The 144,179-nt window shown below is 41.0% G+C and overlaps 2 protein-coding genes across 6 annotated transcripts; both read right to left on the minus strand.

The window, feature by feature from the left end:
* Positions 1–49,605: 49,605 nt before the first annotated feature.
* On the minus strand, positions 49,606–55,477 carry LOC137294281 (uncharacterized). The gene has a single exon (XM_067825289.1). It carries the CDS (start codon positions 54,933–54,935, stop codon positions 53,091–53,093), a length of 1,845 nt encoding a protein of 614 aa, XP_067681390.1. The 5' UTR covers positions 54,936–55,477; the 3' UTR covers positions 49,606–53,090.
* An 8,410-nt stretch (positions 55,478–63,887) lies between these two features.
* On the minus strand, positions 63,888–106,360 carry LOC137294436 (uncharacterized). Of its 5 annotated transcripts, XM_067825466.1 has the most exons (5): positions 92,008–92,099; positions 81,105–81,170; positions 70,555–70,655; positions 69,797–69,859; positions 63,888–66,839 (listed from the first exon to the last, which is right to left on the minus strand). In XM_067825466.1, the coding sequence occupies exon 5, from the start codon at positions 66,796–66,798 to the stop codon at positions 65,320–65,322; it is 1,479 nt and encodes a 492-aa protein (XP_067681567.1). In that variant the 5' UTR covers positions 66,799–66,839; positions 69,797–69,859; positions 70,555–70,655; positions 81,105–81,170; positions 92,008–92,099; the 3' UTR covers positions 63,888–65,319. The 5 variants fall into 5 exon arrangements, with proteins under 5 accessions (XP_067681567.1, XP_067681573.1, XP_067681581.1 ...); XM_067825472.1 differs by lacking the exons at positions 69,797–69,859; positions 70,555–70,655; positions 92,008–92,099 and adding exons at positions 102,066–102,120; positions 106,055–106,297; XM_067825480.1 differs by lacking the exon at positions 70,555–70,655.
* Positions 106,361–144,179: the final 37,819 nt, after the last annotated feature.

Raw genomic sequence — 144,179 nt, forward strand, 5'->3', positions numbered from 1 at the left:
TATTCCTGAGAGCGGCGTAAAGCTAAACCCAGTCAGTCAGTCCTGGAATTTCTGCATGTGTTCTTGGCCAATATCTCCTGCAGGGACTTGGCATCCTTACCTCTCAGAGAAGTTGCAGTGTGATTCTCAAACACGTGCTCCTGACCGGAGATTAGTCTTATTCTTTCAATGGTTTTGCTCCTTTTCATACAAACGTAGCTGATTTCTCTCCTTACACGGGACGGTGGGGAAACCAAGCGGTTGCTGCGTTTGATCGTCACGCCGAAGATCCGAGTCCCATTCTCCATATGGGTACAATGTGTGAAGCCCATATCTGGAGTTCCCCGCCGTGATATTGCTGGAATATTGCTTCAAGCTTTGCTAACCCGAACTCGCTCTTTCGAACTCTTTTGGTATACATTTAATGTTATTGTTGTTTCTGTGATCAGATCTTTATTCCCGTACTTACAAGGCTACAGGCCCATAGTACATTACAATACAAGGTAATAGTAGACAATATATACAACCATATACAAACATACACGCGTATGTAAATATAAATACACACATACGCGCGCGCACATGTTTTCAACATATAAATATAACATGCCAGTGAAATCGGTTGTATATAGATACATATACACACGCACGTATATAGCTATAACTAGATCTGTAAACAGACATTCATACAATCGGGTATAATGAAAAATATACGTTAAATACTTAAAGGTTACACAGTTAAAATACAGAGTATCTCATGCATTTATGTTGTTTCTATAGATGAAGGCATGGTAAATGTACATCGATAAATCTTGTATTTTCTTCTTTTTGTATTGGAAAGCAGTGAGCGGACTTTAATTAAGTTTGGGTATGTAGTTAAATTTGGGCATGTACTTACTGTTCTTGAGAGATACAACATTAAATACGCTACGATGATTCCCGAAATCATATTCAGCTTCTTTGTGGGGCGTGTAGAAGTTGTAGCAGTAGGGAGGGACAACAATATACATGGATGGATGAACGTTCCTGAAATTTTGATCAAAGATTTTCGTAAACTCAACATATACAATGTAATGTCAGGTACTTTTATTTAAAGTACGCAGTTGAAAGTAAGTTAAATGTTTCAGCTATTTGTAAAAACAGACTTTGCAACTAGCAACACAAAATATTGTATTTTGATATCTGTCTCTTAAACTGTATGTTTATAAACGAAATTCTTTTGAACAGAATTTCTGGGTGTCCAAAATGCCAACCTGTTCAACACCATGTTTTAATTAAACCGAAGTGTCAAAACCTTAAAAACCTGTATTGTCTCCCATTCAGAAAACGGAAGCCCGTGTTTTACTGAGTGTTTAGGTGTTTAGGTTTCGTGATAAATCAGATGACAGAACCGGCAGAACCCCCTGTCTACTGTGCAAACCGCTCTAATCTGATTAGGGCATTTGAAATCACTTTGGTCAACTATCTGACACGCAAATGTCAACAACGAATACTTGTACACACTGACATACCTTTGGTTGGGTCGCAGAGTTGTAGGTATATGTGCTCATGACGGTGGGAGGCATGCAGGTACTATACAGGCAGAAACATGTGGACAAAATTATACACGTAATGTACAGGTGGGTGGGGGATATTACTCGTGCATTGTACAGGTAGGAGACATACAGGTACTATACAGGCAGAAACGTGGACAAAATTATACATGTAATGTACAGGTGGGTGGGGGATATTGCACGTGCACTGTACAGGTACGAGGCATTACACCTGAACTGTACAGGTAGGGGACAGTGCACCTGAACTGTACAGGTAGGAAACTTAACACGTACTGTAGGAGACTGCACCTAAAGTGTACACGTTTAAAAACTCACACCTGAACTGTTATGGGAGACACAACACGTTACTGTACAGGTTGGAGACATTATACCTGATCTGTACTGGAGGGAAACATGGCACGTACGCTGTATAGGTAGGAGACATTTTAGGGGATGAAAACGTAAGGTTTGGGATTGAACCGAACGTTAAAATATATTCCGTCTGTCTGGATTTTGATCAGGTTTTTAGCATCGCAAGTGTCACCTCTTTTGTATTTTATGCAACAAGTGTAGCGGCACATTTTTCTAACATATTCTTCAGCGATTTCGTTAAAATTTGAAATACATGTTCATCATACGATACATGAACGACCACGATTGGGAAAGTCGAGATTTTTCTGTTTTAAAATTACTGCCAGACAGTGAATTGAAACCCTGTGGTTTAAAATATGGGGTGTTTATAATTTTGGTAAACAGTTCTTATACTGTTGTTGTTTAAGACGGCGGTCGCCAAAACAACGGTTTCACGATGAAAATCTACTGTGTTGCCTCTTTTGTGTGAACAGTTAGTAGAAAAAGATACCTTACGGTACAACTGAGTAACCACGTACTGGGATTACAAATATTTCTGACAATAAACGTAAATATGACAGACTGCACAGGTGGCCTCTTATCAACATCGTTGTATTTATTTATGTTTATTTAAGTATACGTAGGTTTAAGGATCCGCTCACTGTTAGTATCATACGCATGTCGTATGACGAAAGCGGTAACTACTTATTATCTTCATATTTCTTATGAGTGCGTGAGTGAGTTTGGTCTCACGCCGCATGTGCAATATGCCAACAACATCACGGCGGCCATAACAAGAAATGGGCTTCACACATTGTACCCATGTGGGGAATCGAACTAAGATCTGCGGCGTTCTTTTCTGAAGTTATTGTCTGATATCATATTTGACAAAGAAACAGTAGCAAAAACTTTGCTTTGATTATGATTATCAAACACTATACAACTTGTCAAGCATGTCTGAATTTTGTCTGATAGATTGCCAGACACCATGAAACCCTCTTCGGTAGTAATGTCGACTACCACCGAGTCCCTCTTTGGGAGGGAGATGCACTTAATGACACGTGTCGACTCTTCTTCCTAGGTTACGGTTTATGAAATACGCGCCCACAAGACACTGTGCTACGGGTGGCTTCTGTTTCGTGAGGGGTAGGGCATTTTAAGACACCACAACAAGCCAAGCAGCGCATAAATATTCTGTATCCAGTCTCCAAAGGAATGAAAATGGCTGTCGAGTGTGTGTTTCTTAATGTGAGGAGGGCATACTCAATATACTGTATACAAAAATAGGGATTACCAATAGACTAACAACTAGTCTCTGAAATGAACATATTTTACTGAAAAAACGTTCATAGTGAAAAAAAATAATATAAAGAAATGGAGCCCTGAGACTTTCTTCATTTTCACAAGCTAAGGAAATTTAACTTGCCACATTTTCTATACTTGCGTGGGCTTTCTTGGATATATTTACTTCAGGGTCTGTACCACAGACTAGGATTACTGTAAGCACTAGTGACAGTTAAGCAATTTCTTTGCAGAGCTCGAGATTGCGTCACTTCGGGTGATCGAATCCCTGTTCACCGGCATTATGTGACTGGGTTTGTTATCACCGTGGTTTAACCGATGGATGTGTTTACGTCGTTGACCTACATCACTTCGGGGTTTTCCTCACTCGTGGAGATCCGGTTAGAATTGGTCTTGACCTACTTTACCTACGGAAAAATAAAACAGCCCCAAACTAAATTTCTGGAGTAGTTATTGTACTACGTTGCGCAATAGATGGACGGAACCCAGTCATCGGGGAACGCGACCGTTGGCAGTGTTTTGACTTATTGGTCTTCAAAAAACCATGTTTGTCTCCAGTGAAGATCCGGGTTACAATTGGTTGTCAGCAACCCATGCTTGTCATAAGAGGCGACCAACGCTGTCATCGTATCACAATCGCGTCGATCGATCCTCGTGGCGTTGATCACTGGATTGTCTGGTCCAGGCTCGAATATTTGCTGACCGACGTTATATGGTGGGTATATTGCTTAGTGCTGGGTAATACTATTTGAGTGGGATATACCACACTCCGTGATACAAAAGTGAGTATGGTTTTACACCGCTTTTAACAATATTCCAGTAATGTCACACCAAAATTGGGCTTCATACATTGTACCCGTGTGAAGAATAGGCTACCCCACCGGCCCTGCGCCATAGAAGCCGAACTGAGACAACTCTAGTCATGCATAAAAAAACGTCTCATATTTTTCAGCAGCAAAATGGTCAGGAGTTAAGTCTGACTGATACAACATTGACATTAATAATGATATTAGGGCAAGACGTTTTACGCCGCATTTGAACAGTACTCTATGTAATTGTAGATTTTAAATAACTGGAGTGATTAATTATTCCATTTTACCATAAGGATATAATTAGGTAAATTCAGCATACGAAATCTTGCTCAGAAAATTATTTTTATAAAAAGTAAGAAGTTGACAGCCATAATGTTTTGTCTTATGCATGCATACCAACTTCTATATACCTATCAAGAACCAAATTAGACAACAGTACAAAAATCGTGTTCAGCTGATTTACATGTAAACAATGACCACCCTTTTCATAAATACGTTGTGTTCTGATGTCAGCCCTGTTTCACGCCCGTAAAACCAAGTTCAGGTTGTTGAAGAGGAATGTTGTGGAACTATGGCAGGCAGAGTTGTCTCCCATATGATACGTGTTTTACCTCAACCCGTATCCCCAGTCCCCAATCCTGGCGAGTTAGAATGGTTTGCATGTGCAAATATAGAATTTCACAATGAAAAAATGACAATGCACTACGTGCACGCAGTAGCAATAAAAATAAAAAGGGGATGCAATAAAGAAAACGCAGCGGGCAACACAGAGTTCACATCAAAGAATTTTAGAATTTTAATGTTTTAAGCCTGCCATGTCACGAACTGCACAGCTTGCACAGGGAAGTATGAAACATCAAACAAATAAAAAGCACATTTGATAGGCGTAGCATATACAATTAGCTGAACATTATACTCCCCTCAAGCATGCGCAGTGATCTACATCCAGGTATCTTGTTCACGTTCAGATGGGCATGACTGTTGCAATTGACAGCAGGAAAGTTTGAAAGTTGCCAAATGTATTTTCATGATAAAGTTTTATTTACATCAAGTTATAAGTTTTCATCTCCATAAGATATATATATATATAGATATATGCTAAATACGAGAGTGGTCTGGAGTTGTAGGGGAACCCAGGCTATGCCATGCTTCAGTAATGCGTGGATAACCCTCTTTCTCAAACACCTTACAAACTTCAAACCAGTGCAACCAGTCCTTGTTTCTACTTCGACTCGGAGGTCCAGCGTCGGTTGTTATTGCATCGGTTCGACAGTGTTTTAAATATTGGCAGGCCCTTAGGGCCTTCAGTTCATTATCTGCCATTTTGTTTTCAAACAAAATCTCTCCCGTGTTTCTCTTTTATTTTATTAATGTTCGAAAACCATCCATGATTCATCCTGTTACAATAACTTACAACTCCACTTCACAGCAAAACCAGTCTTTACTCCACGGGCCATAGTTTGTAGAAACAGTGTGAAACTCTGTTGTTATTGGTTTGACTTTAACAAGCTGGGCCTGCAGATTTCATTCAGGGCCTGTAGATTTCATTCAGGACCTGCAGATTTCATTCAGGGCCTGCAGATCTTAAAGTCTGCAGAAGGCCCTGATGGCCAACTGATATATTAAAGTATTGCAAACACTGTCCTTAGTACTGATTTCCAAGCATAGAAGATTAGCCTTGTGGTCGAAGCGTTCTCTCGTCACGTCAAAACCTGGGTTCGAGTCACCACATGGTACAATTTGTACAGTCCTTTTCTGATGTCCCAACCGTGATATTGCACGAAATATTGCTCACAACGGCGTAAACCTAAAGTCACTCTCTCAGCCATAGGAACTACGCGTACCTTCTGACACAACCGAGATACGAACTCGGCACAGACGCTATTCCTGCTCGACCACAGATGACTATCCTATGACAATATTGCGTCAGTAGTCCCGACAGAGTTACGTCCCGTAGTTTGAAATAGTTTGCAATGGCGCCGCGTCGTCACATTGCACGCACTCAGTGTATGGTGTCACCGCTCGGGTAACTTCTATCAGTAGGCTGCTTGTTACAAGACGTTCTGCATCCGTGAGCACGACTTCATGACTGCATAGTCACCACACATCCATATATTCCTTACAGAACAATACATTGGGGCGTTCTGTATGGTAAAAGTGTAGCTTAGTGCAGTGTTCTTTGTATAGAGTGACGTTCTTAAATATTAGCCCAGTTTGTAACACTGTTTTCCTTTGTAATGCCACGTTGCAGAATTTCGATATGATTGCATAATGATTGTTGGTGAATTCGGAGCTGAGATTAAAAGTAGGTTTTGATGTCATGTAGCTATAAGATCCACCCGTTAGTGAACCCAAGACGATTTGGGTTAGTACGGGACTCCAACCACCCATGCTTCTCCTCCGTCAAGATCAATTGTGAAGATCGATGCTCATAATGTTGATCACTGGATTGTCAAGTCCAGACTCGCTGAATGCGGTGTTAAACAAAAAACAAACACAGAGCTGTTTGTCAAAATGAAACAAAATGGCGCTTAATGACACCCATACTCGGGACGGGGCGGTGGGGTGGGGTGGTCTAGAGGTTAAGGTGTTCGCACGTCAAACCAAAGACCCGCGTTCGGTCACAACACCACTTTTACACATCAAAGGGTGTATATATTTTCTCAGTTTTTAGTCAATGTCACGAAGCATATCGATTCAACTGCTTTGTAAATTCTACTTAAACATATCGAGTTAGCCCTGTGGTGATACAGTTCCGTCGTCAGTTCTCAACATATGTACAATGTGTAAAGTTCATTTCTGATGTTCCTTGAGCGGCATTGCTGAAAACGGATAAAGACAGTGTTAAACCCCACACTCCATCACATGATGTTTGAGACACGATGTAAAAACAAGCTGACACTACTGATATATTTTACGGCCGCTTGGAAAGATTGGACCATGAATCTGTTTGACATACACTGATGCTGAATTATACTGACGTGAGAAAGTAAGTAAATTCTAGAGAACAGGGCTTGACCTATATCAGTCAGTGAGTGAGTGAGTTTGGTTTTACGCCGCTTTTAGCAATATTCCAACGATATCACGGCGAGGGACACCAGAAAATGGGCCTCACACATGTGCGGAATCGAACCCGGATCCTCGGCGTGACGAGCGAACGCTTTAACCACAAGGCTACCCCACCGCCCCTGACCTCTATCAACTGTCTTGCCCAAACAGCAAGTACGACGAGGTACGATACGAGGAAACCTAATAGCCGCTCCAAGAAAGCTTCAAAAATGGCATTCATGGGCTCCTTTTCGTCCAAGGCCCACTTGCACAAAGTGATCTTAGCGCTACAATTATTGTAACTCCCATTCTCCAATATACTTAAGATAGTCGTATCGCTAATATCGCTTTGTGCAAGTGGGCCCAGATAAACATTGTTGTTGTTTTTTTCTAATTAGTTGAATTATTTATTATTACTCTGCACTGTATCTGATCGACCGTGGACTAGATAAACTAGTGGTTGATAGTGTAAGCATCCAATTGCCAACAATCAGCCAATAATGTGCTACACGCTTGATTCATCTAACCAGGATTCCTTTCATTGATTACACGATGCCATTTAGAAAGTGGTCAAATGCAACATATGTCATGTGTCATATTTAGGATTTCACTTTCTCAGTAAAGTACAAATTCTACGGTTGCTCATTGTCACGAAGTGAGCTTTACATTACACAATGTGGATATATTTGATATACTGGTGATGCAAGTATCGCACTCCTGATACCGAGAGGCTAGCCCCATTCCGGGACGAATATGCGCAACGCAAGCATAAAACGGTATTGTGTCGGTCATACAGATCGGAGTCAGGAAGAATATACTAACAGGTAAAAGAGGTTACACAGTAACAGACAATAAAACAAAAACGCCTTCAAAAGCTTTCAAACGTCATAAGAATGTAAACAGACCCCGAAAACAAGCTTCAGACCGAAACACAACAGTGATACAAGTGTATATACACGTAGTGTTTGCTTTATTATTAGCAGCACCAACATCGTGCTATAGCTTTGTTGTGTTCGTACACGTGAAGATACGGGTTAGAATTGGTTTATCCACACTGTGTAGGCAGCATTCAGCGGATTAGGATAAGTGGTGTTGTTTTAAGGAAAGGGATCTCGTCCCATGGCTTACCTTTACCTCATGGCCAAAGGACAGATTCCAGGCTGACAGACTGTCAGACTGATATCAACTCATCAACTGTCTACGTTCAATACATGTCACTGAATAAAACCCTTTTTGTATATTGCTACATGTTCCGCAGAAAATGCTCATTCACTATCATTCCTTACCATGGCTAATGTTCAAATAAATCTTGAGTTCATTCTGAATACTCAAGGCGGTCGTAACCTAGTCTATCAAGGCTGTAAAGTTCAGAATACAGTGTGCATTGGAGATTTTGGAAGACAGGCTGTCCCGTAACCACCAACACTGCATTTTGGCAACGACGCTACAGATCCTACACGGTGAAGACGTATGGACACATAGACGATGTCCAAATTCTGCAGCAGAAAATTCTACTCGCAAATATTTGTGAAAACTCCAATGGAATTTGCCGAAAACATGCCACATGTAGTTGGACTTTAATTGTAATTCAGTGCTATTATGAAAGGTTGTCGATGCAGTGCTGTTCCCAATCCAGTGTTTATTCCGTCCATTGTTGACCTTTAAAATCTGTGTTCACGGCAGGCTTTGTACGAGTGCGTGCAGAAATAGAATTAATGCGTAGTTCAAAATCTTTTGCGGGTGAGATTTTCATTACAATCCCGTATCATTTCAAACTTTATTCAATTTGTATTTTTTTAAATATGTTGCTGTTTTAAGGTTTTTAAAATTAAGTAGATGAGAATCTATGAGTCCAAAGCACACACGATAACTATATTTTGCGTTTTTTATCATTTTCTACATTTTGCGTGTTTTTATTGTCCCCATGTTTGTCGTAAGAGGCGACTAACGAAATCGGATGGTCTGGCTCGCTGACTTGGTTGACATAACATGGGTCCCATCCTATCAGTGCTCTTGGTGTTGATCACTGGATTGTCTGGTTCAGGCTCGATTATTTAATGACCGCCTCCATGTTGATTATTGTTAGTGCGGCGTGAAAGAACGGACAAACAAACGTAACAGACAGACAAAAGTGTGTCCGCCATGAGACACTGACTTGATGCAGGTCAAAGACATTGATAGGTGATCGCACACAGTGGTCACTGGAATAACGTATGAGGAGTATGAACGCATGCATGACAGGCATGTTTAGAGGTAAAACAAGTTTAGGAATGCATTCTAATCGGAATACACATTTAGGTCCAAACACTTGAATGTGATATCGTCTCAGAGATTTAACATGACATCCCCCAAACATAGCTTTAAATACATCCCGAAACACGTGTTGACTGACCATGACATGGCAGAATCATGGAACGTTTTAGGTTAGGATTTAATCATATGTTTACAGTATCCATGTGGTGAGAAGATATGTTGACCCACATAGTAGGTATGGAGGTAGGTTCACTTAGATACTTTTTAAAAACATATGTTGAAGGAGACATAATTTCGCATTCACACCTGTGCAAATCTACAGGTAAGACGATATAGAGCCGCGAACAGACATAAAAAAATGTGCAAGTCACTTTGTCCGTGATTCTGTACTGAACACTTTTTGTGACTATTTGTTGTCTTCCTGACGTCAGCTTGAAGTCTTGGGTTTCCTGTGTGACACTCCGATATGACAGTTTGCTGGAACAGGTAGCTCTGATACTATTTATACGTATTCCAAACTTACCCAGACAAGCGCGGGTGGGGGTAAGGGTGGTTGGGGAGTGATACGCCAAGGAGCGAATACGATAGCGTATACGTAAACAAGCACACAGGTGTACGCACGCAAGCGCTTCCATGTAACACGCTTGTGGGTGTATTTTTTCTTAGTTTTCAATTTAATCTATTATGTACAAATTGTTCTGTAAGTTAGACCTTCCCAGTGTTTCTGTATTTCTCTTCTTTGAAGGAGGATATCTGAATATTTAATGTCATTTTCCAACCTATGAACATTCTGCAGAGGCTTTAGTCAGGATCAACACCGGATTTGGAACCAGGAAACCATTTCAGTGATTGATAGTGTGAGCAAATATGCGCCAAAGAAGATCCAGGCTAGAACTTCCAGGTTACGCAAACCCGCTCTTGTAGAAAGAGGCGACTAACGGGATCGGATATTCAGGCTCGCTGACATGTGCTATCGTGTCCCAAGTGAGTCGATCGATGCTCAAGTTCTCAATCACGGGACCGTCCACATTGTTCACAACCGTATTGTAAAACTTCGATATGTTTAAGCTAAAAACAACAAAACGTTTCTCCAATTCCCTTTGGTGTCGGCAAACAAAAGGTTAAATGGCAAGGTCATGTATATCCCTGTCGTGCAACACGCACTGAAAATTGTGATTACAGCGCGTCATTCACAGTCAAGGTTACCTCCTGACTGCACTGAGACGGTGTCGTCACGCTCTCCCTGGTTTTAAAAGACTGTGCTATGTGTTCATACGTGAATCCAGGGGAGGTGCAGGGGTAAGCACCCCTTTCTGGCCTGAAATTTTGTTAAATGACCACTGAGTGAAAAAGAAGTCTGCACCCCTCTTTTCTCAGTAGTGTGCACCACAATCGCCCCATTCTCAGAGAGCTGTATCCTCCCGTGGTGTCTTCACCCTTTTCAGTTTGATATCAGTTCATCATGTAAATATGAGTTTGAAAAACTACCTGTTCATCCATTTCAAAGAAATCTTTTCACAAGATTCAGTCAACGTAACAATTGTTATAGGCATGTGACTCACATCTTCCGGGTTGGTAGAGCATGTGTTTCATCGTGGGAATTGAAAATGCATGCACCATTTTTGTGGATCATGCTTGCCTCTTTAAGTGATGAAACGCAAACATTTATCTTCGCAGTATTTACTCACCAAAATGTCAATGACATTATGCCATACACATCGGGGTATCAGCTACACAGCAATACGATACAGTCATTCCGTTTACCCTCCAAATACAAAACCCACCGTACACAACATCCTGCTCTCACAATGAGGAGATGCTCCGTACACAAGGATGTTTAAATTTTCCCACGCATTAGTTTTTTAATTTACTCGACCAAACTGCCAATTTTAACTATAATACATTTTCGAAAAAACATGCATCATACAGACCGCAGTAATGGTGGTATTGTCATGCCGATGTGGTGTGCTGTTGTCTCCTACTGAGTTAAATTGTTCACCCGTACCATCGGAGGTCTGGATTTGAATTCGGAGTTGGTTACACTGTGTAAATTCAATTTCTAAAGTAGCCAGGCCGGATATTGCTGAAATATTTCTAACAGCGCCGTAAAACACGATCACTGTTGCTGTGCCATGTTGACGGAAGGCTACTGCTGTGGATGACCTTATTTCTTTTTCGACACTACCAGAATGTTAGCGTGTTACCGCCGAAGTTGTTGCAATGGGGTAGCCGGGCGATATTACCACGGTATGATGTAGTTTGTCCAACTCAATGTATCTGTTTCCACGTGTACATATGTCGGATCACTAGTTGCTATGTCGTCACAGGCGTATTTTGTTGACGTCCCTTGCCACGCCAGGGACCTGTGGATATCCCGTTTCGATCCGATTATGGTTTCAGGTTCCTCAACACCATGCCTGTCCCTGTGGGCTTCGACCCGTGAAGGTCCCGGGGCAGAATAGGCCTTCAGCAACCCATGCTTGCCATAAAAGGCGACTATGCTTGTCGTAAGAGGCGACTAACGGGATCGGGTGGTCAGGCTCGCTGATTTGGTTGACACATGTCATTGGTTCCCACTTGCGCAGATCGATGCTCATGTTACTGATCACTGGAATGTCTGGTCCAGACTCGATTATTTACAGACCGCCACCATATAGCTGGAATATTGCTGAGTGCGGCGTAAAACTAAACTCGCTCAGTCCTTGTGGGCTTCACGAGTGAGTGAGTCTAGTTTTACACAGTTTTAGGATTATTCCTTCAATATCACTGCGGAGAACACCAGAAATGCAGTATCGAACCAGGGTCTTTGGTGTGATGGTCAAATACATAAACCACTGTGTTATCCCAGGTCACTCAGTCGCTGTACACGTGGCAGTGCTTCATTATTGTGTCACTGGTGTGTTTTCTGAAGTATACTTTCACACGGCGAGTGAAAAACGAACCTTGCCTGCTCGTACTCTTGGTTCTGATGCCCCAAAGTAGAGTTACCTCCCTTTAGTACTAAGATTCATAGATACTCAGAAAGAGAGAGGGGTGGGGGGAGGGAGAGGCAGAAACAGAGAGACAGAAATACCCACACACATACAGCCACACACGTTCAGAGACAGATACATTACGCATACTCAAGGCAAAACGTTACATCTGAAGCTCTGGAGTTAGAAGGTCAACCTTTAATATATTGTCTAACCCGGATCATCACGGATAACTCGGATCATCATGGATAACCCGGGTCATCACGGGTACACACGTACACACACGTACACACACGTACACACACACGTACAAATGCTTATATAGCGCCACTATCAGTTAACCGCTCAAATGCGCTTTGGCTCTAGATGGTCCTGATATCACATGGGTATGTAAGAATACAGGTGATGACAAACATATCAACAACATGACTTGGCAAGATCCAGTTTGCCCCATTGTGAAGGTGAAAACTCCGTCTGTTTTCGTCGCAGGTGAATCTTAGACAAACGTGGTGTTTGTGTAGACTCTGGGCGGGATATACTCTCAGGTATTCCTGCTACAAATAGTCTGATAATGACTTTTCACATTTTCCCTATTTTCTTAGCGTTATGTACACGTCTTAAGGAAACCGCCGTCTAGGCGTTAAAAGGCCATCGTGACTCTGGTGTTTCCGCTTGACAGCATACGTGTTACCGGTGAGGTTGTCATGAGACCTGACTCTCATGGATGTTCTGCGCATTAAGAACAATGACTGATTTTTTTTCTTACGGACTCAACAACATATATGGGATGAGACGTTCACCCTCATTACGTTATCATCACATTTTCTGCTCTGTCAGCCTATATTCTTCGCTTTCTCAAACTCATCAGCCTATAATTCTGATTCTTAGCCCAACCAGCCTATATTGCCCCTTTCTTATCCCCATCAGTTTATATCCCTCCCTTTCGTAGCCCTGTAAGCTTATATTCTTGACTTTCGCATATCAGTCAGTCTGTATTCTTCCCTTTCTTAACCCTATGAGCATATACAGTATCCTTCATATATTTTCTCAGACCCACCAGCTTATATTCTCCACTTCCTTCGCCCTATCAGGCTAATTTTTCCAGTCTCAGCTCTGTCAGCCGATATTCTCTATCTTCTCAGACCCACCAGTGTAATTCCTCTCATTCTATTCCCTGTCAGCCTATACTCCTCTCTTTCTCAGCCTATATCCATCCCTTTTCAGCGCTATCGGCCTATACTCCTCTCTTTCTCAGCCTACATCCATCCCTTTTCAGCGCTATCGACCTATACTCCTCTCTTTCTCATCCTACATCCATCCCTTTTCAGCGCTATCGGTCTATACTCCTCTCTTTCTCAGACTATATCCATCCCTTTTCAGCGCTATCGGCCTGCACTCCTCTTTTTCTTAGCCCCAACAACTTATATTTCTTACCTGCTCTGCTATTGCAGCCTATATTCCCCACTCTCTCTGCCGTACCAGCGTAATTATTCCTCCTTCCCCCCATCAGCCTATATTCCCTCCTTTTCTCTATCGTCATTGCACATTTCCTCTGCTCTGTCAACCTATATTCAAGCCGTAGTAGCCTACGCACACCATTTATCAGCAATATTCACCCGATACTCAACCCCATTCTAATCTTATTCTTTTGTCCCTCAAGGTTTCTCAATACTCCAGGGTTCATTTGTGACATTCTGGTCTTTGTACAGAATTGTTTTCCGAGAACTGAGTGTCAGTGTACAATTTGAGGGAATTGGACGTTTCTTCTGTTCGTTGGGTTTCCATTACATACGGAATCTCCATAACAGACAGTGAACGCTGGTGGTGTCAGGATTACCCGAGTTGTCTGTAAAAACAAGTGACTGAAAGAATGATCAACGCTCCACTCCATCAAGTACGGCGAGACACAGTCAGCTGTATGAGTCATTCAAGAGAAATCACTGATTCCCCTACGTTTTCGGAGTAGTACAGGCGGTGAGGTAGCCTTGTGGTTAAAGCGTTGGTTGGTACGCCGAAGATCCGGGTTCGGGTTCGGCTCCCTACATGGGTACACCATGTGAAGCCCATTTCTGGTGTCCCCAGCCGTGACATTGCTTTGATATCGCTGAAAACACACACACAGTCTCTCTAAGTAGTAGAGACTGAATTGTTGTTCAATTCGATATTTAATTATATTATTTTAGGCATGGCGTGTGAATAGCCTTCATCAAGCACGAGCTTCAAAGTTGGCGCTCCTCCTGTCTAGAACGACGATACATATTTGCGACATTGAGTTAATGGAGTACGTTTTTCCTCGGCATATCCTGAGGCTAGCAGAGTTTCACATGTCATGGATGTCAGCTCTCGTTGTCAGTGGATGTTTAAGAAGATTCCCTGGCTAAACTGCCAGACTAAAAGTAAGTATAAAAACAAGTATAAGTATAAAGTATAAAGACTTAGCCAAATGGTTACAAAACTTTAAAACGCCAAAAAACGTCACAAACCTAAAACACAGTCACCAAAATACTACAAGCATAAGGTCCATGGTAGGACTGGAATGGGTCCACATTTTCTACCCAGGTACCCCACGTCCTATTACCCTACCCTACCTGGATACCCGTTTTTACTTTACATTAAGCTTGTAAGCAATGGCAATATATTTTTCCACTCGGAGTTTTCAATATTTTAAACCATGCATTGTATTCAAAAGAAGTGAGTGTAATTATGCCTAAACCTTCAAAGACAATACAACTTTTTAATCATGAAAGGAAAACATATTACATTGTTTAATCTATTGGCCACATGATCATGATCATAACGGGTCTGGGTATTTAGACGGGTACCGGGTCAAACCTATTACCCACCCTACCAATTGTTCTGAATCCAACTGTAAGCCTTAATACAACGACGAGGTTCAGTTGATAAAACATATACATTGAGTATATGAATTGTACAAAATATAAACTGTTAGCTATAAAACATTTACATGATCATGTAATCACTGACAGTATACAATGTAACATATGTTCCTCAGGGAGTTGAGACTGACATTTAATGATCGTGGGTAAAACTAAACGCCTTTGAACAGCTGAGTTAGATATTGGAGCTATACAAATATTAAAGAATAATATTTAAACATATAAAACGGATAAAAATGACCTTTAAATCAGTATTTAAGTATGCTGACACAGACCAGTTTTTGACTTCACCTAAGATAAGATAAGATATATATATATATTAATATATATTATATAAGGTATATATATAGTATGTCATATACCATGCCCTGTCAACAAGGCATTGGCAGTCTCCAAACAGCATTAACTTTTTGATTTGCATATACTAAGGTGTACTTTTTTTTTTTTTTTTAAAAAAAACACACGCTTCCACAAGATTTACTGAGAAACGTATAGTTTACGTCATTGAGTATCACAATGAATATTTATAATGTTGTGATGTTCTTGAGTGTCTAAGTATAACTACCTGCATCCAATGACGTTATTCAATGTTTGGCCAGCTGACGTTCAGATGTGGAAACACTCCCGCAAAGCAAACAACCAATCTTCTCATCGACGATACTACCCGGTAGGAATTAGGTAAGAACTTGCTTGGGATGCTTTGAAGATTATTGGCTCCTGCGAGGAGTAGGGGTGTTTTGCTTGCTGACTGTTTGCACCAGAGAGTCGAGTGTTGACTATGTGTCCGCGTCTAAACAGAAATCGGGGACAATTAGTGAAAATATCTTCCTTAACCCGACAACCCTGAAATCAGAATTTTTTTCTCGGTCTCCGGAACCATAGCGAAATTAGGTCACTGAGACCCCAGGAAATGATAAAGTCACGTGGTGGTGGTTAAATGTCACGTGATATCAAGGCAAATGTCACATGTCTGTACAAATATCATGTCTTGAAATTGAGGATTGAGAATGGGTGGACCAACATCCAACGTGGCTGCCAAAAACATAGCCCACGGCCTTGACCTACTTAAATAGATACCTTGCACTATGACATTAAATTCTGTATTTACATTCGAAGGGCGTGCTGAATAAATATTTTCATGGGAGAGAAGATCTGATTTGCGTAGAAGAATTCAGTGTTTGCATATGTTCGTGACAAATGTCAGTGGCTGATGCTGATATAAGACTGGTTGAACCACCTAGACATATCTGGCAGTATTTATTTCCGGAATGTGGTGTAGATCTCAAACATGTTTGCTGGCTGTCTCTTATTGTTCGTGAATATTTGCTTTGTTCTGTTGTATTGAGGTACAGGCTTAATCGAGAGTATGTAACAAAGTTAGTGAGTGAGTTGGCTTCAACGGCTCTTTTGACAATGTATGTGTTATATTAAACGCTGATATATACTGGACAAAATAAGTTAGGGATATTGGTATTTTTATGACTGACGTTTATCAGTGTGTCAGTGAGTAAATAGATCATTATTCAAATTTTCCGAATTTGCTATTTTTGTCCACTATGGTATATGTGTCATATTCCGGTTGTTAGTGCCGATTACAGTGTGGCTACACATGAGATTTGCTCAGTGTTGTTAAATGTGATATGTCTCCTCGCGGGGTTGTTAAATGTATGATCCCCCCCACAATGTAATTAAATGTATGACCTCTGCACAGTGTTCTTAAATTAATGATCTCTGCACCCTGTTGCTAAATGTTGACCCCTGAACATTGTTGTCTTTTAATGTTTGATCTCTGCATCGTGTCGCTATTAGTGTATGGACTCCGTACACTGATGCCAAATGTATGCTCTAGTCTGCACTCTTTTGTTAAATTGTGATTTCTGGGCACTGCTGTTAAATGTTTCGCAGTGATATGACAGGAATGATCTCTGCATAGCGTTGTTACATGTACGATTTCTACACATTGTATTAAACGCAGGTTTCCTAATCACTGCTGTCGTTAAATGTTTAAAAGATGCTCTCTGTCTGTCTCTCTCTCTCTCTCTCTCTCTCCCTCTCTCTCTCCCTCTCTCTTGTACAAACAACCACACACATATACTTTCAAGATCAAGTAAGTTGCTATATGTATATATGTATGAATGCAATGTCTAATACCCATTAAAGTCATGCTGCATCTCTATCTATCTCTCTCTCTCTCTCTGAGAGTCTCTGATGGGAATCAAACCCAGACTTGTCATTACGATCCAACACTGTAACCATTTGCCAACCCTACCTCCCCCTTACTGTTCGCAACGTCTCAGTCTAGACTGTTTTACGTAATGCTCCTAAAATAGAAGCAAATTACGTCGCCAGCCCGATGCTGTAGAGGTGACTGCATTTACCCTCGCTGTTATTCACAGACAGAACACATGACAACCATCCTCACTTGTTTGTATTCAGTTACCTCTTTCCTGAGTACTACAGTGTAACAAGACTTGAGGTTTGAATGAACAACACACTGTTGCCATGCAAATGCAGTCACTACCTCCATGGCTGACTTCCATACTCTAATCCCATTTCCAACCCTCAACCAACAGTGTGCTGTCCTTACAAGGTGCCCCCCGTGGGGATCCATGCAGGTATACTTTACCTGTGACAGGTGCACCATTGTTTCAATTGTTTTTAATCTTGTCGGTCCACAGCAAGAGGTCCGTACTCATGAATGTCGTGGACAAGATGTTTTCTGCTAGAAAGATTGCTTATATTTAAACTGTTGGACTTACCTGGCCAAAGGCTAGACCCTTGCTCGAATCCAAACATGTGATTGTCAGAAGACCGTTCCTGTTAACAAGTGTCGGGGTAGTCTAGTGGTTCAAGCCCTCGCTCGTCGTGTAGACGACCAGGGCCCAGTTTCACAAAGATCTCGTAACCTTTCTCGTAGCATTCGTACCTCCTATACTGTAACACAGGAAGTAGAGATGCTGCGAGAGAGGTTGCGAGACCTTAGGCTTATGAGTGTTTTGTGAAAGTGGGCACTGGGTTCGATTCCCAACATGGACACATGTACAATGCGTGAGGCCCATTTCTTGTGTCATTCCGTGATATTGCTGGAATGCTACTGAAAGCGGATTATAATAACACTTACTCACTCACTCACTCACTCACTCACTCACTCACTCACTCATTCACTCACTGTAAGGCACACTGTCGATGGGGGGACTACGCTGGTATGGTAGAACTTGATGATCATTTCCACGAGCACCGGGTGTCATTGGTTGATGTCCATTGATACCCGTCAATATATTGTTCACCGTTATTTTTCCACGTACCAGCAGTGGCATCTGTTTCAGAGGATACCCAAGTCAAAATATTTTCTGAAGATGACTGTTTAGACACACTACAAAACAAAATAAGCGAAATATCCAGTTGACAGCCATATGCTGTAGATTTATAAGATAAACTACCGGGCAAAAGAAACTTGTCACTTTTAAATTAACGTTTTCGCAAGTACAGATACCTCCATAAATTGGTCGAGTACCATGGCATAAGTCCGTGATTAAGTGAATTTCGTGCTGGCATGAAAAACACCCAAAACGGCATAAATGGACTTTGAAAATACCCGTGCACAATTGTTACATAAATACAGATGTGGAACAGTGCAACTATGCAGTATCAAAGAGAACATTACAGAAATGCAGAAACCTTCACAAACCGAACATGATAGAGCCACTGGTATGGCAGGAGTGGGGGCCTCATTACGTCACATTGGTAGAGTCTTCAAATGCAGATGTTACCAACAGCGGCCACAAGGCGGCCACAAGACGTCCAAGAACGGGTATACCAAACGTTACCACGCCTGCTGAGCATTCGAGACGTTCTGTTTTTGAGGCACATGTGACGATTGTGAGCCAGATATATGGTCAATAATGAATCCAAGTTCATTATGACGTCACATAACAACGGGCTTGATAATGGCCCATCGTCAAGCATTTTGCGGGCGTTATCAAGTTACAGTGGACCGCTCTTTTCTGATAACGAGCGGTCGTTTTCATGATAATTCTATCCATTTTAGCTACAAAACGTGACAACCGTAGTGCATGCATAATATACATGCACAACGTAGAGGTTCAGTTATATCAGGTGCAAACATATATTCTTATAAATAAATACGTCAATTATAATAGCGATACAGATTAAGTTCGCCACACAATAAAACGGTAAGTGAACTGCTGTTAATTTTTTTATCTATTTGGTTAATCTTATTATTTCTCACAAGAATTTGCAAAAAGTATAACATTGTAGTTAATCAGTTTATTTTATTTTTTTAATATGTGAACAAAACACTCAAATTGTTAAAATAGTTTATTCAGTCAAACAGGGAAAGGTGCATGCGTTTACTTTGAAAATAATTGGAAGTGCAGTGAGTGGTCGTAGTCCTCCTTTGATCGCTGACGTGTTGTAAACAGATTTATGGTTTAAACATGAAGAGGTTGCATAAATATCATGACATGTTTCATAAATAGAATTCTTATTCTGGCAGATATTAATATTTGAGTGTTTACTCGCAGGAGTAGCTGTCATTCAAGCAGATTCTTGAATTAAGATGCATGAATATGCGCTGATATGGGCGTTGTGATTAAACATTTCAAAATTAGATGTTTACGAAAATAGATTCTTTAAATATTATTAAGTCTCTTTCACTGTTGATGAGGCCTAGGGACATCAGGGCTAGAATTGGTCATCAGCCGCCCATGCTTGTCGAAAGAGGCGATTGAGTGGTCACGTTCACTGACTTAACACATGTCATCATACCCTAATAACTCACTAACATCAAAGTGCATGTGTAGAGATCATGAGTGTGCAAATGTGTCACCGCTTTTTCAGTTGTAGCAGTGTAATGCAGATCTTTTTACCTCTTAGGTGACACGCACGAGACCTGTTATGAGACTTACACACAGAGAACCATAACAGTGGTGACCCTGGATTCGAAACCACGGTCGAAAGGTTTCCTGCACACCAAAGGGACGCAAATCTGCATGGCAAAAGGTGGCGCCAATACGATTCCCTGTAATGTTTTAAGGCTGCTAGATGTTGTTTACCTAAGGAGGAACATTAAGATATCATGTAAAAAACTGAACTATAGAATAGTCAGTGCGAACGAATACCAATTCGTGATCAAATAATCAAATTCCGTTTGATGTAAAAGGAAAAATAGCTTTGAAAATTATAGGTATACATCCCTGAAAGTTAAAAAGTAAATTACACGTCTTGACCGAGGTAAAAAAGATTTTACCAAGGAATATTTCCTCAACCCATTGGTCAGGATTGAACAGGTGCATTGACGAAATGGTTTGCCCCACTCGTTATTAAAGCTGACCTTGAACACCCGGATGTAGATGTGGGTTGGGCTAGACGTGGGCGTCAGAGGAAAACTGTTTGACTTTGACTTATCGAAAACACGAACACCACCGAGCGTGTCTCCATGGCGACACGAGTACACACGTACAATACACACATACAACGTGCTGCTCTCGGTGCAAATATACCACAATGGACGTGAGGCAAGTTTTGAAGGTGACGAAATAAGTTAAGACGTTGATATGACGAAAGTTAGAACTATCTGACTCCTGAGATTGAACACTGGCGTTTGACTCAGATTAACAATGGCTGCGACCCTTAGTAATGGATGTTTGTGAGATCTCTGCACTCAGCTTCAGTCACGTCCAGGATTATGTATTGGGCACTGAAGTAGCTTCAGCGACTGGGATGGGCCTGGCATAGTTTTACAGTCATGTTTTACACTTCGTTTCAAGGCTGAGCTTGAAGTAAAAGTAACCCGAGGCTCCGACATGTATGTTTCACATGCAGATATTCTCAGGGGAAAGAAATAAGGCAAAACGTGAAAGCATACATTATGTGTTCTGTTCCTCTTTTCCATGTTTCTTCTCAAGCTTTGTATCACACTGTGACTGGGAATCTGAGAACAAATAGAAGAACACAGCGATTAAGTGGTGTTACTTATTTGTTTCCTTCAGTATATATAGAGAGTGACCCGTGGATCCGGAAAATGTATGACAAGAGAGGTTCCTTCAACTTTCAATAATCAATTTTCACCTTTCGAACAATAGATACGGTATTCAAGCAGTGCAGTGTATTTGGCCGTTTCACAACTTCTGCATTACAGTTAAGGGCTGTTTTCTTTGAAGGTTTCAGACATTGCAAAAGGCCATTCATTAAGAATATCCAACACTAGTAAACAAGTTACTACCCTGTGCGTGTGTTTATGACGGATAAAGGAATCTTACAACCAACTGTACTTTTGGCAATAGTTTCGTATGGCAATGGAAAGGATTTAGAAAGGATTTATATGTGACATTGTCGTTATCTCACCCGAAACATATTTTAAGTATGCCTGATAGGGTAGGCGAATGGTTAAAGCCTCTGCTAGTCACGTTAAGTATCCAGGTTCGGTTAGCAGTGATATTGCTGGAATGTTGACAAAAACAGCGTAAAGTCATACTCATTCACTCTACCGGTGATGCAGATGGACGCAAAAGTGTTAGACTTTGTCTTATATTCTGAGAGAAAGAAATAAAGGATGACAATAAAATTCAAGCGCTCCTTTAATATTCCCTTTTCATTACCTGATTGACTAACGCTGTGGTGATGAAAGCTTGAAAATAATAAAGGGACGCTTAACTATTCCTGTCATCCTCTATTTGTTTCTCTGAGTATATTTTCATGTCAATATCCCATCAGAATCTTTCTGTACAAGGACCCCACACTTTTTCCTTCTTTCACAATTATTTAGGCAGTAGGTGTATCTGAACTATGACCACCCAAGATTTATCATCTGCCCATGTCTTAGTTGACATGGATGCCCACGACAGTAAAGCACCTTTCTTCAGAACCTCATAAACTATATGCATAAATGTCACGCGGGAAGTCATTGTCAACGTCAGCATGCCGTCAGACGGTGGCTGCAGATGCCGGCCGTGCATAATGCATCAGTTCTGAATCCGATAACGACGTGATAAGGTGTCACTTGTTGAAGGTTCTGAGTACCTCATGATCATTATACAATTCACTGAGTCACGCCTGTCAGTTTCTGGCAGTAAATTTTAATGCGTTTAATATTTGAACTGATGGTTGTCACAAAAGATTTTTGAAACATGTTCCGGAATATTTATGATGACTATATAGCAATGACGCATAGTGTTCAGACTACTAAACGTGATATATACTCGTGGAAACAAATAAGGGAACATATGAAAGTACAAGCGTTCCTTTATTCTTTTCCAGCCTGAGGTTTCTTCACAAAGTATATACTGGGCTGTGAGTGAAATTCTGGAAATATATAAATGAACACATGTACTTTCATGTGTTCCCCTATTTGTTTCTGTGAGTATATTTTCCATCACACGTAATTCAACAGTTTGGGTGTATTTAATATTTACGTCAAGCATAATTTAATGGCAATACGGAGTCCTCCAGACATCCATTCCATAACTATTGGTATGGCGGCATGCAGGGGGGAATTGAAATATAGAAAAAGTTCAAAATAAACCCTCATGTCATCGACCCTCTGTGTACAGGGTTTTTTCTCGAATTGGTCACAGGCAGTTTGAGGTTTGAATGGCAAATCCTTGCGTTTTATTCCAAGAACCCTTATTAAGCATTGACTGAGATGATTGTCTGATTCGTAAGTGCTGAGTAGTAGCAGTAGCAGCAGCAGCAGCAGCAGCAGTAGTAGTAGTAGTAGTAGTAGTAGTTGTAGTGGTGGGGGTGGTGGGGGTGGTTGTTGCAGCAGTAGTAGCAGTGGCCGCAGTAGTTGTTGTTATCGCGTTGTTATTTATCCCGTTATAACGGGTTCGAATCCCTAATCGCCACGTTTCACAAGTATATTTTGCTAAGGAATTTCCCTACCATAACCTAGCATACATGACATAACTGAAATATTGTTTTGATTCTGATGTCAGTTCAAACATCACTCACTTTAGTGGGCTGAACGAATATAAATATACATAGCTCACAGCAAATATCCGGCGATATCATGTGAGCTGAAATGGAGATGTACGATTCCATTCTAATTACCAGAATACACCAACCAGTATCGCACACATTCAGTCATGAAGCAATGGATGCAGAACGCTACGGTTGCTTCTCTCATTGCATCTGGGGGCTGTCTTGAGACCGTTGATTGTGTCGGTAATTGAATGTAACCCTCCAAACGTGTCGTCAAATAAACCAGTGTCCCAGTTGAGTCCTATCAACCCATGTTATTACTTTCCATCCCTAAACATTAGTAGCGGAATGAGTTTTATGTTCGTGTTTTACCGTGTACCTGCGTGGAATAGCTAATGAGCCCCCCTGCCAGGAAGCAGGTGCTTCTACACTGTGCTCCTAGCATACAAACTACAGCACAGTTTGCCCCCGGATTAACACAGGGGAGGCTGTGTGCTCTGCATGATTCGGGGGAAGAGAGTAAATACTGACATCTTTACCCCACTGATTGGGAAGCGTCAAGGGGAGTTCCTACCCTCGTTGTTTTTCATATTATACAACATGAAATCCCTGCTTTGTAGGATACAATCGATTTCCACGTTTAATGGCGTAGAAGGAACTGAGAAACATCTTGTACAAGTCATAAACGTGTCACGTGATGCGTCCAGCGTGTCAATGTAGATGTAACATACAGAATCCTGGCAGTGAAAAATCGAGGTGTTCAAAATGCAGTTGTCATTTTCTTGCTGTGCACTCTTAAGGCAGTTCTAAACCATGAGCTCTTTCGTACAAATGCACACGTTGTTTTTATGAAATGCAAGACATCAGTATCCAGATGTCCAAAATGGAAATTGTTCACGTTTGCAGAAACACCCATAGAGTTGGAAAAGGAATTAGGACGACAGATCATGGCCCGTTGTGAATCGACAGGATTAATCATATATTTGGACAAATGCACTCAATTACATTGATCATATGAAGGTGAACAGGTTTTGCACAGTCATTGAAATGTTTGCATTAGATATTAGACTTGTCAGTCGAATACCTGTTCGTATTTGGAAAAGGTATTTCATGCTTCAGCTAACTTAATACCATCAGACCCAGTGACATGTATAACATATCCTTGTAGTTGTAATGTGCAGAATCGCAGCTGCTTCAAACCAGTGAAAAGACATCAGCCTATCCGTCATCCAATCATACCATCCCTGGGACAGCTGCTCAGATAGTTAAACAGATGCATGAACGGAGCTGTGTTTGTGTTTTACAGTAATCATTAATGAACAATTTCATGTAAAATGTCTTTCGTTTGTCTGGGGGTGGTTGTGTAGTGTTGTCCAGTGGTGGTGGAGCAGGATTGGAAAACTTCAGTAAGCCAAAGCAAAGTTCTAGTCTCCACCATGGTTCGAGTGTGAAGCTCCTTTCTGGTGCCCCTTCTCTTGATTATTGCACAACTATTGCTGCAAAAGACGTAAATTCACTTTCTATTGTTAAATGTCACGTGAGTATGTTCTGTCTGACGTAAGCAGGATGCTGAATGGGTTCATCGTCTGTGGGATAGGTTGGCGGGTACAGTGTTAGCTCTCCAGACCAATTTCCACGTTCTATGCCACATTTTGGTTGAATACACGAAACTCATTTCCGGCGTCCCTTCCCTTACCATGATGTTGTTGCAATGCTACTACTGCTGCATAAAACACAAAATATCCCCCACCCCCAAGCGTAACCCACCCAACCCCAAAGCCACACACAAAGCCACAATACGTCACTGCCATAACACGATGTCAAGAATATGTCCAACATAACATGTACTTCTCCCTCGATGTCAATATTTGGCCAGGAGTCTTGCCACATCACATTAATGTTGACGCATATTGCACGTTACCTCTGATATCAGTCTTGCTTCATTACATTCTTCGTAAGATTGAGGTTAATCACCTTAAGGTGTGATAACACATTATGTGAATCTTTTATTACATCTTTCTAGGTTGGCTTCTTGGCGATTTGGAAGTTTGATGAACACCTGGTCAAAATTGGGCTCTTTCAGGTAGATATACATGTATGTTCAGTACATTCGAACCCGTTCCCTAATCACGTGATCATGTAGATGTGTCAGTACACTCGCCTCGTCACGCCACACACAAATAACACTTCGCCCCTGAATATAACGCCGACATGGTAAATGTTTCAGGAAGTGGACAGACGTCAATATGATGTAGATACATGTGGAGGAAAAAACGAGGTCACCAGGTCATGTCAGATAGAGCTGCCAGGTTACTGTTTAACATACGAAAAGTTGCCATGTTGAACGTGCCACGATATACGGGTAAATACAATTATACAAACTGGACATTCTAATTTTGTAAGCACAATAACAAGAAGCCGAATTTGCTGTAAAAACATTGTCCTTGTCTACCCCCACCCCATATCCAGTAAACAACATTGTCCTTAAGCTCCACACAGTACTGTAACTACACTCACCCCATATCCAGTAAACAACATTGTCCTTAAGCTCCACACAGTACTGTAACTACACCCACCCCATATCCAGTAAACAACCCTGTCCCAAGGCTCCACACGCCACACCCAGTTAGCGGCACAGACACCACCCTAAATTCAAGTTTAAGTGATGTTGCAATAACACGTCGCCTACAAGTGCGTAGTTTCGTGAACAGAAGATGTATAAAACACATGTTGTCGTGCACGTGTGAATGTGTCACCTTCACTAATGACAGGCTTGGCCTTGTAAAGTATCCGATGGACGGTAACCTCCATCCCTCCGTTGCAGCTAAATGAGCAAAGGCTGGCCGACGTGACCAACAGTCACAGCGAAGAAGCATTCCGTTTGCTGAGAAACAACAACAACATGTCAAACTGATCTTTTCCTTGTCTAACTCTTTGAAGAATGTATCTAAGGTGTGCTTACCCTTTCTGATCCTGATATGAGCGTTTGAACCCAATACCTACAGCATTTGTTTCTTTGAACTTTAATGATCTTAATCATATACGTACCTCCATGTTTTTAACTTGTCTTTGCATCCGTTTCACACCATATATTGTGCCTTGTGATACCAGGTTAACATAAACGTAAGACAACCGTAACGCTGAGATACTTTTGGGACCATTGAAACCAAAACACGCTGTGCCATACAGCCACCTGCAATCTAGCTTCACAGACCAAACAAATATCGTTCTATGAACCCTTACACAGAAGGCGAGTGCGTGAGTGAGTGTAGTTTCAAGCCGCACTCAGCAATATTCCAGCCATATGGCGGTGGTGTGTAAATAATCGAGTCTGGACCAGACAGACCAGTGATCAACAGCATAAGCATCGAAGTCAGCGAGCCTGACCACCCAATCCCGTTAGTTGCCTCTTACGACAAGAATAGTCGACGTATATGGCAAATATGGGTTGCTGAAGGCCTATTCTACCCTGGGACCTTCACGGGTCTGCAGAGAATTATTGTGAATTGGAAGAATCTTGGTAAAACGTGTCATAGCGCATATACACATGACGGAACATGGGCTATAAACAACATGTTGAAATGTCCCAGTAAATCAAGATGAGGTTCAGCTCCCTTGATTGAGAGTAAGCCCCGTCCATTCTGCTCAATGATGAATGTTGGTAATGTGTTTATGTAGGACTATGTAATCCAGTGGTTGTAAATGCCAGTTTGACAGTCAGATCATGTGTGATATCTCTGTCACATCGCCATGAAAACGACACGTTCCGGCTTTGTGCGATCTGAGGTATGGCATTAAACGTAATAAAGGTTAGAGCTTTTTAAGGCTGAGGTATGAATGGTATGTTCATATTTCCGCTGGGCGGTGATTGAATGAGTGAGTGGAGTGGTGTGGAGCGGAGAGGAGTAAGTGAGTGAAGTAGTGGAATGAGTGGAGTGAGCGAATTAGAGGAGTGTAGGGGGGTGAGTGAGTGAATTTGTGAAGTGGAGGAGAGTGAGTGAGTGAGTGAATTAGTGGAGTGGAGTTAGTGAATTATTGATGTAGAGTGAGCGGAGCGGGGCGATGAGATGCAGTGAGATGGAGTGAGGTTGGTGGAGTGGAGTGGAGTGAGGTTAGGTGGGGTGGAGAGGAGTGAGCTCGAGGTTAGGTGGGATGGAGAGGAGTGAGGTTAGGTGGGGTGGGTTGGAGGGGGTGAGTGAGTGAGTGGGTCGGTCGGTCGGTGGTGAGTGAGTGGATGATGAAAGAGGAAGTTTAAGAAGAAGAGGAACTAAGAAGAAAAGATAGGGAAGACGAAGTGAGAAGGTATTTCTCAATCAAAGCTTTTTCACTATAGTAACAGTAGATAAACTACATGCAAACTGCGATATCTGCCCACTCTCACTTGGTAGACTATACTATCAGGGCCTGGGCAGTCCACGGGTTCATAAATCACATCCAGGTGTGACTGAACTCCTCCCCACCCTAAAGGGCAGGGTCGGATTATACGGTAGCTACCACTGATGAAAGGACTAGATGTCCTAGATTTGAGTATGGTGTCAGCTCTTATTTCTCCAGTAGGCTTTCTTTAAATGGAGACCGAATACAAGGGAGTAGGTATTGTAGCATATATACGTGTAGTGACAAAAACACTGAACGTAAACCAACAAACACCATTACAAACACAACAACCATGTAGTTTTGGATCAGTATCAAGTGAAGTAAACTACGTTTATGTCGAACTCAAAAGGATCACTATTTTCAGTTCTTTCTAACCGCCGTTCGTCATACGCATGTACAGAAAGTACCTGTTACGAAAATGAACAGTTCGCCAGAAACATGTTCGTTATAAAAGTAGTTTACCGCGGGTAGGATGCCAAGACCAAAAGTAAGTAATGTTTACCCGAAAATAGGACAAAATTCGGTACAATTGAACATCATCAATAGGAACTGCATCATCTCAAAACTCGTGAAGAACTGGATAAGAAGAGGTCTTCAGCAACACATGCCTATCGTTGGAGAAAACTAACGGAATCCGGTGTCAGGCTGACGCAGATCGCGGCACATAGATGCAGTATTGCTGAGTGCGGCGAAAAACAAGAAATCAAACAACCATCCAATTAAAATTCCAAACACTGGCACAGATACAAATGACGTCAACAAACCTCACAATAGTCAATCAGATGGTGTTTCCAGACAAACATGTAGTTTGCTACAGAAACTGTGGAGGAATGTTAAGCAAATGCCTACAAAACGTCCCTTGAAGGGCTGATGAAATCCCCCTGACCTCCGTGATGACCTCTCAGCCCCTCATTGACCTCGTGTACTTACAACCATGAAGTATGTTCGGTCAAACGGGTATAACCCAAGTTTTCGTGATCGCCCTAAAAGTTCAGTTCATCCCTCAAATAATGGAGCATTGTCCTGTGTCAATGAGGCTTGTCTGTCCAGCAGTGTTTTTCTCAATCCCTTCACGATATTTGGGGCTGACATTGATCATTGTACTAACATCGGCCTTCGTGGAAGTTTTATACAGTTTTAGTTAATTGTGTTCTCTGCTTGCTGACCGGAAAGTTTGTTAAAAAAATAAATTATCACTAATATTAAGACTTGGAAGAAGCTACCATAATATATACTCAAAAGAAATTTGAATAATTACAATATTACATAGTGAACGAATGAAGTTATGCAACGTTGCATTAAATCGACTCGCGCGTCGACTAAAGGCCGAACATAATTTCAAGCGAGCCCATAGATTTATGTCCCTTAGAGTGCTCTCTACGAATATCCCGTAACTAAGTTGTGATTGAAATCAGTTCGACTAACACCGAAGCACCGCGTGACAGTATACATAACATAGGCCATATATTGGATTAGTGAATGACATTGTGCTTTAATATACAGTTAGATCATTCATTGTCTCGCTCGGCTGATCACTAATATCACTAAAATCTGGTTATGCCAGTGTAAGGCAAATCTCAAATTCTTCATATATTATGTTTTTGTTTTTACGCACTCAGTTAATGGGGTTATTGAACCACAGTTTTATATTATTTTGTTGTAAGTTTGTCTTTTGCGATGAGTGTTTGGAATAAACTAAAAGGTCAAAACAACCGCATTATTACACTCTAGATAATTGTGACAGGAATGCGTTTCCATACATTTTAAACCTTTACTCAGACTAAAACAGCCCGGATATATAGAATGGTATGACATGCACTACTTCGTTTCGAGATACAAAGACAGCCAAAAAAGCTGAAATTATCATAGCGAGTCGTCATGCGTGTATCCTACCAGCAACTGAAACCCTACCTTATATTGCACACTTCATCCTATCAGGCGTTGTCCCACTGCGCAATAGCAGCTTTCATGGGGTTAGCTTTGTATAGGGAGGACACTGATATGCACTTGAGCACTGTCAAGCTTGGGTGTATTAATAACAGATAATATTGAGTCGCAGTCCTGTGAGTAAACTTGGATGATGTTGACATAGTCCAATATTTCATACATTTCTGATCTTGCTCCTTTCATTTGGGTCGTGTTTTATTAAGCCGACTATTTTCATCTACAGAGAAGGGTTAATCTTTATCTGTCTGTTGATTGGTTTCGGGGTTATCAAAGCATGTGACTGGATGGGGTATTTTTTGTCGACAATCAGTATTGTGTATTGCACATTGTTGCAATCTTTTTTGTTTACAGCCTACCGCGATTTCACCCCAAGTTAATGACCATTATATGTGCTTCGAATTAAACCATCCGTTGCCATTGTTGGCATCATCATCATCGTTTTATAAATAATTCATCATCATTCCTTCATTATGCTTTTAAATGTTTTTGTTCATGTTAATTCAATCTCTGAATAATGTTTAACAAAAACTACATATTTCCGTATGTGATCCGTTTTAAACGTTTTCACCTATCCCCTGTTTTTCGTCAGATGACATATACGGTAAGATGACACCCACACGATCATGGGTTCAGACGCGTGTAAGCAATACCATACCTACAAGCAAGATCGCCGTCTTATGTGACCACACACAACTCCCTCCAGACTTCGTGTTAGCAACAATGATAGGACGCATTCACTGAAAAGGACGTATTAATAGATCTTTCAATGACCCTGCTCGTGACTTCAGTAACGTCAAGGACAGTGTCTTTCTTACGCCAAGAGCTACAATTACAGGTGTGGGCCTGGTAATGTTTTCCGGGGGTGATTTATATCAGCATGCCGCCAGAACACATCTATATCCCGTTGCTTGTCAGTAAATATATAATTTACAGTAACATATTTTCAAATGAAAGAGTAGTTACATTTTAACGTATAATATACCCAGTGCATATATTCATTAGTATAACATATGCAGCTTTGTACAAGAAAGACAATATGGCCTTGACATGATAAACAACCAGTAAACGTTTTCATCCATGAAACCCGATCTCCTTACTACAGAATGGCACGAATACGAGACGAGGCATAGAATAGAAGCAATTCCCATATCACCTAGATGACCCCAGTTCGGGTAACCCACCCTATCTACACCCCCTACCACCCAGCCTTTCCCGTAATACCCCATCCCACCCATTTACACCCCCTCTCATCCTTACCCAGCGTTCCGCCCCAGTTTTATCTCGGTCAGAGATCTAAACATGACAATAGGGTATTTCTATTGTGGCGTCCAACTGAGATGCTTCTGTATCACTACCAGCCCGAAATGCTCTTTCCAGTTGCCATTCAAGTGCACCTACTTTGCAGACAAAGCTTGCGGACAAAGAAAAAAGACGCTTTAGCCTGCAGACTATATACTGATGGATGATCATAGTTTTCTGACACTACGCGCGTAAATCCCATAGCTTATAATTTTTTCAGGTCCTGAGCTAGCATGTGTGTTAGGCTCACTGTCTTTGGTTTCCGTCATGCACTAGTTTGTCCGAGATATGTCAACCCGGCTCCTCGTTGTTGTGTGACTGGGATCATGTTAACGTAAGGCTCTGAAATATAATGTATGGGTATTGACAGATCACAGTGTGCAGGTGAGGAAAGACTAGAACATCTGTGTGTTGTACTCTTTATAATCAGACAAGGTGTATATTTCCTACAAGTGTTGTTTAATTAGTTTGAACACTAGGTAAGTAAGTATGGTTTCATGTCTCTTTTGGCAGTATTCCATCAATATCACGTTGAACGTTGATGGATCCCAGAACTGGGCTTCATACATTGTACCCATGTGGGGAATCGAACCAGCTTCTTCGGCGTGACGAGAGAGCGTTTTCACTATTAGGCTATTCCACCGCCCCTAGTATGAGTGAGTGAGTGAGTGAGTTGAGTTTTACGCCTCATTCAACAATATTCTGCAAGGCGGCTGTCTGTAAATAATCGAGTCTGGACCAGACAATCCAGTGATCAACAACATTAGCATCGATCTGCACAGTTGGGAACCGATGACCTGTGTCAACCAAGCGAGCGAGTGACCACCCGATCTTACGACAAGCATAGTCGCCTTTTATGACAAGAATGGGTGCTAAGGACCTATACTACTCCGGAATCTTCAGGGGTCGCCCCTCGATTGAAGGGACCTCCTTTCAAGACACATATGTTTATTGATGTATCACTTATCATAATATATATCCCCAATAAAACGAGCTCTGTTAAACAGGAAACAAAGCGTGGTTTTTCAGATGTTCAATGGGTGAATGTGGTTTTACGCCGCTACTGGCAATACCGCGGTAATATCGCACACAAGAAATTTGCGGGGAATCCAGCTTCGGCGTGAAGGCCTAAGGTTTTACCCACTAGACTATTCCAGCTCTCCTGGTGTGCAAAAAGAGTCAATTGACGTAAGCCACAACTGGTTTCAGTTATCCCCTCTGACTTATGGGGTTGGTTGGTTGGTTGGTTGCTCTCGGCAATATTCCAGATATATGGCGGCGGTCTGTAAATATTCTTGTCTGGGCCAGACAATCCAGTGATTAACAGCATGAGCATCGATCTACGATGTGATAAGATGACATGTGTCAACCACAGCCAGCCTAACCACCCGACCCGGTTAATCGCATCTTGCAAGCAGGGGCTGTTGAAGATTAGTTCTAACCCGGATCTAACAGATGGAACTGAAAGGCCAATGATTGTTTGAAATCATATAAATGAATTACTTAAAAACAGGTATGACACAGGGTGTTTGCGAGAAGCTGACCATCATCACTCTCAAAGGTGAAACGTGAATGTTGCATTGTGGGAGACAACAAGGTTCTGGGGCAATCATCCTTAACATTTCTAATCTTGTCTACTTCATTCCGAACGGTACTGTACCGCTAACAACTTCGTATTAGTTATTGTTCAAGCTGGCTTCGTACACGGGGCCATCTCTTACATAGAATTACATTAACCCTACCCTGTACAATGGTCCGATTAGCGTTACACATTACATAAACTTAACACGCGGGGTATTACGACGGCCTTTTCGCTGTTTATGTCGGACGTAACCACTCCCTCCACACAAAATGCCAGGGCCCCGCGGAGAGACCAGTTTATGGTCACTATTAGAGTGAGAGGTTCCAGCTTTTAATGACCAATTGTCCGTGCTGGTCAGATAAGTCTCATGCCCTAGGGCCATCTCAGTTGCCGATCTACATGAACTGACCATGACTGTCTCATGTGATATGTTCAATGTGAATGGTATGTAGCTATACTGAACATAAAAAGAAACGCAAAACTGGGCTTTTGTCATGTTTTTAAAAAGACGACACTAACGATCTGATCGCTTACGTTTTTGAGATTGTTTTTTTTTTCGACACTTTCCTCTACTGCTCAGTGTATATAGACGTCATGATGATGCACGGAATCTCAGAAAAAAACAGGGGTCACGAAAGTTTATTTTTTAAACATTACTTATCATGCCAAGTTGGCTTCACCATTATCACGATCCAACATTTTTAGATATTAACATTAATATGCTGTTCTTAACTTTATGTTCTGTCTGTGCTCGATCTTGGCATATGGATCGTTAAAACACGTGTCAAGTGTCTACAAGAGCAATATTTCTGTCAACCACTTAGTGATAGATCATCGTTTGAACCTGAAAAAACTAGTGTACATATTTCAGAATTTGTACAGCTGTTACAGATCAATAAATGCATGTCTTCCTAGATATATACATTATAAAAACAGATACAAAAAGAAGACATGGTGATCTGAGCGATGTAACTGATCATGGTGCATAATTGGGAGCCAAATGAAGACTATCTAGCATTAAAGAATCCGGCACTCTCGACACATTCAAAACCAACCTATATACCTTTCTGTTAAAAAAATTCTATCCTTAGTAACTATGTCATGAGAAATTTTAACATGTGACTGTTGTAGCACTTTGAGCATGCACCTTCGTTCGTGGATGGAACCCAGCGCAATACAAATAGACACAGAAATAGACATCTACAGGCATGCCTATCTTATGATATCAAGTGTATCAACAGAAGGCTGCCTACATCTACAGGCATACCTATCTTATGATATCAGGTGTATCAACAGAAGACTGTCTACATCTACAGACATACCTACGATGTGATATCACATGTATCACTAGAAGGCTATCTACATCTACATGCATACCTAAGATGTGATATCACCTGCATCAACAGAAGGCTATCTACACTTACTAGATATATACATACCTACGTAATGCTCGAAGGTGTATCTACCTAAGGCTATCTACACCAACAGTACATACATACATCTAAGCTATGCTATCAGGAGTATCTACAAAATGTTCTCTACGTGTGCAAGCTCTATACATCCCTACGTAATATTATCAGGTGCATCATCAGAAAGCTGTCTGTACGTACAAGATGTATACATATCTACCTTATGCTATCAGGTTATCTCTGCATCACCAGCAGGGGCGTTGTATCACCAGCTGGTCCAGTCAACAACAACCATGTGATAGGTGGACATCATGCTTCCGTTTGATTGTGTGGGGCGGGTGGTCTGGGTGTGGTCGTCTAGGTCAGTAATATTAATCATTTCGGGTGTACAAAGGTGTACATGTTTAAAATAAATAATTATTTAATAAAGGGTGTGACACACTGATTTTGCAGTTGTGAGAGAGTGGGCGAGTTCAGTTTTACGCCCCATTATTTCAGCCTGGTTACAGGCCGTCGTCACACAGTTGGAATATTGATGCAAGAGGTGTTAAACACACGTGCACGTGCACGTGCACGTGCACGTGCACGTGCACGCACACACACGCGCACATGGTATCTGTAATGCAATTAATTCCTGTGACTTTTCAGTGAGCATGTTTCACAGTGAGTACAGGTTAACTGGTTCCCACGGGTGATCACAAGACGACGTGAATCATGTAATAGACGATGTATCTGTGTACAATACAAGCAGGGTTCCCAGTTCATGCATAGAGCTGAAGTAATGAGCTGTATGCGTAGAAATACCTAGACCCATGTATCTGGTTTGATCATTCCTTTATACCTACCTGTTCATCAGTGCATGAAGTTTCAACAAAATACAAAACATTGATATAATAAATAGCTAGTATATAAACCTATTGATTATATTATTTGGCGCGGCATTTCTTTAGCGAACATAGTAAATTGTCTGGACTCATGATATATAAGTTCACAATAATACAATAATTTAGGCTGATACACGGCTGTAATACAGATGTATATTTACTTAAAAAGAAAACAGACAGGATTTTTTTATGGTTGTCAGCCTGATTCAAGACCTTTCACATCTGCAATGTTTTGTTTAAATTTTAGAACTCCAGGATTTTTTATATGAGTTCGATTTCCCGTCATATAATACGTGTATATATTTCCCCGCGTCGATTAATTGGCAACTCGATTATGACAACAAAAGCGACAAAATCACTTCTGTAGTCACAGGAAACTCTTGTCAGTAGCAAAACCAATTGTACCATTTCGTTTGAACTATGTATTTTCAACCACTATCCAATAGGGATGTTACCAGGCTGTCGCAAAAAGGTGACCATACCACGTCCATCGATGCCACCGCCAATCACAAATACAAGCAAAGACATGTCAATTCTTCACAAACAATCACCTAAATATTACCGTGATACAATGATAAGTAGACAAGACCCTGAAAGATTGTTAACAGCTGTTTCAACTACTAATCCCTCACTCATGCAATGCGGGACACATTCACATAACATATGTATCGGAATGGATATTTTGTGTTCGTTTATTAAGAGTTGTATCTTCATAAAGATCGTCGAATTCTGACATCAACAGGAAAACAATCTGATGAAGGTTACATCACTGACAGGTAGATACTGACACAGAGTTAAAACAGTGAACGGATTTTCGATAAGAGAACCGTGCTTGTAGATAACAGGCGTATCATCATACATTATTGTATGCAGACAACGTAATAGTGCCCGATGGTCAGTTTCTGCTGGCCGCAATGCCCTCATACTGACCGTTGAAGGGTTCCCGTCAGGCGAGGTTGACATACGATGACCGAAACGATAAAACCACACACCTGTCGGCAAACCTCTTTGATGTTTACAGGTAACCAGCGTTAGCAGTCCGAGCTCAACTCACCTGTGAAAATGATAAATGACACGATTTTAGTGGGGCAGTCCTTTTGACAGAGTTAACTAATATGTTTGTTGAAACGTGTAAAACGTCACTGCTTCTGATGTTTTACGGTGCTGTGAGAAGTAAGCCATTCGTGAAACGCTTTAAACAGCAATCAATGGAGTATCGATCAGTGCTCGTTGGCTGAATTCTCGCCAATCTGGTCTAACAGGACATGTAATCGGCAGTTGTGTCTCCATTCTCTGCTTTCGGTTGTATTGTATTTTATTAACATTTTCATGATGATGGTGACGAGGAGGAACTATGGTGATGATGCTGATGATGATGATGATGATGCTGATGATGATGATGATGATGATGATTTGGTGGTGATGGTGACGACGATGACGACGACGACGATGATGTCCTTCCTTCGCTACCTGCTCAGATGTGACATCCCACCAGGCTTTATGTGCGTCGTCGGTTGTTCTCCTGTTGCATGCTAACCAACCTGTCATCCAGCTGTGTCCATCATCTCGACTTTCGCATCAACAACCCTCAACAGTGGTGACTGGTACTATACCCGTCACTAATGTAATAGCCATTAACTGGGGCTGAAATCGCGGTAAGCTGTGGATAAATAGAATGCAACAAAATCCAATGTCTTATATTTCATTTAAGTCATCACAGATCAGTCAAGGTAATGTTACAGATTGAGAAGTCTGTTAGGATGGGACTCTGCACTCTCCTATTTTCCTTCAGGTCCAGGTTTAACGTTTCTAAATGGCAGTCCGACTTCGTTTCCGTATTGTCAATCACCATTCCTCTAGTGTTTAGTCTTCGTGCCCTGGTCTACGACTTTCGTAACATTTCAACGGAAGAGTGAGTTTTGTTTTACGCCACACTCAGCAATATTTCAGCTATATGGCGGTGGCCTGTAAATAAATTAGTCTGGACCAGACTATCTAGTTATCAATAGCATGAACATCGATCTGTGCAATTGGGAACCGATGATATGTGTCAACCAGGTCAGCGAGCCTGACCACCCGATCCCGTTAGTCGCCTGTTACGACAAGCATGTACATAATCTCATTTTATGGCAAGCATGGGTTGCTGAAGGCCTATTCTACCCCGTACCTTCACGGGCCTTCAACAGAAGAGTTTAACGCGTGTAAACTGGAACGTTCGGATCGTTACACAGACTTCACAAAAACACGGGTTAGGTAAATGGCGATACATTACGTACAAAATGTTTTACAATACTTTGTCAGTCGATCCATATGTTAATTTAATACCTTGCTGAGCCTTTTCTGTCGTGAGAGAATTTGACTACCTCTAGCGTTGTTCTATTCGAAGTGATCACAAACTGAGGCTCTGTAGAATTTATCTGTCGGCGACATAATTGTGGCTTGGAAATGTTAACAAAGTCATTTCTCTCTTTATTGGAACTTTGTCCTCTAAAATGTCACTTAAAGGTATTTGTTTCATTCCAAACTAAATTTAAATTCAACGTAAACCCAGAAAAACACAATGATAGATTTGTAAAAGTATTACTGAATGTTACGTGACGCTATTTATGTTTAACGTTCAAAGGAGAAACCTATTGTTTGTAGTACAATGGAACTCTGATTAATGCATGCGTGTCACAATGCTTGTACTCGAACTGATTATAGTGTAAGAGTATAGACACTCCGTAAGAGACTTGTCCTTGGTGCAGACCACGTTTTCCTTCATGGCATAGGTTGAACAGTTCAGTGATGCCATGAACCACAACCTTTGTCTCACAGAGATTGCGCATACGGTGGCAGCAGAGACGGAGGCAACGACAGAGATGTCAACATCATGAATATTTATCACCGTTCAGGTCGTAGCAGTGCTGGTTTTGTTGCACCGTCATTACTGACGCTAGGTGTAGCTCTCAGAATGGGAGGTTTGGTATCTTCAGGTTACGCTGAATGTTAGAGACAATGAAATGAGAACTGCAGATTATGTATCGCAGTGAGCTAATGATGTTACATTCTGTGACATCACGAACATTCACTGGAGAAAAGTATTCTGCGTATTCTACTCTTTAGAGGTTACGACCCTAGAAATGCACTTCTATTGACTGGAAGTTACAGCCCTTCAAACACACTTGTGTTGTTTAGAGGTTACACATCTACACATTAAGTTTTGTTGATGTGAGGTTACAGCTCTACAAATACCATTTGTGTTGATTAGAGATTACATGACTGTACAAATCTACATGAAAACCTCTGGTAATGAGAGGCTAGAGTCCAACAAATACATTACAGTTGATCACAGATTACAGCCCTACAAACACTTCTGTTGATTCTAGTTGATCTACATAATTATTTACTTTTGTTTTCGAGGCTATAAGTCTATAAACTCCAGCTGATTGGATGATACAGCCTTATATATAACAACGATTAGAATTTTTTAAATGTGTTTGAGCGGATGTTGTTAAAATATTAACACATCTGATATAACCCTTGATGGTAATATGGCCTGTGTGTCCTCATGATGGAATCAGAATAGAACACTGGACTCTGATCTAAGCAGGGATAGCGTAGGACAATGGAAGGAGTCTCCGTTTTCAGAAGATTTTATTTTCGTTATATTTCATAACACTTTCTTTGTAAAAGTGCCAACATCTATACCGAACCTGCAGTGCAAGGTTGGATTTCATGGACAGATATCTATCTTCTACGTTACTAGTGTAAAACACAACCGGCATTTTACAGCACATGAAATATATCTTGTTTCTTGATTCGGTTTTGAATTGGCCTTTTGCGAAACACTTTCTCCTAAGTATTATGAAGTGTTGAATTTATTAGAAATGTGTTATTATATGTGTCAAACTATGACATATTTAGACGGCATTTGGGTTGGCCAAAGAGATACCAATAGATAACACTGATGTTGTTCGTGATGAAGGACGAGAGTGGCCGCCATCTTGCCAGCCGGAACACACACTATTGTTGACCTTTAAGTCGTTCACGCCGTGCTGTTATAGGACTTAAAGCCCCAAGTGTAACAGATCATGTCTCCTTGCCTTTGTTGTCGAGTAATAATAGCTTCCTTTTAAGTTAAATACTACGAAAGGTGGCTTCTAGGTGCGCCAGTTGTTATGCCTTGAAATGATGAAATAGTTGTTTTCGTCAGTAATTGCTTTTTTCGGTTTGTCCCTGGGTTGTGAGGCAATACTACAACTAAGCTTTCTTAAAGCCAACACGTACTTTGCATTGCACAGAATGCTATGTAGGCGTTAGAGGAAGCGCGGTACCAACACAGAACTTGACTAACGCTTAAATAAATATTATTGTACAGTTAAAGTGCATTGTAGAACTAGGAGGGCGCTGACGCGGCGGAGGAGGTTGAAGGGAAGGATCTATATCTGATGTGTGAGGAAAGACTTGACATCTGGGTGATACCGTAACGGCATCACATTTCGCACGCGGGTTGTGTTAGAACACACGCACTTTCATTTATCTTTCTAATGCCTTTTGCGTCAAAAAACACGCATGCGCAATAAATCACTTTACCAAGCCTTTTAAGTCTGTATGTAGGGATGATGTGCGCATGCCTGAGCAAAATCTCACCTTTCGTGTGAGGTCTCGCCAGGTCCCACCTAAGCCGACCTTGTGTGGTATTGGCCAGACGATAGTTGCTGTAGGTTTTACAGAGACTCTCCGTCCATCTCAACTGTGTTTTATCCTGATTTTGCAACGGGTGTTTCATCCTCCCCAAACCCCCTACGTTAAGAATCCTCCGTTTGCACCAGTTACTTGTAATTATTTCTCAAAGCTTTTCAAGTTTAACACTGGCGTTCTATAAATAGAGTCCGTTTTAAAAATGACGTGTATTTGTTGACGATAGATCTGTAGTTCAAAACGGCGCTTACGTTTGCGTCATAGTAAGGTCAGAAGATGTTATGTTAAACAGACTGCAGGTGGATTGTGTCGCCCTGTTTGTTTATCTGCAGTTTACGCGGGACTGTTTGCTGTATGAGTTATGTTAGACTCACAATTGAGCGGAGAAAGAGGTTTGACTAGCACAAATATATTTTTGGCTTATGCACTTTAGAATTACCACCATTTTCACTCATATAGGAAATGTTTTACTAATTAACAACATATCTGGGGTTTTGTTTGTTTGCGAAAAATATATCAGTATCACGTATTATTAAATATTGTTCTTCATAGGCTTTCCAAGTGTGAACAAAGTGGGCGCAATGCTAACACAATGGGCACACTTCAAGGGGACCAGGATATATTGGAACTTACTAGTGGCCTTTTTTCGTTTGACTGGTAATATTCCAAACTGTAACAAGCGCCCACGTCCACAGTGTGTGAGTTAAGGTAAACGTTGCCCTGACACTCAACGTAAATCTGGCCATGGCACTTAATGTAAAGTTTGCGCTGACACTCAACGTAAATCTGGCCATGCCACTTAATGTAAAGTTTGCGCTGACACTTAACGCTTACCTCGCTGTGTCGTTTAACGTAAAGATTGCGCTGACATTTAACGTAAAGCTTGCACTGACACTGAACGTCAACCTCGCTATGCCACTTAACGTAAAGCTTGCGGTGCCTCTTAACGAAAACCTAGCTCTGACTCTTAACGTAAAGGCTGACACCTAACATTACGCTCGCGCTGAAACGCGCGTAACATTAAACGTAACAGTAACATAAAATTTGCGCTGACACAGTGTAAAGCTAGCTCTGACACTTAACTTAAAGCTTGCACTGACACTTAACATAAGCTTGTGCTGACCCTTAACCTAAAGCTTGCACTGACACTTAACATAAACCCCGCTAAGCCACTTAACTTACAGCTTGCAATGTCACTTAATGTAAAACTTGCTCTGACACTCATTGTAAACGTCTCTCCGTCACTTATCGAAAAGTTTGTTCTGACATTTCTTTATGGGATTCTTTATGGGATTGTATGTCGATATTACCCGGACTGAGAAGAATGCATCGCAATTACCTATCTAGTTTCTAGTGGACGCGGTTTACGAAACATGTTCTGTGTTGACTGATCATACACCGTTGCCGAGGCGGTACGGGTTAATTAGGAGGAATATGCCAGTAGCGTTCCACATTCCTCTGCCCTGGGTGTGATGTTCCATCTCCACATTCCCTGACCCCTCTGTCTCCCCCTTCATGCAACGGCTATAGAGTCTCCGTTCAATGTACTTTAAGAAAAAAAATCCTATGTCCGCGTTTGTGCTTGCTCTTTCTTTGGAGTATGTTTTCTCGTTGTTTCTGTGTATGGGTGAGCGCGTGTGTCCGTGCTTGTGAGCGTGTATGGCTTTGAGCTATTTTTGCTGGAGTTTTGCCATCTGAATAAGATCCACGCAATACGAAAAAGGTTTGCATCAGAATGAACACAGATCGTAGCAGGAACCAGCCAACACGGGAATCGAGAAGTCAGGTTCTATATTGGTTACTGCTGTTGAACATCACGTGCTTTATCCTCTTGTTTTCAGTTCTAGTTTAAATGATCCTATCAAGATTGTGGGCTCTAAGAAAGCTCTATGCTCTATTTTATACTAAAGTATACAAATACTTTAGTAGTAAGGTATATAAATAATTTAGTCTGCCATAACATCGCTGTGTTCTTAAAATGTTTATCATGATGTCACCCATTGGGTTGTAGGTTCAGACTCGACTGTTTCCATCCCTGATATATAAAGTCAGGCGTGAAAAGGAAGGACATGAACAGGGTTGGAGGTTTTGTGAATATGTATATTCTGGACCAGATGATAATTAGTTTTCAAAATGTCACATTGTTTCTCCACACGTACCTATATGCGACACAATATAATTTGTCCAAAAGGTATTGATATGTGACATCATCTGAGAAAATATAGATCTGATTTTGCCCACAGTTTACGTCAAGGTCACGTGGAGGTCAAGCGTCAAGTACATTTATGGTATCCATTGATCTGTTCTGTTTTTGTGTGTGTTTTGTTAGGTTTTTTTTGTTTTTGTAGTAACTGTTGTTTTGTTTTTTTGTATGAAGATGTTTTGAATATTTCTGTCACAGACACATGAGCATATCTGTTGCACGTCACTGTAGGCGGGATAATACCTTGTCCATCAGACGGACTGCCCTTCCCGGAGAACAGATGAGACAAGGTCAACATAAACGTCAGATCAGACAGTTCAACCTTCTTATTTACATGACAGACATCCGTAACGACTGAGCAAATATTTAAATTGTGAATACAAATTTCTAATCAGAATCACAATTGTTCACAAGAAGTGTTATATCAAGTGGAATAAATCAACACAGAATTTCAATTTCTAACCAATGCTGAATGTCACATTGTCTAGTTTAAATTGTGTGCAGGTGGACACATGAATGAATTATTCTATGAATTGTTTATCCAAAAGGATAATTATTATTATAATTTATACTGTATACATACTAACAGCACTGGTTTATCCCGTGTTCCTTTCCTCACCACAGAAGACGGAACAAGTCGTTACTGCAAATTTTAAACTGGTTATTCTGTCAGTTCACTTCATATCCTAAACGCCTTTATTATAAGGACCCACAACGTTCTACAAATACGTAACTGCCCTTCACAAGGCACGCATCGTATTTAATTTAGACCTTCATTCTCGTGACTATTATCTACTCAGTTGAGTAGTATCCTTCATATCTCCCAGTGTGTGCACACTAAAATCGAGATGGCCTTGTCTTGGGGGCATTGAGAACAAAACGTTCAAAGTTGAAGGAAGAAAACAATTAAAGCCTTTACATCAACATAAATCTGGACACCAGGTGCTCGCGAAACAAGTGAGTGACCCCTTTACTTGTAAGTTTGATATCAGCCTAGTTTGCTGCAAGCGATGTACCGAGCTGAATGTTGAGGTGCGCAATGGTTATATATCTGCAATGCAATTGTCCATGACAAATGTTGTGCAATATTACCTTTGGTACAATGTTACAACATTCATTGTGTTAGTATTTACAGACTCTTGACAACATTTCAATGTCTTGATTGGATCAGTGAGAAGCCAGGTTATGTAAACACATGCTTACGTTTACGCACCCACCCACACGCACGCACGCACACGCACCATACTCGTAGACAAGCTCGTTTCATAAATAGCGTACATGGACACATACACGCATACATGCACGCATACATAAGTACGTATGCACGCACGCATGCACCCCCACACACACACACGCGCACGCACGCAAGCACATACATACATGCATGCATCCATCCATCCATCCATCCATCCATCCATACATCCATACATCCATACATACATACATACATACATACATACATACATACATACATACATACATGCATGCATACATACATACATACATACATACATACATACATACATGTACTAGCATTAGGCAGTCAGTATACACTCACTTCAAGACGAGAATGATACATGAAAGGTGTAACACCAACATACGCCAATACAGCAAACGGATACAGTCATACCCCAAGGTCTACGGTGCCCCTGTACATAACTATAGAAACAAGGATATACATGCCGCAGTGGAATGTGATCTATGTCTCCATTAAACATGTCCCATCCCTGGGTTAGATGCCCCGCACTACACAAAAGACCCGTCTCCCGTGTCTGCTGTCTTACTAAATCGCCAACCCGAGTCGCAAATAGCAGTGAGCCAATGCGTTTCCACTACAAGATTACACAATTCCACGGAGCGATTTTAAAGATTACAATCTTTGTATGCTGCATAAAAATATAGGCAAATGGAATAGATACTCCAGTGGTCATCATGAGCATCAGACTAAGCAATTGGGATATGATGGCATGTGTCAACCAAGTCAATCGAGTCTGACCGCCCCGTTAGTCGCCTTTAGCGATAAGCATGGGTTATGCTGAAAAGACAAATTCAAACCGGACCTAACGAGTAGTAGTAGTAGTAGTAGTAGTAGTAGTAGAAGAAGAAGAAGAAGAAGAAGAAGAAGAAGAAGAAGGAGAAGAAGGAGAAGAAGAAGGCCACCCAAGTTGGACAATATTTCTCAATCCATTTACGTCAATACAATATGTTTTAAAACTAAACTAGGGGAGGCAACTATTTCACATTGCTTGGATCTATATGTCTCCAGGTCCTGGGGGCCGGTCCTAGATCGTTGGCCCGTGCAATCTGACCCCAGACAAATAGCGCATACATGAGGTTGATGGACATTTAATTGTATTGCCAGCTTTAGATTTATATAGGAAGGTTTGGTTAACATCCACGACTTTTGTGTAAAGGCCATTAAAGATATCTGAGGCCAGTGGGTTGTTTAAACGGCACAGAATCAGCCAACCATGACGCCTGAGAACCCTGTTTTCCACATTCCTTCATTATTGTTTGTCTCGTATTACCACAGTGTCTGCATGCATGAGGTGAAACCGCCTGCATCATCAATATGCGAGTGTCTGGTTATGTTCTGTCGTTATCTAAAACCGACCAAGCGGAAGAAAATAAACTGAGTTTGACATGCGTGACAAGGCGACTGGCTGCACCACCTACTGTGCTAATGCATCTGTCTTCGTCTGCGTATTATAATATTCATGTAGTTAATATCAGCTACAGCACAAACCATGGGCGGCTGAATGCAACGGTACCGGTTGGTTGTATCCCGATTTATGCATTCCGCAGAATCTGCAGAAATTCTGTCACTTTCCTGTACGTGAGCATTTCAGTGACGTGTTGAGCTGCCTGCTAATATTAACATTTTCTAATGTCTGTTTGAGCAGCTGGTGCTGCCGATTGAGTACGACATTGTGTTTCGCGAACACCCGGTTTCATCACTGATTTTGCAGGGATTAATCATTTTTACCGCTCTCTCGATTCCGTTTTGGGAGATACTTGTACTCGAAGCGTATTATTCTCTGTAGACATTGACGCTGTATGGCATATATTTAGTACATATAGTCTGTTCCACTCCTGATAATTGTCCAACTCCAATTGTATCAATTGTATTGCAGGAATTGCCGTCAAATACGGATGGTTTGAACCCTAACACCTGTTTTTATAACATTATTTATGTAAGGTTCTATCACGATTGTAAGGATGTAAAATTTGTCAGGCAAGAATTCAGTATGATCAGTCCATCCGTGTCGTAATTGTGGTGTAATTATACGAAAAGAAATAGGGCACGATAACATACAAAGCCTACTTCAGATGTTACCCAACCTGTAATTTAAATGGACATTAACACCTAAAATGTTTCAAGGAAGGCATGAAACGACGCGAATGTCACAGATGTAGATTTGAAAATGCCATTTAACCCAGATCTATTTGAGTCTGTAAGGCAATACAGTAACAATTACCTATCAATCGCCAGCAACTGATGAATCTAAAGGCAGGCAGGCACTTGTATTATTGTACAAATGAGACACTGTTAGTGCGTAACTATGGTGATCAACTATGAATCAAATGACAGGAAAATAATAGGTTTCAGACCGCGCGTAAACTCAATTTGGCAATATGTAAACTTCGGTTCCTTTTAAAAAAATTGATCTTGGAACCACGATGAAATTTACTTCACTGCAGCACTTAGATCGGTTTGCTGAATGAGCCCATGATCTAAATTTTGAGAAGTATTTGGTGAGATGTTGAGATGATAGTGTCGAAGATGGTGCTGAACAACGTTTAATGAACACCTGGTGTCATCACTAAACTTCGTTCATGAAATACATACTGAACAGCAAAAGAAACGCAACTTTGTTTTTTTTTCACGTTTTTAAATAGAAGGCAAAAAACGTGATGATATTTCCTTTTTTCGACACTTGCGTCTCTTTCGCTGTTCACAATATGATGTATCACTGTTTTGTCTCTTTCGCCTGATTCTGTTTAGACTGATAACACAGGCTGGTTATGTTTGCATATAGTCAGAGGGTTTGAGGTCGTGTGTACGTCCTAATCGTATGACTCGATTTTCTAATCGCACCTTGGAAATTCTGTAACGTAACTGGTTCGAATTCCGATTCGCCCTGTCCATGTTCCCAGGATGATTATATATAGCTTGAGTGTGTCAGATGAAGCGGGACAGTTGTTGTTCAGATGTGACTTACTATGGTAAACATGGCAGTGATGGTGCTGATAGAACAGATCTTCACCCTACTATTTCTAAACAGGGCAATCCATCGCAAGAAACTGAACCCCCATTCGATCAGGTCGTTTTCCTTCCTTGACACACCAAGAATCCTAGTCTGTGCAGCTCTGAACTCGAACCAACAACACGGATCCTTGCACTGGTAAGACAGACAACTCTTCACAAAAAATGGATGCAAATTTGACCTCTGCTCTTTCCATAGTTTACAAGCCACTGGCAATATAGTTCATCTGGATCTGGAACTGGAAGCAGCATCCACTATGTAACGTCACACGATCGTCCCAGTGTTGCTAGGCTTAGTCGTCAAATAGTATAAGTCTGTGTGGTGATAACAAGGTGGCTTATGAATACACGGTTTGGTTTGGGTTTTTTTCTCAAGGCACATTTATGACTTGAATCATATTAATACATTTATCTTTCTACACCATACAACACCATGAATGGGATCTGGTGAAGAAGAAGTTTGGTACTTGAAAACAATCGCCAAAAATACTCAACGACGTAGTTATGTTTACACCGTTGATAAAGTAAACACTAAGAACGCTGAAGGCGACATTCAAACACCGTGACACTCACTCCCACTGGCCATAATAACAAGATTCACCTCCATTCACTGCAAACCTGCGAGAGGAAACACATGAATATATTTTGTGAATGTGAATAGCCTGGTTCGAGCAGCATATTTCTAACTGCACAAACACTAGATACGCAATACGGGTCCCATAACGTCAATTGAATGGTCCATTGTGATTAAGCTGAGATATTACACTATGATCGGGCACATGCTCGTGTTGACGTTATTGTCAATGCAGGTGCGCGTTGTAGTCGGGCAATGTTAACAATGTACTCATACTGTTGCAGCTTATTTATTTTCCCCTTTACGTACAGATAACGATGCGAAAAGTCCTCTTTCCAATCTCGTCACGAAAATTATGGACCCATGAAATGAGATTAATTACATAACCGACGTAATTCAATATTTGGGAACAAACAAATAATAGTAGATTTGTGAGTGACAGATAATATCTGTACCGCACTGTCTGCGCTAGGGTTGACTTTTGACGCACCTTTTGTTTGACACTGTCTTTTAAACACTGGGTATTGTTTCACCAAGTGTCAAGTTCGAATTGAGTGTATTCTTGCTCGACAATATTTTGAAATAACTACATACAAGCTGGCATCTGAACGTATTTTCATATTACACTTCTGGTGTGAATTTTACAGTACTGATACAAGCATATACACAACATCCATCTGAAGTAATTGCATGAATTTCACAACCAACGACCGCAACTTACTGAAGGTGTGTTCAAATATTTACAACTGTACAAGTACAGTATATAACTCGTTTTGTGTCTTCTGTAAGGCGTATTTGTAGAAAGAACATGACATAGGGAAATTCAGAACTTGAAGCCACCCATGCATCTTTCAAGTGAAACCCTTTTCAAGGCACATCAGGGTGTTCTGTGGTGTTTAGGAACATAAAGTAACTGTGTAGTTTAGATTGCCACAAAGTAGGCCACACCTAAAGGTGTGACGCTGTGGTGAACATAACCCATTGTCAAGGGAACGCCCACCGCGCCCCGTCATACAAGCTCAAAACACTGTGTGACATAAATGAACTGCCATTTTCACATCGTTTTAATAAAAGACATTCTTTAAGATACCGATAGCGATGGACACGCCTTAGACAATTTATGTGCGAGAAAAGCCCCAAGGGTTGCTATTGTGAAGTCATTTATTGTCATAATGACAGTGACTGAAATAGGGTTCAGGTACTTGCGAAATAGCAAAATGAGGTACTTGCGCAAGCTCGTTGAAGATATGGGACTCTATGAATGATCTCTTTTTTATGTTACCATCGAGGAGGTTCGGCGCTTCCATCTCTGGGTCAGGTGAATCAAAACATCACTTCCCAAACAAACGACCGAAAGCCTAAACTAAATAAAGAAGTTGTTCATCGATAAAATGTGTCCTTATCCCAAACAAAGGAGCAATTAACTGTCGTTGACCCCCGGGATCACGAGCAAATTAGTTCATTTAGTCCATGCTTACAAAATTCTGACCATTCTCTCGACCATCTACTGAAAACAACTGCATGTATACTGAACGACAAAAGAAACAGAAACGCAATCTCTTCAAAGTAAACGTTCATGTATATGTCTCCCATATAAAAACTTGACAGAAACAGAGATGCGTTTCTTTTGCTGTTCAGTATATGTATGGCTGGCGTTTTTTCAGTACATTGACGACAGGCACGTATGGATGACGTCGACGTATTCGAAAATAGTAGTTGTTCCATCAACAAAACGATTCATTTACATTTTACATGATTAATGTTTTTGCGTCATGGGTGTTGTTTTCTGCCAAACATGCTGTCGGCTTGTTAAAGTTGTTAAATGTTCTTTTAATTCTTTCTCTTTGTATGTATGTACCTGTTACGAGCCAAACAGTCTGTCGGCTTGTTAAAGTTGTTAAATGTTCTTTTAATTCTTTCTCTTTGTATGTATGTACCTGTTACGAGCATGGAATGTTTATCCTTGTATATCCCGCCAAACATGGAGGCATCAGACACAGATGTGATGACAATATTCTGATTCAGAATCATCTTCGACAAAAAGACACACAAGTAGCCTCATCAGTGGTCTCTAATAGCCTCTTATGTAATCAGACTTGCAACTGGTTATATTGAAATCTGGATTTAGTATGTGTTAACACTGCGTTTAATAATACTCCAGCAACAGTGTGTCCATATGTGGATTGAAACTGCAGTGTTTGGTGCGGTAACTGAACGCATTAACCACTAACCCGCTGCCTCCTTAAGCACACGATACGAGTATCATCCACAGATGATTAGGTCTGGAGTCAAGTGATTTATACACTCCTCTGAGTTAAGAGGCTTGCCTTTGAGGCACGTTCTTAGTCTATAACTAGCCCCAGTGTGGTAATCCTCGTGGCATTAACCACCCTAGTCCCGATCACACTACGTCATGACTCCATCTACAACACTTCATATGGGACACAACGTTGAGAACACGAACCTTCCCCACTTGCTCAAGAATGTAAACATTCTTAAATATTCCATTAAAAATATTAACAAGAAACTGATTATCGTTTTACATTAATAATATTCAACAAAATAATTCAGTTTACTCTCTATGCATAACCAGTTTCCCTTTATGCATTTCATAGAACCGGGGCGGTGTGAGCCAAAGCGTCCAATGAGATAAATTACAATCACACATTGGCATCTTCAGGTTAATCAAATGCTCTGGGTAAATTCTGGGGAAAATTCTGTGAACCCGACTTAACTGACTTAACGTGTTCATCAAACCCTTGTTAATCAGGACTCCTGCCCATATAGGCTACCACATACACTTTGTTGTTCCAATAACAAAATGATGTTAATGATCATAATAACTTACCATTCCACAAAATGCATAATTAGAAACACATCACATATGACAGATATATCTGCATGAGAATCGCTATCTTTACTTCTTGTTAATATCGATCCAAGTTAACACGAGGTGGTTATCAAAGTCTCGTTTCCAACTAGCAACACACCATCAAAACGCAATACTAATGCATCGGTTCAAAAAGATTATATTATCATTGTATTGTCTATATTATTTTGATGATGTCATTATGTTACTCAACGGATGAGAATATGCTTTGTATTAGTAACAAAACGCCATGCCAAAACTAAATGCCTCAGTTCTGAGGGTTATCAACACAATAGCGTGTGTTGAGAAAGAACACATTAATAACACATTTGAGCTATACATTTGTACATACATGGATACATTCAACACTGCGTTTTCATAGTGCTCATCTCACCATAAGCAATAAATGAAAAGAAAAGTAATATTTGATGTAACAATATACATTTATTAATAAAATATACATACTTCTGGATAGAACTCTTTGATTACATAAGGGCTGAAAGAAATGACGTCATCGTGACGTCATAATGCAAAACAGGCGGGAAGACCACTGGTTATTTGGGTGTTATACCATCAAATAATTGCAATGTATTACATCATGGTAATCGTGTTAACACTGTTCAGTAAAATACTATTTATGAGGATATTTGAGAATATTACTTTATCAACAAATTGCCAAAAACTGATGTACGAATTCAACAGCATGCTGGGAAACATCCTATACAACAAGAATCATAGCAATTTCCTGAAACATAATAATATTCACTTCAGTATATTCCATACAAATCTTTGTTAAAAATATGAACAATGTCTTCCTATCTGCCGTACATCATATACTGGTCAGAATTTTTATTTCCGATATATTCTTTCAGATTAATACAGTTAATTTTACAACAATATGTTTAAGTTTTCACTTTAACTTTCTTAGCAGTTATAAATACAAAAGTAATCTCATAACATATATGAACATCAAGGACGCTAATTGACCTGCTTGGTGAGACCCGTCAAGTGTTTACTGTTTCTACGGCTACTATTACAGTATTGTAAACAAACGTAATGCTAAATATAGACCATTTGTTGTGGTTTGAGCTCGTGTGTTGACATAATGTATCTATATGTATATAGATACTAGACAGTAGACAGTGTTTACGTAGTAGTTCATGTAATCACCTGTTAAAGCATTTATTTCCAGGCAAATGGGGCTAGTACCTGGTCTGTCAGTTTGCTTCCAGGTAAATTAGGTATATTTGTATACCTGTCCGGAGTAGCAAATCTACCTGTATACCTGTCGACTGTAGCAGATCTACATGTATACCTGTCAGGTGCAGCAGATGTACTTGTATACCTGTTGGGTCAAGCAGAACTATGTCTGTAGACTGATAAGTTCAGCAGATTAACCTCTGTACCGTATGGCAAATCTACCTGTGTACCTGGTCAGTTTAGATATCAACCTTAGCATCTGGCCAAGTATTCAGCAGATAGACCTTTTCAGTGTTCACAAATCTGTAGAAACATATCCGAATAGTAATAAAAACATTCTTTGTAATATTCCATGAAATCAATATCAAATGTGACAGTATGAAATACGCTATCGCATAAAAATATAACCTAATCGAACAAAAGAAAAAAATATTTTCCTCAAGAGATAATTTGAAGGTTCGAAAGTAAATATTTTTTAGGCTTTGTTTTGTTTTAAAAGGGACAAATATTTGTTCGGATCAAACTAGTTTTAATGGCAACTGAAAGCATCAGAAGGTCTATGAACCTAATGAAAGAACAGGTATGCATAGCATTTTCGCGTCAACACCTCGCTGGCCTCAATACAAGGATATGCAATCATCGATCTCCAGAGTTAATATCAACTTCCGATCTTTCACTCACACATAAAATGTCGATTTGGTCCTATTGCAGAGACCTTCGAGTATAACGGGGTATCATAATGAATGCTAGCAGGTAATAATATCAGTTCGATATTGCATTATGAATTTATCGACGCATTCCGCAATGTGTTGCACATTATATAAGTTTAAGTTCAGATGTTAGTGTGAACCTTTGGGCAATTAACAATAGTGTCTCAAAATTTTAAAAATTAAACAAGAAAACTCGAGTGTTCGGGGGTAATGGACAGCAGAATGATTTGGACTTAAGTCAGCAATGATGGCTTCAGTCAGTTAACTGTATTTGATTGCAGTCAAATTTTCAATTTTCGCGTGAACTCATTTTATTACCAAGCAGCACACTTCTCAGTATCGAATTCCCTATTTGTGCGATATCTTATATGTCAAAATGTGTCTTTTTAACTTATGAATCTGATACCTTTATTTGAATTTCAGGAATGACATACATAATTAATAGTTTATGTTTCTGAAAGTCGATAAAATATTAACGAGTTATGGTAATGCAATGGAAAAGTGATATCCTGTTCATTTTGTTTTGGTTAACGTGGAATAAATTATTCAGAAGCCCAATATATACCTTATAATATATCGTGACTTTACAAGGCCATAAATAGTGTGTTAGTGGTTGTGATCAGTAACAATCATTGTCACAGACAGCTCCAGTATTCGCCTCGGGGTGTTGAAGTATTACGCAATAACACGAACACAAACCCAGTTTACACAAATGCACTATTGTAGACAGCAACCAGTCAATTAGCAACCGTGATTAGTGTGTGCACACTTATTTCTGAAACGCGTTCCATGCACAAAGATTAAACCGGACCGGGAGTGACACTATAAATCAGTTTAAATATGTAATTAGTCTGGTAAATCTTAAACTGATTTGAATATGTTATGTACAGCGGGTAACAGCAATAGCTTCAAAGGGGTAGTTAAATAGACGTTCCTTTCATCGCGTGACAAATATTGTACGAATATACATATATTGTGTCAATGGTTAGTTTTGAAAAACGCAAGAACATTTCAAATTTTCTCACATTCAATGTTTGATGAATTAGGACAAATTCCGAGCAATGTTTGACTTTGTCGTCAAGTTCGAAATGTACACGTGTTTGATTAGTATTTGCAAAACCTGCCCCAGGTGCAAGCTCAGCAGCTTTCTGTAAACCAAGACCCAGTTGCTGTAGTTAGGTGCTGACTTCAATGTTTACAGAATTTTCAAACATAATCCTTTTGTTTCCATGTTCTAACAGTGCCCATTAATGAACTATACGAACGAGATTTACAAGTCTATGTACATAATATCAAACTGCGCAGGTTAGCTGGGAAATGCGTGCGAGATTAACGTCATTAATTAATGTCAAATTAATCAGTGGAGCCTGTTTGTGGAATCTTACAAAACTTGCTCAATCACATTCCCTGTCATCTCTATCTTGTAAGTTTCTAAGTTAATCGTTGCTATGACTACGACGGATTATGCTTCACTTCACAATATTGCCGATACATCAGACCTGCTTCAACGATTGACCGCAATACATGACCTAGCATTAAATGTATGTACAAGATCATATGGTTTGCGTATGAGTACAACTGATACTTTGTACATGAATGAGTATGACATTTTCTATAACATTTGCACATATATATCTCACGTTTATTATAATGCTCGTGGTAGTTATTCTATTGTTTATATTTGTTGAACTTTCACCTGATGCGTCACCTCTTCATTGACCTTCACCCTTTACCTTTGACCTCTCCGAAAGTAAGCCTAAATGTCAGCTTGCTGTTTCATTAACATGTTTCTCACCAACTCAGGTAAAGGTCACTTTGCGCTGGAGGTCAAGTCGATCCTCACAAACACACACAGTGTACCATCCTGCAACCTTCCCAGAATTCCTACACGCCATGTGTGTGTCGCCATCTTGCGAAATCCACGAACAGGTCACTTCAGTCTACTGAAGACTGTTCAGGTGGACACATATATTCCAACTGAAGTATCTTGAGATCACCCTTAGTACATATGAAATTCGTCCTCACCCCGAGCTCTAGATGCCATATGTTCGTTGAGTGCATAAGCAGACATGCCAGCCTCATGTGAATGGGGGTTTCTGCTCTGTGCCTCCAGATTCTTGGAGAAAGCCCTTTCACTCATATTCATGTTTTCCTTTTTCCTGAAGTCTCGTGGCAGGCGTGGGTAGCTTCTGTCAAACATATTGGGGTTCTCGGACATATATCCACTATAACTGTCTGTAGAGTCACTCGGCATGCCATATACTCTCTTCTTGTTCTTCTTCTCCTTCTTGTTCTTCTTACCTTTCTTCCCCTTCTTCCCCTTGCCGTCCGGAGGGGGCACTGATCTGGCTCTGCCCTCCACGTACATGGGCAAGTATGGGTATCGCTGTGGTCCGTACATGTAGTAACCAGGCTGAGGGGGAGGGGCAAACCCGTTAGATGGGAATGCACCCAGGGGTGCGCGGTGACGAAGGTCGTAGTCCTCCCTGCGGCTAATCCTGGGGCCCCTGGGTCTAGACTCGTAATCTGTGGGTGGAGTTCTGGGTCTGGAACTGAGCTCGCTTGAAAGGTCTCCATTATCGCCATTCATGTGTCTCTTCGGGAAGGTCTCATCATGGATGTTCCTTGGTGATGAAGACCGTGATGATCCTGAACCAGATCCAGACGAATGTGACCCCCGTCGTTGGGGTCGTCGTTTGATGACGTACGGTGCGTCAATGAAAACCGGCGGTGGTGGCACGAACACATGTGGATCCCGGCGGGGGTACCCAGCTATTACCCTCGGGCGCATCAGAGTAGGAGGTGGGGAGAAAAACCTTCCTCTTCGAACCACTTGTGGGGGTGCGGCAATCACTGTAGGGGGTGGTGGTGGGACTGCCCTTACAGATACGACAGGTGCGGGTCGTGGGTGGGGCAGGGTCATGGAAGCCTCGGGAGGCATGGCAGCCATGGTGACGGGCTGACTGTAAACTGACCTACGATCTCCTGCAGGTCTGGGTGCAAAGGGAGCTTGAGAAGACACGTTAAGATAATCTGCTTCCGCACTTGACACAGGATCTATGGTATACTTTTTTACCTTTGACGTCCTGGTGCTGTAGAAGTACCCGTTTTCTGGTGGATTATCCATAAACTCGGGCGCAACTCCGTTGGTTGAGGAGGGTCGTCTCTCCCCTGATATCAGCCTGACGGGGTAGTCCTGCATCGCTGGTGAGCGGAGAAGAGTATTAGTTTCCGGAATTATTTTCCCCGAGGTAACAACGTTATCCACTTCGTACGAGCGCGTCACTGGGCTAGAAACGTTCTCAACTGAATAAGAAGGTGTTGAGGGAAGTACAGTACCGTTTATTCTTGCTTTGCTCATTTTATCGGCCGTGGATGTTGTCTGCACCAATTCCAAAGCGTCCCTTGAACTTTCACAAACAAACCCATGGCACTCCAGAACCTTTTTGCCTTTAGTACGACGAGTGATCGCTGTGAAAATTGCCGGCCTCCTAGAATTGACACCACCAGCAGCGGGTGAGCTTAGAGAAACAAACTTGGCCACCTTTTCCCCTGTGGCAGTGTTGACGGTGTTGATACATCGAACAGCAGCACATAGTGTCAGTGAAGTGATCGGGAACCAAATAATCGTCCCCGAATCGTCATCATTCAGCAACAACTGTAATCCCGTCGGCAGGACGGTGAGGGTGGATTTCATTCCATCAATAGTAGCCCCCTCTTCAACCGGGTAATGCTCTTTCAGTGGTTGCTGTATAGCATCCAAGCCTTCCGATGTCTCCAAAGGTACGGAGCTCCCAATGTATAGCACATTCTTTTTACACATCAAAGTATCTTCAACAGGCATTTTGACTGTTTATGATCCAACAGTCACGAAACTAAATAACACAACACAGTGACGTTTAAACTGCAACAGTTCTGCCTCCAGTCCGTCCGATATCCGTGTTTTCCGCTCTGTGTCACAGCAGAGAAACTAGCGCGGCGCTGTCACTTTAGTAGCGCGTGTACCGTTCACTTCCCAATGAAGCGGGGAGCGGGACTGTTGAAGGAAATCCCTCTGAACTCTCTTAGCATTTGTGTAAGGGGAGTATCTAGTTACGGGAGCTGGCGTGATGTCCCGCTGGAGCACATTCTACACTTCCTGACTCATTCGGACAATACGCCCTCCTTTGGCGAAAGGAATACGTCCTGTTTCCACGGCGGTCCGGAGCACACTAGTCGCCCCTTGCCTTCCACCTCAAACTGATACCATCAATCGACTACAGCGTTCAGTTGGTCAACTGTGTCGCGGTGGGCTGAAGAGAAATTCCGGCACGGGAGCTTAACAGCGCGGACCCCTCGCCCGTATGCTAATCTTGTGTTCAGAATGCATGACTTATTACGGGGCCTGCCAATGAGAACCGGTTTGGCTGGTGTCTATTTTCGGCAGCGGACACCATATCTCTGAAACGTCGTTTTCCCGGCAAATACCATACACATGTGTGAAATAGAATCTCGGTAAAAGTTGCTTGTTAAATGACAGGAGAAATATACCTAGACGGGTACCCGATATCGAATTTCACAATCCTGGTCAAATCTTTCCTTCGTCCAGAAAAGACACACATACATACCAAATGCGCTCACGCATGACAGCTTACTAAGAATACCTCCCTATTACGCTAGATTCGTGGACTTTGAATAAAGGAATAGACTTTATGTTGCACATGACCCAGTTTATATAAGTAAAAGCTGTAAGAGGGATATCGATCATATTGAAGATTAATGGATACAGTCACGTGATTCCAATGAAGCGAATACAGTCGCACTGAGCGTTTATAAGTACGCCTTGCAGTGTACAGCATTGGGTGTCGGGATCGATAGGCCATTATTGAGAAAGAAAACAATAGTTCTATTCAACGCGTGCACGCATGTAACGGGCACTGTCATAGCTGATCGGCGAAACACGATCCCATTAACAACAGGCGGCACAATAGAGCTTAAATGTAGGTTTGTGTAATTAGCGTCCGTTTGTAGCTGTGTAAATATTTGGACAAGCGTTGTCCATTCATTATATGTAGGTAACTTGCCCAAGGGTCGTAAAATCTCTGTTTAGGCCTCTCGTGGGACATGTTGTCACTACTGTATATTTGATGATCACGTTTCTTGAACGTTGAGTTCGACGTCGTTTTGGACATACGTCAGTGGCGGTGTAACTGGTGGGAAAGGATACAGAGCGTGAACATAACGCTTGCTTGGTATCAACACTGTTGGCATCGATTCATAAACAAAGGCTCATCATATTGTCACAATTGTAAGAAAATACCTTTGGCTTTAGTATAGATAGATATATATTCTTTATTTCCTCCACAGAATGAAGATTACATTTATATGATAAACAGAAATACATAAGTGATTCTAACTATCTGTAGTTATGTAAGACAGTTGTCCTGAATAGTGAAAGAACAACGGCTGTTTATGAACTTTGGCGGAGTATTCTCTCCCAGCTGCGAACTGAGGAACTAACGAGCACCATCAGTTCTGACGAGATGTTAAAATCAAGTACGTCTTTACAGTGGTCAGGTAGGAATGACAGGAATACATCATCCTCTTCAGACTTGGACATCTTTACAGAAGTAACGCTGTACGATGTCTAGCATTTCATATTTTTAGGGGACAATTTGCCCCAAACTCTAAATCCATACAGACAAAAAGGTAGAATCACAGGATTCCAAATACGTACGGCCGCTAGAGGATTTAAACCACCTAAACCACCTATTTAAACCACCTAAACCACCTATTTAAACCACCTAAACCACCTATTTAAACCACCTAAACCACCTATTTAAACCACCGAAGTAGAGGCCAGAGTTATAGTCCACATTTATTCCGTAGCTTTTCACAAACAAGTTTTGTTCTCTCCGTTGAGCACTTAGCAGTGCTTATATGGAGAATTTGCTTACATTTACGATGTATTTTTCTAAAGATACCTTTAGCGTCTTTGTATCTGGCATAGTACTAATTATTTCTGTCATGTACTTGAGAAACTTGTTTGAAGACGAGGAACGCAGATATTATAAAACCGGTGAACAGAGAAACTCATGAACACTGGTATGGTGAAACCCATTCGTACTGGAAAGACGAAACCCATTCACACTGGTATGGTGAAGCCCACGAACACTGGCATGGTAAAACCCATCTACACTGGTATGGTGAAACCCATTCGTACTGATAAGATGAAACCTATTCACACTGGTATGGTGAAATCCACGAACACTGGCATGGTGAAACCCATTCGTACTGGTAAGATGAAACCTATTCACACTGGTATGGTGAAATCCACGAACACTGGCATGTGAAACCCATTCTCTGATATTATAAGCCTTAACCTACAAGCTAACAAAGGTATTATGGATGAAATATGGATCTTGTCTAGTATGCGAACATATGACCATTCGAACCTTCAACATCACATTGAAATACACTGTTTTACACCACTTGGTCACTCGTTGTTTCTTAGAGAGTAACTGTCCAACGTCTATAGGTCTTTACGTCACATTATTGGAAACAAACAAGGTATGTAGGCGTGATAGGCCAACGCACTACCCACGAAGCTACTCTACACCCCTGTATTTACCGTCTTATCTTTTCCTGCTCCGCTGATATCTTTTATACTCAAACATAGATGCGGCGACGCAGCACACAAATTATAGGAATTGTCTCATGCTGTATAATAGTAGTGAATGAGTTTTTTACGCCCCATTCAACCATATTCCAGCATTATCACGGCGGGGGCGCCAAAAGGGCTTCTTACATTGTACCCATAGGCAGAATCGAACCCGAGTCTCCCGCTTGACGAACGGACGCTTTAGGCTACTTCACCGCATCTGTATAACAATAAGTAACTGATCGACATGTAGATAGATAGATATTTGAAGCTCTCTCAGCGATAAGATAGTCGTAAGTGCCCTTAAGTTGTAAGAGCTTACAACTGTCTTAGCGCTAAGAGAGCTTCCAAAATCTAGGCCCTGTGTATGAAAATGTATTTTTCAGATCATTTCATTCGATATACAGGCATGGTTTCAGTGCCCGGATATCGTGAAGTCTCTCTGTGGCGCCTATCCCCTCGAGTTTCTTACGTTTGTTTGTTTGTATGTTCGTTTGTTGTTGTTTTTTCCCACTTTCAGTAATATTCAAGCTGCATAACGGATGTCTGTAAATAATCGATTTTGGACCAAGCGACCCAGTCATGGACGCTACGAACACCAGTCAAATCAATATGGATATGTCATGCATCCACCCAGTCAGCGATACTGGCTAGCTATTCCCGAAACGTTCGTAGCCTTAAGAAGTCTTAACTATGATCGTAACCAATGTCTAAAGAATGGGCTTACGAAGTTCGTAGGACTACGAACGTTTCGAGAATAGCTAGCCTGGCCCGGAAGTGGCTGAACACCAGGTCCCTAACGGAGACATGATTCAGTGTTGGATCTTTGTATGAGGGTATATGAAATAAACATCACAATGGGGGATCATGCTGCACAAAGCCGTTATATCGATCTTAGTTTTTATTAATGGTTTAGTGTGATTGATTGGAATTTAAGCAGGTTTTATAGACGCATGGTACGATATCAACTTTCCAAAATAATTTTAGTAGCATTTTTGTAAGTCTGGAAAAAAACTGTGAACCAGTTTTATAACAGACATAGGGGACACCTCTAACCTTGCCTCAGAGCTCTAAAGGATGTATGATACACTTATTTATGTTGAATTGTATCATATAGGTTTGTTAGCATTTCCAGTGGATGATTTGACTCTGTTTTGTCATGTTTTGGTCTGGCCAGTGGAGCAGGATACGGAAGCCTGTTAGCCTCACCATTTGATAGAAGTTCCTTCACATACTTGTGACACAGGTGGATTAGTGCAATGGATGTTGGTTTTAATGTTTTTATATGACTGTCTATCCAAGAGTGGTGTATTTGAAATGGGTATCACAGATGTGTTTCCTATCTTATATTTTTTTGTATTTCTACAACTATTTTCAACCCAGTAACCATTTTGATGACTTTTCTTTTCCCTAATCAAGTCCAGTTATAAGGTGAATCTGTGTGTCGGACGATCCATCACATTATTGTGATATTTATCCGCAACTGGCTCCATTCCAAGCGACGTTTTTTCACAATATTTTCATTTCGCGTTTTTAGATAGCCCATTCAAGCCATGGAGGTCGCAGGTGTGTGAGTGTTGATATGAGGTTTTCATCTAAATAGCCCCCACCTCCATCCCACATCTCCCCACCCTTGATACTGATTCACTGCCAGTATCTTCAAGCCCTATCATCCCCTACCAACCCCGAGGATTCCTTGCCATATCAAAGTGTTGCTCTAAAGCGGCGACCTAACATGCCTAAAGCTTATATAGCCTTCGACAGTCAGATGGTAGGGACGTCATATTGACTGACTTCTTCTCGCTCTGCACGTCGCATGCAACACAAATATACACAAGGCTTACTCGTCGGGTTTACCACACGACCCATGAATGGCAGCAGGCAGGTCAACTACGATTTTCTGGGCGAAACAGGGAGAGGTTAGCGAAGGAAACATTTTTTTACAAAACAACAGTTTGGTGTAAAACTCCTTGTTTTTCGCCAATGTGTCACTTCGGTTGTCCTCATGTGGTGCAATGTACGAAGTGCAGTTTGTATAAAGGGCCAGATCCGTCTTATACGCAGTATATTCTGGTGTATTATATGCGTATAAGACATAGATGTATGCAGGTGAAGTATAGATACAGGTACATGATATATTCAGAACTGTTAAAGACACACGCACACTCCATACGTAGTTTATATAAGCTACAGGTGCAGCGTATATGCTGGTACTGGCTAGGTATAAGTACATCACTGATGCCGGTGGTGGCTAGATGTATGTGCTTACATGATGCGGGTACTGGTTAGATGTAGGTACAGTGAATATGTAGGCACTGGCTAGATGCAGGTACATGCTCGAGGCGGGCACCGGTTAGATGTAAGTACACTGTTGATGCAGGTGCTGAGTAGATGTAGGTTCATGCCTGATGCAGGTACTGATTAGATATAGGTACATGCTTGTTGCAGGTACTGATTAGATATAGGTTCATGCATGATGCAGGTACTGATTAGATATAGGTACATGCTTGTTGCAAGTACTGGCTATATGTAGGGGTATGCTTGATGAAGCTACTGGCTAGATTTAGGTACATCGCTGGTGCAGGTACTGATTAGATATAGGTACATGCTTGTTGCAAGTACTGGCTATATGTAGGGGTATGCTTGATGAAGCTACTGGCTAGATTTAGGTACATGCTTGTTGCAAGTACTGGCTATATGTAGGGGTATGCTTGATGAAGCTACTGGCTAGATTTAGGTACATGCTTGTTGCAAGTACTGGCTATATGTAGGGGTATGCTTGATGAAGCTACTGGCTAGATTTAGGTACATCGCTGGTGCAGGTACTGATTAGATATAGGTACATGCTTGTTGCAAGTACTGGCTATATGTAGGGGTATGCTTGATGAAGCTACTGGCTAGATTTAGGTACATCGCTGGTGCAGGTACTGGCTAGATATAGGTTATTCCCTGATGCAGGTACTGCACAGATATAAGTACATCTCTGGTGCAAGCACATCTGGCTAGGTGTAAATACATTGCTGATGCAGGTACTGGCTAGATGTAGGCACATATTCGATGCGCGCACAGGCTAGATGTAGGTACACGTTTAATACCAGATAGAGTACCAGATGAGGTACAAGATAGATGTAGGTACTGGCTAGATATAAGTACATCGCTGATGCAGGTAGTGGATAGATGTAAGTACATTGTTGATGTAGGTACTGGATAGATGTAGGTACATGCTTGATGCAGGTATTGCATACATATAAGTACCTCGTTAAGGCAAATACACACACACACGCGCGCACACACACACACGCACACACGCACACACACACACACACACACACACACACACACGTAGACACACAGAGAGAGGGTAACCTGACGCAGGTACACAGGTATTCAAAGACAAGCAGACAGACACTGACTCTCAGATACACGCATGCATGCATATCACTCTAAGAAATCCATTTCTCACCGAACCGAACCGAACCGAACCGAAGCGAACCGAACCGCACCGAACCGCACCGAACCGCACTTCACCTCACCTGAATTGCTGTGGATACCTATTCGGGTATATATATTTGTGGTCAGAAATGTAGCAAAGTGATAATTTAGTCAGAAGTATCTGACAAACTGCTTCTTTAGCGTGAGCAAAATTACTTCTATCATTACTAAGGGTTGTGATTTTTTTGTCTGACAAGCCAGCTTCTCGTAAAGGGCTATTGCTGACTCCAAGGTACACCTAGCTCTTTGATTCAACAAGTCTTCCAAGACATAGCTGACATTCAGTCAATGTACAGAACTGGAAATACTGGCGAAATGGCCGCAGACCTGAACCCCATAACTCCTGTCGCCGTATTATGTTACCAATGTCAAAGGTTAACATTAAGAAAACGTCCAGATGAAAAGTTAACGTTCTTCATATTCGTACCCTGATAACAATATCAAAAGAGACATTAAAAATGTCCCTCCCGAATCACGGGTGAGTATCTGCTTTCTCGGTGAGAAGGGGTATCAGTGAGTAAACCGGTTGACGTCACTCATTACCGTTTCGTTATGTAGTAATACGCCAGTAAAGGGAAATGGACAAAATATGCGAAATATTTCGGATTACACCTCAGTAAAATACAGATTCTGCTACTGTGAAGGTTTAGGCCCATCCTAGATTCGAACCCACACTCTCAGAATCATGCACCAAATTGCCACCCCACGTAGTCACCAATAATAACACACCTCCAACCATGCTTCCACAGATTGAAGTCTGACAAATGGTTGTCTGGATCATTGTAGGTGGCACTGTGTTCGGCAATGTTCGGCAATGGGAACTATGTCACTTTAGACAAGGAGATACAAGATACAAGGAGACTTGTAGATATGGACATTTTGAAGTCTCACTCTCAGATGTGGATTCGAACCCCGAATGGGAAGTCCTTTAATCTTTACAAAAGTGCTTAGACAGTGTAATCATAAATATAACATGAGTTATATCTACGACATTCTATATTGTGTATCCATAAGCTTGGCATCGATAATAAAATGGATAAAAAATGTTTCAGTTTACCATTGTCGTATATTAGTGATAAAAGCGATCTCTCGTCACGACGAAGATCCGAGTTCAAATTCCTACAATGGGTACACCGAGTGAAGACCATTTTTGTGTCCCCCGCCATGATACTGCTGAAATGTTGCTAAAAGTGGCGTAAAACTATACTTACACACTCACAGAAACGCATTAACTCACTTGTCCTCTCTGTAGACACGTTCTGAAACAGCTGACTGTATGAGAAATAGTATCTGACAGACAGAGGTGTAGCTATCTGTAAATCTCGTTTTGGAACATGATGACTACCTTAAAGGGAACCTGATACAGCCAGGATGTATGGCCGTCCTTCATGTTTCAACTTCATGCCCGGCAAACAAGGTACTGCACTGTTGCTCATTTGTGTGACACTCTCATCAATCTTGCTGCACAGGTGCCCATTACTGTTGCAATCTGTTGCAGATACTGTTGGTCTTTGACAACATGAGCTTCAATATACAGAGGTGACATTATCAGCCTCTCTATACAGCGCTGACACGGTAACAAATATTATTGTATTGAGATTGAATTGAGGTTCGACAAAGTCGACAAATGAAAGCGAAGGGAACCAAGATCATTACGTAAGCATGTATATATGTTGTAGGTGTAGATAGTGTTCTGTGGGTACACCTGATGTCATTACCAGGGCATGTATATAACCTGTAGGTGTAGATATGTTTATCTAGATACACCTGATAGCATTAAGTAGGCATGAACAGAAGTTGTAGATGTAGCCTTCTGTGGGTACACCTGATATCATTACCAGGGCATGTGTAGAACTTGTAGGTGTAGATATCTGTATGTAGATACACCTGAGAGCATTTCATAGGTACGTGTTAGAATAAAACTTGTAGGTGTAGAGAGCTTTCTGTAGATACACCTGATAACATGACTTATGCATGTATAGGTTACATTCTAATTGTGATATCAGTCATTTCGTGAAATGACTGTGAGGGTCAGCCATATCGCGTGATATTTGTGAAACAACAATCAGTACACTTCAGTCTTTTCATGAAATTTCACTAAATAAGTGGATCACAATTTCAACATCACTGACATTAAAACTACTGCGACAGCGACTATAGCACTTCATCTTGGCTCTGAAGCATGTACATTTGTTTGTTTGACACTTGCTGTGTCCAGAGCAGCCACACCTCACAAACCCGTGTCCACCACATATAAATGAAATCAAATTTCATGAAATGACTATGATGTTTGGTACACAGAATGACGCGAAATGGATGACCCTCTCATTCATTTGACGAAATGACTGATTTTATATACCTTGTAGGTGGATATAGCCTTCTGCAGATACACCTGGCACCAACCCGTGAAGATCCGAGCTAGAATTGGTCTTCTGTAACCCATGCTTGTCGTACAGCGACTAACAGGATCGGGTGTCAGGCTCTCTCATTTGGTTGATGCCATTGTATCTACTGTTGACCACTGGGTTATCTGGTCCAGACTGGGTTCTTTGCAGACCGTCGCTGGAATATTGCTGAGTGCGGCGTAAAACACACTGCCATGCTGACACTGAATACACTTTGACACGCACCACGCACAAAGAGCACAGTAAAACAACGGAGACCTTTAATGATTCATTCTTTATGTCATAATAGAAATACAAGGTAGAATTAGTTTCTATTAGTGGTATGGTATCTTGAATCAGTTGTCACAGTGCGAGTTAGTACTAGTCAAATACTGCTGACTTAGTTAAATAATGCTGTTAACATACATTATACGATTATTGCTCAGTTACAGGTAAACCCCATCAAACCAAACTCATTGTATTTTGATCAGCAAGTATCAAGAACAATGAGTCACCACCTTACAGGTTCCGGTTTAAAGAGGTTCCACTGTGCATGATTATATACAAGTACACTTGTACACTCAAACACGTGTATAGTCATGATAACCCTATATTGATTCCGTCACTACTTCTCACTCGCCATGTCAGATCTAACATTATCTAGCCCTCCGAGTATATATGGTAGGTTCTCCATATGCTTGTATATAGACTCATATGTAAATGTGGGTAATATATACATTTTAAAACATATTTTCAGCGTCACAATTTAAGGATGCATTTACTCCTCGTACTGTGGAGAACATGTCCAAAAGTTAGTCAAGGAACTTGTAGAAGAACTTGACGTCAAGGAACTGCTGAAGGACTTGTCAAACAGTTCGTCAAGGAGCTTATAAATGAACCTGTCAAGGAACTTGTAGAAAGACTTATATGAGAACCTCTGCCAAAGAACATGCAGAAGGCGTAAAGAACTTGTCACAAAAATCACGGAACCTGAATGTCAAGGAGCTTGTTAAGGGACTTTTCACGTGTTGAAGACCTGTCATACATCACATAACTTGCAGACAAAAGCGTCTGAATTTGTTAAGAAACTTGGCATGTAAATCTACCAGGTGACTAACATCACATGACTTGTTGAAGAAGTGATGTCCTAGAACGATGTAAAGAACTGATGTAAAGTGATGTAAAGAGCTGGTCACAGAGCATCTCACAGAGCATCATACATGCAACACCCGGACATAGGACAAGAGTATGTTGTTCCGAACACTGCTCGGTGAGTGATATTACTAGTCCCACACAGACACTGCACTGATTGGTTAAGTAAGGATCCACGTAGGAATGGGGCACAGTCGTTCCTCTATACGATTTATGTTTTAATGACATTGTCTTGATTTGCTAAGGGTATTCGGAAGCAGGGTCGTGTTTCTAAACACAAACTATTGGGGTATTCACTGTTCACACCTCCACAGTGTTTGGCGAACATCTTCGGAACCAATGCACACTTACCCCTAACGACAGTGAAGTAGACCAGTGTATCTTCTCCAATTGGCTCCATCTGTTCAGAGCCCAAGTTTGACCCAAGTCACATTTCACCCGTCGGTTTAAACATATCAAATGTTCCAAACCACAAATCGTACCTATAATATCTGCTGGGTTACTTATGATATTAGCAGAGACCCTACGCATAATATAGGTCAGTTACAAGGGCCTTCAATTCAAAATTGTGCTTCATATGTTTGCTTGGGGTTCTGAACCTTAAGGGGCTGAGCCCCTGACATGATGTATAAACTTTGAGGCCTGTTTCTTCGGCTATGGACATTGCGATGGGAGTCATACCCAGGACGAAGAATTGTGGGCCGAGCGTATGTCTTCTCAATTGGTTTAGGAACCGTTGATGGTACCATGAAATCCGAGCTGAGTCTCATAGACCTTGACTTCTGATCATGAGCTACTCTCACAGATCTGGAATCAAATTTCACCCGAACACTGTTTTTCGCAGAAGAATGTCCATCAGCAGTGCCGTTGGTTTGTATGGTGAGAACGTTCTGCTTGTCCGGTTGCACTGATTTGTCATCAGCTGGGAAGGGAACCGCCATTACACGGGGTGTCTTGTCCTCAAGATGGGAACTGCTGAACTCTCTTTTTAACACTTTTGCAACCTCTGATGTCTTGATGTAAGGATGGCTGAGCGCCTGCCCTGGAACTGTCTGGACGCCATAGCTTCTCAAATCTGGCTCATCACTAAACACTTCGTCTTCATTGTCAGCAGGGAGTGAAAGCTTTGGAACCATCTTTGGTGGTTCTCTGTTAGACACATACACCCTTGCCATACCCTCTGGGTAGCCACTGTTATTCAAGACCTTCTCATCGTTATTATTTGTTTCTTTTGCCTCTCTGGCCCGCCGGTAGTGTTCCTCTACACTGATGCCGGTGGACTTTTCCAGAAGGAACTTGATCTCTCGTAGTTCCTGTGAAAGAGACTCTAGTTCGTCCTTGAAAGCGGAAACATCTGATACCTCTGACATCTGGTCCATGTCGATGTCGTTTGACATGGTCTGGATTCCAATGTTATGTCGTTGACGGCCATTCATGATCACCTGCTCTTTAGTCACAACTCCGGAGTCGGGAAGCACGGTAATATCATTCATCCGTGTGTGGTTGGTGTGTCTCGGGGTGTGGCTGACGTGCCTAACATCACCATTAACTTGAAAGTGTGTAGGTCTACCGTTAGGTATTTGAAGAGGCTGTCGAGTAGGAGAGGCACTTCGATTGCGAAGAGTCCAGTTCCCATCCTGTTTACGTTTCAGCTCATAATTACCTCCCCTACTTAGGCTTTTCCAAGACTTGAAATTTTGCACGAATAATCCAGCATCAAGGTCTGATGTACACCTGAATGCCAAGATTGCGTATTTATGCTTTAGATCACGGACAATGCATAACAGACACGATCTGTTCTGTTGATTGACTGTGATAAAGAATATATCAGACATTCGGTAAGTGTCAAATAAAGACGATGCCTGGAACATCGCAGGTTTCCTGATCTGGACACCATCTTTGGACAATCGGATCTTCACTTTCTTGCCTTTATCAGCCTCTGATTTGACTCTGAGTTGACGGATGATGTTGTCGGAAACCACGTCTCCTCTCCAGAGTCCCACAAAGTAGGCCTTCCGTTCAATCACGTCGGCGGACATATTGGCTATTACTTTTGGTTCTGTTCTGTTCTGTCTTATATCTGAAAATAGTGAAAAGATACGTTAAGTGTTTCCCACATATCTCAAACATTTTAACCTTTTTTGACTGACACAAAATAGCATGATCTATTTAAAGTGGTTAAAATAAGAGTGTTTACTATAATAAACAATATTTCAACTAAATGACTTCAGAATCGAACGACTCATTATCAAGCAAGTTTGTGGTTGATAGAGCGATACTAGCGGTATAGGAGACCGACTACGTCCCTAAAGAAGCGGACCTTAGTGTCTGACCCTGGGAAGATCATGTTTAGAATTGGTTTTCAGTAACCAATGCATGCTGTACATGGCTACTAACGGCATCGGATGACCAGGCTTGTTGAACACCTATCACCTATTCCCAGTTAAGCAGATCGATGTTAATGGCATCAGTCAGTGGATATTCTAGTCCAGACTCAGTTTTTCCAAAGCCTCTGTGTTATAGCTGGAATATCGCTCATTGTGGCGTTAAACAACAAACAAATAAATAAACTGAGCGCAACCACAAGATACTTTTGGTCTCTTGGCAATTGTTGTTTGACAAGTTCTTTCTCTGATTATAATGGTCTGGATAATTTAATGGGCCGCCGTCAGAGCTTGACGCTAGTATTCTTAATTCATTCTCATCTATTATATTTGCAATATAATAAAACACATATGTAAATGAGAGAGGCTGAAGCTGAACAGAAGCTGTCCGAACTAAGTGACACGTACACAGTCGTGCACATCTGAAAGTAATTGAGGAATTAACATAAGTGGAATTCCACACTGCAGATTGAGGCGAGTGCTTAGCATACAAGCTCAACCCTCCTTGACAAACACCCACCTTTGTCAGCCCGAGACAGACGGGACTACTGCCCCGGGGTCGAGTGTCATGGAGCGACATGGTGTGGAGGTGTAAATGCACCTGACCTTGGGAGGGGTGACAGAATAACAGCAAGGGGTGAGGGAGAGGTACGAGGTTCAGCACCCACAAGTTCATGTTCATGTATGTTTTATGTACAAACATGGCCCATGTATTGGAGGGGTGAGTGAGTGCTTGTACGCAGCTTTTAACAATGTTCGAGCAATAGCACGGCGGGGGAACATGGGCTTCATACAATATAACCATGTTGGAAATCGAACCCGGGTCTTCGGCGTGACGCTTTATCCATTAAGCTAACCAACCTCACCCGTGAGAAAATCCATTGGAGCTCACCATAGTGGCAACAGCTGTTTCTGAGGTGTTGTGTACCCGAAGACTGAGTCTTTCTGTGTGACGGGAGTGTCATAGGTACCAGAATGGGGAGTAAGGGGCTACATCTCCGACCCCCGGTGCCTCGCCCGGGTAACTGGCCCTCGGCCTTTTCCTGAGTATTTGAACTCTGGTTTGTTTGGGGATTTTTTATTCTTTTATTATTTTTTCTCTTCTTTTTTTCTTTTTCTCATAAAAAATAACTGAATCTGAAAGACAACTACCATTGTTAGTTCTTACAAATGCAATAAAACCGTAAATGACTCATTTGCATTCAATGGGATTGCGCTGGTAAAACTCTTAAAAAACAACCCAAAGATCGGATCCCCTCAGTGGGGAGTATCTTTCGAGGCAACTGAAGGATGGAGGAATTCTTTGTACAGCTAGTAGAGCTATTGTGTGGGTCGGTGGGTGGGTGTACATGTGTTTGGGTGAGTGAGTGAGTGAGTTTCAACGCTGCCATGAACAATATTCCACGTTTAGGATGCCCACGTATAAAGACATGACATAGCTTCTCTCGGGGGTCTAGTGACAGTTCTGCCAAGTCAAGGGGAATGTAGATCTCACGGTGGTCACAGGAGATGTCAACACACCTTAACATATAGCGTGTCATCATGGCTGGAGATATGCAAGAATATGTTTTGTGGCATCGTCTGTCACACATTCAGTGCACTGACGGCAAGACACGTTTTTTAACCAGCATCGAAACATAATGCAATCCCACCTCTCAAAAATCATACATACGTTTTGACTGATACAGTACAACATGTGTACGGTACTTGAACCACTTTCTCCCATGTTATTCTACAAAGAATTGCATATATGTATATTGCATATCTATCCACTGATATTTCATTACTAGCGCATAAACAGACTTTGCGACATTTCACATCGGTCATTGACCTTTCTTAGTCGCGTGACCATGTGACCTCTGAAGTACAATTTCTCGCAATACTAGGTCTTTTACAGCCCACCTTGGGCGCGCCAAGCAATGGAATATGTTGCATAACATAGTGTTCACCTGCCATGTTGAGTCACAGATGTGTGTCCAATCACAGATAATTGTGTGACATAACATGTGTGAAGCAAAAGTAATGAATTTGTTTCTAATGGTTGATGCCATGTGGAAAGCCATGCGTGCGCAGTTCATTGTCCGATGTTACGTCCGTGGTGTGTCGAGCAATGAAGATCACTCTGTTTAACAGACCTTTGATCTATAGTAAAGAGTTATTTGAGGAATTGAATTGTGATGCCATCGTTCATCGTCCTATTACAGAATGAAAGAATGTTATTTGATGACTGAGGGTTTTTGAATGTTGTGACTAGCAAACAGTTGGTTAATAGGCTATCTTCGTGAAACGTTCAGCTGTGCAAACCTTTAAAATCCTTCGCAGAATTTAAGTAGGTTTTACGACAAGTAGAAGCAATATGACGTCCTAAGAATCAATGCTAATTTATAACCTGGGCCGGGTTCGCAAAGTGACAGAAAGTTACGATCACTTAATTGCTATGATCGCTTTGTGAAATGTAGCCCTGGGCTATAAGCAGCGGTTTCGTTTCAAGAAAAATAGATACGGTCTCTTAAAGTTGTTGAAGAGGACGATATGTAGGGTAATAATTTACAGACGAGAGTACAAGAAGACATTCAGAGCCTCTGACGTCATACGAGGTTTGTGGAACACGACCTTGATGTGTCAAAAAAAATGTTTTTACAGTTTTACGAACCTCGTTTATCCGGACGTTTTGGTTTCACTCGAAAATCGTCCGGATAGAGAGACGTCCGGTTAACTGGATCAAACAAGCAAAACGTGATAATTAAGTGAAAGCAAAAAAGGTGCATTACATAACAGTGAAACAACATAACATATACCGATAAGTAAGTGCACCGGTAATGCATGGAAGGCGGATTTCAATTGTATTATGGTGCCGATACACAAATGACTCCCACCCACCCAGATCACACACCACCCCACCCCACCCCACCCAAGTCCCCAACCCCACACATACATCACATAAGACAATGACCTGACAATATTCCATCACACCTAGACACCACAATACCCTACAGACCCCACCCCATAGCCACACCCACTATCACCACCACCCTGATCTGACACGCACAATACCCTACCTCCCTCAAAATGAACACCCTCTCCACGCTAACAACCCACCACCCCCAAATTTGACACCCCCAACACACCACCTCCAACGGGGCCATACCCCACCTTATACTCACACCACACCCCGGCCGTAAACAGATTAGCAGTAAGTCCCAGAAAAAAAAACACCGAATTATGTTATTTGAATCAAAATTTAAAACATATATTTAATGCTAGAATAATGATCAGTTAAGGAGCTGAGAATTGACTTGGCCTGATTTTCGATGCATTCCCTGGGGCACGGAGACAGACTGATCTTGAGACAGCCGGTATGTCACCACAGGCACCTACAATCGTCTTGTCTATCAGGAGTGAAACGTGTACCTGTGTAAGGGAAGTAACTCCAGTTAACTTAAGCAGTCAGATCTCACGTACGGGTCAGTACAAAAGCGATCGTTGAGTGGTGACCGAATATGGATACATTCCTGCGTAAAAAATAAAACAGTTTGAACACAATAGTCTGTATATGAATTCATTTGTGATTTAAAGGCAATTCCGGGGGAATTCATCAGCTCGCCTACTACTACTACTACTACTACTACTACTACTACTACTACTACTACTACTACTACTACTACTACTACTACTACTACTACTACTACTACCTCCGTGACAACACAGTGAGGCCCATTTTCTGGTGTCCCCCGCCCTGATATCGCTGGAATATTGCTAAAAGCGGCGTAAAACCAAACTCACTCACTCACTCCGTGACACAGAACTCGAGATGAAAATGTAAACTACTGGATGCACTGTATGTTTCAGTCGGATATGTAGAGTCGCTATTTATACTGACGGACACGTGCTACTCATTATTCCGAGTCGATTTCCATATCACACAAGAGACTTGCTTGTTGTCAGTGGTTGAGTGAGTGTAACGCCACTTTGAAGACTATTTCTGTTGTCAGCTGTGTCGATGCCGACCTTAGACGTTTAACGCGTTAGCGACACCCACGAACACGACTTTGTCGTTGGCAAAGGTGGTGTATGAACACAGGTTTCACAGGTAACATGCATTTAGAATCTTTAACAAACACAATCTCCCGCAATTCCAAGTGTTCTTTGCAGGTGAATAATTGACCCCCCTGTGCATGGGGTTTTTACGGGTAACACAGATGAGAATGACTGACTGAGTTTGATTTTACGCCGCTTTTAGCAATATTCCAGCAACGCCACGACGGGGGGACACCAGAAATGGGTTTCACACATTGTATCCGTGTCGGGGATCGAACCCGGGTCATCAGCGCGACGAGCCAACGTTTTAACCACTTGGCTACCCCACCGTCCCCCACCGGTGAGAAATGACAGGTTTACCTTTGTGAGAATACCTGTTACATCACTATTTAATGGAGAGTTGTATACACGTGTCCTGTAGCCATAATGAAGCGACGCTGCCTTTTCTATATGTTCGCTTGTATGGAAATGGTTTTGTAACTTTTGTGAACATGCCTAAAACAAGGTTACTCGTGATCCAAATGATAAAGTATACTCTGATTTTTTTATTATGACCTCTTTCTCAAACAATTACGAAACGGCTACACCGGTGACGGCTGGGGACGAGTATACGCCAGCGCGCTCGAATACACCATTTACATATAAATTATAGGCGTGGTTATCGAAATAGATGAAAGACGTTCACTGGCAGAGAGCGTCATTGTGCTACTCAACGAAGATTTGACATCACTCCTCTCATTCATGCAGTAATTTCTGTATTCACCAGACATGTATGCACGCACCATGTCTCGTATCCTTATATCAAGTCAGCAATTCTGAAAGAAATCTTTTATATTAAAGAATGCATTTATAATATTGCAACATTCTACATCATGCAATTTAAATTCTTAGCATGACGACACAATATTAAAACATCATTTAAATAATGACGTGATAATGGTTCTTGGTTAAAGTACTCCCAACGAGCTGACCTTTTAATAGTGAGTGATTTTAATTTTACGTCGCATTTAGCAATGTTGTGGCAGCATCATGGCGGGGTACAGCAGACATGAGCTTCACACATTGTACCTATGTGGGGAATCGAACCCGGGTCTTCGGCGTGTCAAGCGAACGCTTCAACCACTAAGCTATCCCGCCGTCCCCGTTCTTTTTATAGATTATATATTCACATCAGCAATGATAAACTATACGTACGTAGCTAGAGGCATTCATCGCTTGAATGCAATGCACGAATACCCGAAACAAACTGAGTGAGTGAGTGAGTGAATGAGAGGTTTAATACCGCCTTGACAATATGTCACGTATAAAACGAAAGATCAGCTTGATGTTAGATGGACAGACCGTTGCTGGCCTTAGTCTCTGTATCCCTGAAGATCCGAGTTGAAACTGATCTTCACCATGACATGCTTGTCGTAAAAGGCGACTAACGGCATCGCGTGGTCAGGTCGCTGACTTAATTGACACGTCATCGTATCGTGATTTTGTAGATCGCAGCATAGAACCTGGTAACTTCATTTAAACTGAAAATGAACCCAGGGAGAAGGGAGACTCTGAACCATCATTCAGCTGTCTAGGTGCATCTCAGTCTTCTATGGAAATTTGAAACGGATTACGACAGAAAGACCCACTAATACTTGACTAATCTCATAAGCTTAATTCCACTTAGTTGTTAATACGTCTCAGGTATATCACATCGTTACGCCAGCCTCCTACCGCTCGTCTCTTCAATGACAGTCACCCTATGTCGTCCTCTATAGATTTCCAACGGCACGTGTTATCTGGGCTCAAGGTAAACTTATACATTTAGCATTACTAATCCCACAGTTTCTTATTGTTGTCGATACTACACCGGACACAGCCGATGTGTTCTGATTGTAGGACACGCGACGTCGTGTCAGTGTTTAAAACAAGATTGGAATTCTGCAGGTACACGGAGATAGAGTGGCCTGTTGACTGAGCGTTGTGTTATATTTGGGATTGCCCTATTCTTGATAAAATATACATTCTCGTACTTTTTTATTTTTTTTATTTATTTTTTTTTGTTCCTTTGTTCCATCCGGGATTCGACTTCACACTGAATGAAATGAAAACAAATTGAAATAGATCTAAAAATAGAGCTTTGTTTGACTGCATCCGTAAAAGAGTTCCAAATATGTGTTTAGTTCGATTTTTGCAAGCGTGCAAATTGGAGTTACAAAGTTACATGAACAACCTCTATGCGACATTGAAATACCACTGAGTGTAGCAGTATCGTAGTCTGAATGAACACTGGCGCCATCCTCCAACCCTGACTCATCCCCAACACACCCATCATGTTTCCCCGGGATGTTTGTGAGATATAACACATTGTCACCTTGTTGATAATCCCATACATCTCAGCCTGTCGCCGACGCGCGTTAACACGGGAGCTCATCCACAACTATCTGCTTATACACTGTATATGCGATAACTTGTATAGTCTTGTGTATATTTCAAATATTTTCAGCTGTTTCAAATTGCTTAGACTCATGAAAGACAACTTTAATTGCACCAAGACAGAGTTTAACTAGTGTTTGAAAAATAATGTAATAGATGAGAAATACGTCGCTAGCGACACTGCTTTTCATTAACTCTGTTATGGAGTGAGTGAGTGAGTGGGTTTGGTTTTACGCCACCTAGCAATTTTCCAACAATATCACGGTGGGTGACAGCGGAATGGGATTCACACATTACCCATCTGAGGAATCGAACCTGAGTCTTAGGCGTGACGAACGAACGCGTTATATTCACCACTAGTAGACCACCCATCGCCCAACTCGACTCCACTATTTGCAGACCACCATCATATTGCTTGAATATTGCTGAGTGCGGCGTAAAACTAAACTCACCCACTCACTCCATAAAACATAGGCGAGTGACTTCAATATGAGACAGAGTGAGTGAAAGGGTGAGTGAGTATGAATTTATGCCGCTTTCAGTAGTGTTCTAACAATGTTAAATCACCAGTAATCGAGGTCCACATGCTGTTCCTGTGTGATGAATCGCATTCGGGGAAACCATTAATTACCTTAACTTCCCCGTCAGTTCGTAATCAATCAGAATGTTTTTGACGTTCGCAGGGATATGACTGCTAATTCCACTGTTCACACAAAGCGTTTATCAAATTCTAAAACATCCATAGAATGTTTTATGCCCACCATGATTATATCAATATTATTATATGAATTTAAGTTGTTATCAGGTAAAGTGACAATGACATGACCAGGAAAGTCCCCGGATTGCAGACAAGATTGAAGGAACCCAGTAATACCGCAACATTCCTCCAGACCCTTTCAAGACGGTACTAACAGACCCCGTGTTCAAGTGTTTGCTCTATAAGTGCAACGCACTGGTTCAAATCCCAGGCTCGAACTTATTATGACTATTGATTTGTAGGCACCGAACTGAGATCGCGAGTTTCATCAGAAGACCTACAAGACCTGCAGCACTTCGACGTGTCTTCGATCAAGCTGTCAGGTGTGATGTAACAGAATATATTGTTAAACGCGGCACCAAACCCAAGTCACACATGCATACTGTCGTTATTACTCGGTGTATTTGATAAAGGAACTTTAAAGAGGCGCTAATTGGCATCTTAAAGTGAGTGCTGGCATGTTACCTGAACAATCAGCCGATGATCAACACATACCTCGTTTTACAAGTCCTCCACTCTTGTAAGACAACCATCCATACAATGTCCGACAACCAGTCAGAACGTATTACCACCGTAACACCGTGTCCACCGGAAGTTATCATTCATGTGAGGTATGAGATTTCAATCGAGACCATCTAGTAGGCCAAGATTGAAATCAGTGGCGTGTGTTTTGTACAGACAGTGCCAAGATGGCCACAAGATACACAATATCACACAGAATCTGTGTCTTTTGTGTTTTGTTATTTAAATATAAAGTTACAGCCAAAATCCTAAAGTAAAAATGACTTTAATATATCTGCTGTCTCGTTGAAAAAGAGGTATTGGGGGGAATTTGTTTTGAATTAGTGCAGCAAGTTTCTTTGACTGGAGCATTCTATATATAATCGTCTTTGGGACAGATGCAATACACCGACACGACATATCTCGGTTCGCGATACGATTATTTTTATAAGGTCGAATGGTAGGGAACATTTTTGGGTCCATACCTCTGCCAAATGCCTGCTTGGTCACTAAATTATTGTCCGATGCATTCAGGTAATTCCGAAGGTGGTGTATTTGTAGACAAACAGGAGCAGATACAGCATTTAGAGAAAGAGGACTGCACACTCTTGAGGAAAGGTTAGGGAAGAGTGGGGGTATCCGAGGTTATGAATTGGCATGGTGCGATACGAATAGTGTGGCCGTTTACTCAAACAATGCACTCAGTGCATATTCATACATTACAGTGTTTATAATTGACATCATAATTACCCTCGGTTGCCGAATCGTGCCGTATACTCTGTATATAGCCCTAACATGATAATGATGATATGAAAACGCACTCAGGTAATAAACCCTGTATTCGAGAGTGCTTGTAGTGCCATAATCACATCGTTACCTGCATTTGAAACCTAAAAACTACATCTCATTTGAACAACATCACTCATGAACTACAGTGATTAATTATGGGTTCTTTATCAGGTCTCCCAGAAGAACTATATGCTTAAATTTACTTTTGTAGAGTAGCTTCATACAGTTTTATTGACCAGGGCTTACATTTTTGTAGCTCTCTTTGCTAAGATAGTCGTAAGTTAGTGTTAACGTACGTAAATATCTTAGCGCTAAGAGAGCTTCGAAAATCTAGATCCAGTGTATCATGTTGTTGTAAAGGTAATCTAATAGCAAGAAAGTGGAGGACTTAAGAGAGAATGGTATATTGTAGTATTTCATGTATTCAGAGAAAGAAGGCAGGGCAGGCTTGGTCAAACTGAAATTCACATGTCTTTCAGAAAATAAAATACTGTTTAAATCACTGTTGGAGATTACTTGAGGAATACCCCCGAGCATTGTCATGAGGATGAAAGTGGCACTAGATTATCACATATCCAGAGATGAACTATACATGTGTCTAAAACTTATCTACATGAGTTTGTATGTATGTTTGTTTTCTGTTGGGCAAATCCATTACGGAGACGCAGGTGACATCATGTAGTTAATTTGTGCACGGACCAAAACACGTGTTGCTTTAAGCTGTAGTTCTGTGAGGACACCGATTATGAACTCGGTAAGATCACTACAGCTATGCACAGCTGCACAGCATTTGGATTCACAAAAGTGGTAAAGATCTAAAACGTATTTGCCTTCAGGCTTATCTATAACAATGACTCGACATGGCGGGATGTTAACATAACCCCAATCAGACGGAGAATATCAGACGTTCAAACAACATACACTCTAAAACTTGCCTGCATGTTGTAAATCAACGTTATTGTCCTCGTTCAGGGCTTCACCCGCTGGAAGGTTTTTTCAAAATCTGGAAATTAGTTAACGATATATTTCTGTGTGTTTGGTGTTTAACGATTGTTCGTATGCTTCGGGACTTATTTTACTGATCGCTGATTCTCTGTTTCCTCTCACAAAGTATTTCGTGACTGTAACAGTTTACAGAATTTCTGCGGATGTAGAAATCCTTCCAACAAAGGCGATTTGATAGCAATTTTCGGGATAATCAGGAACACAACAGACAGGTCGTGACATTGATAGCACTGTACATTGACACATGTCGGCCCGGTATACAGACCCACGTCCGCACCCCAGGGCCATACGAGCTTGTCAGACTCACCCCGCATTGTCGATAACATCTCTCTACTGCTAGAGGCCTTGAGAAGATAACGAAAAGAGGCCTAAATTTTGATTTAATCCTTATATTTGATAATCTTTACAAATGGCATTTTAATGATGATGTTCTCGCGTCCTTCACCTTTGTCGAGGTCATGTGTCTGAGGGCATGAAGCACTGGAAATAACAAGCAGAAGGTGGAGCAATGACGCTGCTTAGCACCGCTTTGAACAATTGCCTAACCTTAGTTCCGCTCACTGTTCAAGATTTATGAGTTTATGAGACGGGAAGGGAGAATCGAGGGTTCGAATCCTTACTCAGAACAGGATAAATATCCTGTAGACTGAAGGAATGACTGAATGCGTGGGTTTAGTTTTACGCCGCTTTTAGCAATATTCCAGCAATATCAGAGCGGGGGGGGGGGACGCCTCAAATGGGCGTCACACATTGTAACCATGTGGGGAATTGAACTCGGTCTTTGCTAAACAAACGAACCGTTTAATCACTAAGCTATTCAACCGATATAAACCAACAAAAGCGTTTACAGTATCTTGATAACGTTCACAATGTGTCTATCACATAGAAATAACGATGGTATATTGCATTATGATAAGATGATTATTTACAACATTGATATAATTGACTTCTGAAGCCCTAAATGACTTCTCTCAGCATTTCAGGTGCATTGCATTAATACGTGGATAGAAAACACATTTGATTCGAGACGTCAAGTCTAGCGTACTTACGTTTTCAAAAACCCAATCATGTTTTCTTAACAGGATGAACATTTGACATGGCCTCAAAAACCAATTCCCATTTTGTTTTGTTCCAGTGAAAAAACGACCTCGTAACACACTCTACCTATCTACCTGTCACCATCGAGGTGTTTTGTGTATCGGTAGTTTTCTTGCGAGTGATCTTCTATCGCATGGCCTCATAGAAAAACAACCCACTCATACTGGTAGTAACAGTCGACTGAGCTTCCGCCACGCTTGAGCGGAAACATCTTAAAGGCAGGCCACTATAGACAAACATCTCATTTATCATAAACTATGGATCTAAAGTGGGTGTTTATCAGAGCATGGTTTTTAATGTGATGATATTGTTGAGGTGTACTCGGTTATCTCTCTTGGGTCAAGGAGTTTCTCTATGGTCACGTGGACTCTCGTATCTATAAGTAATGACGCTATTCATCTATGGTGGGTTTTTAAGAGACCCCACCGTGGAATAGGGATTTCTTTCCTGACACACATCCCCAGTAGTGAATGGGTCATGGCTGTAGACCACTAACTCGCACACAAGAGCATTGTACAATCATCATAACGTGTAAGGGAAAACACGTGACCCCATATTTGCAATGATTCTTAAAAGTGAAACTGTTGCTAGACCTCACTCACTCACTCACGCCATTTTCCACTTAACATACTGCTTATTTTAATGTCTGAACATCAGATTGAATTCCCAAATATTCTTAAGAGAATAGTAGGTTTTAGGCCTGCAAATACACACCCTCTAACTATACAGGCAATAAATACCACCCAAACACAATCGAAGAACTGACATTTCATTTATCTATGGTTAGTAATCTAGTATAATAATAATAATAATAATAATAATAATAATAATAATAATTTGGATATAACTGGCCAATCATACCCAGTTTGGTCACTGTTAGCCGTAGAGAACAGTTTATTTACTCCAGGCTCCAACCCCGACCTCCTTAGGAAATATTGCCGAGTATGCAGCTAATGCAGTGTTGGGGAGTCGTATTTTCTTCTAAAGGATATTGGGAGATAAAACAGGCAGCTGTATGACCTGCTAGGGGTGGGGGCAAGGACCCGCAGCTGATGATGAACCTTACCAGCTTGGATGTGCCTGGATCGCCTCAACCCCCTCTTTGCTGCAAGTCATGTATTTCAAAATGCAATTTCCGCCTTGTCAGTTTCCTTCTGGGGCAACATCCCTCTTTCAGGATAGAGGATAACAGAGTCTTCATTTTTTACCGGTCAACTGTTATTTGTGCTGTGGGTGGATTCACACGCCACAAGACTGAGTTTGGTTTAATTGACGTAGGTTGCCCTGTCGACATATATCTAACGCTCACAATGGCAAAACTAGCCAAGCATTTTCCGCCTGGATGAGTTTTTCAACTGTTTCCTGACACATGTCACAGGTAATTGAGTCGGGTTTGATTTAGTCAAACACTTGGTATTGATAACTGGAAATAAGTGCCCGACTCTAAGTGGGCAGCCGTCCTACATCACACTCACAACTAACGTCTCGTTCAGTGATAATGAAGGTGGACGATTAAAGCGACGGTCACAGTGAGGATTAAGTAATCCCAAGTTCCTAATTCCCGCAGTTAAAGATTAAAATGGAGATTTGATGGCCACAAAAGCGATCAGTCGCAGAAATCAGTTGATCAAAATATCTTGTAATTATTAAAACGTAGCTTTGATCTGTACGTTCGCCTCTGTATCCGACGGCGAATATCGGTGCTCGCATTGACGACCATTGTTTTTGTCGGATTCATGTCTCAGTTGTTTGGTGACAAAACATTCCTACAATATGATTTCTTCAACCCAGGTCACCATTCGAGAACTTACTGACATTACATGCGACACAGAAACGACTTGATTGAAAATAGATTGAATCTGCCAAGTGCAAATGTCGGTTTAATGGTCGCCCGTTGATATAAGAAACTCGTTATTGTAAGGTCGTGTCCAGCATACACATGCATATATTTTGTTTCATTTAAAATCCTGAATGTTCTTACCAAAAACACATAAAGTGCCTTGGATTAACCTTTTTCTGAGCAATCCAGTACAGTATGCACATTGCAGACCTGCAACAATGTGCTCCTATGCCTGTATACATTAATGTGTCTCTCTGTGTATATTTGTGTCTGTTCTGTGTATTTGTATTTGTGTGTCTTTGAGTATTGGTATGTCTGTGTGTTTTTATGTGTGTGTGTGTGTGTGTTTTTGTAATGCATGTGTGTATTTGTACGGGTGCATGTGTGTATTTGTATGTGTGTCTGTGGGCTGTATGAGTGTCTGTGTGTATTTGTATGTGTATTGTGTATTTGTATTAGTGTTTGCATGTGTTTGTATGTGTGTGTCTGTGTGTATTGTGTGTGTCTGTATGTTTATTTGTATGTCTAAGTGTGTATGTGTATGCGTGTGTATTTGCATGAGTGTTTGTGTGTATTGGTATGTGTTTTGTTTTTATGTGTCTGTATTGGTATGTGTGTGTGTCTATGTATGCATCGGTGGTATTTGTATGTATGCGTCAGTGTGTTTTTGTATGTGTTTGTCTCTGTATATTTGAGTCTGTGTATATCCTTGCATGTCAGGACTGAAGACGACGTTATTGTTTCTTTTCGTGCGAGTCCACTGACATACAATGGTACAGGTTTAACATGGATACTCCACTCCGCCACGGTATACTGACTCTGGGCAGACCAGTTCATCTTTCACCCCCAAATCCCGAGAGCTTGGCAAGACAACAACACATGCATTAGGGATGTATTAGCGTTGTTAACTGAGCGAAACGAGCCGTCGGTGTATCTACCCATGGGGCAAGTGGTCTGACGCTTAGGGTTCCGAACCCCAGAAAATTGTCAGCATGATGACTGACGTCCTTTTTATATGTAGAGATGAGCGAGCGAGTACTGTTTTACGGCGTTGCAGCAACATCATGGCAGGGTACGCTAGAAATGGACTCCACACATTGCGACAGCGGTGGGGAAAAGGAACCCGGGTCTTCGGCCTGACGAGCAAACACCTTAACCACTAGGCTACCACACCGACCCGTATATACAGAGGAACAGCAGACAAAATTCCATTGTGTACACGCTGTTGGTATATGGGCACGCTCCAGGTCGCAATAGCATACATGTACCGTAGGCAAGACTACATACTGCACTCTTGCTACAGTCCAGGGCCTAGATCTTCGAAGCTCTCTTACCGCTAAGATAGCCGTAAGTGCCATAAATTAACATTAATTTACGACTATCTTAGCGCTAAGAGAGCGTCGAAATCCTAGGCCCTGGTCTGTAGCCTCCTAACTGCCTGTCTGTTACAACCTGCACTGGATGCTGAGGGCTGTACATTTCCATCAGCTGGAATGTATTTTTAATAAAGCGATTTACCTGGGTGTGGGCGATGTTGTTACAGTCAGCGCTGGTGTTGAAGACACGAATGCATGACGTCTGAGTCTGACAACAGAAGAAAACCATTGTAGCATGGAACATTGAAAGTGTGAGTCACCAAATTCCGACGTTGCTGGTCAAATTGCTGGCTCAAATTCTTTTAACAAAGCATGGCATGAGTAAAGTTACTATCGAGTTGGTCTGCCGAAGGCAGGAATGCTGACATTGTGTGTTTAACTAGGTTTACTTTGTGTGAGGTCAGGTAAGAATGCATCATAATTGACAGTCAGTGAGTGTCATCTTGTATTTGAAGAGAGAGAGAGGGCTATACATTTTCAAACCGCCACGGTCACAACACATCAGTTTGTATGGTTGGTTTGTTGGTTGTTTGGTGGGTAGCTGGGTGGATGGGCGGGTGGGTGGTTGGTTGGTGGTCAGTCGGTCGGTCGATTATTTGTCGTTCGGTTGGTTAGTCGGTGGGTTAGTTGACTGGTAACTGGGTGGGTGGGTGGTTGGTTGGTTGGTTGGTCGGTCGATAATTTGTTGATTGGTTGGGTGGTCGGTGGGTTAGTTGATTGGTTGAATGGTTCCTTGCATGTTTGCTTGCTGACTGGTAAATCGGTTCCCAACATTCTAATTATACAGCGGTTGGCTATAAAATGTTCAAGTATGAACTACACAATCCAGTGGTCGACATTATGAGCAACGAACCACGCCGTAGGGTAACGTTGGCAAGCAGTCATCAGTGTGCTTGATCCCCGATCCATGTGGGCACCTATTGCGACCATCATTGGTTTATATAAACCGATCTCGTCCCGGAAACCACATGGGATCAGTTGAGCGCAGTATCTTGCGATTTTAAACGAAGTTGTGCTTGGATTAAGGACACGTTTGACGGTAGTTAGGAAATAAAGGTAGTTAGGAAATAAAGTTCGCTCCTCCCTATTGTACTAAAGTATAGGTTTGCCCTGAACTATTTTCTTTGATGTTATAATAATTTCGATTAATCGAAGGCAGGAAACAAACGACGGTGTCCTTGACCTAAATTAAATATCCTCGCACGTGTCACACTGCCATCCTAAGGTAAGACGAACGTTATCAGACAAAACAGATGATAAACAGTTTGATGACGGTTTACGTTCGGGTTAAATATTTTCTCAAAAAACATTTAACCTCTGATTAATGTAAACCAATATGATCCTTGCATCTCTACAACCAACGTAAGTTTAAATCAGTACATGCAGATGACGCTGACTAGTCAAGCGACATTCCACGATTGCATTTGTAAGGAACGTTACCGTGTCGCTGGAAAATTGTGAATCCAACTATGAGGAGTTTTTTTGTTTTTTTCCATGAACAAGCATAAAGGTGGTTTCCACCAGTGATGTTAGCTGAGTGATGCTATTGCAAACCAAGAAACATGATGCAGTGGAGTAGTTTACAGTAGCAGGCTGTATGAGGCGATGACAGCTGACAAGCGCCAATTCATAGTGACGTAATGCAAAAGTGTTTGATTACGAGGGGGCAGACTAGAATGGCACAGTGGCACCAAGGCATTGGGACGCAGTGCAAAAAAGGCATATTATCCTCTGATAAAGTACTGGCGCCGCCTTGATCGTCCCCTGAAGCATCTTAGAATTTACCATAAGTAGTCTGTCACGACGCGTCACTGAAATGAACATAAGGCCAATAAAATACGCATGAAATTAATATGATAATATTATTTAATAGCTTAATTTCATTTGAAAACATGAAATGTAATAAATTACAATGCATCGATACTAAAAGGTTTAAAAGATCAACAAAACTAATGACTGAAATCGAACGTCCATGAAAGAATGGAGGAATGAACAAACTACGAAATTTAAAAGCGTCATCTATACATATGGAAATTAATTAAGCAACACCAAATTCAAAGACACATAAAAACTTAACAAAGTTTAACGAAGTAATTTTGATGATTGATTATTCAATTTTGATGTATTGACATACAGCATGAGCTTTTCATGGGTTGATATGACGCGCGTGAAGCTTGCACAGCGCACGTGCATTGCTTTAACCTCAACTTTCGAAAAATGCACTTTTTCCCTGGGGTGTTTACAAGCGCAGGTTGTCGATTGCATTCGGTTTTTCATTCATTTCAATGTCATGGCACGTAGGAAATTATCAGAGGCCACTCGTTGGCAAATAATCGGCATGAGGAATGCTGGTATGTCTCTAAGACAAATCGGGACTCAAATCGGACGACATCATTCCATAATTTCAAAACTTTTGAAAAAATACCGGGCCACTAATGAAGTTAAAGACCTGCCTAGACCAGGAAGACCCAGGAAGACCACAGTCCGGGAGGACAGAGCTTTACTGAGACTTGTACGGCGCAGGTCCTTCGACTCGAGCTCTCGGTTGAGACAGGAGTGGCTTCCAGGGAGACCCATCTCGAACAGGACTGTTCGGAATCGTCTGAAAGCTGCAGGATACCGGGCAAGGAGGCCAATCAAGCGACCCAGACTGTCTCCAGCCCATAAGGCAGCCCGACTGGCCTGGTGTAATGACCGTTTGCACTGGAACATTGCCTCTTGGAGGAAGGTCCATTTCTCAGATGAGAGCCGGTTCTTGCTGCACATGGTGGACGGTCGTACTCGGGTCTGGAGGCAGAGGAACACAGCAATGGCTCCACGGAACATCCAGGAGACTGTGGCCTTTGGGGGAGGTTCCGTTATGGTATGGGGGTGCATTTCCATGAACTGCAAGTTGGATATCATTACCATCCGTGGCAACCTTAACGGTGTTCGTTACCAACAGGAGGTTCTTGACAGGGCTGTGGTACCTCATTTTGAGAACCATCCTCTGGCAACGAGACCCATATTTATGGACGACAATGCTAGACCTCACAGGGCGCATGCTGTAAATGATTTTTTGCGGCAAAATGCAATTGACAGAATTCCATGGCCTGCCATGAGCCCTGACCTCAACCCCATTGAACATTTGTGGGACTTTATTGGCCGTCGTGTGAGGCAGAGAGACCCACCAGTCCATAATCTCAACGAATTGACGGCTGCCCTGCATGAGGAGTGGAACAGGATCCCCCAGAATCAGATCCGGAGACTCATCCAAGGAATGAGGAGGCGTCTGGAATCGGTGGTGCGTGCGCAGGGAGGACACACTAGATATTGATGAAAGTCGGTGTGCAGACTCTCAGATGACTGTTCTTTCTTTCCATGTGACATTTGTGTTAATACACCTGACAACAACGTCTGTGGATGAATAGTAAATTGTGTCCATTTTTTCATGAATTTAAGACAGTTTTAAGAATTTGGATTTCGTTGCAATAAAGCAAAGTCTTGATACTTTTTCCCTTTAAGTTGTTTGTCAGAGATCGTCTGTTGAATAAAAAAGTGTCAAACTATATCAACCCGGCATATTTTGATTGTCAGAACACTTCAAAGTTGCTCCAATAGAAAAAATTGGGGTGTTGCTTGATTAATTTCCAGGTGTATATATAAATTCTATTGCAACTCGATGTTTCTGTGGGTATAATATTGATGATGTCAGATCCCCTTGTGATAAACCCGGGCCTAATGCAACAAGAGATAATTGAAGATCGTGGATATTGATTTGCTATTATTTTCTCATAAATATATTATAAGCATGGTCACGACAGGTATCGACATGAAAAGCCTCAGCTCAGTAATGACGTGGAGCAGAATGTCACCTCTCTATGGAATCCCAGACGGGACATCTGTTTGTTGCGTTATCGCACTAACAAGAACAGGCAAAACGTGTCAACAATGTCCCTTTTGGGATTCCAAGACTGCAAGACTTCTTTACAATATTTCAACATGTCAGGTTCAGGACGTCAGCACTTCCTATGTTTTTGACAGTGTTGCCTGTGTTCGCACATTTCAATTAATGTCACTTGTGTTGTAATAAAGCGTTAAACGTCGAATAACTGACAAGGTATGAAAGCCAACATTCGCCTCTACAAAACATGAACAGTGACTTGTACAAGTATTCATGAAGATGTCGCAGATACATTATACAGTGATGATTTTACTGTTTCTTTATCATGCACATTAATACACTTGACACACTCTAACAACAGCACATGTATATACTGTGATGATATTACTGTTTAAGATTGTGGCCAGTTGATTTTACTCTTTCGTGCACATTAACACTCTTAAGATACTTTGACAACAGCAAACGTAAACCCTACCATGAAGTAACGTCATGTTCATTAAATAGAAGTAATCGTTTAGAAGACAGGTTTCTCTTACGGTGACCTTTTAGAAAAAAAACCGTCCTTAAAAGTTGATGAAAAATAAACAGATTTTGGACACTTGACCCACACCACAACACGCGATTTACGGTACACGTGGTCAGTCTTGCCACGTTTGTATAGTATAATCTACTAGCTTCAGTCAGTTCTTCCTGAACAAGGGCAAATTCAAGTATTTAAATAGATTCCCTACCGGACAAAGAGTGGACGTGGGACCTTAAGTATTTCAACCAAACCAAAAAGAATCCATCAAATGATTTCAGCAAACCAAACATTATGCCCAAATTGATGAAACCCCAGACTTGCCTTCTTCGAAGGCATTAGAAAGGTAATCTTATTCCCTGTTGGCGACACACGAACATTATGCCTGTACTTCTATTCACGCGATGCAATAACTAAGGACTAAACCCTCTACCTTGGCACAGACCACACATCCAACATCGCTCAATCAATGTCGCTATTGTACACCAGTCGTCCGGCAAGCCGCCGCTGACACCAACTTCAAACGTGTCGTGTGTAAGTATACATGTCTGCTAGGACATCACACGGTCCCTCAAACAGAGCCACAATACGTTGCTTATGAGCCACTGGTCAGCCTCAAAATGTCCAACACAAGTTTTATATCTTTTATGATCCATCTCCCACATGCAACAAAAAGGGCATTGTTCATGGATTCATAAGAGCATAAACACTTTATGATTTAATAATTGTTCCCGAAGATACACAGTACATGTAAACAGAGGTCTTCAAGTACTTTTCAAGACTCAAGGGAATATCAGGGCAAACTTTTCGATTCCTTTGACCTACTGTCTGAATTGTTTCACCTTTAATCCAGTTAAATTATATAATATATATATTCTGTTTCTAGGTGTTTCTTTTTTCATCCAACCTAACTTGTTGTTTTTGTTTCTAATGTGCCGCAATTCCCGGTGTGGAGCTGAGCCTCTTGCGCGTGCCAGAAACCTAAATATTAGTTTTGAAATCAAAGCCTAGAATGATTATGATTGGTCACAACAACACCCGTGCTACTGAAACTCTTCCAAAATGGTAACTATCAAAAACTTACATTTCTTCTGCCTTCCATCGAACATTGAACATAGTTTCTAGAATACTGTGTGCAACATTGCTCCAAAAATGACTCGGTACTGATACATGTCCTGAATTACAGGAAGTTAAAATCCTCCAAGCAAAGCCATGAATATATGAATTTGAGTCGGAAGTCGAACGAAAAGACCAGTTCATTACTACGAAGATTCATTCAAATCTGATTTGCGATTGAAATTGCAATACTTACTTTATTGCAATATTGCTAAACTTTTATTAAGTCCCCCATAAAGTTTGTCAATAATGCGACTCACAGAAGAGCGAAATTGATCACGTCCTAATTAATAGACATTTCACTACATCAGAATTCGTGATGAACATACATCAACATTACGGGTAATTTCCACATAAGGATTTCACTTCAAGTTTCGTTCTAATGACACACGCTTTACATATATGTCTCAAATACAACCGGGATGATGAAGGTTGTATCTATTCGTGTCAAAAGCTTGTATAAGTTGGATTACCGGGGCAACCACAATAACAATCTCTCCTGCTGCGAGTACAGCTGTGGTTAGCATGTCCGCGACAATAAAAACTGATCTGTTGTCAACGGTTGATTAATCCAGGAGTACAAACTCTCCACGATCTTCTTGAAGAATGTAGGTCCCGAGCCCCATAATTACTGATCAACCCCAACATAAAAAGAACTCACGTTTTGCACGAGCAATCAAATCAGAATACCGACATTAGTGTGCATCATAAAACTCTCTAAGTTTGTGTTCATCTGAGGAAATGCTATAATCTTTACAAGACTCAGTCGTGTGGAATAGCTGGTAGGTCGTGTATTCAGTGAACACAGAACGATTATTACAAGCGTGTAGACGACATTCCTACCTTACTGAGAGGTACATGCCACCCGAAGCGTTCTAATTGATTCAGCTTTCTGTGATGTGGTTACGAGTTCGCCAGTGCATGAAGTAAACATAAACAAATAACAAATACACTTTGGTAACCAACAATAAAGTAACAAATTCTAATTTCATATCAATTCCGCATGTAGGTTTTCAGTGTTGCAAAAATATGTTTGGTTTGTATGTGGTATTGTCGAAAACTGTTCAGGTAAATAAATCAAAAGGAACACTAGACATATTGTACGGTTTAAATTATCCCTGGTGCTATATTTCTATAAATACCTTAAATAGTCAAACATAAAAACAAAATATGTATTATTTTCATATTCTATAACAGTTATCATATCCAAAATTCTGTGACACTTCAGCAAAAGAGAGAGGGGTGGAGCATTTACAAACACCCGGTGTTATGTTATGAGAGAACACCTTACTTCAGCCAATTTTTTTTTCTTTTTCTTTTTGGTGGTGGTGGTGGTGATGTTGTTATACATTAACCAGTACAACGAGGGACTTGATACCATGGGCAGCGAAACAAGGAAACCGGTCATCATGCCACACACTGAACAAAGTTAGAACCGAACTTGATTACCAGTTTGATAAAGTCAACTCGGGTGAAAATCAGAAACACGAGTTTGACTTCAAGCTGCATATAATTATTGCACCATTTGGCCTTAAAATATCACATAAGCATGCTGTCAAGAATGGTTGATCGTATTCAGGAAGTGGTTTCGATCACCTCAGACTATCATATCTTTCCTATTTCATCAAATCGATGCCTCTTAAAAAGCTCGGGACAAGGAGATTGAGATCTTATCGTGTTACCTTTCTTATCATTGTCAGTTGAATCTCAGCCAAGAAGGATGATGCGGCAATGTTAAGATGACCTTCAGCTTTGTTATTGATGTCCATTGATGGCTGTGCGTGACAGCTCCATACCTGTCCCTCCTACTGAGACAAGCTATATTGGTCACCTCGAGTGGTCACTGGTGGTCATTAGGCCAGATAATCGTTGACATCAATACGTGACCAACACAACAGAAGCACAAAGCATGTATTGTCTAGTTTGACTGCTTCGCCATGACATGGTCGCCTAGGGTTCTGTTATAGAAATCACGAGGGTGAAGTCCCTCATCAAAGTACAATGTGCTCAAAAGACCATTTATATAGGTCACTGAGTTCCTAGGAACTGTATCATTGCGACAGGTAGCATTACAAATTGTGCCAATGTGGCTTTGTAACCTACTTTATAACCAAGACGATTTGCTTAGGAATATGTTCAAGAATATTAGTTAGTATGTCGTTAAACATTCGTTATCTAAGAGTAACCTCGCCTCTCCACCCAGACAATTTCCAGTGGGTGTGAAAAGAGAACTAGCGTATGAAGCTGATTACAAATGGATCACAAAAATCATTGCGGAACAATTGTGCTTTTTGCATATTCCATTGTTTCACTTAGCATACATTGGACAAAACTGAAAGAAGTTGAATTTCCTTCTGATCATAAAATGTAGATACTATGTCTGTGAAAGCCATTGTGTAGACCCATTTGGAGGTCTGGGTTAGACACGGGTACTGTTACACTTCACAAGGACTCGCAACGGATCTTTTACATCCTGAGTCAAAAGATAAAATGAGATGTGAAAAAACGAAATTGTGTTGCTGCCAGAAAGAAACTGTTTCCGGCTGTCAGCATTTGAAACATTAGAAAAGTCAACCCTGTGACAGTTTTCTTTATTTGCCAGGTGTATGTGCTGTTTGTATACATGTTATATACATTCTAACTCAGTCAAATATGACTCAGATATATTTTATAATATTTTCAGGAATCACACATAACTCATTCTTATACAAATTTTCAGTGAAATATAAATTTATATAGGTTATTATGTATTTGCCTGTGGCTAAAAAGCGTTGCTGATGAGCAACATATATTCCCACTTCAAATTTAAAAACAAATATTCAATATAATCTAAAACGGAAAACGTTGTGGATAGTCTTCATTACCTGGATTCGCACCTGTGTCACCAGTCTTCAGTCTAAACGTACCTGTCAGTGTCAGCGAGGGCCAGGTCGAATGTGAATTAATTAACCTTTATCAGAGGTCCACGTCATTTCTACAGCCTAAACCGATAATGTGGCTGTTTAATAGTGTGTATGGTCAGCACTAGTCCAAGAGCTGTGAAGGCTGGGAGTAACTAGGCGACGCAGGTATTTCTTATATTCCAGTATCGATAAAGTGTGTTTTAACACACAACGATCCTGACCTTATTATGGTCTGTTTGCACTGAAAACGTACCAATGAATTTCACTTTGAACAAAAAAATAAAACAGAAATCGAATACAGTTAAATTAAGATCCTGATAATTTTATCATGTCAACTGAAATTTAAATCTCTGAACTTTATTCAACTTGGATAAAAGTTGTTTAAGACAAGATTTAGATTCAAATTTTTATTACCCTTTTATATCACAAGGGGGTAAAAGCAGTAGTTGGAACGGTGAAACAAATGCACGTGCGGTATGTAATGAGCGTCAATTAGGACCAGTCCTACTTGTCCTCGGTATTTTATAAAACGTCCATACCCCTTAAACCAGAAACATCATAAAACACTGGAGCACCATTTCATTGAAGGAATCCGACTGTGTTAGAAATGGGTGTTCATGAGTTACAAAATGGTGATGATGCAAGGTGTGATAACCTGACAAACGACTCGTGATGCAGAGATGCAGCAAAACTTCAGTCACCAGAGAAAAAGGCGTAGAGAAACAGTTACCAAAAATGTATTAATGGGTCACTGTTAAAAAGTGTTTCCAATTGATGCTGTTGGACTTACATGGGTTGATATAAAGTGTAGACTGACAACAGTCATATATATTATTAGACAGGTGTCATGTGACTTAATTTGAAATACTGATAGGTTCATATGTGTAACAATCAATTATGTGAAACAGGAAATAGAGGCAAGGATAGCCCAACAATTATACTGACAATAAATACCACTTTTAACTGAGGAAACGAATTCCCCACATGGATACAACGTGTGAAACCTATTTCTGGTGTCCCTCGCAGTGGCATTGCTGGAATATAGCTAAAAGTGGCGTAAAACCATACTCATTCACTCTGTCGGGTACTAGTATACTATTGTAGATTACACACACGCACGCACGCACGCACGCACGCACGCACATACATACATACATCATGGTAGAGATAAACAGTTACGCATGATTCTGTTCCTTACACTGAAAACATTACGTGCTGGTGTTCAGTTCTTGACTTGGAGCTGATAGGTTCAGACGATGGCCTGTCCGTTTCAGTGCGTGATATCAGATTAATGGGGTTGATTGCAGTGGTTATAAATGTATGGTGAATTATTGCGTGCCATTGTCTAACATGTCGCCACAATATACCGCGGCGCATTACCTGAGGAACACTGTGTCCCCGAGGTTTGTGCTTAGAGTAAACATATACAAGGATTATGTAACCGACAGAACAATGATGGCTTGATGGCACCGTGTCCGGAATAACGAGGTCTCAGTTCAAATGTTGACATAACTTATGTTACATATTAGAACGTGATTGTGTTCTGGCTCCCAGACCATAACATATATAACTTCTTTAAGAGACATTTAGAACGATGACAATATATGGACGAACAACTTCTTTATTGCTATGAGAGCGACGTTTAGGTGTAGGTTCTAACACCGTTATCAAGCAAGTTATCATCACTTGCTTGAAACCGGTGTTAGAACCTACATCGAACCTACACCATTATCAAGCAAGTTATCATCACTTGCTTGAAACCGGTGTTAGAACCTACACCGAAACGTCGCTCTCACAGCAGTAAAGAAGTTGTTCGTCCATATATTGTCATCCTTCCATAACATATCTCCACTGAAAAACACAGAGAGACAGAGCGGTGGAGTAGAGATGGGGTCAGGTAGAGTGAGGGGGTAGGGTAGATAAAGAGGGAGATGGACGAATAGACAGATGGGGAGAGAGAGAGAGAGAAAATATAGAAGAGAGAGAGGCCGATAGAGAGACAGGTAGAGGGAGAGTGACAGAGGCAGCGAGAGAGGGACTGATAGAGAAGTGATATGGACAGACAGACAGAGGGAGAGGTCAGAGCGGAGACTGGGACAGATAGACAGGGAGAGAGGGAAAGAGAGAGGTCAGAGGCAGATAGAGAGGGACGAATACACGCAAAGAGACAGGAATGGAAGGATAGTAGTAGACACAGGAGAGAAAGAGAGCGGGAGAGGGAGAGAACTTTGTTTCGGCAGATGCATCATGCTGACGGGTCTCTTACACGTCCGTATTAAACGCCGCTTTGAGTTAGGTCGCATGATCAGCTGCATAACAATATCGTTTCATAATAAACAAGATATGAACTAATGCTTATCACCCAGAGCAGTTTCGAACAAGACATATATTACATAAATTAGAGACAGCAATGAGGAAACCAGCAGGACTTTTACGGCTGAGTATAACACACAGTGAAACACAACACTGATGGCAGCAAACCCCTTCACACAAGGCTACACACGGGAAATGTGTTTACCAAACTCAGGTGTAACAATTCAACATTAACAGTAGGCGAATACAAGCCCCAGGTAACTCCGCATAACCTGCCTGATTTTAAGGTAATATTACAGGTGAGACCTACCTGCTAAAAACGTTGCCCATGCATGTGAGATAGGTACAGATATAAATACATGCCCTACAGTCTCAAGCCCCCTTCCACGAAGAAGAACTCCCGCAGACCACGTGACACCAGCCACACGCATGAAAGCACACAAAATGGTTTAAAATATGCTCCACACAGAACTAGTCTGTTAACCTTCTCACAAGGCGAGCTGAGGCTATTAACACAAATCTACTGAATATTCAAGAAATGTATTGAAGTATACTAATTATTGTACAGTATTACATATTTATGCTTGGTCTTATTTATCGATTGGCAAAACCTGAATGTTGGGACAATAAAACCCTTCGTACCCTTCATGCTTTTAACTGAATTACCTTCTCTAGAGCGGTAATAAATGCAAACTTGATCTCGTCACTATATGGCTGGAAAAATGCCGATGTGACGTAAAAACCATATTCAACCCAACTACCTTCACCTGTTCGTTGTTGGGAAAACTTATTAACATTTGATAATGCTTGGCATATGTGTCATACAAAGATTTTCAACGTTGTTGGAATTTTAATGATGCCTGTAAGAACAAGTTACAACGCTTACATGCTTCCATTATGACGTGACGTAATGGTACACATTTTGTAACCATCACACAAGTATCAATTACCGCATACATATACATATTTTACAATATGCTATTTTGTAAATGAGTCATATAGCATTATGACAGAAAACATCTGAATTAATTAGCGTCCCCAGACAACCTCTAAATCAGAGGTTCCGTGGACACAAACCCTTTGGCAAATATCTGAAATATCGGGCAAAGGAAATTCTTCAGAAAGCATTCTTTGATTCTGCTGCCAAACACAAGGAACAGGGAAGAGTCACTGAGTGCAAGGCATTATTGCTGTAAGGAGTTCTGGCACTGTGTCAACGTCTGACGGTAATATACTCTGTTAGCGTTGTGTGGAGCTGAGGAACTATTAGGGTATTACCTATGACATTGGCAGTATGTCAAGCTACAGTAGGTAATGTACTCAATTAACATTGTATGGAGCTCTAGCTAGACTGTGGCACCCAAACAAGTCCATATACAGTGTCGTGTAACACCGTACACTCAATTATACCTACTCAAATCTCACCACTTGTAATCGCTCAAATATTTACCCATTCTTTTCAATGTTTGTTTTATATCAGAATAAACACAAGAAGAATTTTTGACGTAAACGTGCGGGTAAATAGATCCCACCGGGTGTCCCTATTAGACATATAATAAATAAGATAAATGGATTGTAAAGTAGGACTAGACAAATGTGTCTTCAAGCTGTGATAGGATCATTACACTGTAGACATTCGTTCCTAATAGTTGGACGATATTAATATATACTGGACAAACAAGCTTAAGACTGCCGATTGTACACCCACAGTGCATGAAGTTATAGCTTTTATGACAGAATTTATTACTTGGCGCTATTAACACATAGTTGCCTTCGTTATACACCTGCTAACGATCTATTCCTGAATGTGTAGTCTTGAGTGAGTGAGTTTATTTTTACGCCGTTGATAGCAATATTCCAGAAATATCACGACGTCGGAACACCAGGAATGGACTTTACAAATTGTACCCATGTGGGGAATCGAATCCGAGTCTTTGGCGTGACGAGCGAACGCTTTAACCACTGTGCTACCTCACCGATCCCGAGCATCTAGAACATTCCTTTATACAAGAGGTATATATATTTAGCATGTGATCCTAGCCCCGAGCTATATGTCGACACCTTCCTGATGGAGAGGTACTACTCAAGGTTGTAATTACACGCAGCTGACATTCACATGGTAAATACAATCATACCAAACTGATAACGGTTTGGGATTTCCTTGACACAATACCTAGCACACAGATCTGATATTGACATGACAAAGGCATCTATACCTACCTGACTGTTGCAAAAATAAGCTGAATTGGCTATAGGCTATGAGGATAAATCTGCTATTGGCATGATAAATACAACAGTAGCTTTCTAACAGATAACACAATAATTATGTACCAGCCTCACGACGATCAACATTTTGTTTGACTTTATATGTTGGTACCCCTACTCCCAACCCACCCTACCCCACCCTACCAACCCCCAAACGCAACATCGGCAATAAATGCATCACAAACAGGAAACAAAATATGCAAGAGTTATTTTGTGTGTTGGAGGTAGGTAGAAGTCCGCTAAATTCTAACTTACATATTAAAGTGCAATCGCTTGTTAAAATGACTCCCCCACTTCATGTTGGAGACACTACCCATCCCCTTCCGGGTGACTTCATCGTAAGGACATAACTGATTCTAATGTTTTCACTATTCAAATATGCCAATATATAAGCTAAATACCGAATGGCCACACAAATGTCAGTTCCCAATATATTGTAAACGGTGCCAACTTGAATATCTGGACACAACACTTGTAAAAGCTCAAAGTGAGGGTGTCCGTAAAAACAGCCCCTGTCTAAATCTAAAGCAAGCAATCCAAATCTGTGGCTGTTGATCATGATGGAAATAAATTCAATACCATTCTGAAAATATTTATATGATATTATCTGAGGACACGTCATTATCCAAGAGGTACTAAATGACATATCATCTTCATTATCTGCACTTATTTTACAAATATTAAAACCCCCATGTGTTGTGATGACTCATATCTCGTGAACCACATATGTAAAACTTTGCTAATGATACCTTCAGAACAAAATGGTAACTTTAAAAACATTGGACATCAAGAACAATAGGTAGGTGCTCACTACGTTTTGACATCCCCTCGAATCAAACTGATGATGTGAGATCTCCTCACACAAAATCTGGTACAGAGGTTTAACACTGACATGGTATATACATTCATACATTTCAAATTGTGATTGAATTATGTCAGACTTCCTTTACATTAAGCCTGCAACACTCAACTGTTGATTATATACCTTTCTATCTGGTTTTCAATTGAGCAGTTGGGAGCTATTAAGCCTAGAGCACAAATCTGATTCATATGGATAGATACAGGTTCATAATTGTAGCCTACGGTGATGCTTGATACAGACGTACCTATCTAGCTGATACTGATGTTAGATCTGTATCACAGTAAGCCCTGAGCACAGATCTGACATTGACATGTGTGTAAAACGGATAACATCAGATCTGCTTCACATTGATCCCTCAATACATCTGATAATGTGAGATCTGCTTCACAGAGAGTCCTGAACACAGTTCTGATATTGACATGGTGAGTACAACAGATAATACGAGATCTCACACTGAGCCCTGAGCACAGATTTGACATTGGCATAGCGAGTACAACAGATAATACGAGATCTCACACTGAGCCCTGAGCACAGGTTTGACATTGGCAAAGCGAGTACAACAGACAATGCGAGATCTCACACTGAGCCCTGAGCACAGATTTCACATTGGCATAGCGAATACAACAGATAATGCGAGATCCGTGAGCACAGATACTACAGAGACACCTACAATACACGAGATACACGTTGTTGTCAGTAACACAGACATCTCTAACACCCAGAGGCAAAACATCTTGTCAACGGAGTTTTATTGTTACGATAACCTTGAATATTTACTTTCATTTCCGCTTTCAACAGTGGCGAGTTGCACGTGGCGGAGAGCACTGAAAATACAGGCTGACAAGATGATTGTTTTCTGTACTCCAGGTCACGAAGCCAGAAATATTCTCAGTGATGAGTCCTCAACAATGGTTGCTCTCTTTGATCTCAATAATGATTTTCGTTCGTATACGAATGATCTGACAACGTATATTATTGAAAAGAGTTGGACCTTCTACACAATACTTTTACAACACGTTAACAAGAGAATACAGCTACAGCTTTGATACTGACTTATATTTTTAATATTCTTTATAAAGTACTGCTTTCTCTGGAAGAATTTTTAAACTAATCTTGAAACGCATTTCCTTGTGACAGACAACTGCGTTTTGGCGCATAGTCTGAGTCACAATATCTATAATCTCATTTGCATATTATTTTGACAGGCAATAACTTGGGTCACTGAGTGCTGAGCGGTTTATGGGTGTTATGCTTACTGTAATATTCTATCCATGTGTTTGTCTAGAAATATGAGACGTGTGTCGCATTACTTCCCTGACCCCCCTCCGTTCTACTCTCCCCCTCCCCATACGACGTCTACACACCACAATCACTTGTTCACGTGGCGTCTAGAGCACACTTTTGAAGAGACATAATGTGGATATCTGAGGCTCCTATATCAGTCACTCCACGAGAAACCACGAGAAAACAGTACTTTAAAACCAAAGTTTTAAAATGAAAGACGAGCGAAACGTAACCGTGATAGTGATAATATGAAACAAACATTGCCTTGTGCCATTTTGGGTAGTCAATTCCGCCTGCATTGTTATAACAAAATCAGGGATGTATCATCGGTCCTGCTATTGTGAAGATTCCTGGTGGATGTGGTGAAGGTTTTGCCGTTTTTATAAATAATAATACACCTTATCAGAAAATGTAAAATTCATTGACCTAACTTCTAGATCTGTCTAGCCAAAGAAGATGATTATTGGAATCCTATCCCATCAAGTATAAGAACATCAGAACACGCCGAGTTGCGTCCCTTTAGGGGTAAACCCAAAAGCTATTTTTTCAGTTTCGAATCCTGGTTCGCCGGAATTATGTTTTAAGATTTTCAGCACCATGCGTGGGTTTCATAATAGTAGTGAATGCCTAAGGTGTGCATCACTTCGGGAGTTAATCCCAAATTTGACAGTTCGTGATATAACTGGAATAGTGTTGCATAAAACCCATTGAGAATCTATAAACTTTGTCTACTAAACCAGGTACGTTTGTATAATTTTCAAGAATATCCTGAGCATATGAATCACGCATCACTTTGAAATTAGTGATGATACCAGGTCAAACAACCTTTTGGAGAGTTTTTGACACACTCAATCCCTGCTGACTCTCTTGTCCATTTGGGAGTCCCTTACCTTGTATAACATGCTATTATGGACACTGTTTTAGTTATCTAACGCAACGTAAAGTGTAAAGTGTAAAGATTCATGCAGCTATTAGATGTTTACACATCAGTATAACCAAATACAATAGATAAAGTCTTGCTACAGACACGATAATAAGCAGGATAAAAATTCCGTTTCATCTCCCGGTTTCATTCTGACTTCATTGACTTCTGTAAGAGTTATGTCCCTTGAGATAACTCGGTCATTTTGTCCCTGCCATGTCAACAGTTCTAGGGACATATGCACGAAACGATCTGTTATGTCACCTGTACAGGAGCTGGGATGGTCGTCTCACACCAACACGCATGTGTAAGTACGTGCGCATTACATGCCCATTATGGCGTAACAATGAGCTCCGTCGGCTATACCACTGACAATTACTTCCCGCAGCAGCAGTTGCCATCGGTTCGGTTTCACAAGTCTATCTGGGACGATCATACGCTGTTCGTATCTGGGACGATCATGCACTCATCATACACTATCTTACACTACTGATACAAAATATTACACCACTGTTATGCAAAACATATATAAAAAAATGACCATTCTAAATATTACTTAGCACATGAACATCATATAACCAGGTCTGTTGTAGGCCCTTTCGACAAACTTGGTCCTATTTCCTGAACGTACTTACGTGCTCAAGAGGTAAACTGTCCACAAGCGTCGCGTTGATCAGTCGATATAACAATGCCTGGCAAACAGAAGAGTCCGTCTCTAGGCCGTGGTCGGTCTCAAATGACGGCCAAACAGGTTTGGAAATGAACTCGTAGGTGATGAAACTATTCCAGTCCGATAGAGGAGACTGTTTTAGTCAGATATGGGGAAATGTGAGATATTGTATTCCAGTTAGACCAGATTGCACGATCACCAACTCCGGCAGGTGAAGGTATCCACAAGCGGCTTTGAGTCTAATTCAGGATATCTCTTATGGAAAATAAATAAAGTACAATATGAAACGAGGCTCTAGTTGACAGGTGACTTCAGTACTGGCTTGTCCACGTGGTGATGTGGTTATGACAATGATGTATTGTATGAAATGCTTGGCAAAATATTCTGAATACTATGAAATATTTTGTCCGTGCTGTGTCGTATTACATTTTCAGGGTAAATTATGAATAATTTCATTTAATTTTTTTTGCATCAGTTACAAAATAGTGTTTGCATGAAAATCATAATTTATTGAATTTATTTATCTTTTATGAAACTCATTTCTACATAGATTTTTTGGTTGATAAATTGTGAAACATTTCTAAGGAAAAGACACTGCGACATATTTTGAACATTGCCGACTGAAGTCTTGGTGAGGCATGGAGATGTTTTTGCACTTTGGCGTCGTGTGATGACGTTACGAGTATACAGTTCATGTACTATTCTGCTTGTGAAGCATGCTGTAAAACTCCTCGATGTAGAGGAAGTGTATGGTCAAAAGTTATGTCCAGCGCGTTTGGTCAGAGAGCGTGGTCAGAATATGCTCTGAGCGCTTGGTCAGAGTTTATGGTCAGGTCGGTGAATGGTCAGAGGGTACTGCGAGAATTTTTGGTCCTTTTAACAGATCAGGAATGTCTGATAATTGTTGTGTCCATTGGAACTGATCAAACTTTGACACGAAATACTTGATCTACTTACTGATCTACTATCTTTCACGGAAGTTGTTTCACGGAAGTTGTTTCACGGAAGTTGTTTCATTCATGATACAAAAGACTTTCAGGTGCCGGCAGCGGTGTCCGTGTCGCCCAGGTGCATAACGAAATTGACATGACACAGGTATGTGGATTTGTTGAAGAGTATACACGAAATTGATAAGTATTATGAGTACAGATTTGGCAATACAGTATATATACAGTGAGTGTCAGTACGAAAGAATCTTGACTATGCTCAGAAACAAATTCCTTTTGGTACAAAGGGAAAATAGTTGCAAAAACTATATGAGCACTGAAAATCATGCCCCTGATACTGGTAGCACCTACCGCACATATATTGGATATGTTCATATATCTGACAGGAGATATGTTCATATATTTGCAAAGGGATGTGTTCATATTTTTGACAACAGATATGTTCATATGTTTGACCAGATATACGTTCATATATTTGACAAGATATATGTTCATATATTTGACAAGATATATGTTCATATATTTGACAAGATATATGTTCATATATTTGACAAGAGATATTTTAATTATATTTGACATGGGATATGTTCATATATTTGAAAGAAATATGGTCACATATTTGACGATGGATATGTTAATCTTTTTGCAAAGGAATACGTTCATATATTTCAGAAAACATATGTTCACATGCCTGACAAGAAATGTGTTCATATATTTGATGCATGCATACACATTTTTGTCAAGGGATGCATGCTTGTTGATATCTTGGTATGTTCTCATTGAGTGCACATGTCGAGCGATTCATGCATGCATATCTTTGTCAGGGCATGTGTGGATCTTGATATCTTGAGGTACATACGTATGTTTATCAAGACAAGTATGTTTGTTGATATCTAGGGCTACGTACATGTATTTGTCAAGGCATGTATGCGTGTTGGTGTATCGGTCTACATAAGTATCTTTGTCAAGGCATGTATGCGTGTTGATGTATCGGTCTACATAAGTATCTTTGTCAAGGCATGTATGCGTGTTGATGTATCGGTCTACATAAGTATCTTTGTCAAGGCATGTATGCGTGTTGATGTCTCGGTCTACATAAGTATCTTTGTCAAGGCATGTATGCGTGTTGATGTATCGGTCTACATAAGTATCTTTGTCAAGGCATGTATGCGTGTTGATGTATCGGTCTACATAAGTATCTTTGTCAAGGCATGTATGCGTGTTGATGTCTCGGTCTACATAAGTATCTTTGTCAAGGCATGTGTGCGTGTTGACATATAGGGTCACATACATTATCTCTGTCAAAGGATGTTTGCATGATAAGAAGTAAATGCATATCTTTTACCAGATTGTACACACATTTTAAACAAAAACATTATCAGTATATGAGATTATACATACAATTTTTTGTTTCAAGCAAGGGACTAACTCACCAGAGGTGATCATCCACTGAAAAAGATTCAGTTAGTGAAAGCCAAAACGACAGCTATGTGACATGTGAAAAGCTGTACTGAACGCTTAGCCAACTCTCCATGGTGTGTTATCAAACACGGTTATCTTCCCCAAATCAGTCACACAATACCCGAGGTGGGTGTGTCCAGGTGTGTATTGCACATTACAGCGTGGGGAATAGAGAGGTTGTCAGTTTCAGCCTGTGTACATAGATCATGTTGCAATGTTGACTCTAGAAGTGGAAGCTATTTCACTGTCAACTCTGACATGTCTAATCCCGTACAGTGAACTTGGAAATGCAATTAGCCAATCGATCGGCAATGATGTCAGGTTAGTAAAAAATACGATCAGGCTGCAGTAGAGCGCTAATCAAATACATCTGACAGCCAGCTATCTCTCAACTGATGTTTTAAGGGGTTTTATGATGTTGGGATTTTCTTTTTGAGGTGTGTGTGTGTGTGTGTGTGTGTGTGTGTGTGTGTTTGTTTGTTTGTTTGTTTGTTTGTTTGTTTTGTTGTTGTTTTGTTTTTTGTTTTGTGTTTTTTGTTTTGTTTTTGGTTTTTGGTTTTTTGGGTGTGTGTATTTTGTTCTGCTTTATATATCATATTTTACCAAATTCAAGCAAAATGAGTACTGTCTCACTTAAGCTTGTTTCTTCTGATTAACTGATAACGGCGTGCAAACTATGTCAACCACGCAAATATATGAGAGAAAAAAGGTCGAATTATTTGTCATTTTCCTCATAAATGTGTCACCAGAGTTCGGATCAATCTCTTTAATCACACGGTACATTTTGAATGCTGGGCTACAGCGATCGTTATATTGAAAAAATATCTCACCAGCCTCATGAACAAAGATCAAACACGGTTCAGGCAGCGAACACGACATGTAAATGCTTAAGAAATACGAAAGAGTAGTAGCACAAAACGGCAATACTGACCGCCTCTCTCCACTAAGCGTCAAAAGAGTAAGAGAGGTTTATTACTTCATAGCACACGATACTTTTCCTTGTACAAGTCAGGCTATAGCTAGATGGGGAGAAGTGACGTCACGTAAAATGAGTGCTCAAGGTTATTTCACTTATGTACAACATGATGCGTTTGTTGGTATGGCTGTTTTAACTAATCCCATCATACCGAGCGACAGGCACGGTAACAACAATTTATCATCTTTAACGTCTTTGATATTATGGGCAAAGGGATCGAACCAGCGACATTCCGTTCTTGGGTAGATGAGAATTGAGACTTAAAAACATGCGTGCTATTGGTTCACGGTTGTGCTGACTATAAAACTCCTTAACAACGACATCATGCATTGTTCACAGTAACACGTCAAATATTTGAAATAACAGTGACAGTACCTATTACGGCATGGTTGTTTGTGTCCTTGACCTTGCCTCACATGCAGGTCCTGGTAGATGTAAACACACACAAGTAAAGGTGTGTAATTCGTGTAAGAAGATCAAGGAGTGTAACGTAAATATGTGAAGGTATGAAATAAATGTAAACACATCAAGTCTGTAATTAATTAATTAATCAAATATTTAAACTTATGTCATTAAATTATGTAAATGTATTTCACTTAGCACATGCGTAAAAGTATGTAATACATGAAATGTGTTGGGCTATGCAAGAATGTAATTAAAGCAAATGTGTAAAGATATGTATACTCTCAGGTATATTCCACGATTTGTGCCATTCTGCCTACAGGTACAATCTCCTTCTTAAGAGTCATGACTGATATGACCAAAATTCACCCATAGGTTTACTAAATAAAAAGATAAACACACATACACACACACACACACACACACACACACACACACACACACACACACACACACACACACACACACACACAAATATTAACTCTTTGTTTGCACTGCTAATAAGTGGCTCCACACTGGTTCCAATGTTTACACCTTCTTAACGAGTTGTCCCAGAGTGTACCCTGAATTTGGTTTTACCTAATGGAAGGAGAATCCACTCTGGGAACACGCCATCTTCCGCTGTACCGTGCATCTACAACAGAACATAGCAGCAAATGTGTGCATGGCTGCTGATGCTGAGATTGATCAGGATTACACTATTATTGTTTGTTTGTTTGTTTATTTGTTTATATGCGCAGTCAGGAAGAGTCAGTTGTTTGACGGCTGTGTTAAAAGGTAATGCCTGGGTTAGCAAAATGCCATGGGGTCATGGCGAATTCATTGGTCCAAGTCATATTCGGACAGGTGTTTATCAGCTTGAATGTCATTTCTGTATCCAGATTGACCCCATTTGACAGATTTAAGGCCATTATTAATACATCTACCAGACATAAAGTCTCATCATCCCACCAGGATGCCAAACACAGCCAGTCAGCCCAAACAAACCACTTTTCCATTTGTCGCATCAGTGACCAAAATAACGTCCGATGTAATTACTTATTTTGCACTATATATACCCCTGCGTTTAATGTGATTGACTGACCTGCCTTTGCATGTGTTTGCACGCTCACCTGTTATCACTATATGGATGATTCATGCAAATATGTCCACCATTCTGTTGGAATGGCACAGTATGTTCCTCTTTCAACGGAAACAGCATTTTTGTCGATTTTTTTGACTTGACTTTAACTACTGGGTCACTCAAACTTTTATATAGCTGGACTGAACTCCTGGCAGTCAAAGATCTTGGTGGGAAAGAATTTTACCGAGGTATTCTAGTTGCTGAATACGTTAACCTCCAAGAAATGCTCGTCATGATATGGCTGAAATATGTGACGATAAATATTAACTCACTCACTCACTCCAAGAAATGGAATGGATGTCATCGAAAAAAGAAATTATAGAAATTAATCTGTATTTTATTCTGAATTGTTGAAGCAGTATTTCTTTGAATTCAAAGTATCAGTATGGATCGTGTATTTTGCACTATCATTGCAAGGGGACAATCCTTTTCTACCCTTGTGCATACAAGAAGCCTGAAAAAGACTCTAATCACGTGGCCCGTGAAGGTCCGGATTAGAATAGGCCTTCAGCAACCCATGATTGCCATAAAAGGCGACTATGCTTGTCGTAAGAGGCGACTAACGGGATCGGGTGGTCAGGCTCGCTGACTTGGTTGACACATGTCATCGGGTCCCAACTGAGCACATCGAAACTCATGTGGTTGAACACTGGATTGTCTGGTCCAGGCTCAATTACTTACAGACCGCCGCCATATAGCTGGAATATTGCAGAGTGCGGCGTAAAACTAAACTCACTCACTCACTGTAATCACATTAAAACAAGTATTTATCTTTTCTGGTCAGTTTGTGACTGTGTGAGTAATCAAGATAAGTTCAAACACTTGAGCAAGCACCATGTGCATGGATATGTGCGCTATATAAATATCCTGTAATAATAATAAAATTTAAAAATCATAATAAATATATTCTGTCATGTTAAGTATACTTGAGTCAAAAGTGTGTAATGGATGTACGATGAACGCTTGTATATGTCACTATGTGAAATATGACACAATATGAAATATTGCATGCATGCCGTGTGAAATGCCTGGCACTGGGTGAAATTTATACCTAGCAAAGTTAAATGCATGCCAGTCTACGTGTGAAATGAAAAGAGCTATTTGAAATATATTCTAAAATGCCTTATGTATCTGAGGCACAAAGAATCTATTGCCCGTCAGCCATATGTTTGTGGACTCATTGAACAACCACCCCTGCGTAAGAGTCGAATACTTGAAGACACATAACCGTCAATAAATTGTCTATATAGATTAAACATTCGGAAGATATATTGGCAGATTAGATACAGATATAGCATAGGTGTTATGACACATATGTTGCCATAATATTATACAATAGTTCACAAAAGCCAGCCTATGGGAATCTCACGACCTGGGTGACTGTTTCGCTTCATTAAACACCACAGTAACGGTTCACTGAATACATAGTATAAACACTGTTATTACAGACAAACACGCACTTGTCAGTATCTGAACATACTATCTAAGACACAACTACCCTCTCTCTGAAGCTAAAACCTTGGGAACTAGAAAACGCTCAATCGGGAGCACATGCAGTTTTAGACGCTCACTTTGTTTGGTGTAAATGGACACTTTCAATAAAAAGCTATGCATAAAATATCTGACCTTGATATACATATTCTTCGATTGTGTAGTATGTGTCATCGTGCAGATATGTTCGTATCTGGAATCTCTTTCGTGACAAGTTTCTAATCTGTAAATGATGGAGATAGCTTGTATAAAGGGACACCCCGCTATTCAGGATATCAAGTAACATCTCTCAATCTCCCTTCATTTCGGACTTTCGTTGTGTCCCACTATCGTAAATATCAGACTGAGTTAATATTCTCTCTTTCTCTCTCTCAAAGATACACACTCTCTCGTCTTTCTCTCTCTCCCTCTCTGTCACTATACATCAATGAAATCTCTCCCTCTCTCTTTCTCTCTCTCAAGTGTCTGACATATGTCTATGTGAATATATAATCTTAAAAATAACATAAATGCCCCACCCTAAGAGAAAAAGGTCACTATTTTCCACACACCTTTACCCATTTAGTTTGACTGTCTCTCTGTGCCTCCCCATCCCCCGGTTTATTTATTTCCATTCACTACAACGTCTATGAGGACAGCCCATGTTGGACCCATTCACGACATGCTTCGGTCACCGAAGCCAGATGTCATATTGACTGTAAACACAATGAACTCCCTTAATACGACACGCATGGCTTCCTTCATCCTTCATCAATACACCAGCTGGTCGATTTCCAATCAGTTTCATTTAATGCATCAATAAAGATTGATTTATGGCTTCAATATTGTACGACATGTTTAAGCGCTAAAGGATATTGGATTGTTGCGGTTCAGGATACACTGTGTGTGTGTGCGTGTGTGCATCAGTCTCCACATATGTAATGTATACGTGTGTCTAGTCAGATTAGTAACACTGACATGTTTAACTAAGATTTGAAAGAATAACCAGAGAAGTTCATCGTATCACTGGATCATCTTGCATCCCTTTGGTCTTGTGATAAAAATGCTACATGCGCAAATAGTCATTGCATTGTATTGTATATTACAAAATGACCCGTTCTGGTATATTTTCTGTGACCTCATCTTTGACCTCAGGTGTGACTTTCTATTCTTGTCAGGCAAAGATGCTACCAGGACATGGCTGGATATATTATTCTAATGTCCTTGTACGTCTGTCCAGCGTTCGAGAAAGTTCCAGGAACTTGTGGATCAGCAACAGCATCATATGACCCAAACAGAGTCCCCTGGTGTACATCGCCACGCAACTCACTGTCCATTTGTCTGTTTTACACCATTCTGTATTTGACGGGTATGCAGACGTTGCATCTTAAAGTAGCTTCATGACTGAAACGTTGTACGAGTGTACGATTCAGATTTGTTTTGAAAGAGAACGTGTGGAGGGAACGTTGTGCCATTGTAAAATGCAAACGTCGTATCGTAAGAAAGGTTAAGGAAGGTATTGTGGCACGAGTGTACAATGCAGAAGTTGTATTGCCAGTCAGTGTAATGAATGGGACGTACAAGTGTACAATTCAGACAGTGCATCGTAATACAGGTTTATGGCATTAACGTTGTACGTATGTACAGTTCACGTATACCACCAGATTAATAACGACAACGTCGTGTCGTACTATCGTATTCCACATCAAGAGAAACGTCTAAAGAAAAATGATATTGGTATCTTTGAATGCCGAACTCCAAACAAATAGCTCGTCACTGTAGCGATAGTAAAGGAAGGTTCAGCAAGACTCTGAATCACGTCATTCACAAGTGGAAACAAAAAAGTCAAAACTCCCGATTAAACCCCGGCATAGTTCACACAGACCAATTTCATAACACAGCCATGACTACGTACACCGCGAGCACAACCGCTGTCACGGACTCTAAACACGTGCTAAGCTACACATCTCCTTACCTGTGCAGAAAGAATATGGCCGTAGACGAAGACACGAGTGTGGATGTTTCAGAATGCTCCTGAAGCCGATGTTGTGAACCTCCACAGAAGATTCAGCTGTGTAACCTCCAAGCCAGCTCCAGACTGTCCGACTTCGTCGCTGTCAGCACAAACAGCTATTCCGTGAATACGGAGATGGGATAAGTTCACCCAGTCCAGTCACAGCTCACTGCTTGTAGAAGCGGCCATTTTCTATACGCTCTCTCTCCAGCCGAAGCGTTATTGTTGAGTGTCTATGCGGTGAAAATCCTGGTTAGACTGAGCTGCGAACTTGTTCAGACGAGAAGGGTTTTTATATCCCACATGGCCGAGTGACAACTTAATGAAACAGGAAATACACAAACTATTATTTTTATCTGTAATTCACAATGAATGGTTAATGTGTTGGTTAATATTTTACGGGGAATGTTTTATGGCAGAGATTTTTACATCAGAACAGTCAGCAGTCCCCTTGCGAACCTGCTTTACCAGTCTTCTGACTATTTTGATTCTGTAAACAAAGGTTTGATATTTCGTCAAACCCACTATTGTGGTGTCGTTTGTAATATTTACTCTAAAGCCTCTCAGGCGAACAGTCAGGTTTATACCCACCCAACATGCGTTGAAAGTTTTGTCCTTGGGTGAGTGAGTGAGTGAGTGAGTTTAGTTTTACGCCGCATTCAGCAGTATTCCAGCTATATAGCGGCGGTCTGTAAATAATCGAGTCTGGACCAGACAGCCCAGTGATCAACAACATGAGCATCGATCTGCGCAATTGGGAACCGATGACATGTGTTAACCAAGTCAGCAAGTCTGACCACCCGATCCCGTTAGTCGCCTCTTACGACAAGCCTAGTCGCCTTTTATGGCAATCATGGGTTGCTGAAGGCCTATTCTACCCCGAGACCTTCACGGGTTGTTGTCCTTGGGAATGACTTGGGTTTAACTCGCTTAAACGATACGGAAACATTGTTGTTCCTCAGTATCAGCACATGCTCTCTCTGCATTCTGTAATAAGTATGCATTGTCTGTGCATATATATAACATGTATATGTCACCTTTGCATATGTTGCATGTGTGTTACCCGTAAACGCTAAATATGCGTGTTACTTGTATGTGTGTGTAACCTCTGTTGGATTCCTGTGCACGTAATATGTATTTTACCTATGCATGTTGCACGTGACTTATGAACTTCCTGATAAGCATTTAGAGACTGAAAGAGTGAGTTCAGTTTACACCGCTTTTAGCAATGTTCCAACAGTACCAAGACTGCGGACACCAGAAATGGTCATTCCGGGAATCGAACACGAGTCTTCGGCAAGACGAGCGATCACCTTAACCACCAAGCTACCCTACCGCTTCAGAAGCTGGAAGAACACGTCACGTATTATGGGTAACAACTTCCGGGTAACGAGGAAGACTATGAATGAACCCAATGAACGAGCAAGCTCTAAAATGTCGCACAAAACAATTAAAAGGATCATTTATTTATAACTTGTGCGTGTTAAATCGTGACCGAGAGTGACACTGCGCAAACTGTATATGCAAGTTTTACCTGTGCACCCCTGCACCCCTGCACCCCTGCACACCTGCACACCTGTGCTTGCCTGACATTTCATTAACACCTGCGGTCGAGGTATCCTATTACTCCTATTGTGTATTTGTGTCCAGCCACTCCCATATGTAAGTGAAATCCATATGATGGGAGCAGATTAAGCATATACACTTTCATTTGAATCTCGCGTTCAAGTTCTAGACAAGATAACCAGCTTGTCATTGTGAAATATATACAAGGTGGGGATAGGGGTAGGGAGTAGAGATGGGAGCTTGGGTAGGGAAAGGACATACTGCAAACAGAAAAGACAAATTTTAAAGCTTTAAATGTCGATATAATTATGATGTGTGAAGCCCTTTTCTCGTGTCCGCGGGCGTGATATTGTGGGAGCATTAATAAAGCTGAGTAAAACAATACTCACCCACTTGCGTTATGGTTTTCTGACATTGTCAAAAGCTCAACAATACCAAAATACATTTAAGGGGAGATTTTCAGAACTCCAGAAGGTGAAATACAATTTCTACACATCCAAATGTGGAAATAAACATCTAGTTTCAGCGCTGTTTAATCACAAATTTTTATATAGCTGTTGTTTTTCCTATCACTCACCGTGCCTTTGTAAATATATGTTTGTTTTGTTTTAATTACAGTTGATGCTTACATCTTTACATATGTCTATGCTTGCCTGAATGCGTCATCGATACTTGTGGTGGGCTGATTAATTAATATAATCGAAGATTGGTCGCAGTGACTCAACGACCAAGCAATCGATCATGTTGTCCCATAACCTAACACAAACTATCATGGAACACTTTTTGCATTAACACTATTTTCACAACGTTGATTTTGTCTGTTACATTCCATGAATATTACCAGTACGTTCCAAATCACGACTGAATTTATCAAGAACCCCAAGAAATTTATGTTCCAATCATACTTGTCATTATTTGAAGATGTGCAATTTGCAAATGCATTTGTTTGCAATTTGCGGGAAAAAAACAAGAGGTACGTCCTTAAAAAAGTCAGATATCTACACAATATACCATATAAAATCCTCACCATTCTACTGTATCATCCCAGTATCTTAAGGTGGATTGAGCCTTGCTTAAATTCTGAAATTTATAATCAAGATAATATATAGTTAAGAAAACCAAATAAAAGTGTTAGTTTTAATGTATATAATTAAATCAAGACCTAGCAATATAAAACTGGTCAGGTGCACATAAACGAGTTCATTCTTTGCACCATGGGAAGTACATGACTCAGTATCACCTTTCTTCTTCATAAAGCTATGATGCTGTGGTATAACTGTGACTCAGTGACTCAAATGCACTCACTCTTTCACTCAATACCACTCACTCACTCACCCACTCAAATCCACCCACTCACTCTTTCACCCCACCCCCCCACTCAACCCAGCCACCCACTCAAACCCACCCACTCACCTACTCAAACTCATCCAGTCACTCAAACCCACTCACTCATTCACTCAAGTACACCCAATAGCTCACTCAAACCCACCCACTCGCTCACTCACTCATCTGCAAGTAGATGTGCATGCTGATTTACAGGTGTGTGTCTAACTATAAACCGAGATTTGCAAAAATATTTGCCTATATGCATATACACCTGTCTGCAACCTCTCTGTCCCTGTCTGCAATCACTCTCCGCATGTCTGCAACTTCTCTGCACCTGGCTGCAACCACTCTGAGCATGTCTGCAACTTCTCTGCACCTGGCTGCAACCACGCTGAGCATGTCTGCAACTTCTCTGCACCTACCCCTTGCTGATGCAGTTGAGCTGAATCTGTTCCCTTGCCTACCTGTACACGTTCTGTCAGGAAATCTGCTATCCAGGTGACACGTGTATTTATGTGAGCTGTTTGACTGTGTGTTCAACTGCGTGCGTGTGTGAGTGCAGGTGCGAGTGGCAGGGTGTTTGTCTGTCTGTATTTACTGTCAAGAACTCTTACCATCCATCCGTCTCCAAGTACCAGATCGGTGTAGCATGCACACACATACATTCAACGACAGAACTTCTACTTGTTTGCTAATCCTTTTCCCCGCCTTTCACCCCCCCCCCCCCCCCTCTCTCTCTCTCTCTCCGCATCATATCCATACAATGCACAGTTTGAGTACACTCTCAAAGACGTTTGTACAACCATAGGTAAAGCAAAAGCTGAGCAATACTTTCAGTAGGAAACGTTTGCGAAGGTAGTCATCCTCAAAAAGACATTCACGGCAGATGATATACATGCGTTTGATGTACTCGTGAGGAATTCAAAGAGGTACACAAGTTCAGCGAGGTTGATTATACTCATCATGACAATCAGCTCCGGAAGTGACTATGACTCAACCAGTGAATGCGGTCTCATGCTGCTTTATGCAATGTCCGCCCATATATGACATTGTGGTTACACAAAGTTTACCTTGAATATTAATCGAGTATGGACCAAGCAATCCAATGATCAAAATATCCCCCGCATCGATCTTCACAATTGGGATACGATGACGTATGTCAAACAAATTAGGGATCTTTAGCATTTCTGAGCTCCCGATCGTTCTCGTTCCCCCAAACGACATCCTGGGTTGATGGAGACCATTCAGTTAATAGCAACATCATTTAACCATGATTTTGATATAGACTGGGTTCCGTTGCGAAGTCATACAGTTTGGTGTGGCATTTTGAAGTGGTCAATTTAGAAAATTGTACATGATTTTTACGATCAGCTTAATGTTCTCAAATGCTCGTAGAATTATACACTAGGATCAGAGCAATCAAAAAGTAAAATACTACTACTAATAATAACTAAATATAAATAAATAATGATAACTAAATGATAATTTGGTGATTTGACAATACATACTTTCGTTGCATTTTAGTTTAAACTTTTCCTGTCTCTACAAATCTCCCATTTCTGTGCAACGGTTTTCCAAGGTGAATTATCAAGTGTTATATTCTGATTGTCATGTAAATGTAAATGAATATTTTAGCTTACTTTTTAGGCCCGCGTCCAAATACTATCGTGAACAATCTTTATCAAATAGTACTACCAGTTATATCACAACATGCCAGCCTTATGTAGTAGAGTCTTCATTGAATATGACAGGATCTACATATAACAATTTAAGTATTATAACACTTTCACTAAACATGAATACTTTTACTTACACGTTTCAGTAGAAAAGGTTCAATATCATACATAAGATTGAAAACAGAAGTGGTGAGAGATTCTTGCCTTGTCTCACTCCAGTGTTGAACAGGAATAATGAAGATATTTGATTATGTTACATGACTGTGGACATTTTGGTCTGTTACATATTTCTTACTAAGTTAAAACGTTTACCATATATGTTATAATTTACCGTCTTATACTTCAGTCCATGCAAGTGCTCAATGATAGTGACATTTGTCCTGCTTGATAGAGTGTGGTGTGACTATTACGTGTTTTACCGCTGTGGAATTTGATTGCGTCCTTCTGCATTCATTTTTGAACCAATGGTGTATTTTATGTTATTCTTCTCCGCCATGATATTGCTAAAAGCTGTCTAAACCCACTCACTCCAAGCCCTACCACCCCTCCACAAATCCAGCATTGGAATGCTGTATAGGGGAACCCGAGGTGTTTAACTAAACGATCGGATATCAATTCAACATTCAGCATAGCATATCAAGATACAGTAGCCGACGTACTACCGTGGCCGCATACCTCGGTGTTTCGGATGAGTGGATCCGGGTGTGTCTCATTGCGCAAGGTTTATGTACAATCCCGGAGAGAACGGGAACCAAAGAATGTACGGGGGCGTAAAACTTGTGTTCTCAACACACATTCCTTACCCTTAACTGTTATTGCACGCTTTAATAATCTGCTGAGATTACCACACTGTATTTGTTCCTGAGAGGTGTTAAGCTGCCTCTGTGTTCTCGAGGAGGCATTTTTCTGTGGGTACATCGAAGATCACAACAACAGCTTACATTTATTTGAAACTTGACTTTTTATTTTTCATGCATACAGAAATATCCTAATATATTCACATCATTCAAGGTGATGTACCTGTGCAGCTTACGGACAGTTTGTTATATTAACCTGGCGAATGCAGTAACACGCAATTCTAACACACGTCAGAAAGCATGTTTAATGGCCTGCAACTGCAATTTATGAAGTATGCAATTAGTACAGGCTGTTTTCACCTTAGACCTTAAATACTGCCTTGATTCGTGTGACAGAATACCAATTTTTTTTCTGGACCCCTGAAGATACGGGGTAAATCCAAATCATTTCCAAGGACAACGACCCGTGAAGGTCCCGGGGTAGAATAGACCTTCGGCAACCCATGATTGACATAAAAGGTGATTATGCTTGCCGTGAGAGGCGACTAACGGGATTGGGTGGTCAGGCTCGCTGACTTGGTTGACACATGTCATCGGTTCCCAACTGCGCAGATCGATGTTCAGGCTCTTGATCACTGGATTGCCTGGTCCAGACTCGATTATTTACAGACCGCCGCCACATGGCTGGAATATTGCAAGTGTGGCGTAAAACAAACCTCACTCACTCACCAATGTTTGTGGACCAATCCCCAAAGCTGTTCACTTGATGTAGGCATCTCACGAGCAATTCTTTTCACAACAATATCCCACAGGGACTCAATCGGCCTCATATCCGCTCAATATCCAGGCCATTCAAGGAGAGGAACGCCCTTTCTTGCCAAAAATGGTCTCGAACTCTTTGAAAAATGGGCTGGAGCCATGTCCTGTTGAAAATGTAACTTTTCCTTGGGTAAGCAAGAAATTCGCAGAGTTCCTTAATGTCGTTGATGATGTCTACTAACGGTCAGAATTCAAAGTTCCAGGCGCTTTTTAAGAATTCCTACACCAGTGGCTGATTATAAGACCCAAACGAGAACTTGAGGTGGGTGCCTGACAGTTGCTTGGGTACAATAATGACGGCATTTTCCATAGAAATATCGGCTCACCCTCATTTGTCTACGATTGTTAAAACATCAGAATATTGACTCATGATAATAGCACCCGGCTCCAATCTTGCACCTCAAATGTCTATGTGCCTTTGCCCTTTTGTACCTCTGTTTTCGCTGGCTTTTGTTCAGAAGGTTGTCTGCATGGGACAGTGGGACATAGCATTTCAGACCGAATGTTCGCTGTTTACGTCAGACAGTTTCAATGTTCTTCTAATTTGACCCCGCAGAAATTTCAGTGTTGCAAATCTATCCTCAAGACAGAATCTTCTTATGAAACGTCCATCTCTACTGGAAGTATATGTTGGCCTGCCAGACCCTTTAGCATCAGGTATGCTTCCAGTGACTTTGGGGGCGGTGGGGTAGCCAAGTGGTTAAAGCGTTCGCTCGTCACGCCGAAGACCCAGGTTCGATTCCACACATGGGTACAATGTGTGAGGCCCATTTTCTGGTGTCACCTACCGTGATATCGCTGGAATATTGCTAAAAGCGGCGTAAAACCAAACTCACTCACTCACTCACTCCAGTGACTTTGAATTTATACAACGTTATCAACCATGGAATGAAGGATTAGCACTAATTTGTTTTTTCAAGCACGTTTGTACTTCCTTCCATGAAAGGCCCGTACCCGATAATGAAACGATTTGAGTTCTTTGAAATGAAGCCAGTCTCCTCTTTCAAATACACATTTTCGGCAAAAATCACTTTCATACCAAAATTTACTCATATAATTTTGTAAATGGTTTCAAAAATTCCGTTTAAAGAGTTTTATTGAGGCGAGATTTTCACACTTCTAAACTGTGAAATGATTTAGTATTCTTGTATTGTTTTGACATGGCGTACCAAGCACGTTGAATGTCAGTCTATTCCTTAGAGAGATGCGTAAGCGTAAAAAGTACTTAAAAGGCAAAAGTTCGTAAACATTATCTTGAAATAAAACAACTTACATTTCTTTAAAGGCACCGCCCTTTATTGCTATAGTCTATAGCCACGGACATGATTGCGGCTGCATGTCATAACAAAATGTCATTATATGAAAAGGTGTTGTGTCATTTGCATATTAGGCATATGAATATTCATAATTTACCAATAACGAGGTATTCGTTTCTTTCTTGTTGTTGCTAAGAAACGAAATTCAAAACTGAATGTGACAAACGTTTGTTCGTGTGCAGAAATTATTTTGCGTCAAATTTTTAAGACATTTATGTGACGGTAGATATTGGTCACTTTCATGTTTTTAGCAGAATTATAGTCATGGAAACGAACAAGGGAACACGTGCAAATACACGTGGCCTTTTCCAGACTTTCACTCACAGTGCAACGCTTACCTTTTGACGAAACTAGGAAAAGAAAAAGGAAACACGTGTACTTTCAGGTGCTAAAATGCTAAAAGCGACTTATAATAATATTCACTCACTCACTTTTTCTGCAAAATAATCGAGACTGTTTATCTATGTCTGACCTTTAAAATGTACTAAACTTTTTTTTACGAAACGTATGATTATAAAAAGATAATGATGTTAGCAATTGAAACGCAAATTTCAGAAATCGTGTATTATGATGGGGACAACATCAGCGGAGTATATAGAACTGGTTATTCCGGTAATCTTGAGCACTGATAGTAAACGGTGCCGTTGAGATGAAGTCGTTTTAGGTAGGTTATGTCACTGAATTTAGCGGATAATGGGGAGATGTTTTACGTTCTTTCAGCTGAAATCATCTTGCATGTCCACACAGCATTTAAAGGCCACATTAATCAAACCTGCTGAATGAACTCTTTCCGCTTGTCTTCATCTATGCAGATGCAGCATGGACTGTGTTCTTTGACCCAGAGCGAGGCTAGACAACCAGAACGAGACTAGATTTGTGACGACAGAATGAACAGACAATACAGTGAATGATTTTTCATCTGTAGAGCTGTGCAGGATTAAATTTTGTGTCTGAGCAAGATATTTAAATGAAAATATTATCAAGTCGATCCCTTTCGTTGGTGGTGAGGTAAAATAAGGTTTAACGTTTAAAAACAAAATCGCAGCACTTAAATTCTTGTTTGCATGCGCACCTGCATGTGTGCGAGTGCGGCCTCCTATTGAAGGGACCATTTTTTTTTTATTGCCAGCGGGAGGGGGATGACTTTCAGAGGGGTCACCCATTTTATTCTGGGGAGCTATTGGGTCAGCAATTTGTCCACATATGCTAGGGGATAACTTAAAATATTATGTATAAAATATTTTTAAAGTATGCTTAAAATTATTCACATTGTCATTCACACTGTACATGCTTAAAAATGCCACAAAAATCATCACCGCCCAACATGCAATAAATCATGAATGATCTCGTAGTCCGGCAAATACCGCTTTTGTTCTGCCCGCCATCATAACGTTATTGTACAAGAATATATTTCTCCGACACAGTGTACAGACACTGATAGCTTTATCTAACTGAGACAACCAGTCTTGGTCCTATTACACTTCCGAGCGAGAGCCAAGGTAAGAAAAAGTACCATCCTTACCGGTCTATGTTTTATTCCCTTCATTCTTTGACCCTGTGGTCTAGAACTAGAATAACGACCTTATTTATGTCAAGACTATTCTGTGTCATGTTTACATGTGTAAGCCTTTCAACTCTTTTCGTGATCAAAGGAAATCGCCACAAAAGCAGTCCATTGTGTTAATATTACTACTGCAGGAATATGTGTTCAAGAATCAGAGAGCCGTGAAGATCCGCGTTGGAAGAGCCGGGGCTCGTACACACGCACAATGACCTGTTTGAAGCGTGCAATTTGTATTCTTGCTGCGTAGACCTATGTAGGATTGTATGGTCCAGGTTCGATTGTTTACAGATCGCCACCACATACCTAGCATATTCATGAGATGCGGCGTTGAACAAAGTCAAACAGTGATTGATGGCAAGTTTTCGTTGAATGGTGAGCATGCCCTGCCTCCATCGACAGCACCTGTCACAAACACGTGCAAAGACAAGTCAATCCTTCACGTCAAACAGGGAATAGCATAGAACATCATACTTGTCACTTATGCACTGCATTTTGAAATTGTCCACATTCCTTAACCACACTAAAAACTGCAAACAACTCTGCCCAGAGATGAAGATCTCCCTCATTTTGTGACAAATTGGCACAGGCATTATCAGTACTAATGTGTGCTCAGTGTGCTGCAGTGTAGTGATGCATGGCGAGATAGACGGAGGATGTTGAGGAGGTAAGGGTTGTATGTTTCATGAACATTTACACAAAGGAGTCCAACATGGCTCACTCAGCGAGGAGCCGACCGACCGGAACACGAGGTTAATGGCTGTGAACTCCTGTCTCCTCTGTCATAAAACATTTACTATGACCTCCTACTCCCCCACCTTCAATTATCATTCTCCTGTAACAAAATAACTACATTCTCCTCAAGCACACACCCACCCACCACCCCCCGCCCCCGCCCCCTATCCAATCATATCCCCCATTCTCCCTCTGTTCCAACTCAACACACTTCTTCTCAACTTCCCCGACTCTCAATCAATCATAAATAGTCCATTTCTCTCACGCCAGTTCCCCAGTTACATCTCCATCCCACTCATCCTATCCCACACTGCCCTACCAACCCCTTCGAGTCCCTCGTACCCTTCAGCCCCTTGTCCAATTCTGTCTCAAGGTCAGGAGCAAATCCACTGTGTCAAGTGGTTGTTATTTAGGAGTAAAATCAAGTTCATACTGCGTGATGCCTGGAATACAGAACACATTGTTCAGAACACATTGTTCAGAGCACATTGTTCATTGTTCACTACGTTGCAGATGCACTGACTGACTGGCGGTTTTATCCCATTTTAGCAATATTCCAGCAATATCACGGCGGGGACACTAGAAATGGGCTTCACACAGTGTACCCATTTGGGGAGTCGAACCAGGGTTTTCGGCGTGACGAGCGAACGCCTTAAAAATAACCACTGGGCTACCTCACCGCCCCGCAATACAAATGGAACTGATGCATTTTGAGTGAAATATTCTCGTTCTTGGGCCAAATGTCTTTCGCCTATGGGAGAGATATTTTTAAATCGCTCTAAATTTACTGAATTAAGTCAAAATGAGTTGACATTTGTGTCACGACACTCATAAATGTACTTTTATTCATTTATAATTACATCCTAAAGAGCATGGAAAAGGATGTATTTTGAGTAAAGGGAAATATTCTTGCCCATGGGCCAAAATGGTTTTTGCCCACTAGCGAGATTTTTAATATCGCTCTCAGTTAGCGGAATTACGTGAAATTTGTGTTATGAATATTAAATATTAAAAATATTAATTCAGGGCGAAATTAAACATCCTTAGCACATATTCATAACAGTTGCATTTTTTTATTTTGTCAAATCCCTGTGAGAGAGTGGCCACAGTGCGGAGAGATTCTGGACTTTTGTGAGTCCAGAATTAAATTGTGACGTGTTAAATGATTTCCACTGGGAGAGTTCCCCCGTTGGTCACGACACCGTTCAGTCATATGAGACAAATGCCACACAAACTTACTGAAAACACTTAACACGATACGCATGTCTTCGTCCTTGGAACCAATACACCAGTTGGTCATGTCTGATTAACTGGGTTTTTTTAATCCACCCACAACAGATTGACTTATGGCTTCAGTATTGCACAAATTATTCACAGATGAGAGATTGATCTTCAGCGGCCATGATTGTAATAAAAGGCGACAGACGCGATCGGGTGGTCAGACTCACTGACTTGGTTGACACATGGCATCGTTTGATAGTTGTGTAGATCAATGCTCATACTGTTCATCACCGGATTGTCTGGTTAAGACTTGGTTACGAGGGGATGTCAATACGTTTTGAGCCTTGCATAGAAAAACACAAAATATTGGTATGAACCACATTTATTTTTCAACATAGTGCCCTTGTGAGTCAAGACACGTGTTCCATCTTTTCTGCCAGGCGCTGATGCCATCTCTGTAGAAGGCGCCATGTTGATCCTCAAACCAAGCCTCAGTAGGAGCAATAAGCTCATTATATCCTGAAATCTACAACCACGCAAGTGTTTCTTGAGATTTGGGAACACATGGTAATCACTTGGTGCCAGGTCTGGAGAGTAGGGGGTGATGCGGCAGGATTTCGTCCCCGCATTCCTGGACAGCAGCGGCTACAACGCGAGAGGTGTGTACTGGAGCATTGTCTTGATGTAGAAGAATGCCACGTCTGATGTTGCCCTGGCGCTTCTCCTTGATTGACTGTCGCACTTGCCTCAACAAGTTAGCGTAATATTCCCCATTCATTGTTCTTCCTTTTGGTAAGTAATCTATGTGGATGACGACTTTGCTATCCCAGAAGACTGTCGCCATTACCTTCTGCACTGATCTGGAGGCTTTGAACTTTTTGGTCCTGGGAGAAGTGACATGTTTCCATTCCATGGATTCTTGTTTGCTCTCAGGATCATAGTGGTGCATCCAGGTTTCACCACAGATTACTAGCCTAAAGTGAAAATCTTCTGGATTCTTGTTGTATCTGGTCAGCATGGAGTTGCTTATGGTGACCCTTGTTTTCTTCATTTCATCTGTAAGCATTCTTGGCACCCATCTTGCACACACCTTAGACATGACAAGATGTTCATGAAGAATTGTCTCGATGGATCCGTGTGAAATGCCTGTGGTCTCCTCTAACTCGTGGAGTGTGATTCGACGATTTTCCAGCACAAGTCTATGCACTCTGTCAATGTTTTCCTGACTAGTGCTTGTTGTTGGGCGACTAGTGCTTGTTGTTGGGGGTCATCTTCAAGACTCTCTCTGCCATGCTTAAATTCATTGACCCATCGTTTGATGGTAGCAGATGAAGGGGAAGACTACTCATAAACTGCTGAAAGCCTTTTTTTAATGTTCTTCGCTGAGGTTCCTTCAAGAACTAAAAATTTAACTACTGCTCTATACTCAATTTTATTCATTTTCACTGCCGTGAGGGGGTCTCTTTCTGTCAATGTGAGCTGTTCAGTAATTTCTGAGAGTAGGATACCAAAACTTATATATCACATCAGCTACACCCCAAGGTTCAATGTCGTACCATAGGCTGTGACACCTGGGTATGAAAAATGCTCAAGGCTCAAACCTTATTGACATCCCCTCGTATATACATACCACAGCCATATAAATGGAATATTGCTGAGTGCATCAAAAACAACCCAATCAACCAACTACATGCGAGATTCCATTTTATGTATTCATTTTTAAGTTCTTACTCGTACCTCAACCTTAAAAAATGTATGCTTGTTAAATCAAGTGCTTCATGTCAAAATACTAAGATAATATCCTTTCGATACCGGGAGTAAGAATATCCCTTTGGTGTCTGATGTACTCTTAGTGTCCTGTTGCCGCTCAGACGTGCCTTGATTAATAATCTTTATTCATACTGTAACACGTAAACCAGATCTTCCCTCAGTATACAATAACTACGAAAGTAATGACAAAACTCATCAAGCATCACAGCACGACTAAGGCATATAGAGCAAAATATTGTGTTAGTCATAGTGTCACTATATTGAAATTCCTCACAGGTCCAATTTGTTCTTTACTCAAAGTATGAGACAGATATTAAAAAAAACTAATCCGTCTACGTTTTGTATTGCTACACAGCTCCTGATGGCCACACAAGAGCAGCGCTGGGAAGAGATATGAACCAGTCAAGCATTAACATAGCCCCGACTTAATATGCAATTGTCGAGATATATGTTCACAGTGAAGCGACTCCATTCAGCATAATTGGAGTCTGGACACCCTGTACTTGAATGGTGGACGCGATGTCCTTGTCGGGACACCGGATGTGCACTGTCTCCTGTTCACGGCAGCTTTTAGTTTAATTGTTATTTGATGGAGGTCACGTCAAATATTTAAAGGTGCACTCCCATGTCATAACTTGGTTGTGCTCTCATATGTTCAACCCCATATTTGATAATTAAACACGTGTTTTATTCAAAAGTTTAAACGCCTCTCGAGGTATTCAGATCGTGCATCGCCTCCATTACCCCTGCCAGAATAAGCAGAAATTAAAATGAAATACCATATTGCCTAATTTTATCATGAACCTGTAGGAGATTATTTGTCTTATCTGTTGTCGCTATTGTTAGAATTTCCGTAGCATTGTTTCTACATAAAAACACTTCTGGCGTTATGGGCGAATAAAGCAGGGGAGGTAACTGTACGTATTCCATGTAGAATAATACCCTCCTGTTCCTTCACTTCGTTGAACCGAAAGCTGGAAGGTGGGATGGAGGCGAAGAACGGTCATATATAACACGAGTTGCGCTTAAAATGTTCGATAAAAATATTTCACGTGAGTAATTGTTCATCATCGTGTTGGAAATATGAGAGCACAATCCTGTGAAGAAATGGGTGTGTACCTTTGGTTCTGACAATCTTTAATTTTGAAATGAAAAATATTTTTCGAGCCGAAGCGAGGGAAGTATTTTGCCAACCTTTGCTCGATTCGCTCTCATGTAAGAAGACTGGTCTTATTCTCTATGCTGCGCAACCCCAGTTGGCATGTGTTTGAAGAAAAACAGAGTTGCGTTTCTTTTGCTATTAAGTATAGTTGTTGTGAAATACACTTTGTATCAGCGATACTCCAAATTGTTTTACTCGGGCAATTGAAATTCCATACCGTGGAAAGACGTATAATGATTGCATAAATTCTTCTCATTTTCTCAGCGGATTTCACAGATACTTGAACATAACAGCGTCCAGTCATGGTTAATGTGTTGGCCTCATTGTCACTGTCAAGTTCTTAAAACTTTTTTATATTTTTCTTATTTCTTATTTAACGTCAGAATCATCAAGGAGTCAACAATAAGCTAGAATCCTTCAGTAAATCGACTGTGGACATGACAATTCAGTGATTAATATTATGACAACGCCCAAATTTTCGGGTACATTGACAACAACAACCACACTTAGATATTTGGGGATGGCAACCCATTAATGCACTCACTTAACAGTAACCCGGCATGGAGACCTCCCGCAGGTGACAATCTACTAGGTCAGCCCGACGTCATGTCAAAAGATCCATGGTTCGAATCTTTTCACGGGACTAAATCATTTAGTAGCTGCAGAGACCCGGAACGAATTTTGTGCTGTAGGTTAGGTGGTCAGAATCTGTAAAAGTCTCGTATCCAGCCGTCAGCAAATCATTGTACGCTAAAGGGAGGATACTCCTTTTTATGAAGCGTGTTGTCTTACATATCTTAAGAACTTGTGCCCTACATAAAAAAGGTGAGTGAACGGATTTAATTTTACGCCGCAAATTTGCAGCTACATGGCAATGTCCGGACCAAACAATCAAGTGATCAACAGCATGATCATCGATCTACGCAACTGGGATATGATGACATGTGTCAACCACGTCAGCGAGTCTGACCAACCATTCCCGGTAGTCGCCTCAGACGACAAGTACGGGTTTCTGAAGATCAATTTTCACCTGGATCTTCACGGCAACAAAATGATGAGCCCTCGGGGACAGATTGTGTGAACTCAGCAACTAAGCATTTCTATTTTAATACCACTCATTTTAAATACAATTATGGCCATGGAAGCATTACAAAGGTCACTACGGATCTGGAGCTAAGACTACAGTATGTCCACTGGAGCGAGTCAACGATAGGAACAATACCGAGCAACCTCAAAAATATCCTCTCCCAATTATCATGTTAGTTTTGGCTGGAGGAGCACGTATACCACAACAACTGAAAGTAAGATTTACACGGAAAAACGATAAGGCATCTGAGAAACTACATAGTGCGTTTCTGCCATAAAATGTAAATTACATTTAACAACATAATAACATTGAGAATGGGCTTCACGCGTTGAGCACCAATATAGGAATCGAACCCGGGCCTTCGGTGCGAAGAGAGAACACTTTAACCTCTAGGCTACCGACCACCCCAGAAGTGAATGAGCATTTTTACTTTGAGGGGTATTGATATTACCTCTAGCTGCCTCTGACGCGAGATACAGGGAGGTGTCGTGTGTGAGATTAACTACCATTGGACACCAGGGCAATACTCACCTGTCTAACCTCTGTAACGTGACCTTTGATGAAGGATAAAGCGGATGAACAAATATAGGGTTAGCTTACTCCTAATACCTAAAAGTAACAAGTTTGCTACAACTGAGTTGGTAGAAGTGTAAAAGTTCGTTGTTGACGATGTTTCAAGAAGCTGTCAATGTTGACTCGGTAATGTATCATCCTGAGTATATGAAGGGTCACAGTGACACACGTCTCTCAGCTCTTTAACAGTTCCTGTTGCACCTACAAACGTATTCCCTTTCGGGAACGTCGTCATAGCCCCGGGGCATTTACCTCAAGACATGTTTTATTTCCCCAAGGAGCGTCAGCAATGTCATTACAAACTCTGTTTTCCAAGCCTTCAAATAGACGGTTGACGTGGAAGATAAGATTCGTCTCAGATGCGATTCCTGTCTTGACATGTGTTTATGCCAGTGTTGGTATGAGGCTCTTAGGCGAACAGTTGCCATGTTGTTGCATGTGTTTGTGTCGGTGCAACTGATTTGGGGGAATACACCCACCTTTCATCTTACACATTGTTTAATCACGGGTGGGTGAATATTCTAATGTAGATGAAATTGTTCATGCTGTCATTATTTTGGTAATAACCATTACTCATATTATCCAGAATTACAGCCGTTTGTCTGCTTTCTCGTTTTCACGATCAATAAATGACGATTTTACAAAAGTGAACCTCAACCTCTAAATAGTTGTCACTTATTTCATAACATCGTAATTTGGAAGAATTATTTTTTAATTTGATTAAATAATCGGTTGAGTTATTCAATCCGAGTCCATAGTGATCTGAGTGCCAGTACGCTGATGTGTTGTTGTTGTTTGTTGTTTAACATGGCACACAGCACTTGTCCAGCTGTATGACGTCGGTACTTGGATATGGGGGTCAGTAGCACTGCTGGCCACCTCTTATCTCTCTGGGTAGGTTATTATATACACAAGGCTTACCGCGACACACATACCAACATTATCTCCAGCTTGGACCACGCCTGGGAGGGCGTACTGGATCGCGGTCTAGGGTGTTTTCCATTAGAAAATCAACAACACCATATACAGATCAGTCAAAGCTGACAGGATGAAACTGGAAATATGTCTATCAGAAAATTATCACAATTGGAAACGTGTTCTCTATAAACTGTGATCTATGTTGAGTTTAGGTGTTTATAAAATTGAACATTAAATAGAGAGTTGTAAAACTTGATTATAAAAAACATTCTTTTTTATAATAGTATGTAAAAGTTCATCTGTGAAAGCAGTTTTGTGTGAAAATAGTGAATGAGTTCAGTTTGACGCCAGACTCAGCAATATTCCAGCTATATCACGTCGTTGTACAAGAAAACGTGCCTGGACCAGACAATCTAGTGATCAACTGCATGAGCATCTATGTGCGCAATTGTGAACAGATGCCTTGTGTCAACCACCCAGTCCTGTTAGCCGGCTCATACATGGGTTATTGAAGATCAGTTCTAGCCGGATCTTTAGGGGTCGTTCATTCAGTGAATCAAACACGAAGTGATAAAACACTGTCATGGACATAGGTTCAGCAATAGTCAGTAGCATGTAAATAACAGAATGAATGACTATGGTTTCAAGTTGTTTGTAGTAATGCTCCACCAATATCACGACAAGGAACACCAGGCCCATGTAATGACCGAACGCTTCAGCAGCTGGGCTACCACATCGGTATGTTAAAATGAGTCTGGATCATACAAACCGGTGATTTATATGATGGCTAACGCCCAGGCTGCTGTATCACGATCGTGTGCAATGAACCAGAGTCCTACCTGACCCTTCACAGATTTCTGGAGTCCTGTGTTGCAGCATCTCGTTTGTTTGCATTATTGTACGACAAACAATCAGAAAGCAATGGTTTATGTGGAATTATATTTCTGTAACCTTATCCTTGGTCTGGTGCACAGAGTTGGCTAGAGAGAGGGGATGAAAATGGATCGATTCCTTGCTGCGTCACGTGACACGTTAAAAGATGATACCTATTGTTCCCATGTGACTTAGTAAAACAACTATGTTTTACTGTGGAAAGGTGTGAGTCGCATACGACGAGTAAGTGAGTTTTGGTTTACGCCGCACACAGCAATATTCCACCTATATGGAGGCGGTCTGTAAAACATCGAGCCTGGACCAGATAATCCAGTGATCAACAGCATGACCATCTATCTGCACAATTGGAAACCGATGACGTGTGACCACCATGGCCCGATCCGAATAGTCGGCTCTTACGACAAGCATAGCTGAGCAAATAAATGACGAGCACTAGCATTAGTTCGGATACACACAGAGACAGACAGAGAGGGGGGCTGTGGGGTGGGGGGTGGGGGGTGGATGGGAGGTGGAGTGACAGGGCTGCACACACGCATACACACGTTGCTATTCAAATGCGATGTAATTTCTCATCTCAGCCACCTCGGGACATGGTCCGTTAAAGTTACAGGATCTTTGCTCAAGTATCATAGGAAGAGACCAGTGTTGACACCAGGTGTTCTCTTAGCATGCAGTAACGTGACACGGGACTGCATCGTGGTCATTAAAGGTCATGGTCATAGAATCCCAGAATTTATCCCCGACCGTCTACGTGAAAACAGTTTTTTTCCCATTATCCTGCAATTTTTAGAATAACGACATTAACTTTCATCATTTAGTTTACTACGAATTTTCACTTTTTGTTCCCATATGGCTCTGTGTCCAATATGGGTCATAAAAATTTAATAGTTTGTAAATACATTTAAAATACAGCGTAGTCTCTCTTCGTGATTTTTATGAGCATGAATGACGTGATGAATGTGATGTAAATTTGATATCACAGGGGAACCGTCAGTGTTTGTAGATAAGAATTATGATAGATCAGCTGATGTGCCGCGATATCAGAAATATGATAATTTAGTAACAAAGTATCTGTCTTCACGCCCTAGAAAACAGCATCACATATTTGTGCCTGTAGCCAGCCTACCAGACCGAATGTCTTCCTACGCCGAGCTCAGGGAAACAATATCACTGACGCGGCAGGTTATGTGTTGTCACTGACGTCTCCTCTTATTCCGTGCACGGTTGACGAGTCAACACGCCATGAACATTCTTTTATGTTCTTTTAATAGTCAGCCATCCATTCATGTCTGTAATATTCCTACAGCTGCAGTCTTTGGTGTTTACATTTCACAACTTTGAAGTACAATCAAGTATGCTGTTTTAGTAAAGATTTCAAAGATGTACACTAATTTGTTCGCTCTAGATTACAACATTATGGGTCTCAGAAGTTTTCTGTAAGTTTTATGGTAAAAATTTGGAGGCAGTGTCTGAAGTTAACGCATGAGTGAATAATGTCCTATGCAATTCCCTAGTTTGAGTTTTACAAAAAAAATTTAAAAATTGAAATGTTTCTCGGGCATAGGCACTTGTATTTGTGGGCGTAACAATTTTTTTATTGCCATTTCAAATGCCAGAATCCCGATCATCAGTTTGAATGACAGTCAGTCAGAACGAGTGTTACTGAATCTACAACTTGTTACGAGAGTGTACTTCCTGTAAATTGCATTATTATTGATTAAGTGATAATTATTATTGGGTCACAATGTTTAAAGTATTGAGTGGTAGTTATTATTTCGTGTCATAAATGTTCAGGACTATTAGTATTTTGGCTGCAGGCCTGTAAGGAAGAGCTCTAGAGTTGCCTTTCTTGACTAGTTGTGTTTACTTCCGGGAGACTACGAGAAGTATTGTGGTCGAATATTCAAGAATCAGTGACTGTGTATATAAAGCTCTTTCTGTTTACGCCACGGACACACACGGGCGGATTAACCGGAGTACACCATCCGGCTAGCATCAACCTGCCTGACTTTGACAACGCTTGACTTAAATGACCGCTGCCTGGCCACTCGTCATGTTACATTCAGTATAACTGTTTCTCACTCTCAAACCTAGACTTTGGTTAGTTGACATTATATTTGTGACCCATTACTTGAGATTTGACTCATTTGCATTGCACATGAAACATCTATTGTAAATCTTTGTATCTTGCAATTGCGCAATCCATCTTACTGAATATTTTAGACTTGTCAGTGTTAAATTTTGCTGGTTCTGATGGGATGTCTTCTAACTTTTGTCAAGGCAAATTTTTCACTGTAAGAAACTAATTAACACGCGTTAAATTTTCTGAGAGAAAAAAATGTAAAAAAGTGTGTTCCTCCCTCGTCACTTTTTCTACTATAAAAACTAAAAAATAAAGTCCATCCGCCATCGTCCCTTTTAAAAGAAAATGAGCCTGAAAAACATTTGATTATTTTTATGCAGCCTAATATGTTCCCGAATTATTTCGGATGAACAACTAATTAAACTTTGTTTATGTTTATGACCGTGCCACCTGCGGGGCAGGATACACCCACCTCACCTGGTGGCATCGCTACCTCACCTGGTGGCATCACTATTTCACGGAGATTAACAAACACACATTCATACTGTACAATGGACTATGACGTCTTTAAATGGCATTTTAGACGTTGGGAAGTACAATGCTTAACAACCTTTATGCATAGCAACTGCTTAAATTTTCGTGAGAGCGACGTTTTGATAGATATTCCTGTACCGCTGTGTAGGTGATTCCTGCTTGACAACGGTACCAGAATCTGTATCCAAACGTCTCACTCACGAAAAATATGAAATTGCTATCCATAATGTTTTAGTCTATACTCTACAATGGGCTTTGGCCTTAGCAGATATGGTTTTATGGGTGTGGCATTGGTTTTGTCATTTTTATTTATGCAACACTCAAAAAGGTTAAAAACAAATCATTTGCCTGGAAAGGGTAAACTATGTTTTTTCACTCATACATGGCAAGCAGAATAATGGCTGTACCGTCACGGAGGTAAGGTTCATGCTAGTGCCTGCAGCCATGACTGAATACTCCAGTACGTATACTCGAGTAATATCCCAGTACTGGGAGACCTTAAATGCAACAGGAATGTTACTATTAAATATTCAACTATATATATTTTTGTTTAAAATCATTGTTAATTTAGATCACCAAAGAATGATGTTTTTCTAATGCATTCAAGAAATGAATGTGGTAATTTATGTATAAATTTAATTCATGGGCACAGTTTGACAAGATTATTTTCAACGCTTTAAGAGACCATGAATAAATCATGAAAACCAGAAGTAACGAAATCGGAATTCATGACATTCAAATGTAAATTTATATTTAAATAAGGAAAATGTTGGCAGTTTAATTTCGCTTTGAGCAATGATGGCGTATCAGAGTCAAGCGAAATTTTAAGGCTCACGTCTTGATGATTCACGTCTTGAACACCACGACCACAGGTATTACCTATACGCAGTCAAAAGTATACCTGATTTTGCATTTCGAATCCTCGATCACAGGATCCTGGCACGCCAAAGAACCACAACTGTCCATCAAGTCACCAAAAAATGATTAGGGTCACAGTACAGAGTGACTGAGTTTAGTTGTACCTCGCTTTTAGCAACATTCCAGCAATATCACGGCGGTGGACACCAGAAATGGGCACTCTGGTGATTTAGGCATTGGTCACTGTGGAAATCTTGATGTAATATTGTGATTTTTTTCTAGTGTGAATGAGTGAGTCAGGTTTAGTACAGCTGGTATTGCAGATACGTCCTGGCGTGTGGATGATAAGGAAGAAACGGCGCAAGGTTTTGACGAATACCACGTTGGTGAAACCGATAAGCTCTGGTATGACACAGACAAACCTAGAAACCTAAACACGGATTCGAACCATGTTATCTGTCGCTATTCAGAAACATTTTTTATCTGCTTAATGCTTTGAGCGCCACATAGGACTGACGCACTAGAAGAACGCAACACATATTTAGCATGTGTTGACCAAACACTTCCCAAGGTGGTCCGTTTAGACATGCGCGTTACTCGTCATCCGGGTAGTCATGCAGTCACGTGTACGTTAGCCAGACAGATTTAAATGCTAAGGATCTCTCAGTATTCATGAAGCTCTGACGAAGCTTTTAGAAGGGATGTCTTCTTTCAAGAAGATAAAAGAGATGTGGTATGTGAGACGCTGTTGATGCTATCTGTAAGGTACATTTCCTTCACGTGTTGTTGGGTCAAATGGCCAAGGGCATTATCCCGGTTTTAAGTGGTAGCTATAGTGGTGAGATGCATTTAGGAAAGTGGCGTGTCGTTTTTATGTAAATGGGAGATAATGTTACATCCATCTCTTTACACTGCTGATGTTGACTTTCATCTTCTCAAGGTAGCAAAGGCAGCTACTGAACAGTGTCAGCAGCAAATAGCATGAAGGCAGCAACGCCATATTGTCAGAAGCAGTTCATACAGTAGTTCATGATTGTCAATAGCAATACAACATCGTCAACAGCAATTCACATTCTCACCAGCAAGAACACTTCATCATGATCATCGACAAAAATAACTGCGAACAACATGGCATGCGCAGCAAAGCTCAACAGTGATTTCCCACGAGCAACAATAGTTCAACATGATCAGGTGCAACAGTGCCTCAATATGGTCAGGTGCACCTGATCAGGTTGAGCTGTTGTTGCAATAACTAACAGGTTAAGAATGTGTCCACATCATGAAGAAATTCAGGTAACGCAGTAGGCCAACATACCAGCAGCAGCAACAGCATCAAATTACCATGTGCCATCACAGCAACTGCCAGTATTATCAACTCACCGAGCGATCCTTATGTGAAATTCTATGTATATATATACACGATGAATCCCTACCAAACAAAAACATTTGATCAGCAACTGTCAAACTGACAATCTGTAGCTAATCTATTATGCTTTTCATGGAAACTGTGGTACATCAAGCAGTAAGAACGTTGCTCTTAGAACTTGCCAAACATGGCGAAGCGTCTCGCCGTCGAGCTTCAGTAAACACAAGGGAGGTAGCTACAACTTCGGCACCTTATACTGTAAATGGCAATATGAACCTGCGAATACCCCTGTCAACAAACAACTTACCGACTTTTATCGATCTACAAAACTGGGATAAAATGACCATGACAACTTAGTCTGTGTGAGGAAGGGAAGGAGAAAAAGTGTGTTTGTCTGTGTGTTTGTGTGTGTGTCTGTTCTGTGCGAGTCAGTTAGTGCTTAAAGGATACCGAGCGTGAGTGTACGTGTGCGTGTGCCTGTGTGAGAGAGAGAAAGAGAGAGTTGGAGAGAGAGTGTGTTTCTGTCTGTGTGTTTTGCGGATTTGGTCATGTTTTGGAAGCGTTGTGTCTGCTGTGTGTACTGGTGAATGTTTGTATATCTCTGTCTTTGTTTCTGTGTGTTGCGTGTGGGAAAGAGAATTACGTGTCTGAGGGTGTGCCAGTGCTGTGTGTGTTTGTGTATCTGTGTGTGAGAGTGTGCGTGTGTGTTGTGTCTCCATCTGTGTTGTGTGTGAGAGTGTACGTGTGTGTTGTGTCTCCATCTGTGTTGTGTGTGAGAGTGTGCGTGTGTGTTGTGTCTCCATCTGTGTTGTGTGTGAGAGTGTGCGTGTGTGTTGTGTCTCCATCTGTGTTGTGTGTGAGAGTGTGCGTGTGTGTTGTGTCTCCATCTGCGTTGTGTGTGTGAGTGGGAATACGTTTGCCTGACCTGTTCTGTATGTGAGATACTGCGAGTGCGGTTGACGTCACCGTCAAGAGTTTTATACTATACTATTCCCAAAGTGAAACGCATGTTATTTTATTATTTTGAAAATCTCTTCATTAACTATTGTGTTAAAACAATCGTAAAAATATGCAACAAAAGCGTTGATAGCATGATTTTAACAATTGCACAAGTGAAAATTCGATTTTACCTGAAAATATTCATTTTTATGAGATTTCTTATGAGGATTAAAAAGGCATAGCCAAAACGCAACAGAAATCTCCTTCCACCTGAAGTTGTGCAGCAAAGAGCACGCACTGTCTGGCAATGAAAATCCAGATTACTTTCGGAAATTTGAATTCGTTTTGAAGGAGTTTCATAGACTACGTCTTGACTCTGCAACATGGAACCAATTCTGTTGCCAGGCGTCTGAATGTTAGCCTGAGCAAGATATTACGGCTTGCAGATCGTTGCAACCAAGCAGGTACAACAAATGACCGACTCCGTACAGGCAGACCTCGAGTTACCAGAGCAGCAGTAGATCGGTACATCCGGGTACTACAGTTGCGTGGTCATACTGCCACGGATAAGAGCACAGCAGCCGGGGTGCCTTGACTTCGGAGGATATCCGGTCAAACTGCACGGTAAGGCTGAAAGAGATTGGTCTGAGAGCAAGGAGACCCGACGTTGGACCCGCGCTATGTCGACACCACCGCTCTCAACGTCACCGTTATCTAAATATATCCACTGTTGTAAAAAAAATCATGCACTAAAGCGTATTTGTGGAATACAACAACTTCGCAACAGATTTCTGTCCAATGCGTTTCTTTTTTGGGATAGTATATAACGACATACAGTTAAACCAGTGTTTATTGACATAGAACTGAAGATGTGTTCATACTCTCAATGTTGCAGTTACAAATACGGTTTAATCCGATTTTGATTCAAGATTGTAGAAATGCTACACTCACCTTAAAATGTTTTCTCAGTGCATGCACTCATATGCGCAGGATCCCCTTCTCCTACAGCCCCATCTCGCGGAGTAATCTACTGGTTAAAGCGTTCGATCGTCACACTGAAGACCCGGTTTCGATTACCCACATGAGTACAATGAGTGAAACCCATTTCTTTGTCTCCCCAGCCGTGATGTTGCCGAAATATTGCTAAAAGCGTCGTAAAAGCAAACTCACTCACCCAGTCGTTCATTGGCAGAGTGAGTGAGTGAGTGAGTTTAGTTTTACGCCGCACTCAGCAATATTCCAGCTATATGGCGGCGGTCTGTAAATAATCGAGTCTGGACCAGACAATCCAGTGATCAACAACATGAGCATCGATCTCCGCAATTGGGAACCGATGACATGCGTCAACCAAGTCAGCGAGCCTGACCACCCGATCCCGTTAGTCGCCTCTCACGGCAAGCCTAGTCGCCTTTTATGGCAAGCATGGGTTGCTGAAGGCCTATTCTACCCCGGGACCTTCACGGGTACGTTCATTGGCAGAAGGTGAGACAAATGTGTATTAACGAGTGTCAATAGATGTCTTAACGGACCCAACATAAATCTTAAGATCCCCCTTCCACACCTGGCCATGGTACCCTGCCTACATCATTCCTTGATTAGCAAGATGTTCACGTCATCGAAGCGTTATTCATCTAAATGTATAAAACAATGTTCACCTGAATTGAACATTGTATACCAAACAGCAAAAGAAACGCAAGTTTACAAAATACAATCTCATAAAAGTAAGCGTTAACGTTTATGTCTTCTATTTAAAGAAATGTCAAAAGACCAAAGTTTCGTTTCTTTTACTTTTCAGTCTACATAAAGACGCAACCCTGGTCCTTGTTACCTTGACCTGTGACCTGCGAATTGCAGTTACGCAAAGCAATACGTCACTCCCAACACTTCACACACTTCATATGTTCTCAGGATTTACAATGACATGCTTTGTAATCGCCCGTATCGTCGTCTGAAGGAGCTCCTGGCTACTCGACGTCACTGACACGAGACACTTACACGCCAGATACAGGGATTTTACTGTCCACTCGACCACTGTTGGAGTGAACTGGTCGTGTTATGGTCTCTCATTGGTCAGGATGTGTCAACAATGTGTCACCTGTATTACCCTGAAATAGCGCAGAGAGGTTAGATAACCAGTCGTGGATGAACAAGACACGTTTTGTGGTAGGGTCTGTGTTTTGGGAGAGTTGTAGATGTCGTGAAATGGCAAAGTAAATACACATACTTGGTTTTACATTCTACTGAAAAGGAATGAAAGAACTCCCAATATTTTTATGTTTGGTGGTTTCGATCATAGTTGATGTGTCACGGGTGGCGGGTTTTTTAAGACAATTACACCTCAACGACCGCCATACCTACAACAGTCTCGCATTTCCAGACAATCTGCAGGAAATCAGTCTCCTTGTCTTTTCACCGACCACCCATCAGCCACCCGTAATTCAAGCTTCGTGAACGGCGTATGTACGTGAGGATTAACAGCAACAAGCTCCGTAATACCCACAGGTGGACGTATTAATTACATACTTAAAGAAGATATGTATTTGAGAATGGAAATCCTTGTAGTGAGAGCCAAGCCATGATGCGCGCGTCTCACAATTGCCTTGTGTTGTCAGGTGTGTTGTCACTGATAGCAACCAAATACAGGGTGTCATAGAAAAAAGTAAATTGTTTTACCAGTTATAATGACAAAATTCCTTGGATGTTTTGTTTGGTTGTTCGGTTAGTTGGTTGCAGTACCACGTTATAGGACTGCTGTCTGTAAACAAGGGATTCTGGACTAAACAATCCAATGATGGCACTGTGAGCATCAGTGTCTTCTATTGGAATATGGTGAGCATTAACCAAGTTAGCGAGGCTGTCCACCCTGTCGCGTGAGGTACGTATACTTCTTCAACGGATCTGGCAACAATGAGTAACCTTTCTTATTGCTGCAACGCTATAACGTGAGTGAGTGAGTTTACTTTTACTCCGCACTCAGAAATATTCCAGCTTCGCAGTGATGGATAACTGTTGCATTGCTGTTGTGGAGGAATTTTGGACCAGTCTGATAGAATGGAATCACATCAGAAACCGTGGCACGATGAATGTGACCCATTCTGAGAGACCTCCTGTCGACAGCCTGTCCTTACTGGCCTTTTCCTTTAATACCGACCTTCGAAACTCTGGGTTGACGCCCTAACCGCTACACCACTATAATTTCTTATACATATTTGCAACCTATCTGCACCAGACACGGATGTGACTGCTCACCATGACGACACGGAGTAAATATCCTTTATCTTCAAAGCAAATAAGCACCCTCACGATCACCAGCCCTTTTCTACTCTAAATGGATAATTATAATCCTTTCAAGAATGTAGAACACCCCTTGCCTTCAAGAACGTGTAAAGCCTACACCTCGTTATGTTGACTTTGGCATATCAAGAATTGTCTTCATTGTAAGAATGACAAAAGAATGCACCGTCCGTTATTTATTGAGAAATCCAAGACACCTGTTGCATCGAGCAATCTTGTTTGATGAGGGGATCTCTTGTCATGAAGAATGCCGGATACGATGTGTCCACCCTTTCTTGCCCAGCCGTGGTATTGCTGGAATAGTCCTGCATTCAAGTTTAAATTAAAAGAAACTCTCAAACAATTTCCAAACCAGGCGTTGCTGTCTGTTGTCTAACGCCGCACTCAGCAATACTCCAGCCATACGGTTGCGGTCTGCAAATAGTCGAGTCGGGACCAGACAACCCAGTGATCAACATCATAAACAACTGGGATACGATGAAATGTGTCAACGTGTTGTCTTACGACAAGCATGGGTTGCTGAAGACCAATTCTAACCCAGATCTATACCGGTCGCGTCATAAAAAAATGGCTGCGGAAACAGAATATATTGTATTTAGCTCAGTTCCATGTGTTTATGACAGTCTCTTTGTGATTCCTCAGTTTCCTCCTATCCTATGGCTTCGTTGAAACTTAGGGCAATGGTAAGGTACTTACTGACCAAACATCATATTTGGGAGATCTGGAATTAGCAGACAGAAGGAGGCATACATTTGACAATTCGATTTTGAAAATCGTGTTTCATACTTGTTACAATGTTTTACTTGGGACGTAACTTCTTCATACATGCTCATGTATAAACGTCTCTCATTGCCAGACTGAGGTGCTTGTTCCTGTGCGGCGTCTGCTCGCAACAAAAATAAACTTTCCAAAATTGTTAATATATAGTTAAAGCAAAATGACTGGAGTATCTTTCGAGTATATTCCCTTTATTTATGAGCGCCCGACTGTCAAAAAACTAAACTAAGAATTGATGATGCCCATATTTTATCTCACCATTTTGAACAAACTCCCATTTCCATGCCGCTTTCGATTACCTTCACTTAAAACAAACAGAGCTTGACAGTCCTCCAAACCATCCAGTATTCGTGTTATTGATGCTACAAATGTTTAGGAATAGTTATCATGTACGCGACGTCTAATTGTAGCCTCTATACCTATGTATTAATTACTATCAGCATTCGTTCTGTGCATGGAATTAGTGTGTATACTTTTGTGAATGTTGTATATTCATTTTAAGGCCGTTTTTATACAAAAAGAATTTACTCAGGGATAATAAAGTTACATGTTATCTTTCTTTCACTTAACAGTATGATATCTTCAGCCTTTTTGCAACATCAGCAATAATGCTGGAAAATGTGAACCCACTTTAATGCTGTCTTTGACCGTTTAATGCCTTTTCAGGATGTTAAGATAGTTCAGTCAGGCGGGGTCACGCTGCGGAATGTCTTGACGTCGCAAGACATTAAGATGCATCAATGTTTTGCCGCATAGTGCGACGACACAGACAAGTCATTCAGCGTTAGATGTGGGGCGATCTTAGTCGACTGCAGCAGCACTGTGCTATATAACTCGCTTAATGTGAATAAGGTGATCATGTGGCGTGAAGCCATCACTGGCGTTTATGTCGTCGCCTGTCTGTCGTATTTCCCTGTGCGTCACTGCATCCCGCGGTGCTAAATACGTGGTTCCTTACAAGAAACAGACTAGTCTACATATTCTTGTAATGCATAAAACGCTAAATGTTGTGGTTGCAAATAGTTTAAATTGTTTACAGTTCAGAGAACACGTGTTAGCCCCTCATTCACTGAAGTATCGAAAGGCATGTTCATGTAGCAAAAAAGTTGTATTAATATGCGTTGAACTCGTCTGCACACAATTTCGGCTCGAAAATACACATCACGAGGATTTCGTGTAAAACAGTCGGGTTATACTCCGAATAGCACGTTCAGATCGTGTAATACGATTCACTTGCACGTGTTATTCCCTGACACGCGCATTCCATGTTGTGTGTAACCGTGTGCTCATGTCATACGCCAGTACGCACATCTCGTGTTTTGGAGTCACATTTTAACCTGCACGATACAGTAGCACGTGCAAGCTCGTTTGATGTGATGTACCTGTCCGAGAAACTTACACGACGGAGCATGTGCAGTTCGTGATAATGCAGCATGTACAACCAATGCGAGACAGTAGCACATTCAGTGCGAAGTGTTTGTACCTCTGTACACTGGTCTGTGGCGACTGTGGTCGTCTCATGGCCCCTGGCGATCCTCACAAGCACGACTGCACATTCTGCAGTCTGTGAGTCATGAGATGTCTTTATAATGTGTTTCTGTGCGTTTCACATTCATTTGAGAGCATGAATTGGTTTCCAAGTTTCTCCACCAAAGAGGACTTCTTAACAAAAAGTAGCGCAGTCATTCATCATGTATAACTTCCCGTACATCCCGGCAACATCTGTGTGCTATACTGAATCAATTTTGAGTGTTTTGAGACCATTAACCGACACAGACACACAGACTTTTATCGCACTTACCGGGGCGGCGGGGTAGCCAGTGGTTAAAGCATTGCCACGTCACGCCGATAGCCGGGTTCGATTCCGTGCATATGTGCAATGTGTGTAGCCCACTTCTGGTGTCCTCCGCCGTGATATCGCTGGGACATTCTTTTAAACTGCGTGAAACCATATTGAATCAAAATCTCAGCTACAAGACTTCTTGTGGTTACATTCTGCTTGACAACGGTACAATAATCAGTATCGAAACGTCGCACTCTCGTAATAAAGAAATTGTTATCCATAAAGTCTTGCCATTTTGTGCAAGACTTCTGTAGTTTTGCATGCACGTGTTTATCAGTCACGACCAGTCTATGTCTAGAAAAGCCCCAGTTTACTGCCTGTCTTTGAGCTTCAGTCATCCGCCAAAAACATGAGAACTGACATTAAATGAGTTATGGCTGCACGGTATTACTTGTGTACCGTTATGTTGCAGTACGCTTTTCAAACGATACGTATCACAATATGTTTTTCTGTGAACTGGTGTATTGGGTAAAGAACATATATGAAATATTTGGGATTATGGTTTAAATCAAAATGTACACATACTTTCATTCACAACAGATATTTCCATCGTTATTCAATGACAAAACTGCATACTGTGATACCATAAATTGTACAAAAAAAGATTCCATGACAATGCAACCTAATTTTAAGATTTCATCACATTTGTTATCAGAATAATAACTTATATGTTTAGAGACTTGTAATTTAGAAAATTGGATTGACATGCACAATCAGTTTCACTCATTGCCAAGCACTAAAGGTCTAAATGTATCACAATACGGGAACATAAATCGCAACATATTGCAATACGATAAATATGCCAATACACAGCTCTAATTGAATGCTTCAACCGTTCATTCATAGACCAGGGACACTCTAACAGTTGCAGATTATCCCTGCATAGACATAAGCCTGATTTGACTAAAACCGTCACCTTGACAAACAAATCAGCTATGTGAAAACGTTCAACGCCCAGTTCAAGCATTCAACTCACTGGAATATGGTTAGGGACCAGACAGCTATTTCGAACACTGCTTGTAGGTTCATTTGACTAATATACAAGCAGGTACAATGACATTTTCAAATGGTAGTCAAAGAGAGAAAATGTGTTATTTAATATTATTCATAATTCATAACATATTCTCCGTCTGGGGAGCTTATACAAGATGTATACACGGGGTACAGCGAGGGATATGAACTCTGGCTGTTGATTGACAGCTATTGACGAGACTCCATAACATTACTTGACAAGCATTCACAGCCCACATTGACATCTCCCCATACAAAAACCTTGAATGGTTGAAACTCATGTTTGATTTGGCTGATAAACAAACACAGAATAAAGTTAATGTAAAATTGGCGTAGGCAGGAGTGATGTATGCCCCACTGGCGGCCTATTCCCTCCGTCATTCACCAACCATTGTCCTGACCCTCTGAAGTGAGGTGTTGTGAATACACCACTTTCTCCCATAGATTTACGACATACCATAAACCCACAAATACACTGTAGATTGCTAATAAACATGTCTTTTAAGACCTACGTTTCATTATGCCGTGGGATTGAAAGGTTCGTTTGGCTGGGGCGTTAGAGGACATTTCATTAAGATAATTTGGCAAAAGGTCAAAGATGACAAGCTGTTGGTGCCAGGGAAAATATGATAAAATTCCTTGGGCGATAATCCGAGGTAGAGACTTGTTGTTGCCATCTCCGCTTACAATGGCTGGTGTATGGAATACACAATAGTTATATGATTGCTTTCAACCTGAGGTGAGATGAACGTGGATTTGACGTCGTCGCGTTCAAACAGATTGCTTGTTTTGTTGTCTGTGTGTTTTTGTGTGTGTCGTGTGTTTAGAGTTCTTGGGGGTTTGCTTCGCAGCTTAAACATGAAACACGTGTCTACATTCAAATTTCGGGCTAGTGCACATTCAGGCATATATAGCCCGACTGGGTAGCAAAGTTTGCAAAACAATTTTCCAAACTGCTTCTGAAAAATATTCAATATTGAGGCTCAGAACAGTCTTGACAAATGGCATCCTGTGACTATATGTCATGTGGATCGTTTAGATGTACGACTAGTCTAGACTGAATTATTCACAGACCCCTTTTTCTGACTCCTTTGAGTGGAAAATTTAGAAGTTGGTACAATACCAACACAATATATAGAGAACTTCGTGTATGCGACGTTTCGATGCAGATTCATGTACCGTTGTCAAGCACGAATTGTGAACGGTACAAGAACAGGCATCGATATAGAAATAGGGAAAAGCTGTTATCGATAACATTTGTCAATATTGTATCTTTTCCGAGTGCGACCTTAAACAGCAAACGGGCCAAGGATACGTTGTGGTGTTAATCCCATGTTTTGGGGTATAGGTAAAATATCTTGACTGATACATCACGCACGTAACAGGTTGAGATATAAGTGTCTTGAAGAAACAAGCAGCTGCAGTGACAGTCGAGCAACGATACAAAGACAAATTTACAACTCAGATAATAAATATATCTTGAAAACTAAACACTGATGGTGATCATCAATATCATATGCCAATGTTTTGACAGCAAGTTACGAAAACAAAGTCAGTCACTGAATGCTAACATCTGGCAACCGTAACAGAATTATATATACTCATGGAAACAAATTACGGCACGGAAGTAAATGGGTTGCTTTATTCATGTCCAAGGTTTCACCCACAGTCAAAAAAGACTTGTACAAAACTGGAAAAGAATGAAGGAACACTTGTACTTTCATATGTTCACTACTCGTTTCCATGAGTAAATTCAAGTAACTGATTCGTAACTGTCCTTTGAGAAAAGCGATCACTCTTGTTTTAATAGTCTCTGAAAAACTCAGATGTGTACGAGATTGCAGAGTAAAGGACCCTTTCCATAATCAAACAAATCTGTGATAAAACAGATTGTATTGCACGATTTTATGAGCACGTCTATTGCACGATTTTTATGAATTACTACCAGTTTTGACATCAGGTGCACAAACCGTACAAGTTTACAGCTTTCGAACAACTACATATGCAAGGGAACGGTGCTCACTGACCTTGGATTGGCGGCAAGTCGAAACATTGATTACAGAATAGTCTGGTTTCCGGTTTACTGGGTTTCGTCCTACTGCGCAGCTTAGTGCAATTACCAGTCCAGAATATTTTGACAAATTGATTTAGCTGGATCCATGAATATCAATCAGTATGATTTGATACGTCTAATCACTTGAATGTTGCATCACTACGCTCTTTCTAATCCTTGAAAACACGTCGTACTGCGTGTTCTGCCTTACAGCGAACTCTGAAAACGGGAATTTGGAAATCGTGGAAATCTCAAAACGAGGCTTTGCCGCTAGAAAGCTTTAGCGGTCTGGTACGGCATTGATGTTGTATCGATCTCACTTTCCGTTACTGAACTACACTGAAATACACTGTTATGAACACATAACAGGTGTAACCAGTGAGCCCGATGCATTGTGAATCATTTTACGACCTCATCAAACAGGAGTAGTCTCTGATTTCTCATTTAAGATAAGCTGTCTAAACCTCGACATAAAATATAGAAATACGGTGCTATCAATGTTTAAAAGATAAATCCATTTGTAAATACCATTTTCTTCTGAAACAAGGAATTGAAATTCAGTGTAACCAGAGTTGTTCGTGGTGTCTATTTTCACCTTCACACGAAAACAATTCGAATCGGTTGAAAAGGAGGTCACTACCTGAATAAGTTAATGAGATTCATGATTTGGTATGGATCTGAGATTTGAGCCCGCCATTAGCGCATCCTCGGGAATCACAGGTTCAATATTGCCACTTAATGGTATTTCAGTTTGGTGAATGTCAAGTTTTTTTCATAGCCTGTTATTTGAGGCTTGTTTCGAAGTCTTACGTATAACGGGTCGGTGAGGTAGCCGAGTGGTTAAAGCGTTCTCTCTTCACACCGAAGGCCCGGGTCCGATTCCCCACATGGGTACAAGGTGTGGAGCCCATTTCAAGTGTGCCCCGCTGTCACATTACTTGAATATTCCCAGACACAAACTCATCTCACTCACTCACTCACTCACTCACTCACGTACATATAACGAAATGCTGGTTGTTAATCACGTTATTTACACTAGAGGTCAACACAATTCTCGCTGTTGTTTGTGTTATTTGATAACCTGTTTATAAGCTGTTGGTTTCACGGTATTAGACATGTGGATTAGAGACGTAATCAAGCGAGAAGCTACAGTCCATTGATATGGTGTGAACACAGAGCGTCTACAATCACAGTAATCCTGACTTTCTTCTGGTGTAGTCATGCAGGTGACCACGTTTCATGCTGATGTTGTCGACGAGACGTGACGAGGACGTTCAAGTCGCCGACTGGTGTATAACATCCATTAGCTACGTACGATTTTCTTAAGTGACGGTCTTGTTTACGTTGCAGTAAAATGCCATTACGTTTGATAACAATCTTAGGTATGTTTCAATAACTTTCAATTTTATTAGGTTTGGGAGATCTACCGAGATCGGTTAACAACCGCGAATACATTGAAACAACGCCTCACGGCGTGAACGCTGATAGCTCTCAACGTTGAGACACTCAAACAGTGGCTTTATATAAGTGTTAGCTATATTTAACTGTAGGGATAAATAAAGAATGGAACAATGTTTTACGTTGACTAGTTAGCATTAGATGTTTTTGTTACGAGTTTCATATATGTGTTTTGGACCTTTCTAGTTTTTTCTATTACTATCTTCAGTCCAGTAACTTTTCATAAAGTTAAAATTAAAATTCGAGCTCAAGAGTATTCTTAATTTTGCCTTCGAGTTCAGTTGCGGAGAGTTCATTTGTACAAATCAAATGCCTCGTAACAGTATTCTGAAACTAAGAACCATGTTATACACTTCTTTCATACATTTCTAATTTTCAAGATGTGTGCGAAAGCACCATTGCCCGAAGCACTCGTAAAACTTCAAACTGAAAGCCGAGAATGTCTGTGGCTATAGCTAATCACCTCTATAAAATTATGATGAACAGCTAATAGTGTCATCTGTTACAAACGATACAATTTCATAACTTTGAGACAAGAAGAAAATATTATATGTATGAGCCGACTGTTAACGCCAGAGAATAACCAATGTCGTCCGAAAAAATGAAGTACATAAGAAGCAAAATGGGGATCTAAATCATATGAGCAGATCTCTGAAAAGCAGTGATGACACCCGGTGTTCGTGTCTGAAAAAGTCTGACAACCTGTTGTGACTTTGTTACGTTCTATCCTATATAGTAGCTGTACTAAGATGCACTAATTTGATGCTTGTGTGTTTTAGAATTGTGTTCTAATACAAAGACCGAATGTGGGGTGCAATATGCCTACGTCGCTTTGAAAATTCATCTTTTCAGGGGGATTTTGTAAATATATCACTCTCTCCGACTTGTGATAATATCCTAGATCATGCAAGATTGTGACCTGATAAAAATGTTCACCATGTTACCAGCTTCAAACTACAGGCATGACTTAACATTGGCTAACGTTGAGTTCGGGCTCCACGGCGGATTATCCTAACAATTTAGTTCACTGAGTAAAGTACGCAAGGTGTTATAGACCTATTGGGTTTTAAGTAATTCTTATGCGGTTTTTTATTCCCAGATTTCTAATTAATTGAGTAAATGTGATTTTGATTCAGTAAACAAATATCTGGATCTCTGAGTCCTGGCATAGGTAGCACGACAGGCTAGCAACATTTGGACTATTCACACACTGAGCGTGTGCCTTGGAGAGGTATGACATTAACAACCTCAATCTATTGTATTTTATGCTGATAGCGCGTAATATCGGCAAAATCATGATTCCCAAGCACAGCACTGTAGAGGATACCTGTAGTGTTTTGACAACAAGACAAAACAAGTGCACAATGTGTATGACCCCTAAGTAACAATCAAACCACAAAACCTTTTTTTCAAAATCTTTACGTTTTTTTTTGTTTTGTTTTTTTTTTGTTTTTTTTGTTTTTTTTTTGTTTCTTTTTTGTTGTTGTTGTCTTTTTGGGGGGGTTGGGGTTTTTTTCTTGGTTTGTTTGTTTTTGGTGTTTTTTTTATTATTTGTGAGGGGTGGGAGTGGAATTCGTTTAAAATATTCATATTACTCATATCTCACCAGGTGTTTACTTTCTTTTCTACGTCAGTTTAGCTAGCAACTGACCACAAACCATTCTCAAACCTACGTGCCAAACCTCTCTAGTTGTGTCAGTTCTTCATCAAACCTTGTGATATCGCAAACGCACTAACAGCACGCTACAGGTGTAAAGACAGACAGCTCCCATCGCCTGAGAAATCTACACGTTGACCCACTGTGTGTACACAACAAGGTGGATGATTGACACATTCCATGTATATTTCCCTGATATGACGAGACTTGAAAGGGATGGAGAAGTACACTCTTAATCCTACCCTAAGATACAGGGACACGGGGTGGACAATACAGGGAACTCTCCCTATCAGCTGCGGGGTTAGGAGTGCATGGTCAGCTCCCCGGGGGTATTGTGTGACCCCACGTAAAGCAAAGACACCCGAGACGTGGCTCTGGCCTATTTATGATGAGGCGCAAAAGGGGTCAAAGGAAGCCTTCTGTATATGCCCGATCTTGTGAAATCCGTGAAATCCTGCACAGGATAACGTCATCTGAGAGTATTGCTCAGTGGTTACGAAAACGAAGGTGTGATTCGGAACTGGACATTTGTCGTCATGTTTGATACATCAGTAAGAATATATGACTGTGTTTAACAACACTATCTGCAATATCCCACTTAGATAAACGAGTTTGGGTCAGGCAAACCAGTGGTTGATAATGCGAACAACTATCAACGAAGCCATGGTTCGGCGATATGCTATCTACCCAATCACCGCGCCTGAACCCATGATCCATTTGGCCGACGTTTGCGGTTTTTGAAAAGATAACTAAGTGTCTTGTAAACATAAAATAGCGGTGTAAGTTACTGATGATAGCAGTTTTATGTTTTTACAACGTAAAGAATATTCTCTCTACCCCAAAATCATACCCCGTACAGTATATTCCTAAAGTATTCGAGAAGATCTGGATCGGAATGGTCTTCAGCAGCCTATGTTTGTCCAAAGCGGTGATATACGGCATCGGGTGGTCAGGTGCGCTGACTTGGTTGACACACCATCCTTTCCCATTTGCACAGATCGATGATCATGCTGTTGATCACTGGATTGTCTGGTCCAGATTCTATTATTTACATACCGCCGCCATATACATGTAGCTGAAATATTACTGAGCGCGGCGTGAAACTGACCTCACTCACTCATTCTCAGGGTGACATATTCCAACCAGGACACATATTCCAGTTTTACTCAGTTTGCAGAACATTAAACGTTACTAGCAATTTTAATGTTTTATCAGGGCAATAAATAATTAGTCGAAACAATTAGCAGAAAAGTATATACTTAAATACAGTAACAGATGGCAAGGAACATATGGATATAAAGTTAATCTTTAAAGACTCGGACGCTTGATTTCGCTACAATGATTTGCACTTCCATTACTTCATATTCTCTATAAACATGTAGTATTTACTGGCAATATTCATTAATCAGTTATCAATATACCATGTGCAATCAACCAGAGCATTTGGGGTTATGAAATGTATATATATATATATATATGTATGTATGTATGTATGTATGTATGTATGTATGTATGTATGTATGTATGTATGTATGTATGTATGTATGTATGTATGTATGTATATATCACAATTAAGTACGTTCAACGGGTAATATATATCACAATTAAGTACGTTCAACGGGTGTACTTGCTGTCAAAGACCCTGTAATAAGGAAACATCTTGGTTTTTGTGGTTTAAAAGTATATGTATTTAAATTGTAGGTTTAATATCAGACCATGATATTCTTCCATTAAACAACAAGAAAACTACTATACTGTTTATTATTAGCCATTTGGCGGTCAGGTTTTGACAGTGGTTGAATATAGGGCAGGAGAAGCATTAAACTGGTGGAAAGGATCGTGAATGTTGCGTTTTACTGAATATGGACACAGACGTTTTGTCGGACGAAATATCTTAATGTCCATAAAATAAGTCCTTCCGCATTATTTCACAAACACACAAACTGACCTGGCGGTATAATTCTAGCCGTAATATAGCAAGGTAAAGCTTCCTCATATATCTTGTTGTCAAAAACAGAGTGTCTTTGTTACTCTGGAATAGCGATTTCAACATGTCACTTTATGCCATGACGAGCACAGAGCTGACCCTTATGGGTTTCTTGTCCGACATAAGTCCCGTAATCACTGATTGTTATTACCAGACATTACGCGGATTTAAAGATTCCCACCTAACGCGTTCGTTTACTTTTTCGTCAATAAAATGTAAACGACAGTCATGAGATTCAAGTCATCGATTAACCAAATCGTAGATAAAGGTAGGTAGTCACTAGGTCGTGTGAAGGTATTCGGTTGGTTTCAACTACAACCATCATATGTCAGTAATTTGACACAGATCCGGGTTAGAATTGATCTTCAGTTATCCGTGCTTGTAAAAGGCGATTAACGAGATTGGGTGGTCAGGCACGCAGACTTCGCTGACACATGTCATCATATCCCAGATCGCTTAGATCGATCATGCTGTTGATCACTGGATTGTCTGGCGAAGACTCGATTATTTACTGACAGCCACCATATTGCTCAGTGTAGAGCTGTTACCAATGGTTTGCTGGACCAGTGGGTAAAGCGTTAGCAGGTCACGCTGGGAACCCGGGTTCGATTCCCAACATGGGTACAATGAGTAAAACCCATTTCTGCTATTCCCGGCCATGATATTGCTTGAATATTGCTAAAACTAATCTCACTCACTCACCCATTGTTTGTGAAACGTGACCTATGATGATTCTTGTGGTGTGATGTTCTACAGCTAGCATGGGTATAATAATTATAATGAGAATATTCTAACGCACCTTTTC

The sequence above is a fragment of the Haliotis asinina genome, chromosome 1 (genome assembly GCF_037392515.1).
Source record: "Haliotis asinina isolate JCU_RB_2024 chromosome 1, JCU_Hal_asi_v2, whole genome shotgun sequence".
Classification (NCBI taxonomy): Eukaryota; Metazoa; Mollusca; class Gastropoda; order Lepetellida; family Haliotidae; genus Haliotis; species Haliotis asinina.

Bases quoted from the DNA above. Each gene is read 5' to 3' on its own strand.
- LOC137294281 (XM_067825289.1), bottom strand. From the start codon at position 54,935: ATGCCTGTTGAAGATACTTTGATGTGTAAAAAGAATGTGCTATACATT.
- LOC137294436 (XM_067825457.1), bottom strand. From the start codon at position 66,798: ATGTCCGCCGACGTGATTGAACGGAAGGCCTACTTTGTGGGACTCTGG.